The sequence below is a fragment of the Heterocephalus glaber genome, unplaced genomic scaffold, assembly GCF_053883595.1.
Source record: "Heterocephalus glaber isolate CG9 unplaced genomic scaffold, H.glaber_assembly_v1.0 deba00001465, whole genome shotgun sequence".
Lineage (NCBI taxonomy): Eukaryota > Metazoa > Chordata > Mammalia > Rodentia > Bathyergidae > Heterocephalus > Heterocephalus glaber.
This window is the reverse complement of record NW_028258312.1, coordinates 23,998,856-24,143,034: the sequence shown is the minus strand read 5'-3', so window position 1 is coordinate 24,143,034 and position 144,179 is coordinate 23,998,856. Positions and strand designations below refer to the sequence as shown.

At 36.0% G+C, this 144,179-nt stretch overlaps 1 long non-coding RNA gene and 1 pseudogene across 1 annotated transcript; one reads left to right on the top strand and one right to left on the bottom strand.

Annotated features, from left to right (window-relative positions):
- Nucleotides 1-62,467: 62,467 nt before the first annotated feature.
- On the bottom strand, nucleotides 62,468-131,107 carry LOC110348478 (uncharacterized). Its single transcript, XR_015438971.1, has 4 exons — nucleotides 130,914-131,107; nucleotides 77,096-77,150; nucleotides 67,460-67,611; nucleotides 62,468-66,849 (listed from the first exon to the last, which is right to left on the bottom strand). It is a non-coding gene; the product is annotated as an uncharacterized LOC110348478 (long non-coding RNA).
- On the top strand, nucleotides 77,229-82,981 carry LOC147826612 (bridging integrator 2 pseudogene; annotated as a pseudogene).
- Nucleotides 131,108-144,179: the final 13,072 nt, after the last annotated feature.

Sequence of the window (144,179 nt, the reverse complement as noted above, 5' to 3'; positions counted from 1 at the left end):
AAAGACAGACACTTGTGTAGTCTATTCATCCTTGCATCCCCAATGGTTTGAGCTCCTGGTTGTCACTTGATAAATGTTTATTACAATTAGAGTCATGAAATACAAAACTTTTATCTTAGTCAATACTTGACACCCACAACTTAAAGGAGCAGAGGTTATTTTGACCTCCAGTTGGTAGATATTTCCTGTCCATCGTACTCTGACTTTAAGGCAAAATAGCATGGCAGAGGGGCATAGAACTTCTGACATCATGGCAGACAGGAAGCAGAGAGTGAAGGGAAGAGTTGGAGAGGAGATAAACCCTTCCAGGCCACCATCCCAGTGACCACCTCTTCCAAACAGGTCCCACCTCCTAATAGCAGGTCAGCTCTAAGCCTCCATAGTCCAATCACCTTTCAAACACCCCATCATAGAGTGCATGAGACTTTGGGAGATAACTTGACATGAACCAAAGCACTTTTGAACAAGTTAGTCCAGATTTTCAGCTATTTCCAGAAAATTTATTTCCATTAAAGAAATAGTCTATTAAGTGCAGTGTATTATAATTATGTTTTGAGACTTGCTTTCCAAAGCTAGGTCTCCATCTGAGCTATATAAACTGACACACTGATTAGAAGAGGGGGATCTTTTGCCCCCTGCCGCACAAGCACAAGGACCCGAGTTCAATCCCCAGTACCAAAAAAAAAAAAAAAAAGAAGAAGAGGGGGATCCTTGCTGGTATATTAGAGAAGGTTCATCTGTGTGAACCTCGCAGAAGTTCAAATGGCAGAGTTCCATCTGTGAGCTCACTAACAAGTGAGTGGCAGATGCCTACACTGGGGGAAACATAGGATTATCCATTTGAAAATAAGCCTTGGAGCAGGCATGGAGGGCGCATGGCTGTAATCTCTACACTTGGGAGGCTGAGGCAGGAGGATCATGACTGAGGCCAACCTGGGCCACATAGGTTGTTCCAGGCTAGCCTGGACTATGTAGCAAGATCATGTCTTAAAATTACAATAAATGGATGCATAAACAAATTGATTATAATTAATAATAAAGAAATAAATAAAAAGCATTGAGAAACAGTTGTTCAATATCTGCTTTTTACTTCTTTCAAATTAAAGTTTGCATTTTCTTATTGGAGGAATTTTTAATTTCATGTAGTCAGTATGTGAAAAGTGCAAAATGAGGAAACAGGAGTTAAAGATATTTGGAAAATTACTCCTTTTCTTCTTTGCTTTTCCTTTTTTCTTTCACTGTCTTTCTTTCTTTCCTTCTTTCTTTCCTCCTTCCCTCTATCCCTTCCTTCTGTCCTGTTGTTCTTTTGTGGTACTTGGAATTGAACACAGAGTCTTCTTACTGAGCTGCATCCTCAGGCCTTTTCATTCATTTTTAAATTTTGAGGCAGGATCTTGCTAAATTGCTAAAAGGATCAGGCTGGGCTTAAATTTGCAATCCTTCAGCCTCAGCCTCCTAGAGTGCTGGGATGATAGATATGCACCCACATATCATGTTGGGGAACTTCCTTCCAAAATTCTGTCCTATGGTACTTTAAATGTCTCAAGTAGAAAAATCATGAGAAAATTCCTCCTATTAAGGATTATATTAAAATCTTATAGCTGTCACCATGGAACAAAAGAACTCTTTAAATAATATTTTTCAAGAAGTCAGTGCCAAAGTGTGATGTTCATTTTTTTGTAAGAATAACACCTTTTGATAAGTTACAAATCACTTTCGGTAAAGAATATGCTTTTTCAAAAATTCAAATTTAGTAAATGTTTTGCTACAAATTATTGCATGGAAATAATCTTAATAATAACCATAATTTTCATGTTCCCTATGTTTTCTGTGTACATCTAATTTATAAATAATATATATTTATGAATTTATATATTGTAATTCTCATGGCAATTGTTTGGTAAATATTATTACGCCTGTTTTAGGCTTGCAAAATGTAGACTCTGATCTTTAAGTGACATGGACATCTTTTCAGGTAGTAAAGGACTAAACTGATATTTAAATATATTTTGGAAATCCATAGTGAATGATCTCCATCTTTTGCTTAATAGTGTATAATGTAGTGTGAAATATAGGAACTATGGACAGAGGAGCTTTCATTTGGGTAAGAAATGTACATTGACAGTGTATGAGTTTTCAAGTACTTTTAATAGTTTCAAGACTCAAAATAAACTTTTGAAAATAAACTCAGCTTAGTACAATCTACATTTACTGTTATATATAGAATAGAATGCAGATTATCAATGATAAAGTAATATTGCACTCATTATTCCTTGGTTCAATACATTTTCCTCAATTGTTCATGATAAGCTTTGTTGAAAATGTGTAGCAAACTTAGGTGATCTCCACTGAAATATAAAACTTTCATGATAAAATTAAAAATTAGACAGTAGAAAGCACAGGTTACAATAGAAATAAGCTCTTTTAGGAGAATGGTCAAAAAACAATGAATAGTCTCTCAAAATAGATAAAGAAAATATTATTAAAATGATGAATAATACAATCGATTGATGATTAAAATGTGTAATTTTCATAACAGTTCTAATTAGTTAAACAATAATTAAATTAAATTATAGGAAAATGGTATAAAAGGAGTTTTATAAAATTATTAAATGCAATGGTTCATGTATTTAAAAATTAATTAATTAATTATTGCTTTAGCAGTGTTGGGCTTGGCTTATTAATTTTTGCAATGTAAGATTTAATTTTTGCTCCAATCCAGTCTGGAAGTTTCATTTTCGGCTGAAGGTGAAGTTAACAATATCCACCACCACGATTTAGGCAGAGCCCACAGATGTGGAGGTAGCCTCAGGAAATCTAGCTACAGCTACAAAGGGAAAACATGGTTTCCTGCCGTAGAAAGCTGTAGCAAGCATAATGCAGGGTGTTTTAGGTGGAAGAAAAACTCTTCTTAACAATACTGCATTAGTCAGCTTTCCCATCCCTGAGACCTAATACCCAATACCTGCTATTTAAAGGAGGAGAGTTTTAATTTGATTCATGGTTTCAAGGGGTTCAGTCCATGGTAGGCTGACTCCACAACAGAAAAGTCATAATGGAAGGGCACAGAGGAGCAAAGCTGCTCATGCCAAGGAGTGTGCCTTATTTCTCTGCTAGGAGCTTCCAGTCCAATGAAGCTGACATATAATAGTTAATAGTCACAAATACAGTTGATAAAAAGTATGTTCTTAAAATAACCATTGAACACGTTACAAGAAACAGATTCTGATCATGCTCAGTAAAGAGAATTTGGTCTCTGAGACCAAGAAGACAAAACCTAGTCATTGCTGCACTGGTACAGGAGTCAAGTGAGGTACCCAGAGAAAATGAGCATAACCACATGGCTCCTGCACCTTTATTATTTCACATTTCATGACCAATGTAAAAAACACCTTGACAGTAACTGCTGGAAGAAGGTAACTCAGCTTTGTAGGTTTCCCCAACTCTGAAAATGTGTGAAAAGCTTGATGCTGACAGATCGTTGGTAGCGTCTCCTTTATAATCCAAGGGGCTTGTTAGACATGTGCAAAGAAAGCAAAAGAAATATATGAGGCATTATGAAGTCATACATCTCGTACATATACAAGCTTCTGCTTTTCCTTCATGTTTGTTTATTTTAGGGACTTCATCCGTATGGAAAGAAATGGAGCTGAATGTTCACATAGCATAAGACACTATTTAAAGAGAGAAGAGGCAAACATGAAACTGAAATTTTCATAACAGAGAAAAAGATAAAAGAAAATAGTTACCCTTTGTTTAGTCTCTGTTAGAGAACAAATACTCATAATTAAACTGTAACTGGAATCAAAATGTAATTTGGGATAAACAATCTAAATGGCCTACAAGATAAATCACAGTACTCATTCCCCTATTGTTGGTTTGTTCTCTCGGGTTTCACCAGGAAGCAGGACTGTGGGGATTCTGTACTTCTGTGTCACCACGAAGCAGGTTCTCTTATGCCAACAAGCTAAGTGACTTGTTTGAGTCTGGCCACTTGCTCACCATCTGGAACTGCGTCATGTTCTCATTACCAAAAAAAATAAGAAACAAAAAAAAAGGAAGACAGGAAGAAAGAAGGAATGAAACAAACAAAGAAGCAGGAGCCGTGCTGCTGTGTGGCCCTTCGTTTGTAAAACTTGTGTCTCCTTCACCTGGGCACCCCACCAGGTCTCATTTCTCTAACACTGGGCTCCCTGATACAGATACTCCCTAGAAATATGTAAGGCCTGGAGTTCATGTCATTATTCTAGGTTTTTAAGAGAGAAAAAAGCAGTTTATTTTTAAAACATCTAACTAAAGTCATTTTTCAGTCTATATTAATTACTTTTCACTCTATATCCTTCAACTTGCTAGAATTCTTATAAAAAGTTCTTGTAAAAAAGTTCTTATAAAAAGCAATTTGTCATGATATTTGACCAAATAATTTTTTTTTTCTGAAGCTGAAATAACTTATTTGGCATGTGCTTTGGACTATATTTGGTCATTGGCAGGGATAGGATAAGGGACATGAGAGTGTGGGGTTAGGGTAGGGAAAGGGTAGACAGTTTGTCTGTAGACCCTGACTAAGCTTCATTTTAGTCAGGGATAACCTTTTAACCAAAATGCTTGCCTGTACTTCAATATAAATTCTAGTCAGTCATTTCTTAGAATAAACCAAATGGAAAAACAAATACAAAAATACTCTTAGGCAAAACCCCTATGTATTTACAATGGGTGGGAAGATACATCTACTTTTGCATTTATAAAATTCAATAGTTTTAGTATACACCAACAATTCTGATTTATCATAATACTGAAACATGTAATCTAAAACAACCCTTATAGATAATATAGTGGCCATAGCATAAAGAAACCTCAGGTGTTATAAAAGTTTGGGCCTTAAGTTTTTTGGCAGATTTTATGATTGCTTCATTCTCTCACAGTTTCACAGAAAAGAAGAGAACTTCCCCTTTATGACCTCCCTAGACTAGGGGTCAGCAATGAAGGCACACACGTGCCACACAAAGCCTGGGGACTCATTCTCATTGCATGCATGCTGGTAGCCTTCTCTTGAGAGAGAAATCACCAGCTGCATTTTGTGACATGTGAGAAAGTGTGGGAGGAATAACCACTTCCCCACTTATCTTCTGCCTAGTCTCAATATCACTATGCCCCACCTGGCTCACGAGTAAACAGGTGTTACCAGCAAGCCTCACTACCCCAGCTGGGCCCATAGTCCAGTACTTGGTCATTGTCAGACTATGGGAAAACATTACACAGTAAGAAAAATAAAACTGATGTCCACGAGCATCTTATATCTGCAAAATAGTCTTTATAATCTTTGGATGGGTTAAAGAATTTTTTTTCAGAATAACAGAGATAACTGATTTTGATGATTTCAACCTATGGCTTCTAACTCCAAATTCTATCATAATTTCTGTATGATTCTATGTTTTCCTAGAGGAAGACAGGTATAACGTTATAGAAGCAACCTCTTCACCTGATATCCTCAGAAAACACGGCTCCATGAGTTGATAACTCGTCATAAGGAAAGTATTTTGTGATAGATGTTTGGACATCTATGAGTTAAAAATCATCCTCACTTCACACAGGACTTCTTGGATCCTTCATTATATTATGGTGGGCCAGGGATTTAGCTCAGTGGTTCTGCCACCTGCCTCACAAACACAAAGTACCAAGTTTGATCTCCAGTACGTAAAAAAAAATATATATATATATATATAATGGTGCACTGTGAGTCATCTAGATCAAGATAGAGATGACTGAATTTATCCCGTCTGTATGTTCATATGGTTCATCTGCTAATACCTCCTTAAATCTCATTTTCTGAACAGCATAGGCACGTGCTTAGAAATATCTAAAAAGTTCATTCCATTAATTAAGAGTAGATAATAGCTTCATAAATTTGAATAGTAATTATAAATGATATTAAAATAATCAGTTATGGAATGAAAAAATAGAATACAAAAAGATTGTCTATGCAATATAAAGCTTATTAATTGATTTTGAGCTGACTCATGAGCTGGATACTTGAATGTGACATCTTTAGATTATTTTCTTCACAAAATTTTAGTTGGCAAAGTGTTCTTGTGGCAACAAAACACATCACAATCCCAAATGAAAATGAATGCTTATGGACTAAGGAAGCTTTGTGTGAAAACTTCCCTACTCATTGAAAATTGTAAATCTAACATTAACAGACTATTCTTAGTGCATAAGGGAGGACACAAATGAAAGTAGATTTAGAAAAGAACTTAGCAGAAGAAATATGCTCTTTGCTAGTTAAGCAAGATCTATTTGTCCATAGGGAAATCTGTACCCATATTCAGCTTACAGATACAAAAATATCACAGGAAGTTCAGAAAGAACCTTAAGAAGAAAATTTTAACTCTACCTAAGTCAGGAAAATGTCACTGAGATTTCTCCTGTAGAACATAACACTGGTTTCCACTAACACATCCCTTACGTTTCTACTACACGTTTTTACTTTAACATAATAGTAGCTGGCTGTGTGTCTCAGTATCTTTGCTTGATAGATACAGGAAGCAATCTTTGTGTTTACCCACTTGGTATGATGAAAGGCAAGCTGTGTGCATATGTGCAAAAGTGTCAAACTTGGATTTACACCCACATGATGCTCCATCTAACAGATTTTACATATGTTTACCTGAATACCAGAGAGGGTATAATACACCCACATCACTGTAGATTTGTTATTTAAAAAGTTTTCTTCTGATTTTTCTGGTAGAAGTAGCACTATTCAATACAATGGCACAAGAAAAACCAGATTTGCAAGTTTTGGAGGAGGTCAACATCATCAGATTACTCATGCATGGATGATGAAGATGATCATTATGGTAATGGAACAGAAGAGCAATGTGGGTGGATGACGATGATGACGATGATGATGATGATGTTGGCCACGTGTGCCAAAGTGCCCGTGACTGTGAATTGGGGTGAGAATCAATTGATACAGATGCAAGGAATGCAGACCTCCTTGATTCAGAGGACAAAGAACAAACAATGTGAGTACATATTTGACCAGTTGAAATGTTATGAAACTGTCACACAACCAAATGGAATGATCCAATATTAGAAGTAGGTCTGAAAATATAGTCAGGGTCTTGGTAGGAGTGAAATGTATTGGATAGAATGCCAGCACTGCCATTTAATGTTGGAAATTGTAACAGATGAAATGCTACAAGGTGCAGTGAAATACACAAAGGTTGAAATACAAGTAAAACATTCTGTATGTACCTATAGTCACATTCAAAAATGTATTTATTATGACACCTCACTAGCTGAACTGAAAGCATTAGTACATCTGCTGTACTTACCAGGATTTCTCATGGTAATTGCAGGAATGTAAAAGACATGAAAAAGTGGGTCAAAATATGGCATAAAAATTTTTGCCCTTGTAGATGTGAACAGTTATTATGCTTTCAATCTAGAAATTTATCCTGGAATTCAACCATCAATTACTTATTCATATATTAGTAAGCCTAAGTTGTGAACAGACTTGTTGCTCCCATCTCCCAAACTAATCAGAATGTGATATTCCAACTGATTTACCAGTTTCCACTTGATGTTACATTTACTAACAGTACGCAGTTAACCAGCACAGGAACTGTATGCAAAAACAAAGCAGAAATTTCAAATGAAATGTTGCAATTTCCAAACAGAGAATTGTGTATTACAATCTTTGGAAGTCAGAAAGATTTATATTGACCTCATATATGGCAAAGAAAAACAAACTGGTACTGCTGATGTCAACATTGCACCATGATAGAAATATTGATAGGGAAACTGACAGAATGGAATCCCAAGATGGAAACTTTCTACAAAACTAAAGTGAGGTAGATGTTGTTGTTGAGTTATGCAGCAACTATGATGTCACTTAAAACACAAAGCATTGGCCAGTGATTGTGTCTTACTTCATCCTAAACATGTGTGGCATAAATGGTTTAATATTTACAAAGAAAATAACAAGTGCAAAATACCATAGAGAAATTTTCTTAGAGTACTGGGACTGAAACTCATATGATATTAACGTAATCAGTTGAAACTCATAAGAGATCATTTATAGCTGAGGAAAAATAAAATGTTTTGGCTCAGGCAACTACACACAAAAAAAATTGTGGAGAATCCTGGTGAGTTGACAGATGAACAGGCAAGCACAGCATCCCAAAGACCTACTATGACAACAGGTAAACTAAAAAGATGTCAACTTTGCCCTACAAGAGAAAACAGGAAAACAAAACATAGGTGTTATCAGTGTAAGTGATACTTGTGTATAGAACATGCCATTTTCATGGGTGAAGACTGCCATAGGTTTGACAGTTGAAGCGGATTATTTTTGTTGTAGAGTTCGATTGGTATTTTCATTGCAGTTCACATAGGTTTTTATATATGATGTTATCTTTTAGGTTTCATAAGCAAGTAAACAGCTGATGTGAAAATGTTAATGTCTATTCTAAGCATTTGTTATATATTTGATATTTTATTTTATTGATATCTTATTTCCCTGCTAAGTGGACCTTGTACAATATAGTAGGAAGCTCCTGGCGAAACAAGAAAAGAGGTGACAAGAATGGCCTGCCACAGAGGAAAGGAAAGCTAAACACATGTGCTGTCACTGTAGGTCAGACGTGGGCATGGATCATGCAGTTGTCGTCTGTGAAGACTGCCTTGGGTGTGACTGTTGAAGCAAAGGTTCTGTGGTAGAAGTTTGTTTGTGTTTACATTGTAATTCCCATGGACTTTTATTTCTGATGTTATCTTTTAGATTTTATAAGCAAGCACACAGGTGATGTGAAAAGGTTGATGTTTATCCTATATGTGCAGTACATATTAATCACTTAATACTTTATTTTATTGAATTTTATGTTCTTGTTAACTGCATATGTATAATATAATAAGAACCTCCTGACAGAGCAGTAAGGCCAGCAAGATGTCGAGCATGTCCTACAAAAAGACCAGGGAAACAAAACACATGTGCAGTCGGAGTAATCAATATGTGTGTATGGAATGTTCTGTTGTCATGTGCAGAGACTGCCTTAGGTGTGATAACTGAAATAAAGATCTATTTTTTTGTAGAATCTATTAGTATTTTCATTGTAGCTCATTTAGTAATTTATTTCTGTTACTCTTTTTTAGACTTTGTAGACCAAAAAACAGTTGATGTTGAAAATTTTGATGCTTTTTTAATAAACACTCAATGAATATTAAAATGCAATACTTTTATTTTTGTGATTGTTTTTCCTGCAAAGCACTCATTGTTTAATATAATAAAATTTATAAAATTAAAATTAATAATTAATCAATAGAAATAGTCTAAAAAATAATTGTGGGTTTGACACATCCATATTTCTGTGCCTTTATGACAAAAAAATGTGTTATGATCCTTAAGCAGCCTTGAAGAATGTCTAAGCCTTAGAAAGTTCTGCAAGGACACATTGAGGGCAGAGGTTAGGAGGAAGAAGGAAATTCTACTTTGAAGGAATTTCTTGCACAAAGATGCACAATAAGAGTAGTGAACAGCAACAGTTTTTATATAGGATGTTAAAGTAGGAGCTGGTTAAACATGCCAAAAGTGTACATAAATACATGGATGCTAAAAATATTATATTTAGGAGTAACAAATCAGATTGAGATTTTGGCAATTTACTCTGCCAGTGAACAAGAGTACAAATTGGAGGTAAGTGTGCTTCCTCTACTTAAGAGGTAATTGAGTCCGCAATTGCCTATTGGACCACGACATCATGGACATATCAAAATGTGAACATTAGAAAGATGAACTTTTCTACTTTGATAACAAATGGATCTTTAACATCTGGGAGAGTGCTTAACGCATAAACCAAAAGACTGGATTGGCAGAAGGGTAGTCATTACTTAGCTATTCATCTATCCATGGAAACTGAGTATCTGAACTGGACTCATCATAGTTTATAATCAGTGATGTGAACCTATGGTATGCATGCCACGTGGGCTGTTTGTTATCATCCAAAGCTCTAAAAGGTTCACCATCACTGGCTTATATGGCCTTAAAAGAAAATAGGAAGTGGGAATGAAGCAACCAAGGACAGAAAATCAGAAACACAAATATTTAACAGTGGAGTTAAGAAAAGGATCATTTAAAGAGATTATAGAAAAGCAGAAAAGGAGGCAATGAAACCACCAATTTGTTACAGTGACAGCTAGAGGCAGGTAAGATTTCATGGATTATAAGGTGACTGTCATTATTTTGATGCTGAGAGCACATAATGAAGTGAAGTAGTCATTATCCATTTATTTTTTCCTCCTTCATGGAGATATAACCTGTAAGCAATGTAAAGCAAAGCCCATAAGAGTATATACTTCAGTGAGATTTGACAAATACATACATGTAGCTATGTGACACACACATTAAAATATGAATATGTCTCTTTTCCAAAAGTTTTCTTATGTTCTTTTTGTAGTCTGTTCTTCCACGAGAGGTGCTATTGTTCAGATTTTTCCTATCTACGTTTGCCATTTTGTGTTTCCTGTCCCATCTGAATATTGAACCCCTTGCTATTGTTCCACAGTTCACTGATTTTCAACTTGCAACTTTGAGTTGGATGATTTTATTAACTAATCTTAAAGAATGTCCAATCTAAGTCCATGAACTTGACTTTTATAGTACTACTATAGTACTTTTACTTTAAAAACCATATATTTTTTCATTTCCTAGTATGTATATTTCTCTCTTGAGAATCCCTATCTTTTCACATATTACTTTTTACTTTAAGTCTTTCAATAAATTTACAACTGTTTTAAAATCTGTGTGGTAATTACAATATCTCTATCACATCTGAGTTTATTTTGCTTCCCTCTCATTCTAAAGATTATGAGTCACATTGAAAATTATTCTTTGATCATCTAGAAAATTTTTATTGAAATTAGCATAGTATAGATACTACATTGTTTAAAGTCTGATTAATGGTACCTCTTAAATAGTTGGGGTTTTTTTCTAGAAGGCAGTTAATGTGCTGACAGCTTAACTTCATACAGATGAGGCTTAATTTTAAGCTTTGGTAAAATCACTCCAGAATAACCCTACTTTGCTAATAGTCTTTTCTTATCCTCAAAGTTGTGTGACCTTCTTCTCATGGTCTCATGGACTGGGATTTTTAGTGAGCCATCTCCACTCTTGTTTGGAACTCTGGTGTCTTTCAGTGCTGAATATCCTCTGCAGTCTCTGGTCACATCATAGACCCTCAGTAGCTATGGATTTCCAGGCCTCATGTAGTTTTATTCTCCATATAGTATACACAGCTCTTTAGCTAATGATTAAAAGATGCCTCATGTCCAGAACTCCTCTCTGGTGCTCCTTGGTATCTGGAAATCTACTGCACACGTTCTGACCACCTCAGTAACCCCAAGCTCCCATTTCTCTTTTTTCTACCTGGAGAAACCAGTCCTCTCTGCTTAGACTCTCTGCATATTGCAATCTGGAAAATATTCCCAGGTACAATTCTGGAGTGGATATAGAGCGAACACTGCAATTCCCTTTTCTCAAGAATCTAATCTTCTGTATTGTCTCTCCTCCAGTGTCTCAAATCAGCTGATATTTACTTTTCGCCTAGATTCTCAATTGTTTATGGTGGATTATTCCAACACCTAATAATCTGTCATAACCAGGGCAAGAAATTCAAGTCCTTTGAGATGTTCAAGAGACCAGAATAGTTTCAGCAACAGAATGGTAGATAACTGTTTGTCACTGTCCTCCATGGCTACATTTTCCTTCAGACAAAGACAGTAGAATCTCTGTAGACTTTATGGAGGTTTTACTATTTAAATCATATAGAATGCAGAACTTGTTCATTAGAACTGTTTTTAGGCTGGCCTGGTAGCACACACCTGTAATGTCACTCTCATAGTCAGAGGTAGCAGCATTACAAATTCAAGCCCGGGCTGGGCAACCTAACAAAACCCCTATTCAAAATTAAAACAAATCAAAACTAAAGTAAACTAAGCTAATAAAAGTGGGGAGGAGAGGTTGGGGATATACCTCAATTGAAAGGCCTTAGGTACAATCCCATGGACTTCCCAGAAAAATATAAGAGCATACACAAAAATCTGTCTTTATAAAGCTATGAATATCCTCTGAATTAGTTATACATAGTAACCCCTATTACCACAAATTTTTCCAAGTCACAAGTTTTGCTTAAAAAGATGGCATTTTTAAATTACCTAGAGCCAAGGTAGATAAGAAACAAACAAATAAGTTGATGATAGATGGAGTCAGTCAATGCTAAATCTGAAACACGGGCCTTTTTTTTTTTTTTTTTTCTTAAATTCTTTTATTGGTACATTGTAGGTATACCACACAATTACATTTCTCATTGGGAATTGTACCTTTACATGATGCATCTTGCTTCTTAGTTTTTCCCCATTCCTAGCCCTCCCTTCACCCCCTCCACCCTTCCCTATTTACAAAGACTTTAATTCCATTTTTTCCATTTCTCATCATTTTTCCTTTCCCTTCTTTCCTTTCCCCTGCCCCGCCCACTACCCTTACCCCTTTGGACCTTTTCCTCCACTGATTCCATTGTTTTTCACTTGCAGATAGTTTGGGGATTTTCATGTGGACAATCTGTATTGGCAGTTGTTTTGAAGTCACACACACATAGCTTAAGTTATGCATAACAGTGCACTCTGCCAAATGACTGCACAGCTGGAGAGTTCACTGAGGGTAGCAGCTGGGTGAGGAGCCTCAAAAGATGGGTGGCATTGAAGGAGTTCCTAGTGCTTTTGTACTCAGAAGGCTCACTATTAGCATCCTGCAATCACAAAAAAGAGATTAGAGTTTATTGTTCATTTTCCCCCCATGGGGAAGCCATGTATGTTTATGCCCTAAAGATTGCACATTTGAAAGAAAAAGCCATTTTACCAGGAATTAACCAAATTGACTATCTTCCCAGTTTGAATTCACCGGATAACTATTAATCCCCACTTCACATTGTGCTTACAGACTCAGCCAAAGGATTTTGAAGGCCTGAATTTCCAGGTTTTCTCATCTGTAATAAAAACACCAGTTAAAGACACAATATCATTTTATGGTACTCTCAAAGGGCAACTAGCAAAGCTGGCTAGCATTACTGCAACATTTTAATTACTGGTGCTTACCACAATTTGCAATAATTACAGTTCATTTAGTGAGCTGGTTCTTAATTGCAGACACTGCTAAAGTAACAATTGAATAAAAAATAAAGTGCACTTTCATATATATAAATATATATGTATATATATGCATATTATTGTTGAGAAAGATGTGGGCTTATAAAGAAATAAAAGAAGCTAGCATTTTCTAGTAGTCCAATCTCTAAATAGGTATATTAAAAGCAGCCTTCAAAATTAAAGACCTGGGGCTAAATCTAGTCATTGGTGCAGTTGTTCCATCATTTCTAGTATTTTTCTTCCGCAGAATTCCTAATCCTGTGCCTTTGCAAATTAAGAAAAAAAAAAAGCTCAAAGAGTAAAACCTAGTACTACTAATTAAATTCTCAACTTCTATTCATTGTCAAGTGGTAAGTCTCAAAGTTGAAACTACCCCTATATAAAAAGGGATTTAAAAAGAAACCAGTTTTGGAAAATTCAATGAAAAGTCTGCTTTTATTTATTTTTCTCCTCACTATAATTAATTATGAGATTTTACCTTATATAAATATAGGTGATGTGTGGAATAAGAATGCTTGAAGGATGAAAGAAGAAAAGAGATGCTGAGAAAAGCCACACAGAAATGAAGAGAATGGTTAATGTTAGGGTATATTCTCTTGATAGGAAAGCACATCAGATTCTAATTTATCTATTAGTCATACAATTTCTGTATGTTCTGGAGCAATCCTCCTAACTTATCTGTATTTCTGTGATTTTGAAGGTAAATTTAAAGACAATAATTGAGTCTCTTCTTGTCTGGAGATACATCTGTATTTTCACCATAAAATAGTTAATATACATGAAAACACTTTGAAGTAGATGGAAAGCTTAGGGTGCACTTCTGGCAAGCAGTACCTGCTGTTGAGTATGGCCTGTTTTATCCAGTAGTATTAGTAATTTGGTCTCAAAGCTGGAAAAGGAATACAGGTCTGGGGAATGGAATGACAGAGGGCAATTCTACCCGGCAATTCAGTAAGTGTAAGGATGAACTTCTGAGTTGTGAAGTTCTATACCTTCCTACTCAAAGTGATTTGGAAAATAGAAGTAATAAAAATACCCAAAGGAATAAGCCATATTTTCCTTCTGCTCTTAGGAAGCTTCTTCTAGGAGAGAAAGAAAAGTTTAAGCACTGAGCTAATTTCATAAATGTTTTCCAATGTCAAAATGGTCTCAGTTCATTTTGTAGAATGAGTGGGCTCCTATATTTAGTTAATATCAAAAGTTATTGTACAAATTTTTACAATTTTTACAAATCTTGAATATTTAAGGAAATAAATTTTGGTTAAGTCAATCAATACAATACAAAAACCTTTGTATCTGTTTAACACATTTTCAGATTTATTTGCTGAAATGGACTTGAAGATGGTATTTCTATTTCAAAATACTGGCCCTTATTTTTAAAAATATTATATTATAAATATAATATGGATTTTCAGGAAATAATTACTCTTTAATTTCCAACATTCTTGAAGAGAACATTTTAGGTCATAGCAATAAAACAAAATAATCAATGCCCCCCCCAAATAATAATGTTATATCTTTTCAGTAGTTTTGAGTCAAGTCATAAACTGAAGTCGCATTTTATCTGCTCATGAGAACCAACCACTAAAAATCCAAGCTGATTATTAAATAATGATGCAATTAAAATACATAAACTTGTAATTTAATTATATTAAATAAATTATATTCTAAAATTATATTTAATGAAATACATTAAAATATATCCAATAAATATTCTAAATCCATCACTTTATCATTATTTTAGTATATTTTACTGTTATCTATGCTTTTGAGTTTATGTACATATTATTTCTTTTTAAAAATTTAATTAGTACATGTTTGCATGAGATAAAAATTACATTTATTTTAGGGAGTAAGTACATGCAATTAAAATATCTTGCTTCTTTTTATTCCCATTTCCCTCCCCACCCACCTCCCTCTGTGTCTAGATCCCTTTCTTGGTTTTTGTTGTTGTTTTATTCATGTTATTATTTTATTTTCGTTCATGTTTGTGACATATAACGATTACATTCATTGTGTGCATTTGGTGCATGTACATGACACATCTTAAATCTTTTCATGTTCACTTTCTCTTCCTCCCTCCATTCACACATGGTCTCTTGGACCTCTTTCTATTTGTAGTAGATCTATACACTGGAAATTCTAAACAATATTATCCTACTGCAAATCTTTTCTCACTACCCTCAGCCATAATAAAGTATTTACACCATGGAAATGGTAAAACATGGTAGATCAGGATTTTTTTTTTCTCTTTGAGTTGCATATGTTATACAGTTACCAGCATAATATATCTAATAATACCACAGGGCAACATCTGTTATCAGAGATATACGTAGAAAATATTGTGGGGATACAAATGAAGTAGTCAGTGGAATTCTGACTGAATAAAGTTGGATGACTTTGTAGCAAAGGAAATATTTGAATTGAGAAAACACATAACTTTACCAATTATTCTAGGAACTAAATTATTCTACCAATTATTATTATTTTAATTATTTAATTATTATTTTAATTTTTAGTTATTATTTTAATTATTATTAATTATTAAAGTAACTACTGATTATTCTAAGAACTAAAAAGGATGTTTTGAAAATTGTGATTGTGAGACTCTTGGAATTTTAGTGGTTGGTTCTTGTGAGCAGATAAAATATAACTCCAGTTTATGGCTGAAATTTTTATATTAGTGTGTATCTTTCTGTCAAAGATTGAATGCTCTTCCAAGACAGGGGCGTTAGGTTGGTGCTATAATTCATGCTTATATAATCCCAGCTTTTTGTGTGGCAGTGATGGGAGAATCACAAGTTTAAGACCAGCCTTACCACACAAGATCTGTCTCAAAATAAGTAAATAAATGAATAAATATAAAAATAAGTAATTTTAAAAAGAGACTATTCCCTAATCATAAAGTGTCTAACTTGGTGGTGGTTATTTCATAAGGTTGATTAATATCAATTGATTTAATGAATTAGGAAAAAGCAATAAACAGGTTTGTAGTGAGTAGTATAAATGGATAGAAAGTAACTTGACTACACCAGTGTCCCCTTGAATTAAGAGTTTTCTAGAAATTTAAATCTCATTCATGTCTTAGTTTCATTAATTTCATTCACTATATCTTAGTTACTTGTTGCTGAGACAAAGTTAAATGACAAAAGGTTTATTCAGCTCACAGTCTGTAGAGGTTTCAATTCATAGTTCACTGGGTCTAAAGTCAGGTGGCATGGCAGAGGGGCATCACAGAGAAGAGACATTTTATGGCAGGCAGAAGGCAGGAAAGCAGCAAGCAGCAATCAGGAAGTGGCAAGTAACAAGAGCAGCCTTCTTTCTGTCCCTTATATTCTATCCTGGCTATGGGCCCATAAGGTGGGTAGCACTCACAACCAGGGAGGGCCTTCCCATTATCCATGCCCAGAACTATGCGAAACCAGTCAGTGGACTAATTTAGTAGTCACACAACTTTAATCCCAGCATCACACACTCTAGATCCAGCCACCTCTGAAAAGCCCCAACTATGACCTCATGAGGCTTTGGGAGATATCTAGGCATGTTATAACACCTTACTTCATAAGGATGAAGATAATTTTTTTTTAAAGAAAGAAAAGTTTTCCACTGCCAAATAGGTAAATAATGCACATATTCTTTGAGAAATGTTTATAACGTTTAATGATTTATTACTATTTTTTTTTTTTTTTTTGGTACCAGGGATCAAACCTGGGTCCCTGCACTTGAGCAGCAGGTGGTAAAACCACTGAGCTAAATTCCTGGCCCATTTATTACTATTTTTGATGAAAAACTGAGCACTGTTGGATAGCTTGGTTAGTGACATTAATGACTACCTACTAAGACTTATGGGTCCAAAATTTTCTGCTTATTTTACCCTCATTATAATTCTATGAAGTAAATTAGATTATCCCCACTTTATAGATGACTACCAGAAGACTTAGAGAAGCTAAGAAACTTGTCCTAATTTTCAAACACAGAATTAATTAGAGACAGAATTTTATTCTGAGCCATCTGATGTTATAGTCTTTTCAGTCCTAAGGAGCTGAACTAAGTAAATAACTTGATTTTTACAGTGAAAGACATTTGTTTCTATAACAAACTTCTCAGTTACAGATACTTTCATTTCATCTCAAAAATGTGCAGAAACTTTTGTTTTAACATACATGGTTACACTTCCTCTGGGCAAACCTTGCTTTAATGATGCCAGACTCAGCAATAGCACTAGTTTACTGAATTTTACAATGTTCTCAAATTCTTCAGCTATTTTCCATTTAGTGATTTACTGATAATACAAACGCTTTTCATTCAGTAGGCCAACAAGTAACACTAATTTTAAACATGCTCATAAGAAGGCAAATCTATGCTCTTTTCATCAAGAACCCTTCTTAAGGATTTTATTTTGTCTGGTTTTTGCAGGCTTGCTTTAAAAATGCTCACATATTGAATTTGCTAATCTTTCCCACAAAAATAGTAAACAAGCCAATTAATAATATTCATAATAGTTCAGAAACTATGATATGGTTTAGTGATATGGCAAAAGATGACTCAGCTATCTACTCCTCAGGAAAAAGGAAGCTGAATTGTATAACTGAAAATAGAATTGTTCATGAGAGAGGAACACTATGAATAATTTTCAACAATTTGGTAAAAAAGAGGCCCAACACAAAGTAATAAATTATCATTCTATTAAAATAGTTTTCCCTTAGTATTATAAATTCAAGATAGCTAAAATGGTTGGAACTTTCAAAGTAGAACAATTGCCTTCCAAACAATGTGGATTCCATTGTAAACTGGCTTCTATGCTACCACATACTGATTTTGCCCTTGGTACCATGTGAAATAGTATGATATATACGATACCATATAGTGCCTAGAAATTTGCTTTTCTTGTAGTAACAATTCATAAATATATCTTGGATTGTATGATTGAATTGGGACTTAAGGAGTGTAAACTAAATTTTTTATGATTGTTTTTCATTTATGAAAAAGAAATATATTAAAGATATCATATTTAAATGAAGATCAAACTACTAAAGCTTGAATAAAATTCTAATACAGCATATTTTATTATTGCCTATTTCCACATATAACAGATCATAATGTTTGTTTCAAAATTTAACCACAGTTTTTGACTCTGAGTATGAAACAAAAAGCTACTTCATCCTTTTTCTGTCATAGGATGCAGATAAAACTGTGGAAAGAATGCATTGTGTAGCTATCTGAGGACTCTGAAGAGTGCATGCCAACCAATCAGAAAAGATGAAAATTTGAAGAACAACCAAAATGACAATGAGTTTAACATGGGGTTTTTGGTTTATTTTTCCTCTTGTGACCCAGGGCCTAGATTCAACCCATTCTGAAACTTGAAAGTGGGCATCAACATGGATAGAAAAAGCTCCAAAGGAAACACTCTAGTTCAGATTTGAGGGGCAGAAAAGGTGCATCTTGTTAGCAAAATCTCCACTATGCCACAGCTCTAAGGGATAATACTATTTGTACTAGTTAGTATTCAGTTACTACAACAAAATATCTGAGACAAGCTATTTATAATGAAAAAGAGGTTCAATTAGTTTACAGTTTTAGAGATCAAAGTCCAAATGATGTAGGTCAGGCTCTATGACAGCAGTTTTTTTTTTTTAAGCAAAATATTTATTGGTAAATTTTAGATATGCAAAATTATAACATTCATGATAGGGAATTTGTACCTGTACATGATATATCTTGCTTCTTTTTTCCTATTCCCCCCTCCTTTGACCCCTCTTCCCCTCCTTATATACAAAAGCTTTGTTTCCATTTTTTCCCTCTATTTTCTCTTTTCTTCCCTTCTTTCCTCCCCCCTCCCTTGTTCTCCTTCTCATTTGAACATTTTCTTTCCATTTCCCAATATCTATTATACATTTTGGTCCTTGTTTCCACTTTTGGTTTCTCACACCAGAGAAACAATGTGGTATTTAAACATGTGTGTCCCATTTTTTTCACTTAAGACTGCAATCTCAAGATGGATCCATTTAGCTATAAATGTCTCAAGCTTATCCTTCTCTATGGCAGAGTAGTACTCCATCGTATAAAAACCCCCACATATTCTTTATTCATTCGTCTGTTAATGGGCATTTGGGTTGTTTCCAAGATTTAGCTATTACAAATTGTACTGGTATAAACATGGTTGTGTGTATATCAATGTGGTATGATGCTTTTATTTCCTTTAGAAAATACCAAGAAGGGGAATAACTGGGTCCAATGGAACCTCTAGTTGACAGCTGCTCCTTGACTTTATCACCTCATGGTAGTGACAGATGGCAATGATGCAAGAAGGTCTCAGGAATAAGCAAGTGATTACACCTTGAAGCAGAAGCAGAGAGAGGGTGGGGCTACATGCAGGCTTTGAGAGCTTCCTCTCCCAAAACGTTACTTCTAAGGGCCCAAAACCTAAATCCTTCCACTAGATTCCACCTCCCAAGGGTTCCTTCAGTTCTGCACAGCAACCGCATCCAACTGAAGCTCCTTCCTCCCCTATCATAAAAGCTGTATCTTATGAAACCCCTCTTCCATTTTTCTGTATCTGCTCTTTTTGCTAGGTCCTAGATGAAGATACAGTTGTGTAGTGTACACAGCAGGATAGGATAACAGAATCCTTAGATTTCTGGAAGATATTATTGGGAATACCAATGGAAAAGGAGAAGTTTGGGGCAACAGCTTAGCTGTTTATAAACTCTTGGCTTTACTCCTGAGCTTTGTATACGTTGATCTAAGCCTGAGTATTATACTGAGAACCCTGAAATCTGAAATAAGACCTAGACCACCACCAAAATCTCAGACTGGCCACTGGGTGTAGCAAACATAGGACAGATATAAATAGCATTTCAAAGGCTTTGAAAATGGAAATAACACTAAAACCACAACCCTCAAAAGGCTAGTCAGAACTTGTGGCCTGAATCCAACTGAGTTGATTGCCTGCTGAACAAAACAGCAACAATCTCCTCAGGGTTTAACCAAGATTCAAACATCATAACATAATATTTAGAGTGTTCAGAACACAATTTGAAATTTATCAGAATAAGAACCAGAAAAATATCTAGTGTCATGGGAGGAGAAAATCAGCAAGTAACAGTACCTAGATGACATAAAAGTCAGAATCACCTGACAAGGACATTAATGCAGCTATAATGAAAATGGTATGAGAAGTAAAGGCAAACACTCATTTTAAGATGAAAAGAGAGAAATCCTCAGCAAAGTAATAGAATATTAAAAGAAGAACTAAATACATTTTAGAGCCAAGAATTAAAATAATGAGAATAGAAAACTCTATTATTAGTTGAATTGAATAGCAGAATAAGGATGAAAAAGAAAAGGATCACTAAACTTAAAGATAAATCATTAGGAATTATCCACTGAAAACAATAGAGAAAACAGACTGGAATATAAGTGAATCTAATGCTAGGAAACTATGGAACAATACCAAAACTTCGAACATTCATATTATTGGAGTCTTAGAAGGAGAAAAAATATATGGCAAGGAAAAGTATTTTTTAAATGAATAGCTTATTTGGTCAACATTAGAAACCTGTGGCTTTAATAAAGGCAATAAACTCCACAAAAGGTAAATATGAAGAAATTTAGGTACAGACACGTAATAAACATAATACTGAAGCTGGATGGTTAGGCACATGCCCATAGCCCCAGCATTCTGAAAGGTTAAGGCCAGAGAATCATAAGTTTGAGCCCAGTCTAGAATTTTGTTATTTTTGTTGGAAACCCTATTTCCAAAAAATAAAATAAAGAAATAAACAAACAAATGAAGAAATAGAAAGTGCTAAGCGTATAGCTTATTGGAAGTGGCCCAGAGTTTGGTGGCCCCGTATCAACACCAAACAGACTGAAAAGTAAAAATCATTTACGAAATCAGAGAAAAATGATGAATTACTTACAGGAGAATTGTGTTTTGAGTGACCGGGGAAATCTCATCTGAAACCAGGGGAAGAATAATAACTCTTTTAATGTGCCCAAAAGAAAAGAAATATCTACCTATAATTCTACATCCAGTAAAAATATACTTCAAGAAAGAATATGAAAGTGATGCCCTAAAGTTATAGAAAACTAATTCATTATCTGAAGATCTGCTCTTAAGTAATTGTTAAAAGAACTTCTCCACAGAGGAGAGAAATTTTGTTAGATTTTGGGAAAAAAGTAAAGCAACAGAAATGTTAAATATGTGGATAAATATAATAGACTATATGCCTCACTCAGTTTTAAAAAATAGTTTCACAGTTGGAAAAAATATTGTAACAATTTCTGTAGTTTTCAATGTATACCAGTGTAATCCATGGGGAAAGGAAGAGAGAGGGCAGTTTTCTTACATTCCATTTGTCCTGGTGAAAGTTAACTCAAATAGATTGTTTAAAATGGTATCACTTATGTATGCATAGTGCAGCACTTCAGGCAATTATCTTAGGAAGCCTGTAAGACTATTATCTAGTCCCAAAACAATAGGTATGTTAAAATGGAATACAATAGAGACACACACAGAGACAAGGATAAACAAAGCCTGAAAGAGAGATGGAGAGAGAGAGCTAGAGAAAGAGAAGAAATAGGAAAGGGAAAAGGGAAATATAAAAAATTAGAAGAGACACAAAGAAAAAATTAAGTGCTAAATGTAAATTTAAACCTACACTCATGATCACTATCAATGTTAATGGTTCATATATATCAATTAAAAAGCAAAGAATGGGCCGGGGGATTTAGCTCAGTGGTTCTGCTGCCTGCCTCGCAAGCGCAAGGTCCCGAGTTCAATCCCCGGTAATACCCGCCCCCCCCCCAAAAATTCTAAAAAGCAAAGATTGACAGATTTTTAAAGTAAGAAAGGGCTAGTGATAAAAATTAAAACATGAGTAGATAAAACTGAAAATAAAGAGAAATAAGAACACTGATGCTCATTCTTTAAAGGATCAATGATATTAGCAGAACCTAAAATAGACCAATAACATGTTATGATTATTAGAAAGGAAAGATGTATTCATTAACCTGTATTAATAATAATTCTATAATTCCATGACAAGAATGCAGAAATGCTACAGAACAGCTTTACATACATAAGTCAGTAATATAGATTAAATGAGACACTTGCTTGAAAAACATCTCTTCTATGATTAGAAAGGATTTGGATATTAAAATTTACTCAAGATGAAATGACTTGAGTAATCACATAAATTTTGAAAACTGAATTCATTATTAAACTCCCATGAAAGAGGACTCTCTAGGCCCAGATGGTGTTACTGGCAAATTTTAGCAAACATTTAAATAAGAAATAACACCAATTTTACAAACTTTTTTCTGAATAATAACTTATTGTATGAAGTCAACATTACCATGAAAATAAAACTAGATATAGAAAGCATAAGGAAAAAAACCCTAGTTTTTATGAATAAAGAAACAAACTTCCTTAACAAATCAGAAGCTGATAATCCCAGCACTCGGGAGGCTGAGGCAGGAGGCTCACTATGAGTTAAAGTCCAGCCTGGGCTACACAGTGAGTTCAAGGTCAGCTTGAGCTACATAGAGGGATCCTATCTCAAAAATCAAAACAAAACTAAAACAAATAAGAAGTTGAACACAGGACAACCAAATGGGGGCTTATTGTCAGAATACAAGGTTGATTTAACATGGAAAAATCAATCCATGTAATTCATCATTTAATGATTTACAGAAGAAAAAAATATGATGATAGCAATTGATGAAGAAAATACATTTGACAGAATTCAACATCCGTTTGTGAGAAACAGTTCTTAGTAAACTGGTAACACAAGGGAACAGCTTCACATTGATGAGAAATATTGACAAAAACATTCTAGCTAACATTAAATAAGTGAAAGATTACATGTTTTCTTTCCAAGCTTGAGAAAAGGTAATGATATCAATATTTACTACTTCTATTCAACATTGTATTAGAAATTCTACCCAACACAAAAAAGGCAGAAACATGAACTAAACATATACAGAATAAAGAGGAAGAAATAAAAACTGTTCTTATAGATGACATGATTGTTGATAGAGAGGATTCCAAGAAATCTTTAAAAGAACTTCCTTTGAGAAATAAAGAATGAGTTTCAAGGTTACAGAATACAAGGTCAACACACCAAATCCATTATTTTTATATAAACTACTGAACAATGAAAAAATTAAAAGTGTTATTTAGAACAAAGCTTTTCTCAATCTACACACACATATTTGCAACAAACGTTAACATGATTTTTATGACTAAAAACTACAAAATGCTGTTAAAATATTCAAAGGTGAATTAAAGAAATGGACAGATACCATATTCATGGATTAGAATCTCAAAGGAGTAAAGATACCTCCCACAAGTTTATATATTTAGGGTAATTACAATCAAATATCGAGCAGGAATTTTAGAGATACAGTTTAAAATTTATATAAAAGGTATGGAGAATAGAATGGCCAAGGCAATTTAAAAAATAATGTTAGAGGACTCATTCTACTTGACTTGTAGACCCTGAAAACCACAGCAAGCAGCCATGAGGGTGCACACCTGTAATTCCAGCTCTCTGCACAAGCAGGACTATTGCGAGTGCAATCACAGCTGGGACTTAACAACTTAGGAGGTCTGTCTAAAAAAATTTTTTTTTAAATTAAAAAGCCACATTAATTAAAACTGGGTAAATTGTGAAGGAAAATATACACATTAAGAGAAAGAACAAAAGAGTCTAAAAATATGAGCACACAAATATGTCTTGGTTTTTAACGTTATTAAGATTGGATACATGCCATAATATATATCCAGTTGAACTATAAAATTTAGTGGTATTTAGTGAATTCACACACATATAACTTTCACTAAAATCTGATTTTGCAGCCTTTCAGTCTCTCAGAAAGAACACTTAAGCCCACTGTCAATTTCTATTTCTCTCTTTTCCAAACCTGGCCATCTCCACTCTGCTTTGTTTCCTTGTAGATGTGTCTACTGGACACTTGGTGAAATGGAACCATGCAGTACGTGGCTTTGTGTTTAGAGGGAATTAGGTGTGGGTACAAAAGAGTAGCACAAGGGACCCTTGTGATAACCATGTTTTATATTCTCACTGTATCAATGTAAATGTGGTATAGATTTCCAAATATATTTGTTATAAGAACAATTGTGGGAGGTCCAGAGTCATGCCGAATCAGCCCACTGCAGACAGGCAGGTCTGTGCATGCCCTACCAAGGTCCCGAGTTGTGTGGAAGATGCCAAATCATCTGGCTGCAGACAGGCAGCCACCTGGTTCCACACTACAAAGATGCAGAGGACACCAGACCACCAGACCATGGTACTGAGTCCCCCTGCACCCAGCCAGAAGGTAGGGGCTTCTGAGCTGCTGTCCCACTGCTCCTGGTCCAGAGGAAGGGGCTTCCCAGCCACCATCCCTCCAGGCCATAGGAAAGAGCTTGTGGGCCACCATTCCTACCGCTGCTCCCAGCCCCTGTCCCACCTCTCCCAGCTCAGAGGAGGTAATCAGAGCAGGCGTTAACAGCCCTCCGCCCCAGTTGAAATGAGAAAACATGTAAATAAGTCCCAAAACCAGACTTCCAGATCACCTACAGCAACCCCAAAGGGAAATGAGATGGAACACTCTGATACTCAACCACCTGGACCCACTGAACTGGCAACAAAAGGGGATCTGGAAAAAATGAAATCAGAAATAATTTCTCAGATAACAGGAGAAATTGTGCCCCTAGTGCAAGACATGATTAATAAATCTAGAGAGGAGCTCAGGAACATGATGGAATCCCAACATAAGAAACAAACGGAATCCATAAAACAGATGCAAATAGATTTCCAGGACATGAAAAACTCCATTGAAAGTTTACACAGCAGAATGAGCCAATGTGAGGACAGAATTTCAGATATAGAAGATAAGATTGCAATTAGTGACCAGGAAAAGAAAAATTGCTTCACAATTATAAGGGAACATGAGAAATCAATCCAGCAGTTGCTAGATGATGCAAAGAAGAATAACATAAGACTGATTGGGCTGAATGAAGAAACAGGAGAGAGTGGAGATGACATAAAAATTTCTTCACAGAAATAATGGTAGAAAACTTCCCAAGAAGGGGGAAAGAGCTTGACATACAGATAAGTGAGGCATATAGAACTCCAAATAGCCTCGATCAAAAAAAATCTACACATAGGCATAGAATTGTTAAGATTCCAGAAACACAACAGAAGAACAAAGTTCTACAAGCAGTTAGAGAAAAGAAACAAATCACATACAAAGGAAAACCCATCAGAATCACAGCAGACTTCTCAACACAAACCCTCAAGGCAAGAAGAGCTTGGAGTGACATATTCCAAGCCCTAAAACAAAACAGCCTCCAACCCAGATTGATGTACCCTGCAAAACTATCTTTCAAAATGGATGGAGAAATAAGATACTTTCATGATAAAGAGCACCTTAGGAACTTCGTGAATACCAAACCAGCACTCCAAAGAATTTTACACAATAGCCTAGGAACAGACATTGAGGATCACAACCCCAGGAAGCAAAGCAGAATGAATCCATCTGGCATGACAAGAAATTAAATGTAAAGGGGGAGAAACCAACAAAAAGAAAAAGTCATGGCAATGACAAGTCAATATGTTTCAGTTATAACCATCAATGTTAATGGTCTCAATTCACCAATCAAAAGAAATAGACTGGCAGAATGGGTCAAGAAGCAAGATCCAACAATATGCTGCACACAAGAAACACACTTAATTCAAAAGAAAACTCATAGACTGAAAGTTAAAGGGTGGAAAACAATACTCCGTGCAACAGGAACCCGAAAAAAAGCAGGAGTAGCTATCCTCTTTGCAGATCAAGTAGATTTCAAACCAACACTGATTGAGAGAGACAAAGAAGGACACTACATCCTTGTAAAGGGAAGAATCCAAGAGGAAGAGATGGACAATCATAAATATCTATGCACCAAACACTAGTGCACCCAACTATATAAAACAAATACTAATGGACATAAAAAGTCATATATGCACTAATACATTGTAGTGGGGGACCTCAACACCCCACTGTCACAAATAGATCAACTAGACAAAAAATATGTAATGAAATACTAGAACTCAATCGAACTCTTGAACAAATGAACTTAACAGATATTTACAGAGTCTTCCACCCCACAAAATCAGAATACACATTCTTCTCAGCTGCACATGGGTCATTCTCTAAAATAGATCACATACTCACACATAGAATATGTTTAAGTAAGTGCAAAGGAATTGAAGTTATCCCCTGTATATTATCACACCATAGTGGGATGAAATTGGAGATCCATAGCAAAAGAAACTCAAAAAATTTCATAAACACATGGAAATTGAACAACACACTTCTGAATAACCAATGGGTCACAGAGGAAATTAAAGAAGAAATCAGACAGTTCCTTCAATTAAATGACAATGACAATACAACATATTGGAGTGTATGGGACACAATGAAAGCAGTCTTACGAGGGAAATTCATAGCAGTGAATATGCATATTAGGAAAACAGAACGAGCCCAATTAAACAACCTGATGCTGAACCTCAAGCTTCTAGAAAAAGAAGAAAAGGACAACCCCAAAGCTCATACAAGGGAGGAAATTGTGAAGATCAGAGGAGAAATCAATGCAATGGAGACTAAGAGAATGATACAAAAAATCAATGAAGCCAAGAGTTGGTTCTTTGAAAGAATAAACAAAATTGACAAACCCTTAGCTAATGTTATAAGAAAAAGGAAAGAAAAGGCCAAATCTATGCAATTAGGAATGAAAACAATGAAATTAAAATGGACCCAGCAGAAATCCAGAGGATCATCAATACCTACTTCCAGAACCTATACGCCAATAAGATGGACAACACAGAAGAAATGGACAGATTCCTAGATATATATGAATTACCAAAGTTGAATGAAGAAGACCTAAAAATTCTGAACAACCCAATATCAACCAATGAAATTTAAAACTTAATAAAAAAGTTATCACCTAAGAAAAGCCCGGGCCCTGATGGCTTCACTGCTGAATTCTACAAGACATTTAGAGAGGAACTGCTGCCACCACTGTTTAAACTCTTCAATGAAATTGAAAGGGAAGCAATACTCTCAAATTCATTCCTGGAAGCAAGCATCACCTTGATCCCCAAAGCAGAGAAAGACCCAACTGAAAAAGAGAACTATAGGCCAATGTCACTCATGAACAAAGATGCAAAAATCCTTAATAAGATACTGGCAAACAGAATGCAGAAGATCATCAAGAAGATCATACACCCTGATCAAGTGGGATTCATCCCAGGGATGCAGGGATGGTTCAATATATGCAAATCAATTAATGTAATACACTATATCAATAGAGCCAAGGACAAAACCACATGATTATCTCCATAGACGCAGAAAAAGGATTTGACAAAATCTAACATACATTTGTGATAAAAACCCTACATTGGAATCGATGGTCTCTACCTCAAACTGATAGAAGCCATCTATGAAAAATCAACAGCCAATATCATACTAAATGGTCAAAAACTGAAATCCTTCACACTAAAATCAGGAACAAGACAAGGATGTCCACTATCACCACTCTTGTTCAATATAGTTCTGGAAACATTAGCCATGGCAATTAGACAAGAGAAAGAAATAAAAGGAATAAAGATAGGTAATAAAGAAGTCAAATTATCATTATTTGCAGATGACATGATACTCTATATAGAAGACACCAAGAACTCCACCAAAAGTCTTCTAGACTTAATAACCAAATTCAGTCAAGTAGCTGGTTACAAGGTCAATACACAAAAATCAATAGTGTTCCTCTACACCAATCACAGACTCACTGAGAGAGAAATAGGGCAAATAATTCCTTTCACAATACTATCCAAAAAAACTGAAATACCTAGGAATCAACCTAATGAAAGAAATCAAAGACCTCTTCTCTGGAAACTATGGCACTCTGAAAAGAGAGATTGAAGATGATATCAGAAAATGGACAGGCATCCCCTGCTCCTATGTAGGAAGGATTAACATAGTGAAAATGGCCATACTTCCAAAACTGCTAAATAGATTTAATGCAATTCCAATTGAGATCCCAGCAGCATACTTCATGGACCTTGAGAAAACAATCCAAAAATTCATGTGGAATAAGAAGCAACCCAGAATAGCAAAAGCAATTCTAGGTAACAGAGACATGGCAGGGGGTATCACAATCCCCAACCTGCAACTATACTACAAAGCTACTGTGATAAAAACAGCATGGTACTGGCAAAGAAACAGACCTGAGGACCAGTGGAACAGATTAGAAGATGCAGAAACAACGCCAGATACACTCAGCTATCTCATCTTTGATAAAGGAGCCAAACACCCTCACTAGAGGAAAGATAGCCTCTTTAATAAATGGTGCTGGAAAAATTGGGCTTCAACTTGCCAAAGATTAAAACTAGACCTGTATCTCTCACCATGTACTAAACTAAAATCAAAATGGATTAAAGATCTAAATATTAAAATAGAAACTCTGAACCAGTTGGAACAGAGATTGGGTAGAACCCTTGAAGACATTGGTGTAGGAAAAGAGTTTATGAACAAAACCTCAGTTGCCCATGAACTAGCACAAGCAATCAACAAGTGGGATCTCTTCTTATTAAAAGGCTTCTGCACAGCAAGAGAACCACCAGCAGTGTGAAGAGACAACCCACAATGTGGGAAAAAATATTCACCTCCTCTTCCTCAGGCAAAGGTCTACTATCTTGAATCTATAAAGAACTTAAAAAGATCAGACCTCCCAAATTTAAAGACCCAATCCAGAAATGGGCATCTGAAATGAACAGACATTTCTCAGACAAAGAAGTAGAATAGCAAATAAATGCATGAAAAAATGTTCAACATCACTGGTCATTTGAGAGATGCAAATGAAAACAAAGCTGAGATTCCACTTCACTCCAGAAAGAATGGCTGCTATCATGAAATCAACCAATAACAAATGCTGGTGGGGCTGTGGGGAAAGAGGAACCCTGCTCCACTGCTGGTGGGAGTGTAGACTGGTGCAAGCACTGTGTAAATCAGTATGGAGATACCTCAAAGAACTAGGACTGGAAGTCCCATTTGACCCCCCTATTCCACTGCTGGGGATCTTCCCCAAAGAATTAAAAGAATCATACCACAGTGATATATGTGCACCCATGTTCATATCAGCACAGTTTGTAATAGCTAAATCTTGGAAACAACCCAAATGCCCGTCAACTGGAGACTGGATAAAGAAAATGTGATTTTTTGATAAAACAGAGTACTACTTAGCCATAAAAAATGAGAAATTAGAGTCATTTATAGCTAAGTGGATGCACATTGAGACGATACTCTTGAGTGAAATAAATTGGACACACATGTATAAATACCGAATAGTTTCTCTGGTGTGAGAAACTAAAAGTGTAAATAAGGACTAAATGTATAATAGGTAATGTGAAATAGGAAGAAAAGGGACCAAGAGGAAGGAAGTGGGAGGGCTAGAGGAAAGGATAGAAGGGAATGGGTTTAATATGAGAAAATGGAAAAATAGGAACAAAATCTTTGTAAATAGGGAGGAATGGAGGGGTTGAAGGGAGGGCTGGGCAAGGGTGAAAAATAAGAACCAAGAGAGATTATGTAAAGGTGCAAATTTCTAATGATGAATGTCATTATATTGTATACCTAAAATGTACCAGTGATTAGAATGAATAATCCATAATGCAAAATAGGAAGAAAAGGTCCAAAGGGGCAGGGGCATTGGGAGGGGCAGGGGAAAGGAAAGAAGGGAAAGGAAAAATGCTGAGAAATGGAAAAAATGGAAATACAGTCTTTGTAAATAGGGAAGGGTGGAGGGCGTGAAGGGAGGGCTAGGAATGGGGAAAAAATAAGAACCAAGATGCATTATGTAAAGGTACAATTCCCAATGAGAAATGTAATTGTGTTGTATACCTACAATGTACCAATAAAAGAATTTAATTAAAAAAAAAAGAACAATTGTGTACAGGTACTTCTCTGGATTATTTCTTACAACTTTATGTGACTCTACTGTGTCAAATAAAAAGTCTAAATTAAAAAAAGAAGCAATTACATGACCTAAAAAGCTTAACTAATATCTCAACCTTGGTGTTGACCTTTTAGGTTGGATAATTCCTTTCTGTAGGGCATTCCCTCCATGCTTTATAGGATAGTTAGCAGCACCATTGTCCCTATCTCCTAGATGCTTGTGGGCTAGGTGTGGTTATGCATGTGACAGTCATGCATGCCTCTAGATACTGTGCAGTATCCTGGAGGAGTAAAATGTCCTTGTTGAAAACCATTGTGTTGAGTATTGCTATTGATTCTTTACTTTAGTGTTAGCATTATAAGATAATTTTCCTAGTACATTTCTTATAAAAAAATCTTATAAAAGATTTTAAGGAAACATTAAACTCATATACTGAAAAGAATAGTAGGCACATTTGTCCTATTGAATATATATTTGCATCACTCTTCATATCTTAGCTTTCCATATTTTCTTATATATGACCTTCTATGAAGGCTGAATATCAGAAATTGTTCACAGTTCTTAATGTTACATTTTCAATGTTTGTTAGCAATATAGTAAAATATTATTGCTAATTCTCCAATAATAATCACCATACAATTTCAAACTGCTTATGGATAAGTCTGCATTATAAAAGATCCATGCTTAATATATTGCTCATTATGTTTCATAAAAACGAGTTACAAGTATATTTAAGTAATAAATATAAAATATCATGGAAGAGAATCACACTAGGAAGGTATCATTTCTGAACAATATATAGCTGGATAATAATGTGAAGTACTGAGGACGTGAGCCCTTTTGCTTCCTATTTCCTTTGACTTAGATCTCTCTCATAATGTTACTTATATTGTTTAAATGTTTATTTAATTTAGAGTTAGAAACAATGTTCCACTGGTGAAATCTGGCCTGATACTTGTTTTTTAAATATGTTTTATTGGGACAAAGGGATGTCCTTTTATTTATTGTCAATTGCTGCTTTGTGCTATTGAAGCACAGCTGAGTATTTGTAACAGAGATTGTCTGACTCAGAAAGTGTAAAATATTTGCTATTTGGCTCTGTGCAGAAAAAAGATGAGTTATGCTCCTTTGGGCTATAAATAAACTTTGATTAGAATAATAGACTATAAATTCTTTGGGGGAGAAAGGAGACATCTCATGAATTTAACAGTTCCTTATATTTGGCTGATAATCAAAGTACAACTGATCTTTGCTAATGAACAGAGAAAAGTAAAAGGAAGACAAGAGGGGAGAGGGAGAAAGTTGGAAACCATAAAGGATTCATGAAAAAGGAAAAGATGCATGTAAAAAAAAATAGGTAGTTAACTGTGGAGAACACCTTGGAATAAGATGGAATTGTATAACCCTAAGGGTGCTGTAACCCTAAAGTGTTCTGTGACTTTAAGAGTGCTGTAACTTAAGTATAATACAATCATAAGAGTGATGTGTAACCATAAGATATGAAAGTAATGAAAATAGAAACTTAAGTGGTATGGAACTGATAAGGGTGTAGCCCGAACTGGACAGGGCGTACCCCGAACTGGGCAGAGTATGCCCCAAGCTGGACAGTGTGATAAGTCTGAACCAATACCACGAAAGTCCAGCTAGAATAGTATAAAAGGAGCTGAAGACCCCAAGCAAGTCGACGATCCATCCCACCGACCAGTCGACCAGTCAGTCTGACGATCTGACTACCGACCGAGACATCTGCATACCTGATCCCGCTGGGAGGAGCATCGCCACCGACCAGACGAGACCAGAGGACTAGGCAAGCAGAGAGGCGGATAGCCTAGCGCCGACTCCACGCCCTTCGTCTACGGATCGGACCCTCTGACCCCAAGGGGGGAAACGTCGCGTTCCCATTAAGGACTTGCGCAGTACAGGTACAGGGACGTGGTAATTGGCAGACTTAATATTGTGTGGTAATTGTATTGAAATGAATTAGGATAATATAAGTGTGTGAATTGCCATCCGAGTCCGAGTCCTCTTTACCCACGGTACCTGCTCGCGACATTAACTGATGGGCAAGAACTGGGAGCCAAACCCAGAATGCAAAGAGGGATAAGAACAGTTAAAGTGAGGAGTGATTAAATCTTTCAACTGAGGTTTCAGTCCTTCTAAGAAGCAATTTAGTCACCTTGTCAGGTCTCAACTCAGAAGTCTGTTGACGGAAGGTTACCGTGACTTAGAAGGAAAATCATAGTGCTTGTGTGCATGGGGCTGAAAACGAACAAGACTTGTTTTTTTTTTATCTTCACTCACCTCTCACTGGGAAAGGAAGGCAAACCACTCTAGGCCTGTGGTATCTTGTTTATAGCACAGATAAAGAAATTGTTATCAATCTGAAGGCGGGCACTAAAAATAATATGAAAAACACCTTATGTCCATGATTCTTGTGGCACCACTATCACCAAAGTTCTTGGATTCATTCAACGCTAATGCTCCTCCTACTTTTGAATCCTCATATTATCATCTCCTTTCTTTGTTAACCCAATTTAAACCTGTTAAGTTGATCCCATTCCAAGGATACATGGTTCCATTTGGGTTCCTGAGTTTGGGTTCCTGTGCCTGATGCCCAGTCCCCTGCATACTAATTATCATATCTTCAGCCCTCTCCCTGGGGAGCTTTAATTAAGCCAAGTTTGTTCTGATATTTCCTTTAGCTGTAGTATTTCACTATTTAGTTAGAGACATTGATTTTTATTAGGGATGCTTGCTACCTGAAAGAAATGCTCTTTCTTTGTCTTTTTGGTTTCAGAAAACTAAAGTTTTAACTACAAAATCTTGGGCTTACTCAGTTTCCAAATCCTAACCCAGATGTGTGACATAAAGTTTATGCCCAATGTAAAAGGTCTAAGAGAATAAGTAGGTGTGTGAAAAGGCATCCTTCATGAACTGCCCCTTATGGTAGTGGCAATTTGAAGATTGTAAAGTGGGGGCTGGCAGAAAACAGGTGAAGAAAGAGATGAGGCAGCGGTCCCCAAAATGAAGCATGAGTGTGAGTCAGGCGTCTTGTATTATTCTAGGCACAAGACAGGTACAGCTAGAAATGCAGCCTCTACTGGGATAAGCACAGGACCTATTTCTAAGGATTGACCAACTTTCAGTCAAGAACTGTGAGACAGAATTTCATACAAAGAACTTTAATCAAGAGAAAGACAATGATTTCAAAGAAAAGTGGAAATAGGACATAATCAATTTATAAAAAAGGAAACCAAAAAAGTTATAGTATATAAAACATTTATTTCATCAGTAATCAGAAAAAAGACAATCAAATATGACTGGCCAGACAAAAAAATGGAAATGTAGGTAATTCCAAGCATGGGTGCAGAGTAGGAACCTGGGGCTCCGTGGTGTGGACAACCTTTCTGGAGCACAGTGTGGTAGCACTTGGCCTAACTAAATATACAAATGTGCAGAGATCCAGGAAGTATGCTATGGAGCTTGCACCCCAAGCAGATGCACACATTGTTTGGACTTACAGGTGTGTGGATGTGGGTAAAATACGATGGGTGCCCATTTTGAAGTACTATATGGAGACTATAATAGCTGACTAAATGGACAATTATTAAGGGCTTTGATTGTAGGGAAGAAAGCTGTATTAAAAAATTTTAAAAGCAAACAGCAACAAGTGGAATGCAACAATTTCATTTTTATAAATTAACAATTCAGGCAAACAAATATAATAGGCTATTTGAATGATCAGGTGCAAATATCGACCTAGGGAGTTGGGGACAAAGGATAAAACAATCAGTGTAGCTAACTAGCATTTAAAAAACACAGAAAGTGAGGAACTAAAAATCCTACCACTGTGGTGTAAGTTATAACATAAATGACTATGCTAGTGTGAGTCCTTGTGTTCACCGCAAGGTATTTCCTGAAAGATGGAAGTTCACTCCTACATAGACTTAAGATAGCTTAAAGATAACCTAATATACAAGCATCACTTTGATATAAAAAATGAAAAAAATTATTAAGTCTGAGGACAAGTGAATGGACTTCCTAGGTCTAGATCACACTATTGACTCCTGATGCAGAGATCATTGCATGAAATTACCTTCACTTTCAGATCTGTTAATAAAAGTACTAATATTGCTATACAGAAGGACAAATTTGAATCATTTGTAGGTAAATGGGTACACCTTGAGACCATAATGTTAAGTGAAATAAGTCAGATACGTACTTAAATATTGCACAGTTTCTCTTACATGAGAAAATCAAAATATAAATAAAGTGAAAAATAAAAGTTATGTCATAGGAAATAAGGAGATACATCTTTTACAAAAGGGAGGAGAACCAAGAGACGATGAAGGGAGAGAGGAAGGCAGAGAGGAGAAAGGAACATGAAGAGAATTAAGATGTCTTATGTCCATGTGCCGACTCCCAGTGAGGATTGTAATCTTTGTGTACTGTATGTACTAATACAAAAATGAAAATTGAAAAACTCAAATTGTAAACTTCTAACTTAGTTTTCTTTCCCTAGGAATGGCTGGGAGTGTGGGCATATTAAATAAAATGTTAACTTTATAATGATAAATACTTGAAAAGTTTTGCAAGATATTATTTAGCACTATTTAATAGTTAACAAGGTATGATTCCGGCAGTTTTTCTTGGATTGCCTACATTGGTTTCCAAAAAAAAAAAAAGTGTGCTCTCTTTATCATCTTTTTGCAGATTCATGTATTTCTAATGGAGAGAATAAGGTCAAAAATTGATAAATCCTAAATGAACTGCAGAGAGGCACATTCAGGCCCTCCGTGAGGTTTTGGAAAATGGAAGGATGTCAGGAGTCTTATGTTCTTCCGTCCTTTCCTGAGAATAGATTCCTGATAGAGGTTTGGCCTTGTCACCCTGGCAGTGAATTCTATGCTGTAACATTCATAAAAGACCTTAGAGAGTGGCATTTTCAGGGGACCGTATTTACTAAATAGAGTTAGTTTATCTTTATGCTCATCCATTTTGAATCCTGTCTCTACTCTTTTGTGGTTAATCTGTTTCCCTCAGTACTGTTTGAGGCCTGGAATTTGTTAATGAAATTCTTTAAAATATTGTTGGATGTGGCAAGCCTTCATTCATTATCCAGTAAGTATATAATAACCTACTCTACAAGATAACATTTACTTAGATAAAATACTACTCCTCTGGCAATTTTTCCCAAGGAACGCTGCTGGTCACAAAACTTAGTCATAGAACCTCTGCCTACCCTTCAGTGCTTTCTTGAGCTCAAAAATTGCTACTTTATGATGAGTTGCATTTAAACTTCTCCAGATGTCTGGAATTTTTATTTAAATGATCAGATGATGTGGATAGTTCTATGAACATAATCTCCCTAATTTAAGATCAATTGATTGGTATGCTTAATTACATCTTCATAAACTCTCTGCCATGTGAAGTTTTTTCTTTAATATTTTTTGTTTGCTTTTACTTAAGAGTCATTAGGGTACCAGAGTAGCATTCTTGGAATTCATACCATAACTAGCTGCTAAGCCCAGCCACATCCTTAGACAACATCTCACCAGTCCCCGTTCAGCACCCCCGGTATGGTTTTTATCCCCTGCTCTCTTCATTTATGTTTGCATCCTGAATCCTGATTCTGTTGAAGCATCATTCATATGCACCTGGTTATGCAATTAGAAGAGTTCAGTGGATCCATCTGTGGATCATTTTGCATTCTATATTCACATGCACGAATCAACTGCAGATTTAAAATAACTAGGATAATTTGAAAATACTCTTTTCAAACTTGTTTATCCTTAGATTTATGTACTCACTATTGTAATTTTTATGGGCACTTAAAATTAATCGTCTGCTACATGTATACACACAGGAAAATAGCTAGTTCGAACCAGAAGAAATTCACATGCTCAGGCTTTAGGCAATGAGCTTCAAATACTGACCAGTAAAGGGAAATTATTTTTCTGGAGGTGCTAGAAAAGTCTTTGAGTTCTACTGCTCAGAAGAAGACCTTTGACTGCACATTTTAAGAAAGGCCAAGTAGCCTGGGTGTCCAGAACACATCCATCTTCTCGAGAGAGGCATCTTGTCGACATCAGAGAGCCTGGCAGCCAGGTGATGACCAGGCTGTGTTCACTACCTGCTTAGAACAGCCTGGTAAATTTTTGTTCTTGCCAGGTAGAGATTTTTAGAGTGACTAGCCCCTAACTCTCCCAGCTCCAGAAAAATGCCCAAAATATATTCCATGCTTGAGCCTGGGTCATCACAGATGTAAACCCTGAGCCAAGGACTCAAGTGCAAATGATTTCTTAAGACAAAACTCCCAGGACAAGCTGCTAATGGAGAGCAAAATGGGGAGGGAGATTAGTCAACAGAAGGGGAAATTTCAGGTGAAAACCCAACCTCAGCTGAGTTCTAGAAAAAGCTGTGGAGCATAAACTGCAGGTCAGTTCATCAAGTCTCAGGGGGAAGGCACTGATTTTGTGTATCTTTACCCGTCAGTCTTGGGTCAGTCCATGAAAACATACACTCCTGGGCATTTTCAGTTAGCTCACCACAAGAGCAAAATAGTTCTAATGACCCCAAAGCAATCCCATGAGGGGGAGTCAAAGGAAAACGTACAGAAGCTAGGCACAGATGGATAAAAGGGTCCTAGGGATCTGGCCAGGTACAAATGGGGACCACTGTAGCTATTACCTCAATAGGTCCCTGGGTGACCAAAGCTCACCTGTCTCTTATCCCACAGCCCTGCCTTCCACCCCTATGAATCTTCTCTTGACTTCCCCTGAGAGTCGTTCTATTGCTTTTGGGGAGTTTCAGACAGGGAAGTGGTGAAGAATTCATAGAGTCAAAGACATGCACTGCTGCTACAAATTATCCTAGCTAATAAAAATAAATATGGGTATAAAGCCTTGGATGTAAGGACAAGTTCAGAATAGTATTACTGTGTTCATTAATAAGCATGTGCGGGTATTTTCAGGGATCTCTGGACAAAGTGAATTGGATGACAATGGGGTAGGGCAGATAAAAGAGCACTGGCCTCAGAGTCATGAGGCTTGCTTGACGTAGAAGTTAGCCTTCTGTGGTGGCATCTGTGAACTATGTCCTGGTGTTACTCCTTGGTGACGGTGGAAAAGGAGGTTTTATAAATGTTATTTGTGAGTTGATAGTTGGTAGAAAGATTATCCAGGTGAATCGAATGCAGCCATGTAGATTCTTCCCAGAACCTCCAGATAAGATCTCAGTATGGCTAACATTGATTTCATTCTGGGAAGACCCCAAGCAAAAAATTTTAATTGGTTCACTTGAATGTCTGGCCTACAGAAGTAAGAGTTGATAAATGAATGTTTTTAGGTGCTAAATTTGTGACATTTTGTTATGCTGCATGAGAACAGTAATACACTATATTCAAATTCCAACATCGTTGCCACTGAAGTACTGCAACCATGTCATAATTTTCCAAAGGCCAATGTAACAAATGACATAAACTTGGTGGATTTAAACAACAGATATTTATTGGCTCACATTTTGAAGGCGTGAAATCTGAAATCAGTGTCAAATCAAGACGTCACAGGCCCGCGTTCTCTCTAGAGGCTCCGGAGAGAATCAGTCCCTTAGATCTTTCTTCTGCTCTTGGCTGTTGGAATTCTTGACTGGTGCCCACATCACTGCACTCTATCTTTGTCTTCACATTTCCGCATCCCCTTCCTCATCCTCCTTCCTTCTTCCTTCTTCTTCCCCTCCCCCCTCTCCTTCTCCTTCTTCATCCTCTTCTTTTTCCTCCTCCTCTTTCTTTGTCTTACTTGTCTTCTCCTCCTCCTTCTTCTCCTTTTCCTTCCTTTTCTTCTCTTGCTCTCCTTCTTCCTCTTCTCCTTTGTATTCTCCTTCTCTTCTTGATCTTTTTCCTCTTCTTCCTCTCTAATTTAAAACATACAACTTAAAACTCTCTCTGTCTCTCTCTCTCTCCCTTCTCTCTGTAGCATCTCCTTATGTCTGTCTCTTATATTCATGTGAATCATTACATATAGAGCCCAAATGGATAGTCTCCCCATCTCAATATCCTTAACAAAATCATATCTGCAAAGGCCTTTTTTTCTTGTCATATAAGATTTCATTCACAGATTCCAGGGATTTGCTTATGGATATCTTCTGGAAGCCCATTTTTTTTTTTCTGACTGCACTGTGAGTACTCACCCAAAACTTTCTGGATGTTATTGTCCAGATTGAAAAAATAGGACTAAATATGACTATTTCTAGTGGATGGTGTAAAATAGTAGAAAGTATAAGACATATTACATAGTACCTGGAGCAGAGTTGATATCCAAAGAATGAGAATTACTACCATTCATCAAGAAAGCTATGACCGTTGGAGTCACTCTTGTTGGAACCACACCAGTATTTGAAAATTCAAAGTGAAACATAGTCAGCTCTTCCAACATAAATGTATGTTGGGAGCTCGTTTTGCTTTAATCTCACCAAGATCTTAGTTTACAACCAGATAATGTTTAATTCTAGAAATTGTCCATTTACCAGCTGTGTGTTTTGAAATTATCAAATAACTGCTGTATTATTACTGTAACAATTCAATTAGGCTTCCCTTTAACTTTGCAAGTGTTCATTCATTATGCTATGTGCAACCAAGGCAGGTGAACCTAAGCAAGACACAATCTATGACTCTGCCTTACAAACCAGCAGAAGGACTAGACTTCTTGACATTCTTTCTTTGTCGAGCACATACCATATCAAAAACAAATCTAGTATTCATTCAATTATTCTCCATGTTATGAAATTTGTATCCAAACTTGAGAACAAACATCATCAACAAGAACAACTCCAAGTATTAGGGACAGTTGTGAAGTTCATGGTCAATGAAAAGAAAATAAGAGTGCTCATAAATTTGTGTAGGTGTGTATTTTCTATAGTTCCACAATACACATGGTACCAAGGAAAATCCACATGAGAAAGATATACACATAATCACAAACCTCTGTGTCCCTGCATCTCATAGTAGCATTGCACTGTGCTGATTAGAACTCGGAGAAGAGAGAAATACTCAGTGCCTGGACCCTCTCTGAGTCCTTGGAAATGTTTGCTGAAAGCTCAGGAGTCTTCAGTAACATGACAGCTCTGATGATTTTTTTCTTTGCATTAAATCTATTTTTTTTGTCATAAAACCATACTTGTGGCATTGCCACCTAAGTTGGCATTAGCACTCTAAGTCAATAAAAGATCCTTCTAAAACCAAACAAAAAGACACAACTTATTACCCCCCCCCACTATCTTCTGTCTGAACACAAATTCAAGATACCAGAGGAGCATTGAAGGTGTGACAAAGCATTGATTCGGTAGTCCTAGGGGAAGTGTCTATGCACTACTATCTTAAAAGTGCCCCATGAGTTTTGCTCACTGCTACATCCAATTGGTGGATTAATGATGATAAAAGAGAGGACTGTTCTGGGCTAAGTATGGAAAACTGCAAAGGTACTGGTTCCCATTCAGGAAAAGCTTTGCAGATTGGGAGCTTCCCTGGTTTGGTTTCCCTCTTGGATACAGATCAACCTGTAAGGATGTCACTAAGGGGGAAATTGAAAGAAAGAGTAGAGATGTGAAAATTCATTTCACAAAACACTTTTTTTCTTGTGAAATGGATGTTTTCCTTGTTCTAGAGAAGGAACATATTTTGAAATTTTTTGTTTTGCTTGCCATTTATTTGAATCAAGATTTATTTGATGTGATATTTAAACATTGTATGTTTGTCAGTCAATATCATATAAACTCTAATTCTGTTGTAAAGAAATCAAAATTTTGCCACTTACCCAGAAGTGAGCAAAATAAAGCATTCATATTGTGTATCCAAAAGTGTGAAAGTCACTATCTCAAACCAGAATTAAAATTTGCTTCTATAGAGTCCGTGAGCTTCACTGGCCTGCTTCTAGTAGAGATGAACTTCTAAAGGTTTCAGGGTGGATGAAAATTACCCACATCCATTTCAGAAAATGTTATTACTTCTATTCAGACCTGAGGAATAAAAACAGTGCTGAGTTTTGGCAAATTCATCTCCACAACATGTTATGAAAGAACAGAATAGGGCACTGGACACATACCCATTTCATTGTGAAATTCTACCAAATGGAAATCAGATTTGGTGTCACAAGTACAAGGCACATTCCTTCTGTTCTTTCCTCTAAAACAAAGGTGTTTAGAAACATGCTCAGTAGTCATAAAGTTTTCCAGAAAATTTACAAAGAAAAAAAAAAACTCAGAAAAAATTCCAACCCTAAGTTTGAATTTGGATACTTGCTGCAGTGATGAATTTTAGAATGTGACAAGTCACACAATGAGTTGGCAGTTATGATTGCACCTGGCCCTGGAAGATTGCCAGACCACGAGAAGAGAATGTTGGCTCCCTTGCCCTGGTGAACAACAGGTGAGTGCTGCCTTTGCACACTTGACATGCTCAACTTGTTATTAGGCCCATCGATTCTGCCATTCTGGCTATCTGTGCTACTGTTTGTTCTTTCATATTTTTTCCCTATGTATAATGTTTTCCTCAGATATCCAAGAGTATGTGGACTTTGCTTTTATTTAGAAGCTCTTATCACAGAGCGATTACTGAGTATTCAATTATGGCTGAACTGTAAATGGTTCAAATCTGATTTCAATTGACTTCAATGTAAATCAATAGAGTTTCCAATATGGGAAATACAGCAGGCTGAAGTTCAATGCTGAATGATTAGTTAATTGGCTACTATTATAACTCATGGCTAAATCAATAAGTAGTATTCTATTTCAGTTTTTTTTTGCTAGATCCATTTTGAATCTGGAATTGAGGCACTTAGAGCAGCTTGTTGACCTAAGGACCTGTATTATTTTGTAAGCCTGTACATTACAGTCCAGATAGAAACACTTGAAATGCAAAAACGATGAACAGAAGTCCTCAGGAATTTTTTCCGATCTAAGGAGTATGTGTTAGGAGATGGTGGACAGAAACAGGAGTTCTTTGGCATTAGGTGTTCTAATTGTATTGAATGGTGGCAAGAGGAAAAATTAATACACAGTGCCATGATTACAATCATCACTACAGGACGCCTTAGGCTTCAAGGAGAAGATAACCAGACAAACCAGTTCTTGAGAGGGTGGCTGATTGGCTGTTTTGCTAAAGATAAATGTTTCCTCTTCCAAATATTCTGAAAAAAAAAAAGTAGACTAATAGCAAGAAGTGTAGTGATTTGCACATTATCCAAGCCATTGAGTTATTCCTGCCTGTCCTCATTCTGGTTCTTGATTTGCAGGCCAGCTATGCTCTGCAGCTGGAGCAAATTATATCAGCAGAAGTGCTGATGTGACCACAAGTTGACAAAAGGACATGATTTCTAGTAGCAAAAAAGCAACTAGATTTTATGAAATTGTATCTAATAATGTTGTTTAACTCATAGATCCTGCATCTGACGCCTGCTTTTTATCCAGTCCTTTCAGCGGCCCTTTGTTAACAGTCACTCAGAAGAGGAAATAAAATGTAGCCATTGAAATAAAAATTGCTCTACTCTTTTTAATAGCTCAGCTGCAGGCTCTATTGTTTTATTTAATGGATTGTATAACTGAAGTCTCTCCTCCTGATGATTCCCATTTGGCTTCTGAGTCCCCAAACTCTGTCAGAATCTTGGGGGTTCCAGAAGGTGTCTGCTGTATCACTTGTTCAGAATACAAGTAGATAGTAAAAGCAGTAATATCCTTTAAAATGTAATTCCTGCTACTGATATGATAGTACGAAGAGCAAAAAAAGCGTAGCTTTCTTTTCTCATCAAAACAGAGCACAATCAGACAGTCCCTAGACTCAACAACTCTAGCTCAGGATACACTGGAAGTTTCCTTGACTTAAATACACAGAGACAAGAAGGCTTGGAGGCAGTAGGAAGGATAAAAAGAAAATAGAAGGGCTACAATAAACAATTGCCTTTATTTTCACAATCAATGTGTTGTCTTCCAAAGCTGGATGTTTTCTAAGCTTCGGGGTCTGCAGTGGGTCTCTCTCCTTCTGCTTATCCCCTGCAGATACTGAAAGTGAACCTGTGAATCATTGTGTTTGAGCTATTCTTACCCTAAACAGTGCCACATGGATAATAGACTTTGAAATGTTTAATATGTTTAGGGTCTTCACAAAAGTTAAAATATGTCTGCTTTCTAATGGAAGCATTACAGGCGATTTAAAAGTATATTTTTTACTTTTGCTTTTCTAAAATCAATTATATTATGTGTATATTCAAAAGATCAAAGATATAAAAAGTCCTTCCTACGTAAGAAAGGTGGTATAAAATACCAAGAAAGGGAATTGCTCTCTGATTTACACTTATTAATAAATCAAATATGAATGAATTACAAAGTATTTGAATCAAATAAACTGTTAGGCTATGGTTGTTGAAGGAACCTGCAAAACAGCTTTTTATTTCATTTTTGCCCCACCTTGATATTTTCCACCAAAGTAGGTTCACTGTTTTAGAGAGAGGAGAAGAATTTGTTAAATCATGAATTCCTAAGAAGTCTTTCAGCTGATAAAGATACACAATGTACAAAGCAGTTAAAACAAATCATAGTTTAACCTGTTAGGAATATAATTGAGATACATGTAATCATTAACCTTGGAACAGACTGGAAATTTGTTAATGAATCAAATCAATATCCTTTCCACTGATCCATAATAATTTGAAAGAAATGAAAAATTTATCAGTTACTGTATGTGAGGTTATACTAGGGTGCAATTAGCTAGCCTCCAGGAGATTATGTTACCTAGTTACCGAAGGTGAGCATAATTTCTGGAGATCTTCAGGAGAGACTGTCATAAAGACAGATGCCAGACCTGGAAATGGGTCAGGGAAAGATATTTGGTCTGCATCAAACTTGGTTCATCTCTCTATCATTTTTTCTATATATCCTTGTTAAGATATGTCATACTCCCAGTGAAAATGAATATATTGCTTTGAAAAGACTTTGCAATTGTATTTTGTCAGTTAAAGAAATGATTATCCCTTTTTATATTTTAGTACATATCTAGAGCTCAGATAGCAAAAAGGTCAAGGCAAAAATTCTGCACTTGGGAAAAGAATAAAATATGAGTTTCCTGCTATAAGCAAGATAACTTGTGTTTGACAATATTTCATGTTTACACAAACCCTTCATCTTAAGTTCCAGCATGGTCATCATTGGCAGTGGAATTACATAAAAGAGAAATGGAAAGGAATGCATGTCTTGCCTCTATTACACCTCACATTTTTAGACCCCCAACTTTGTAAGTAGTATATATCAAATAGTGTGGATTTGATCCTAGATCAAATTCATATATATTGCTTTCATGCAAATCTTAGAAGAAACAATCTTGGTATGTGAAGTTCCATACAAAAATCTCAATTTGGGAGAGATATAAAAAGAAATATTGCCATTCTCTAGGGAATCAGTAAATAAAATGGAGAACAGAATTTTTAAAAAAAAAATGCATGTAAAATATATGCATATGGAAATGTTAAGAGCCTTATTTTATAATGCCAAGGAGGGCACAAGATAAAAACTGTTGTCATTTGTTTCCAGGGAAAGCAGTCGGTAAGACCAGGCACAGTAGGATAGTTAGTTAGCTACCACATGTAAAACTGAGAGCAGATGGTTCCGTTGATATAGAGCGCAGGAATGTGCGTGTTTGTGCGGGTGCGTTTCTGTACGTGTGCGTGTGGAAACCAGCAAGGAGTTTGACACTGATGTACTCCATCAAGTCCAGTTATAAAGAACAAGTAGCTAGAACAACATTCTGTGCATCTGGCAGCCTAACTAGCTCTGTCAATCTGTGGATACTGCTGACATTGTACTATAAGCTCCGATTCCATCTGTGTTGTTTATTTTGAGCTGGATTTACTGCACACTATGTGAATTGATGATGGCTAGAAGGTCCAAAAGATTCCGAGTCTGTTTGAAGTTCCAAGGTGTCAAATTACACAGGATTGTGTCACGAACATTATGAAAGGGTAAGTGGAGAGGCAAACTGATTTCAGTATTTGTTAGACGTCCAAGAAAAAATTGCTGAAAATATAGATGAAGAAGGTTTATGAAAACATCTAAAGAGTACATATGAACTCCTGCAATCAAATGTTTCCTTTTCAAGTTTCATTGTGTCATTTTAAAAAATTCAAAATATGTACAAACAAATAGACAAGTCATATCAGCTCTCCACTCTGAGGTTGTGACATGCATATTACTCAAAACTTCCTGATCAGTATCATGTTAAATTGCCAGAATCAAGGGACGGACTTGGTGGGTGAGGGTTGTGCTTGTTTCCTTCCAAATGGCTAGAACTGAGGGAGAGGTGTATTTCCATCATTCACTATTAATATATTGCATGGCATCTCTTTATTGCTTCACTTCGTTCTATGTAAGATATTTCTAAATCTTTCTTCTGTGGCATTTATTAAAGAGATCTTTTTGGGCCAGAGATTTAGCTCAGTGGTTCCTCAGCCTGCCTCGCAAGCACAAGGGCCCGAGTTCAATCCCTGATACCAAAAAAAAAAAAAAAAGAGATCTTGTTATCTTTATCAACAAATCATTAAGAGTGTAATATACATATATTTGAGAAAGTAACACTGTTTGTTCTAGGTCATCTATATCAAGGCTTTAGTCTATTTTAATTTTTAATATAAAGTGTAGTTGAGTGCTATGTCTATATGCTACTGGAACATTCTTATGAAAAAGGAGAAAAGAGATGTAAGAAATTAGGTGTTTTATCTGCATCTGCATATTTGAAGCAGCCTAATTCATGTGCTTGTTCTTGTCTGTGTATATGGTGAACAGCACAGATTAGAATTTTCTTATGCCACACGTGGTGCAAGCTAGATGATATGTACTTTAGCAGATAGTCATGGAATGGAAAAATCATTTTTCTTATGGTACAGAAATCTCAATTCACGCTTTCAATTCCCATTCATTTAGTGGTTGATTATGGTTTAATTGTATCAGTGAGTACAAATATATATTTTTATATTCTAATTTCTCCTCTAAAAAAGAGCAAATTTAATCAGCCTGGCTTGTCAGTATGACATTAAACAAAATCTATGAAAATAGTGCATTTGCTTGGTAATTTTAAATATTCATTTATTTGGTATTCATATTCATGATATGTGCTAGGAAATGTAAGATACATAAACCAGTTTAATATGTAATTCATAGTTTCAAGATACTTAAATATCTGGTTGTTTGGGTAAGATATCCTTTCACAAATGTCAAATAGTGAGATCTCTCTTTCTACATACACACACACACACCAATACATAGTATCAACTGAAAATACAACAATGGCAAAATGTAGACTAAAATTAAGTTGGAAAACATTCCCTACAATGCTTCTTAGCCAGATAATGCTATATTGGGGGACTTCCTATCCATTTGTATATCACCCAACTTATCAAGTTCAAGAGATGTTATCCTCCCTCTCTAGAGGTAGCACAGAGTGGATGTAACTTATGCAGGTCACATAGCCACAAGTAACCAAAACCTTCAATTTATTTCTATAAACATATATTGAACCAGCCATAGTGTTTGGGACTGAGGTGAATAAAATGAAAAGCCTTTTTCAAAAGCTGTATAGCCTTATAAGAAATTTTTTAAAAGTTTAATGTGAGCATAATGTGATTAGTACTGAAATAGATATATGCAGAGAATGTTGAAAACAGAGAAGCACCCAGCTCAGAAATTGAATGGAGCCAGACAGAGGAGAAGGTGACAGGCTTCCAAGACAGGCACAGATGTAAGCAGATGGATAGTGATGGGAAACACAGGGGTGATAGGAGTGCAGCTCTAGCAATACCCAGGTAGGTTATGTGGGCTGGTGAGGGGAACACATGGAAGACAGCAATGCCATTGGGCTGAAGTAATGAGGAAAGACTTGCATAAAGAGCCTTAGATTGACTCATGAAATTTGAGTAGATGTTGAATATATAGATAAGGAAATAATTGAATATTGTACTTAAGCAGGAACAACAGATGCTTAACGATATGAACACCAATGTGGTAGACTGAGGGATGCACAGAGCAATGTGGTAGATCTGCTAACTTTAAATTTTTTGATTGGCTTGTGTCTTAGTTACTTTCTCATTGCTGAGACAAAATACCTGATACAAGTTAAACAAGGAAAGGTTTCTTTGGTTCACAGTTTGTAGAGGTTTCAGTCTGTATTTGGCTGGCTCTCAGGCAAGGTGCCATGGCAGAGGGGCATTGCAGAGGAGAAACAGTTCATGGCAGGCAGAATCAAGCAGCAAGCAGCAACCCTCCCTTTCCCTTTTATTCTGTCCAAGGTATAAGCCTTTTGGATGGTGCCAGTCACTCTCAGAGTGGCATTATCCATAACCAATTCTATGCTAAACCAATTTAGTTATCACACCTTTAATCTCAGTATCGCACCCCTAAAATTCAACATCACACACCCACAATCCAGCCACCTCCCCAGAGCCTTACCTATGAGTGCATGAGGCTTTGGGTCAGGTTGTCTAGATACAAACCAAAACAGCTCACCAAACTTGGAGACCTTGATCACTTAGAATTGATCCATCTCTAAGATCTTAAATTCTGCTCTTGACAGCATCCTCCTGGTCCTGAAGGTGTCATTCAGTCATTCCCATTGTCCACACTGAGAAGGGAAAAGGAAAAAAGAAAGGAAGGAAAAAAATGGAAACAAAGCTTTTATAAAGGAGGAGGTAAGGAGAGTGGAAGAGAGGGAAGGGGAATGGGGGAAAAGAAGAATTAAGATACATTATGTACAGGTACAAATTCCCTATGATGAATGTGATTAATATAGATGACAAATATGTACTAATAAAAAACAAAGTTTAAAAAAAGAAATAGGGCTACTTTCAGCCCCCCCGGGAAAGAAAGAAAACCTTAATCCCTTAATTCTCCACTTTGCCACTTTCATCCTGATCAATTTCATTTTTAACTCACATGATTTCTCACTGCAATCTCTCATCTTGCCTCAAAAATCTTGTCTAGTTTTCTTTTTATATCCCACCTTCTCTGAACACTCTTAAGGTTGGGTCAGTTTACACTATTTTCTGTAGCTCTCTTTCCCATTGTTCAGAGAGGGTTGGTTTTCCTGTCAGTGTCTCTCCATGCTATGACCTTATTCTCCTTTCTCCTCTTAGATTTTTAAGGACCATATATTCTTGAAATTCTAATTTTCCTCCACCCCTCTTTTGTTTTTAATGTGGATTCACATGTTTTTCCTTGCTCTTTCTAAAAAAAGAAATGTTATCTTAATATACCTAAGTCTTTCTGCTTTTAAAAACAAAACAAAGCTGGTGTGGTTGCACAGGCCTGAGGCACGAGGCCGAGGGCAGAAGGATCTTTTCAAGTTTGAGGCCAGCCTGGGCTACATAGTGAGTTCAGGGCCAACCTGAACTACAATGTGAGATCCTGCCTCAAAAAACAAAACAAAACAAAATCTTTATCTTGAAGCCACTCATTAGCTACTGACCTATTTATTGGTTGCATAGATATTCTTGAAAAAGTGGCCCAGAGTTCTTGTCCTAACCTTCCTCTAGTTTCTATACATTCCTGGACCCACTGTAATCTAGAAAGCATCTCTGAGAATTTCCTGAGACTGTCCTTGTTGATATCATTAGTGATTCTCTCATTTCTAAATCTCTCATGGGCGCTCTAACATTATTTTGCTTGTAGGACTTGATATCGCTGACTAATCCTTCCTCTTTGAACATGATTTCTTTGCTTTAAAGACATCACACTCGTTTTCTCTGTAGACTTCTTTTCCTGTCAGTTGCTACATGTTAGTTTCTTTCTTCAGAGTTAGTCTTAGGCCATTAGTTCTTGTCAGTTTTACACATTTTATCTGACGAACATCACTTATACACTTAATTATCATTTATATATTGGTAGCATTATTTATAGCTACATATGGAAGAATCCAATCCAAGGAATAAATCCTCAAGTGATACTTTTTTGATGAATTTTACTCAGTTCTATATATTTAAATAATCACTTATCTCCTCCACCTGGAGATCCTTCAGTCGTGTGAGAGGCCATATATCCAAAACTGGATATATCTCTCATCTCCTCTCCCTCTTCCAATCAAACATAAACATTGCTCAAACCCATGACCTCTTTTCCCCTTTCCTAATGACATTATTCTAGTCCACACTAAGATAAATGAAGGGATCTTGTATGTTTAATAATCTAGTAAGAAGCACAGTCCAGATTGGCTGTACCAAATAACCAACCAAACCGACAAGATCCCTCTTTTAATTAAACTGAAACAACTGAATGTGCCTAACTACTAAATTTTCAAACCTAACTCATAGGAAACAAATGTTTAAAGCAAGTAAAGTACAGCATGGATATTACTTTTATATTCACATCCCTAGCTTTCAGCATTGTGAACTTCAACAGAATTGAGGGTCAATTAATACATCTTCAGTGAATTGATCTACTTGATGTTTGAGGCTACAGAAATGCAAAAAGCACTGCATGCATGGTCCTCATTCAAGTCATTCACAAGTGAACATAAATTTCCTTTAACTTATTTTGAAGAGCTAATGAAATAAGGGTATCCAAACTGTCCCTACCTATGTCTGATAGAATGGAAGATTTCCTTAAACATAACAATAATAAGAGCATTTTCATCAAGCATTAAAATGGAAAGTTAGCATTAAATAACTAGCTATGTTAGCATTGTATAAAATCAAAGCTGTGTTCTATAGGTTTCGTTTTAGTGCCAAACTTGGTACTGTTCATGGGGGAAAAGATTGTTGCCTGGCTCCCTATCCCTTTTCCCATGAATGGAAAGCTACTATTTTATGTGTCCTGTTCATGAAGAAGGTTGACTCTTCTTTAGCCAAAATTAACTTTCTTTTCTCTTCAATACAGTTATTTCCTTCCTGAGCAGTAAATATAGACTAACATGCTGATAGAAATTAGTAGGTCTAGCATATCCTGAAGTAATACTCTGGACTTAGAGCAAATAAGAATGACATTTTTCTAAAGTCTCACCCTCTTTTTAGTGCAAAATAAACAAATATACATAAAGGTATAGAAAATAAGTGCACACCTTATAGAATTATCTAAAGCAAACTTTCATGTAATGACTGCCAGTTTACAAAATAGAACTTTACCAACAGCTCTACTCAATTATAACACTTTCCCTTCCACTCAAAGAAACCAAAGTCCTGGTGTTTATGGTAATATTTTCCTTGCATTTCTTTACTATTTTAGCACCTGAAAACATGTCACTAGGTAATGTATGACAATTTCATCTCTTTTGGACTTTAGATAAGTGGAATTGTAGAGGACATATTTATTTTGTGTGACTTCTTTCACTTAATATTAGGTTTTTGAAATTTATCTATGTTGCTAGCAATCGTTGTAGTTCATTGATGTTAATAGGTTGTTAGTAAAATATTGTTCAATATGCTTTAATTTATTTTTTATTTTACTGCTGTTTGCTGATGAATATTTTGAGTACTTATAGTTTTGGCTTTTGTGGATAGAGTGATATACATTTGGGTATATGCATTTAATATACCTAAGCATACCTTTTTTGTAGGTTATATAACATGAAGCAAATTTATGATTATAAGTTGGTGTATGGTTAACCTTACAATAATGAAGAGCAAAGAAAATGAAAAGAACTATAAAAACTGACTCTATAGAGTCAATTTTATTTTTAAAATTTCTTAAATTCTTCAGATAAATTCTATTATTGCATATTTCAAAAAGAAACACCTGCACAGCCTGACTGAAATTTTCTTATAAAATACAAATGAAGTATCAATGTCTAAAAAAGATTAATAATATTTACATTTCACTTTGTTCTAATAAAAATATATTTTCTCAGGAAAATGAAGGAAAGCATCAATGACATGCATTTAAATTCTTAAGTAATAGGCAGAAATAGATTCTGTGGTAATTCAAAGTTTAAATTTTTATTTTACGGACATCATGTTCCTCTTATATTATTACAAAGATTGAAAATCTTGCTCGACATATGATTAAAGAAATCCTGTTTGAGAATATTAAAGAACAGACTCTTAAAATATAACTTCCAATTTTTGTCTTCATACAAGTTTAAGCATGGGAAACTTTGCACTGAAAACAGTAAATCAAATCAGCTCTCTGACCTGGGAACTAGTGACTACTTCTCCTGAAATGGAAAAATAATTCCCCATGCTTTGATTTACCATGAAACAAAATCCGTTTCCTTAAATTACATCAGAATTTTTGGAAGCAGTGTATGAGAAATTTATAAAGAAATACTGTGAGTATATAAGTGTGAGATGTTCATAAATATGTGTTATTCCTGTGAATGAAAAAAAGAAAAAGAGAAAGCAAGTTAAAAAAAAAACATTTATGAGGAAATTTCCTTGGGGCCCAGGAGTTTGGAAAATTTGCAGTGTGGGATAGGATATTCCACCGAGAAAACATTGATTTGGTCTCTGTTGTAAGATCTACAGTCTAAGGGGAAATGGACAGTCATCATCATCATCAAAGAGATATAATGAAGGAGTAAAAAATGCACACAAAAAGTGTCCTTGATCAGTCAAGACCAGAGTGATGAAAAAGTTATGGTGGAGAGTAAAAGATATGATGTGTTTCAGGAAAAGGAAGAAAAACCCCTAAAATGAGAAGGAATTGAGGATTGGTAATTTAAAAGCCTTTAAAGTAGGTAAAATATGGGATGAAACCCTACTTTCAAATTAATAGCTATGTGACTTTGATTAAGTCATCTACTTCCCAGTTTCTCCCCAGTAAAATGAGCATAGTAAAACTTAACAAATAAGATTTTGCAAGAATAATTGAGATAATGTTTATAAAGCACATATATTCCTCCACAAGGTCGGTAGCAGTATTTGTCACAGAAGCAAACATTTTGGGATGGCAAGAGCTCATGTGAAAGAAGCCTTTAAAGAGATAAGCTATTTAAGTCATCAAAAGTATTTGGGCCACACTACAGAATTCGGTACTCATGCTAGGAACAGATCTGTGTCTCAGAAAGGATACACAGGCTGCAGTAGGAATGGCTGGAAAGGGAAAGAGCTAAGACTTCCAGTAATGACTGAGTGCAGTTAGTGACTGAATCTCTTCCTCTGTGGACCTAAACAGTTGAATGTGTGGGCATGTATGTGTGTTTCTATATATTTCTATCAATATTTAAAAATAAACTTTAGTTTTCAAGTCAGAAAGGGAAATGAAAACGTTCTGGGCCAGAAATGAGGTGTGCAATGAAGCTACGGAGAAGGCAGTTCTGTTGTGAGGTTCATTGCTGCTGTGGATGAAGCTGCAGACTCGATGCCCTGCACCCTAGAGTTTAGGTCTTTGTGACAGGCCCATGTCGTGAAGCAAAGGCCAAGTTTGCTCTCCACCCCCACTTGCTGGGACCTCGGGCTGGATCCTGGACTTGCAGAGTTTGTTTCTGAGACAAAGTAATGTAGAAAACAATACTGTGCAATATTACGATCAGGCAAGTAGTCTTTAAAGCAAAAGTTCTATTGGTAGAAATGAAGATGGTAACAATATAATAAATGTTTTAAATCATCAGGAAGGTACAATAATTCAAAAATGACAAATACCAAGTAGTATAGCTTCAATATACATCAAGTAAACATTTGACATCAAAACAGATCTCACTTTGAGTACAAGAATGGGAAAAATAGGTAAAGGCATAAAATCTTTTAATGACAAAAATTAGATTTTCATTAATAAATAAAATGTGTTCAAAGAACACCTTTGTGAGATATGTATTCTGTTCAGGCACACATTGAACATATTGTTTCATAAACACAGTCCTGAAAAATTCCAAAGAATCAATACTACACAGACCCGAAATTTCATAACACCCAATTGTATAACCACTAAATTGCAAAATTAAGGTACATTTAGAAATAAACAAAGCCAAAAGTAGGTAAACATTTTTATATCATGCATCTGAAATGTTCATAGGTCCAAGAAGATTTCATAATGGAAATTAGAAAATATTTAGATCTAACTAATAGTTAGGAATATTTCAAATCTTACGGGGTGTGATAATAGCAACAATGAAATTACTCAAAAAGGCATCTATAGCTTTAATATCTCTCTCAGAAAGAAGTTTGAAAATTATTTATCCAATGTAAATTAGCAAAAGTGTAGAAAAACCTAAAATGAAGTAAAAGAGTAGAAATACAGAAACCATAGAGTTAACATAAGAAATTAATCAAACAGAAGGTAAAAAACATTGTTTAAAAAAACTAAAATTTGACTTGCAACCAGGAGACCTAGCAGGTGAGGACCCCCCAGGGGCATGCCCACGAGCCGCCAGCTCAGCCAGGCAGGCACCTGCAACAACAGTCCCCCCCCCCCCCGCCTGCCACCTCTGGCCTCTTGGCTGTGCAGCTACTTGGATCCATACTACAGAGGTACAGGGGGGCATAAAAGTCATTTTCCTGAGATACAGAAGATAGAGCAGAAGTGAACAACAGAAAGAGGGCCTCTCTCAGGCTCCCTGATTGAAAACTGAAGCCCACTGGAAAACTGAAGAGAATCTCTGCAGCCAAGGCACACCAGACCATAGTGCTTGGTAAGTTGGAGGGATCATCACCTCCCATCAGAACCTGCACTATCTTCAGAGGAAGGGCAGCTGGCACCTGCAATAGAACCTTGCAGAATTCAACCCTGCAGGAGGACAGGGAGCTCAACTTGGGACTAGCAGCCAGAAATCTGCCTGAATCTCATGGGTCTGTGACTGGCTTACTGAGACTCATTGACTTATAACTGCACACTGCTGCTCACATTGTCTATTGTGACAGCACAGATGTACCCTGAAGGAGGCCCTTCATTTTTATTTTTATTTGTTATTTTCAAAATTACCACTTTTATTTTTGCTCTTATTTTAAATTTTTTTCTTCTTTGCTACTCTTTTAAAATTTTTATTTTTCTCTTTTTCCTTTCTTTTCTCTTTTCTTTCTCTCTCTCTCTGCCTCACTCCCTTGCTATCCCACATTGTTCTTCATCTTCCTTTCTGTTCCTATTCTGGCACTAATTTGTATTTCTTCTTTATCTTTCTTTTCTTCTCTTTCCTTCTCTTGCCTGTGTCCTCAGGCCTCACTGCTAACCTTCCCCTATCCTTCTACTTACCTATTCCTCCCTCCCCAACTCCTTCTAACTTCCCATCCCAAAGGGTAAAGTTACTATATTGGAAAGTTTATTCACTATAAACATATGTTGGGTTGGTCCTAGATTTTGATTTAATCACACAGTTAAAGGTGATAGATTAATAACTAGCACAAATTGTCATTTTCTAAGAAGTACTTTATGCTATTGTGTTGCTGATTGTATCACTTGGGCTAAGGTCTTGTGATTGATCTAATCAGTTGTCCTCCCTGGTATAATAAAAGTGATACAGCCTCAGTGCCATTAGAGACTCAAAACCTAAAGACCAGCTATATCTGAAAGATACCTCTGAGAAGCAATCATTCCATAAGGGGTCTAAATACATCAACAGAGATACTTACACCAAGCAACTTCAAAATATCAACCCAGGAACTAAACCAAGGACAGTACCAAAAACAAAAATGAGAAGACATGTAAGTAAGGCACAAACTCAGACGTCCACCCCACAAAAGGCAAATTCTGGGGGAAACAAGGTGGAAAAGTCTGATAATCAACCACCTGGACAACCTGAACTGATAGCACAGGAAGTAACAAAACAGATGAATGAGGCTCTAGAAAAATTCAAAGCAGAAATAATCTCACAGAAAACTACAGAGATGGTGAGCAGAGGGAAAGACATGATTAGAGGCTCTAGAACAGAAACACATAAGAAAATAGATGAGCTCAGAAACATGCTGGAAGCCATGAATTCCCAGCATAAGAAAGAAATGGAAACCATGATCACCCAACATAAGAAACAAAGGGAATCCATGAAACAGATTCAAACAGATATTTGGGGGATTAAAAACTCCACTGAAAGAATGCAGAGCAGATTAAGGGAATCTGAAGATAGAATATTGGATATAGAAGACAGGATTGTGGTTAAGGACCATGAAAATAGAGATCTCTTCAAAATAGTAAGGGACAATGAGAAATCAATAAAGCAGCTGCTAGATGATGCAAAGAAGAATAACATAAGGGCCAGGGATTTAGCTCAGTGGTTCCACCACCTGTCTGGCAAGCGCAAGGACCCAAGATTGCAAGATTGATCCTTGGTACCAAAAAAAAAAAAAAAAAGAAGAACATAAGACTGATAGGAGTCCACAAAAAAACAGGAGAAAGTACAATTGGCATAAAAATCTGTTCACAGGAGTAATAGAAATCTTCCAAGATGGGGAGGACAATTGGACATACAGATAAGTGAGGCATACAGAACTCCAACTAGCCATGATCAAAAAAATCTACACATAGACGTATAATAGTCATGATCCCAGAAACCCAACAGAAGAACAAAATGCTACAGGCAGTTAGAGAAAAGAAACAAACCACCAACAAAGGAAAGCCCATCAGAATCACAGCAGACTTCTCAACACAAACCCTCACATCAAGGAGAGCCTGGAGTGAAGTATTTCAAGCCCTAAAAGAAAATAACCTCCAACCTAGACTGTTGTATCCTGCAAAATTATTTTTCAAAATAAGTGGGGAAATTAGATACTTCCACAACAAAGAACACCTGAGAAATTGCATAAACACCAAACCAGCACTCCAAACAATTCCAAGCAATATCCTAGAAAAAGACAATGAAGGTCACAACTCCATGAGGTCCAACAGAGGGAAGGCACCAGGCAAGGTAAGAAGCTAAAGGGAAAGGGGGAAAAAATAAGAAATAAAAGAGCCAACAACAGCAAAACATCATGACAAGGATGAGTCAATATCTATCAATTATAACTATCAATGTTAATGGCCTCAATTCACCCATCAAAACAAATAGACTGACAGAATGGATTAAGAAGCAAAATCCAGCAATATGTTGTATACAAGAAACACACCTAACTCAAAAAGAAATTCATAGACTGAAAGTAAAAGGATGGAAAACAGTTCCCCACACCAAAGGAACCCAGAAAAAAAAGCAGGGGTAGCAATATTATTTGCAGACAAAGTAGATTTCAAACCAAAACTAATTAAGAGAGACAAAGATGGTCAATACATCCTTGTGAAGGGAACACTCCAAAAGGAAGAGATGACAATCCCAAATATATATGCACCAAATACAAATGGCCCCAACTATACAAAACAAATATTAATGGACATGAAAAACCAAATAAGCACTAATACAATTGTAGTGGGGGACCTCAATACCCCACTATCTCAAATAGACAGATCATCTAGACAAAAAATTAAGAACGAAATTCTAGAACTGAACCAAGCTACTGAACAAATGGACTTAATAGATGTTTACAGACTATTCTACCCCACAAAATCAGAATCCACATTCCTTTTGGCTGCACATGGCTCATTCTCCAAAATAGACCACATGCTAGCTCATAGGACATGTCTAAGTATATGTAAAAGAATTGAAGTAACCCCCTGTATATTATCAGACCATAGTGCAATATGATTGAAGTTCAATAACATAAGAAACTGCAAAACTCCCACAAACACATGGAAATTGAATAACACCCTCCTGAACAACCAATGGCTCACAGAGTAAATTAAAGAAGAAATTAGATAGTTTCTACAAGTAAATGATAATGCCAGTACAACATACAGAAATCTATGGGACACAATGAAAGCAGTTCTATGTTGGAAATTCATAGTACTGAATGCCCATATTAGGAAAACAGAGAAAACTCAGATAAATAATCTAATGCAGAACCTCAAGCTCCTAGAAGAAGAAGAGCATAACAAACCCAAAGCTTGTACAAGAGAGGAAATTATAAAGATCAGAGCATAAATCAGAGCAATGGAGACTAAGAGAACGATACAAAGAATTAATGAATCAAAGAGTTGGTTTTTTGAAAGAATAAATAAAATCAATAAACCTTTAGCCAACCTTATCCAAAAAAAGGAAAGAAAAGACACAAATACATGCAATTAAGAATGGAAAAGGTGAAGTCACAACAGAACCTACAGAAATCCAGAGGATCATCAATATGTACTTTGAGAATCTCTACTCCAATAAAATGGAAAACACAGAAGAAATGGGCATTTTCCTAGATACATATGAATTGCCAAAGTTAAATGAAGAAGATATAGAATTTCTAAACATCCCAATTGCAGTGAGTGAAATTGAAAATGTAATAAAAAATTTACCAACAAAGAAAATCCCAGGTCCTGATGGCTTCACTGCTGAATTCTACAAGCCATTTAAAGAAGAACTATCACCATTACTCTTTAAACTCATCAAGGAAATTTAAAGGGAAGCAAGGCTTCTGAATTCATTCCTGGAAGCAAGTGTTACTTTGATTCCAAAACCAGGGGAAGACCCAACCCAAAAAGAGAACTACAGGCCAATCTCCCTAATGAACATAGATGCAAAAATCCTCAACAAGATACTGGCAAACAGAATACAGAGTGTCATCAAGAAGATCATACACCCTGACCAAGTCAGATTTATCCCAGTGATGCAAGGATGGTTCAACATTTGTAAATCAATAAACGTAATACACTATATTAACAGAGTCAAGGACAAAAACCATATGAACATCCCAATAGACACAGAAAAGGCATTCAATAAAATCCAACACCCATTCATGATAAAAGCCCTACAGAAATTGGAATAGAAGGTCTTTATCTTAACCTGATTAGGGCTATCTATGAAAAACCAACAGCCAACATCATACTAAATGGTCAAAAACTGAAAACTTTCATGCTAAAATCAGGAACAAGACAAGGATGCCCACTATCAAAACTCCTGTTCAATACAGCTCTGGACACATTAGCCACAGCAATTAGAAAATAGAAAGAAATAAAAGAAATAAAAATAGGAAAGGAAGAAGTTAAACTGTCATTATTTGCTGATGATATGTTACTTTACATAGAAGACCCAAAATCTCAGTCAAAAGTCTTCTAGACCTAATTGACAAATTCAGTAGAATAGCTGGATATAAGGTCAACGCTCAAAAAACAATAGCCTTTTTATACACAAATAGCATACCCATTGAGAGAAAAAATCAGGAAACAATTCCTTTTACAATAGCATCCAAGAAAATGAAATATCTAGGAATCAATCTAACAAAGGAAGCAAAAGACCCCTACACTGAAAACTACAGCACTCTGAAAAAGGAGATCGAGGAGGATATAAGAAAATGGAAAATCCTTTGTTCCTGGGGAGGAAGAATCAATATAAGAAAATCCCTTGTTCCTGGGTAGGAAGAACCAATATACTGAAAATGGCCATACTTCCAAAACTACTATATAGATTTAATGCAATGCCAATTGAAATTCCAACAATACACTTCACAGAAGTAGAGAAAACAATCCAAAAATTCATTTGGAACCAGAGGAGACCTAGAATAGCAAAAGCAATTCTAGGCAACAGAGACATGGGAGGGGTTATCACAATCCCCAACTTGAAACTGTACTACAAAGCTACTGTGATAAAAACAGCATGGTACTGGCAAAGAAACAGGCCCCAGGATCAGTGTGATAGATTAGAAGATGCAGAAACAACTTCAGACATTCTCAGCCACCTCATCTTTGACAAAGGAGCCAAATACCCTCAATTGAGGAAAGATAGCTTATTTAATAAATGTGTTAGAAAACCTGGATTTCAACGTGCCAAAGATTAAAACTAGACCCATACCAATCACCATGCACTAAACTAACATTGAACTGGATTAAAGATCTAAATATTAAGACAGAAACACTAAACATGCTAGAAGATAAGGTAGGTAGAACTCTTGAAGAGAGGAAAATACTTTATGAACCAAACCTCAGTAGCATGAGAACTAGCACAAAGAATCAACAACTGGGACCTCATCTTTTTAAAAACATTCTGCACTGCAAGAGAAACCACCAACAGAGCTAAGAGACAGCCTATGATCTGGGAAAAAATTTTTAGCAGCTGTACCTCAGACAAAGGGCTACTATCTGGAATATATCAAGAACTGAAAAAAAATCGGACGCCCCAAATTCAAAGACCCAATTCAAAAATGGGCATCTGAAATGAACAGACATTTCTCAGACAAAGAAGTAAAAGCAGCAAATAAATAAATGAAAAAATGTTCAACATCACTAGTCATTCGAGAGATGCAGATGAAAACAACACTGAGATTCCACCTCACCCTAGAAAGTGGCTGCTGTCAAGAAATCATCCAATAACAAATGCTGGTGTGGGTGTGGGGAGAAAGGAACCCTTCTCCATTGTTTGTGGGAGTGCAGACTGGTGCAACCACTGTGGAAATCAGTATGGACATACCTCAAAGAACTAGGGCTAGAGGTCCCATTTGACCCAGCTATCCCCCTGCTGGGTATCTTCCCCAAAGAATTAAAAGAGTCATACCACAGCGATATATGTGCACCCATGTTCTTAGCGGCATAGTTTGTAATAGCTAAAGCTTGGAAACAGCCCAAGTACCCATTAAGTGGAGACTGGATGTAGAAGATGTGTTTTTTTAATAAAATGGAGTACTACTCAGCCATAAAGAATGAGAAACTAGAGACATTTATAGCTAAATGGATGCATATTGAGGCCATACTCTTAAGTGAAATAAATAGGGCTCACATGTATAATACCGAATAATTTCTCTAGTGTGAGAAACTGAAAGTGTAAATAAGGATTAAATGATTAAAATGAATAATTGATAATTTGAAATAGGAAAAGCTCCAACAGTGTAGGGGTGATGGGAGGGGAAGTGGAAAGGAAAGAAGGGAAAGGAAAAATTATGAGAAAAGGAAAAAATGGAAACAAAATCTATGTAAATAGGGAAGGGTGGAGGTGGTGAAGGGCGCACAGGAAATGGGGAAAAAATAAGAACCAAGATACATCATGTTCAGGTACAAGTACCCAATGATAAATGTAAACATATTGTGTACCTAAAATGTAGCAATAAAAGAATTTAAGGGAAAAGAAAAATAAAAAAACAAAATTTGAGTCCCAGGAAGAAATATTGCAAAGTACTAGTAAGCAATCACTGTTCCCATTTACCTTATACTAGGTGTCCTAGAGCTCTCTGTAAAGCAAGACAAATAAAAGTTTCAAGATTGCAAGAAACAAAAGCAAATTATCAAGGTTACCAGATGATATAATTAGAATATGTGAAATTTCAAAAGACCAATTATTAGAATTAATGAGTTTGATAAGTTGTCATATGAAAATAAAAGCATACCATGCTCAAAAACATGGCAATTCAATATGGCAAAGTTGTCAACACTGTGCAAATAGATTTATATGTTCAATGAAAATTTAATCATGACCTCAACAGGATTTTTTGTAGGAAACGGTGTTTCTGAAATTTAGATGGGAAAGGAAGGAAAAAATTATAGCCAAAGAATTCATAAATCTGAGCAAGGTTGGAGGAATTGCTCTACTAGATCTTATCTTTATGATAAGTTATAGTAAGCATATGATATTAAGATTAGAATTACAATACATCAGCATAAGAGAGTGAAGAGATGGCCCCATCCATATATAGAAACATGAAATGGGGAAATGGACACATTGCACAATCATTAGTAACAAATACTTTCCAGTTATTTAAGATAAGAATTTGTTGCTTGCATCACATCATATACAACAATCAAGTTCAGTTGTGTCAAAATTGTAAATGCTGAGATTTATCAAGAAATTCTAGAATATGTTTAGTTTATGACTTGTGGGGAGTGAAACAGTTTCTTAAATAAGACACAAAGCTACTGAATCTCACCTGATTTACCTTAAAATTTAGAAATTACAATAATAAAAAGAAAAAACTTTTTTATTAGTTAAAAAATTACAAATAATATAAAAAGATCAACAATTTGAATAAAATTTGCACACCTATTGCTGAAAAATGTCATTACACACATATAAATAACTTCTGAAAGTTGCTAAGAAATATGAAACAAACTAATAGAAAAATGGACAAACACACAAGCACATATATTTCTCAGAAGAGAAAACAGATGGCCAAAAATGTATAAAAATTACATTCACTTACATTAAATTTCTGAAAAATTAAAATGAAACTGCATCAAAATTCTATTTTATACTCATGATGACAAAAATAAATGTCTTAAAGTATGTCAAAAATAAATGCCTTTAAAGTGTTGGCCAGGATTTGGAGTAATCAAAGCTCATAAACACTGTAAGATGGAGTTTAAAGTTTTTAATTGTACACTGTAAATTCATTTGGCATTAAGTAGCAAAGCTAGAAGTATGCATGTTTAACGATCTAGAAATTCTGCTTCTAGGCAATAGACTTTAATAAGTCTCCTGGTCAAGTGGATTGATTGAATTGCACAGAAGCTTTGTAATAATAAAAGAAAATTTAAAATCACTAGCCATTGTTAGAGACATTTAAAAATAGTTACATACTCATAAAATGTTTTAATACACAAATTTCAAGTTAACTCTAAATGCAGCAATATTGACAAGTAGTGCGTCACAATGCTGTGTGAAAAAAGGTGGTTGTTAAAGTTTATCTGTGTTATGGTTCATATTTACATGTCACCCCAAAGCCTCATGTGCTCGTAGGTGTGGCTTTGGGGAGGTGATGGGATCACGGGTGTGAGAATCATCAGTGGATTAGTCTGCAGATGAGTTTACGTGTACAGTTGACTCACTGTGAGGAGATGGGATCTGCTGGGAAGAGTCAAGTCACTGAGGCCGCACTTCGAAGGGTTTATCTCTTCCCTGCTCTTTCCTTCCAATTTTCTCTGCACATTTTCTCAGCTACTTCTCTGCCATGCCCTCTACCATGGTTGCCCACTGCGGACCCAGCTGACCATCAACTGAACCTCTACAAACTGTGAGTCCAACTATAACTTTCCTGTTTAAATTGTGGGTGTCGTATTGTGTCTCCACACTGGAAAGTAACTGAGCATTAGAATACGATTTTTATAGAGTTCAAGGGCAGGAGAATCTAAACATACAGTTAGGGCATAGACATGACGAAGAACAAGACAATGATTAACACAACATTTAGAATAGTAATTAGCTCAGGAGGAGAAAGGAAACATTAGCATGTTGTGTAGATAAGCACCAAGTGAAATTAACAAAAAACAATGACTTTGATTTCATTTCAGTGATTAATTCATCAGTGTTAATTTTATGATTATGCAGTATATGTTATCTGTGCTACAGATATACAATGTTCATACTTACACTTAAGGTATTATGAAGTCAAATGGCCAGAATTTGCTACTTTGTAAATAGTGAGGAAGAAAAGACTGAAGAATCGGTCTCATCGTTCTGATCTCAGCCAGAGGGAATGGTGTTGCTATTTAATGATGGGAAGAGGAGGAGCAGGACAGATTGATTTGGTGCAGATGGAAGGAGGTTGGTGAGGGACTCAGTTTGGAGCCCTTTAGACTCAGATAATTACAGGACAGCTCGGTAAATGCTGCAGAAGGACTTGTAATGTAAGACTGCCTAGGGGCCTGGGATTTAGCTCAGTGGCACCGTGTCTGCCTTGCAAGGGCAAGGTCTTGAGTTCGATTCCCGGTACAAAAAAAAAAAAAAGAAAAAAAAGACTGCCTAAAGCCAGTGAGCTAGCTGTGGGGCTTAAGTGGAGAGCTCTGGGACTCACTGGCATGAGGATGGTCTCCGAGGCTGTTGCAATGGATGACACTGGCTGGGTTGTTGGCAAAAGTTAAGTAGTGCAGGAGTGGACCGGGGGTTGGAGTACTTTTTCAGATGTTATGAGTTGGAAGTACCAGGGGGATATCATCTCAGAAAATAAAGGCTTAGCAAACTTTTGACTTTAAATTTAGTAAGTGATGCATGCATGTCCTTCTTTTCATTTTAGGACATGAAGGCAAGTGATACAGGGAGATTTATTACAGGACAGGAGTGTTTACAATTCCTTGTTTAAGGGCTGGCAGAAAGAAACCCCATTTGGTGGCAAAGGATGATCTTCAATAAGATTCTCAAATCCAGAGCTTAGAGAATTCTAACATGCTCTACTCCCACTCCCAGGTGGGATCTCACGAATCAGTCTCCTTGGGAAAAACCCACAGAGAGGTCCCTATGGCAATGGCCCAAAAAAGCTTTAGGCTTCAGGCAGAGAAACTGCAAGGAAGCGAACTCTGCAAAAACTGGAATGAGTGAACAGGATGGAGAAGAATATGGACAGCCTATTTATATAAGGAGATTTTTTTACAGTAAATTCAGGAGTTTGGGTTATTATCTGTCTCCAAGAAGAGCATACGTGTAGTACGGTTGGAAGCCCTCTTCCAGGTAGGTGACTGCATCAAAATCTTCAGTCTGCATGGGCAAAGGAACAGTTTTTTGAGAATGTTGCTTGCTGATTCATTACTTACTGAGTTTTCCATTTGGTCATTTCAACTTTCATTCCCTAACTTACTTGTCTGTCTTTTGACAAAGGCACTCATAATTTGTACTTAGCCAAAGTTAGAGGCAACACTATTCTGATCGAAGCCTAATTCATTTCTCCCCAGTCCAAAATGTTATAAATTACAAATATGTTCAGGTTAGAATGGAACAATGAGCTCACTTTTTCTCTACCTATGGAATTTCTTATTGATTTCTTTTACAAACTGGTTCAAATGTGAGTCAAATAATGAAACTGTGGAAGACTTGGAGAAATACAAAGGCAAACAAAATTAATGGCTAGTATGATGGATCCTTTAATATTGAATTGCACTTAATATTAAGAAGAAATTATTAATATTAGACACACAAAACTACAAATACAGATATATAAATTTTTAATAAAAATTACATCCTCTGAATGAACCATCAAGCCCCTTAAATGTTTCTCTTTCAGCGGTATCTTCCATGGACGCTACAAGGAACTCACTGAAAGTCAGCCACTCTTTTGGAAGTCTCCATCATAGCTATGATCATAGCCACATCTTTGATTTCAGCCCTCAGAATGTCATCACTGATATAAAAATCATGAACACTAGATCAGGGCCTTGCCTTAGTGTTTGCTGCCATATCAAAGGTGCTATTTGTTTATTCTTTAAGTGTCCTTATTGTTCCCAACTCTTTTTGTCTATTTAACCCTTTTCCTCATAAGAGATCAAACTTGGAAATCTTCACACACCGACAATGCAGAATCTACTTACAGGCTGAAATAGACAGATGGAGACGGAGCTAATGCTACTCAACAGGATGTGTCCAGTGCTGGGTCTTCACAAGGAGAAAGCAGCTCACTGGTTAAATCATTAGATGAAAATCATATGCAAATTAGGAAAACAGATGTAATCCTAGAAAGTTTAGAGAGTTTAAATTCAATGAATGATAAACAGACATAATAATGACACTATTCATTTAAGGAAGAAGAAATAACTCATAGAAATAAATGCATAAGAGTTATATTAGCAATTGAAGTAGGGAACTGCCTTAAGCTTATAACAGGTGGAGAAAACATCAGACATTGAAGAGAGGAGAATCCCTTTGAACTACTTTTAGATGGTGACCTCAGTTGCTGGTAAAGTCAGGAGACAGTCTTAGCTTCAAGACAGCTGCTGCATGGCATCACCAATGGCATGAGACTGGGTCTGGGAATTGGTAAAATAGTAACAGCTAAACCAACAGATAAAAAATAGAAGTCATTAAGCCTACTCATCAATTATACAAGGAAGATACCTTCTTGTGGGAAATGGAAAGGCAAGAAGCTGTAGCTCACATCAATTTCAACAGCTCTGCCTTTAAATCTAGTTTATTTTTTAATAAAAATATTTCATTTTATTTATATATAATTGATGTTTCAAAATTACATACAATAATGGTACACAACACAGTGTCTTGATAGACACATAAATTGTGAGATGTTTTCTATAACCAAGTTAATTAATATATCTATCACCTCACATAGTTACCTATATTTCTTTTTGTGATATGAACACTTAAGATTTACTCTCAGTAAATTTCAAAAGTACAATAACTGTAGTCAGTTAACTGCATATTAGATCCCAAGACCGTAGGATTTAATCCTAGGGTAGTGTAAGCCTTAGTTCATGATACAGAACTACATTGGGAGATGGCTTCGTTCTCCCTAAGCCCTTCTCTCTAGCTGCACAAGATGCCACTCTCGGAAGATGAAACTGTACGATGAGGCTTTCAGTGTTCAAGTGCTGAAAAGAAAATCTCTCTCACTCAATTGTCAATTGCTTACAATTATACTGTATGAATACTGTGGCCTAAAGAAAAAAAGGTGAGAAACATTCTTCCTCTTTCATGCTGAAACTCCACTCATCAAGAAATTGTCTGCTTCCTTCAAAATAATAGGGATGGGGGACCTCAGGGCTCAGAAAACTACTTTGGAGCTCAGTGCGTATAGTTGGGTAGTATACAAGCTAGTCATCTGGAGAAGTATTAGGAACAAGAACCCCACTCCTTCGCCCAGGAAATCTACCAAGCTCTCATGCTGCTGCTGCTGCAGTCCGTGGACCACACGTTGCGGAAATCCCTGCAGACCAGTGCAAGGCTCCACTTCAGTGGGATTCTTTCCCATGGCCGGAGAGCACTGAGGCGCTTCTATGTGTGTTTCTTCTTGTAGTCCTTTTTGTGAGCCTTGTTGACTTCCACCTCTGTGCTGGATTGAAGAGCTCCCATTCCCATTTTCCAGAGGTTCTCTCTCATGCTGCTGTCTCTGAGATAGTGCATTTTATTCAAGAAAAGAGTATCTACACAAAGCTTTGAATATTGCTGTCTCTAAGAAGTAGGAAAGCAGATGCAGACATCCCACTCACTCGAGGTGAAATGACGGCACCCAGCGGCACTTGTTTCTCCCATTTGTCAATACTTCCTCACTTGGCAGAGACCTTCAGTGCTGTTTTGTTGTTGTTTTGCTGTTGTTTCCTTACCTGACCTGTACCAGTCATTGTGAAACTGGGGAAGATGTAATTAGACCTGGGTCCATGGATGATCTGAATCTCTCACTTGCTCAGAACACAACCCAGTACATGAGTGCTAGCTTTATGGATCTATCTATCTATATCTATCTATCTATCATCTATCTATCATCCATATCTATCTACTTATCTATCTACCCAAAATGGATTTCTCCGTGTTATCCGTGTTTGCCTTGAACTTGTGATCAGGCTTCTACCTCAGTCTACCCAGGAGTTTGGATTACAGGTGCACCCCACAATATTTAGCTATGTCACTTCTAGTGCTTTTGTAGAGAGGAGTCTTTCCCTCAAGATTTCCTTACATTTCTGAGGAAACAAAATGGGGTGTTGATATCTGTGGGTGCTAGGTATTATCCTAGGTCCTTATTTAAATTTTCTTACTCCTCACAATAATTATTATGAAATAGGCATTGTCATTCTCAATTTAAAAATGTAACTAACATACAGAGTGACTAAGTCAATTCATAAACTTTCATGGGCCAAAAGCAAATAAACTGAGATGTGAGATTCATTTGTCACAATTTTGCTGCATAATTTGTACCATTTCCTGATTGCTTCAATTGCAAATTATCTCAGGCTTATTGTGATTATACTTCCAACATCTTTTCTATTTTGAAAGGTAAGAAATCCCCAATTTGTATTAAATAATCATTTTATCCTTTCCTAAACACAGAGCCTAGAGAAGCCAGCGTCACCTTTTGTGTTTTTTTTCTCTTATTGCTCACTGCCAATCTAGATAAATTACACATGAAAATGCCTGTATTTCCCACAACAGTGGGTCAACAGTTCACTTGTCCCATGCTTAGAGCAAGTTCCTTAATTTATTTAAAATAATAACAGAAAACCGTGTAAAACACCAGTTCATATGTTAACAGCAAATTATTCTATTTGAGAAAAAAACTCTTTTAAAATGTTTCTTAAAAATCTGGCATCATTAGACCATAATACAAGTATGTATATGTTTCCATTTCCATTAAAAAGATTAGTAATTGCAAACCCCATTACTAATCAATAAGACCTTCCTTGAGACAGAGAGTGTTTTCAGCAAAGTGGTATTACACTTCTGCTCTGTGTTTGGTATCAAGGATACATTGGTGAACAAATCTAAAGATGTTATCTCCACCTTCATAAAATCTGAAGATGTGTGGCCAATCACTCTAATCTTCTAAGTGTCTGTATTAATTGTAGTTATAAAAAAAGTTACAGCAATCTTGTGAAAGCTTTGAATTTGCATGGAAATGCTAGTAAGGCCAACGCACTGATCCATACCAATATTACCTTTTAGCATCATAAATTCATGTTAACTGTGCAATTCAATCATAAAAGAAAGTTTTTTCATGGAGTTTTCTTTTTTAAGAAAAGGTTTCAATAGCGGTTCAAGTTCTAAGTAACAATGTTAATATTAAATCCAATAACATTAGTAGAAGAATAAACTGTTAAACATTTTGTACAATGCAATGTCTACTTTTGACTTAATTACAATATATGTTTAAAATTCAAAGTAAACAAAATCCTATTGCTTATTTGTGGATACAATTAAGTATGACAATTGCTTATCAGAAAGTTTTAACCATTACTTCAAAGTTAACTATTTTCCTAATCAAACTGTTTTGGTTGATTTTTCTCGGGTTTCAGATAGTACTCTGCTTTCTCTCTTAACACAACTCCATCTTTCAACTCTGCAGACAAAACAAAACAAAATTATTAGCGTGGAGACCATCAGGATGTCAACTAACTTTTACGAAGAATTTGTAAAGATGCATTAAAATCATTTGTTCTGACTTTCAAACAATGAAGCAGGCCAAAGAGATTAAAAACAGAACATTCTACAAGTGCTTGAAATATAGGACTATGAAAAAGAAATCAATTAAATATGGTCAATAAAATACTGGGATTATAATGTTTAAATGAGAACCATAAATAGACACATAAAATGCTTCTGTTTTTTTTCAACTACATGAGAATCACTCATTTCCTTAAATCAGAACATTACTTCCTTAGAGCAATGAAAGGAAAGAAAAAGAAACTGAACATAAACATCCGTATGGGAACAAAATTTATCTGATTCTCCATACTATATCTCTGATTTGTATCATCAAGCTTAATGCAAGAGATTTTGCATACATTGAAAGCGATAAAAGTGTATATTATTCGTGAAATAGGAATATATTTTACCCTGCCCACATTTTCATACAGAAAAGTAAATTTGTGCTTCACTCCTCCAGGAAAGAAGTATCAAGTTTTCTCTTCCTCTCCCTTCCCTTTCCCTGCTGAAACGGAACTGCTTACTTGAGGGGTAATGTTGGGAGAAAAAACTGATTCTGCTGAACTCAGCCCCTGTTGGTTTTGTCCGAGTCAACTTGGCAGCTGGAAGCCTGGGTTCTGTGCTGCTCTCTGCCCTCGCTTATGCAGGTAGGGGCTCTGCTACAAACCAGTCAGCCCTGATTAATGTACAAGATTAAGAGTTAACTTATCTGATCACAGATCAGAAGCCATTCTCTCCAATACATCTTTTCAGATAGAAAGTTAAAATTTTTAGTTCTCAAATTCAGAAGGAAACAAAAGTCAGTGTTACTTATTGGCTATGTTCTTGAAATGCTCAGTTTTCTGGCATTGGCAAAGTCCATTTCTTTAAGCATTCTGAAAAACTGTTAGGCAACTCCGAGCAAAAAGTTCAATAAATTGTCTGAGGTTAGGAAAAAGTGACAGAAACACTGTACTTTTATAAAAATATAAGCATAAATATCAAGAATATTTAGGTAAAAGATACAAATATAAAGTATAAGAAAAGGTGATTTTCTTCAGTATCATTTTCAATACCAGGTATCTTAATTCATCAAGAATTGATATGTAGAATTTATTATGCAAAATTAATCAAATCTTTGATGATTCATTTTATTATGGAAGAAAAACAACTATATTTTAAGTTGATCATTTTACCACAATCCATTTATTTTAGGTTTTTGTTATTGTTCTTTAAATGTTTCACTATAATCATCATACTCTTAAATTTTTATTTTCCTTCTACCAGCTCAAACTTTGTGTGTGCATGTGTGACAAATGTGTGTTAAGTATGTATATGTGTTTGTGCACACATGCATATATATAATAAGTACTAGCATTACATGCCCTGTTATATGGAGTGGCTTTGATTTTATACTGTCTAGAAGCAGAACTAAAAGCCAAGTAATTGTACCCACGTAACAAACATTTCCTTCCTCATACTGTGAAAACTATTGTTCCTCTTAGCCCTCAAGAACAAAATTTTAGTATTTCTTCATATGCATTTACTTGTAAAATGTATGTACATGTACACACATAAATGCATAGTCACATCCTCTCATTTCATGTGCACACACGTACAAATCTAGGGAATCTTCGCTCCCTTTCTCTGGCAAGGAGGCATCTAAAGGCACAAACAACTGTGAGAAAACGTCCATTAAAAGCTGATTGCAAATAATAATTTCCTTTTCAAATGAAGATTTACACATACAAATGTAAAGGCTTAATCTATAGTTTCTTGATCAACTGTAGTTTAAAATGTCAAACTTGTTAAAATTAAAATATGTCGTCTGGACTTCTAATTTTTCTGCCTGGGTGATCCACAACCTCACCAACTACATTCAACACTGAGCTCTCACATCTATCTATTTTCAGAACTCTATATCTTGCTGTCTGCTGGACATCTCTAACATGTCTAAAATTGAATATCCAAAATCAACATGCCACAAAATGGGCTTAGTATCTTTTTCCTCCTACTTGGTCACTCTCTCCTGTTCCCTGTCTCAGTAAGGGTTCCTCCACTCAAATCAGAAACACTTTTATTCTCAATACTTTCTTCTTTCTACTTCACCCTTTTCATCATGTCCTACTAGCTATCAAACTTTAATGTCCTAAAGAATTTTGTCTTTATATAGACCATCAGTTCTTACTAGATTTTGACAGCAGTTTCTTGATTTATCTCATTTATTCTTCCTGTAGCTCCTACCCATCCACTTTCCACTCTAATATACAAGTCATCTTTCTAATATACAAATCACATCATAACTCTCCAAGAATCGTAGTGAGCATCCCATTAGTGATATCACCCTAAAGCAGACAGATTAGATAATTTGGTGACTTAAGGACATGAAGACTCTTGGTTTCCTATTTGGTGATTTTCAGATTATACCGCAATGTGAAGTCCTAAAACAAGAGAGGAGAAGGAAGATTAGTATATGAAATATTCTTACAATGCATGTTTTGGTTTAAAAATGAAAACTGGATGCTGCCTTTCTCTGTTTAGTGGAAAGAGGCGTTAGTTGAGGTTCTCCTGAGTCAGCAGTTGTGCAATATTGTCCTGACAAATTCAAGCCCCAGTTTCTGCAACAGTGCTGTAATTTTCGCTTTTATCTTCACTTCACCAAAAAAAACTGCTACTTCATTCAACTTCACATGTCATAATTGCTGGAAGAAAGGAGGCCTAGGAACTCTCTTTCCTAACATCCTGTGCTTTTCTTGCAAAGCAGCATTCAGAGGGCAAATATGCTGAGGCTGGGTCCTGCAACAGTCACTCTTCCAACATGAAGCTGCTCTGAGCAGCAGAATGAGGCAGAGGAAGCAGGTTAGTGAGAGGACACCAACATCCTTGTCCCCAGTCAGGCTTCTTGCAGTTTCAGCAAACTGCAAGTTCTACCAACAGCGAAGACTACACATCCTATTTCTTGTTTAACTATGGCCTAATAGTTTATTCTCCAACACCAATATCCATTGATCTTTTATTCCAGTGCCCACCAAGGGTGAAAGTCAAATATTATATGCTAACCCCAGTGATTTAAGGTTTTCTATCCAACTCATGCAGCATGCCTTAGATACATTTCAACCCTGACTGCTGCTTTATTCTTCTTTGCCCCGATCTTGTGAAATAATTTCTGTACGCCATCACTTTTAATCTGCCTGTTTAAGAATGTGCATCTATGCATTTATTTGATCATTTTCTTCATTGTTTTTCACCAAATAACTTATAGGAAGAGAGGAATTACTAGTGCATGACTTTGTTCTTATTGAAAATTCTATACTACTGTTACAAATACCTTCTGTGAGCCCCTTGTATTTACCAATTGTTTTCCTTTTATTTGCTACACGATGCACCCAATATTCAGTCCTGGGTAAAGTCACGAATACTTCTCTAGATTTCCATGGACCCAAGGCATGTTTACTTGACTATTTTAACTTTTAAAAAATTTTATGTCTATGTATGTTTTATTTTTCTAAAATAAATTGGATTTCTAGTATAAACCAGATTATTTAAAAAATTAACATGTGCAGCAAGTAATTCCACATCTCTTATGTAAATGCCTCACCTCATTGCTAAGTATTGTTTTATTACTTACATCTGTCTCTCCTGAAAGCTGTAGCTTACTGTGTCTCTAACATTCCCCTTCTCCTGTGCCAGGATTAAGGCAGTGGTCTTTCAGGAGGGGAGCCAGGGGAATAAGAGAAATGGGACAGAGTTAGATTGAGGGTTAGGGATTCTCTTCATGTATTCATTTGCTGATGGACACTTGAGTCATTAATACATCATGGCTATTGTGATGCCACTGCACTGAATATGGAGAAGCATGTATCTCTGGAATCTCAATTAAAGCTCTTTTGGATATACAGAACTTTCACACAGTTTCCACAGTGGCTCCACCAACTGTGCACAACTCTTTCATCTTCTCCACTGCCTTGGAAATACTAATCTTTTGTTTTTATTTTTGTTAAAAGCCATTGTAACAGATATGAAGAGACTTTCATTGTGGAGATGATTTGAGTTGTATCTACATGATGGCTGTTGATGACAGATGCCTTTTCATGTACCTGGGGAGGACCACTATGACTTCATTGGAACAAAGTCTATTCAAGTCCTGCCATCTCCCTTGCCTTGGTTGAAATTTCAGTATTTTCTCAAACTTCAGTTTCAAGGTAATGATCATACTGAAGAAAATTGTGAATCTAAGTTAGCTACTTTGTCTACTTAGGATAACTCACCCAGTTCCTCGGAGTGAATCTTCACTGCAGCTCACCGAACTTCTGATTTGATTTCATATGAACTGCTCTTGCTGCATCACCCTTCAACACCCTCTTCATTGTTTGGTCATAACCCTCAAGTCTCAAAGCCTTTTGTTTCCAGACACTTAGATTCTCTTCTTCACTGAGATCAGGGGGGTTTCTATGAGCTCCTTCAACTGTCATTCTCTCCAGGTCAGAGTTGTTTTCTCTTCTCTTATCCATTTAAATCTTCAAAGGACACACTGACCTCTGACAATATTGTACCTTTGCTTGTATGCTTAGCACCACCTAACCCTACCACTTTCAGTTTGTTGCTGAATTGGGTTTCAGTCACAACTGTACATTGACTTTTTGATACACCAACAAGAAAAGCATACATGTAAATATTTTGGAGTGTGTGTGTGTGTGTGTGTGTGTATATATATATATATGAATGAAGGAGTGGATATCATTCTTGCCCCTTGCCTACCATCTCTTTGTGCACCATAGATATTTGAGGAACAGCATGAAAGTGTGCCCTGCTCCCCATTAGCTGATGTTCCTGAACAGAACTTTCAGTTCAGGGTTTCAGCTCGACAGTATTGGCACCAGCCAGCACTGAGGCAAAAGTTCATTGGATCCAACTCTACCCATTCTTCTCAGTCATATTTTCTGGACTAGGATGAGGCAATAAATTGTAGGCAGAAAGGGGTAATCTAGGAGGAATGTTGTCACCATTAGCGAAGTCTGAGCTGTAGATAGTGCCAAGATAAACCATGTTTAGTGTCTTGGCCATAGATTTATCACAAAACTTTTGCCATTTTCAAGACTCTTGAGGGTGGGGTTGGTGAATTTTTAATTTATTTATTTACGTTTAAAATTAAACAAATCACTGATATAAGTATATGTGGTTACATTAATTACATACATTGAGGTTTTTCTTCAAAGTGTATTTAAGAAACTCTAATTCTTTTTTTTTTAAATTCTTTTATTGGTACATTTTAGGTACACAATACATTTACATTTATTATTGTGTGTTTGTACCTGTACATGATGTATCTTGGTTCTTATTTTTTCCCCATTTCCTGTGCGCCCTTCACCACCTCCACCCTTCCCTATTTACATAGATTTTGTTTCCATTTTTTCCTTTTCTCATAATTTTTCCTTTCCCTTCTTTCCTTTCCCCTTCCCCTCCCATCACCCCTACACTGTTGGAGCTTTTCCTATTTCAAATTATCAATTATTCATTTAATCCTTATTTACACTTTCAGTTTCTCACACTAGAGAAACTATTTGGTATTATACATGTGAGCCCTATTTATTTCACTTAAGAGTATGGCCTCAATATGCATCCATTTAGCTATAAATGTCTCTAGTTTCTCATTGTTTATGGCTGAGTAGTACTCCATTTAATAAAAAAACACATCTTTATCCAGTTTCCAGTTGATGGGCACTTGGGCTGTTTCCCAGCTTTAGCTATTACAAACTGTGCAGCTGTAAACATGGGTGCACATATATCACTGTAGTAGGATTCTTTTAATTCTTTGGGGAAGATACCCAGCAGGGGGATAGCTGGGTCAAATGGGACCCCTAGCCCTAGTTCTTTGAGGTATCTCCATACTGATTTCCACAGTGGTTCCACCAGTCTGCACTCCCACCAACAATGGAGAAGGGTTCCTTTCTCCCCACACCCCGCCAGCATTTGTTATTGGTTGATTTCTTGATAGCAGCCATTCTTTCTGGGGTGAGGTGGAATCTCAGTGTTGTTTTCATCTGCATCTCTCGAATGACCAGTGATGTTGAACATTTTTTCATATATTTATTTGCTGCTTTTACTTCTTTGTCTGAGAAATGTCTGTTCATTTCAGATGCTCATTTTTGAATTGGGTCTTTGAATTTGGGGGGTCTGATTTTTTCAATTCTTTATATATTCTAGTTAGTAGACCTTTATCTGAGGTACAGCTGCTAAAATTTTTTTCCCAGATTGTAGGTTGTCTCTTAGCTCCGTTGGTAGTTTCTCTTGTCAGTGCAGAAGCTTTTTAAAAAGATGAGATCCCTGTTGTTGATTCTTTGTGCTAGTTCCCATGCTACTGAGGTTTTGTTCATAAAGTCTTTTCCTATGCCAGTGTCAAGAGTTCTGCCTAACTTATCTTCCAGCAAGTTTAGTGAAGAAATTCTAATTCTTAATAATTTTACTTAAGTAGGAATATATGAATAGCTCTTAAGAAAAAGAATCTTAAGAAATCAAGGAAAACTGGGAGATTGTTTTATATGTGTGCAACATTTCCTTTGTAGTTTAAATTTTATAAAGAAAAGGTACTGTGTTTTATATGTGTTTAATTTAAACATTCCTGAACTGCAGAAATTATCTACAACGTTGATCTATATCCTATCCCTGGAAATAAAACCAAGTTAGTTTTCTTTTTTTCACAAAGAGCAAAGGTTTCAGAATCAAGTTTGTCTTCAAGCAGCAGCAAGAGCTTGCTGACAAGATATTTTGGAACAACTTGCTATTAGGAAGGAAGTCTGAGTGGGAGGATGAGAAATAGCTCATGCCCATATGACACATTCGAGTTGTGAATGTGTTAGAAGCCCATGAGGTAGAACATAAAAGAGTTTAACAATTTATCTTAGTGACATGAAGGACCTTATTCTAATCGTTTGTTTTTAAAGCTCTATTCTGATTCACATTTTCTTTCCCTTTCTATTTTGCTTTCACTTACTTCAATCAGCTCAAATCCTGATGGTTATGAAAATTACAATTTATAACCTCATGAGGAAATGTAGAACCTGTCAAAATATCTTGGATAAACTGCATGGACTTTCATGTCAAAGCTATTTGTCCTTTTTACACTAGACCAATATGCCAAAATCATCGCTGCATGAAAAATATTAGTGAATTTTGTCCTCTTTTTATCTAATAATAATTTATGCTTTTAGAGTTACTTTACAACTATCATATTGGCTTTCTCTGCAAACTTCTCTGCATTCCACAGAAATTGGTAGCAAAAAGACACTGTCAAATTATTATCTTAGAACAAAAGATAATCAAGTGATTCTTTTCCGACAATACAGTACACAGAAATGGGAAATCCATCCAATAATTTGTTCAACAAATTGAGCTTCTGTAATCTTCAAAACTCTTTGACAGGTGCCTGAGAAATTCAAAGATGAAGATCATGACATTCCTGCTCTTGAGGAGTTTGTAGTCTACCTTGGTGGAAAAAAATCTATAAAATCGCAGTTTCATCCCCCTAGATTTCCAGCACACACACTTTACTACCAAATAGGCTCTGTCCTTTGAGTTCCATTAGTCTAAATCTTTCTAACGAACAAATTTTATCAATCATGTATTTATTTACACAAATCATTGCACAGTGTAAGATTTTTGTGTTCCATTAGGGAAGGAATAATACCTTATCGTTGGCTCTCTTGAAATACATTGGATGGATTAGTAATAGAGTATGAAAGTTCCGAGACATGTTTCACCAGGCAGTTTGGAGGATATTCCAGATGAGTGGTGTTTTTAGTTAACAGTTGTGGGAAAAAAGAACGTGGAAGATAACTTCCACCCGGAGGCCACACTGGCATGTTTATTGGGAGGCAGCAAATTAATTATAGATGAATTATTATCTTTTGATTTGGAACATTAAGATGTTTACTGCACTAAGTTTTAAATTTTAAATTGCCAAATGAGCCAATGAAAAAGAAGATATTCATGATCTATTTTTAATTTCATCATACAGATTAAAACATTAGCATTTTAAAAAATTATGCTACTTGTTTGAGGTACATGTTTATTCTATCTCAAACCTTCGTAGAATAAAACAACCACTGGTTTATTTTGTTTCTGATGTGGCACGTCATGAATTCAGGCAGAGTACAGCAAATACAAGTTTTCTCTTTGACCCATTGCCTTTGCCATGCAGGGTCGAGCACACAGCTGGAGAAGGCTGTGATGGTTTGTGCTGCACTGATTCTGCAAGGTCAGCTGAATTTCAGGTTGTTCTCCACTCTGTTGCAGGCATTGCCTGGTGGGATGGTGGGATGAGGTGCTGGGACAGCAGGGAGCCTGCTGGTCACCTCTGATTCTCCATTTGGCTTCTCCATGTGGACTTTGGGTGTTTCACAGGCAGAATTATCCCAAGGCAGTGATAGAGGCAATATCCAGGCAACTTCAGTAGATGCGCCATTCCAGAGTGAGGTGGCTTTGGGCTGTGAGCTGAGGCCACTGGTCCAGAGCAGTTCGGATCCTGCTTGGCGCTGGGCATGCCAGTTCTCGGACCAAGGCCACTTGTGCTTCCAGGAGGGTTGGTTACCTGTGACTCCTAAATCCGCTCTCCAGTCCTTGGCTCCACCTCTGATTCACCCTTTCTTTTCCATAGGAAACGACCCATGTTTGCCGCCAATTAACTTGATCAGCCTGGTTTGGGCTCATAGCAAGTTGGGAAAATCTGTGATAATTTCTATTGAAAATTTTTATTTCAAATGAGATTTTATTTTATTTCAGAAAACTTTGGGGGGGAAATTGAGTCCCATTTAATATAATTTCTTAGCGTTTCCACCAATACAAAGTCTTAAAAGTAGGTGTCTAAAGACACGATAGCTTTCTGCAGGTGTCATTGAAGGTTACTCTACCAGACAAAAGCATACATACAAACCTTTTAAAAACAGGTGACTATCCTGGCCTGTGAATCAAGGTGCTGTAACATAAGGACTCTTGCATTCAAACAAACCCTCTGGCAGAATACATATGAGAGGTGAGAAAACAAAATTTTCTTTCTTTCTTTCTTTCTTTCTTTCTTTCTTTCTTTCTTTCTTTCTTTCTTTCTTTCTTTCTTTCTTTCCTTTCTGGAGAGGGTCTGTCACTAATGCTATCTATGGTCTCAGCAGCAGGTTAAAATTGTATTCTTCACTCCATCTTTAAATTAATATTTTTTTACTCATAGGTCCTTGGATTTCATCCTTATCCTTTTTTACTTTGAGCACCTGATTCTAGATAGAACAACTGTCAGTCTCAATACAGTCCTTCTAAGTGGTGCTAAAAATCTATGCTCATCCTTCTTAATCTTCTCTCTCATTTCTCACATTTTATTACATGCAATTAGAAGAAAGCAGCTAGCACTTGACATCATTCTCTTCAGCCACCTTAGCTACCTTTCTGTTTGCCACGTTACTGTCAGAAAGGCTGGCGTGTCAATAAGGAAGGAGACCGAGACACAGGTGGTGGAGGAATGAGAATGTACTGGGAACTACCTTCAGCTGCGCCTCTTGCTCCTTGTTCCTCTTGTCCCTGACTGATGAGGACCCCTGGAGTGCAATGACAGCACTTAGCTTCCTTTCTCCAGAGTGCTTGTAGCCTCACTTTCAGTGGGCAAGAACCTAGGCTCCCATAGGCAGTGGGCTTTGGAAAAACAGCTTAACCAAGATGACCACAGAATGATTCATAACCATGTTCCGGGAAGAAAATATCAGAATTACAAAAACATATAAAGAAGCAGAACAAAAATCACCCAAAGCTCAGAGGTAAATATTATGGATGTTTAAGCATATTTTATCTTTTTTTTCTCTGAAAACTTCTATTTTGTGATAGAGGATTTGCAATCTGCATTGACTTATGAAGTATACCATAATGATACAGGAGGGGCTGGGTTAATTAGATTGCTTAACTAGTTTTGAATACCAGATTTGTCCCTAAGTTACCATATGATCTTTAGGGAAACTAACAAAAACCTCTTCCCACTTTATATAAATTGAGAATTAAAAATAGTGCTTATCATAGGCATGATGGTTTATGCCTGTAAACCCAGCAGTTAAGAAGGCTGAGACAGGAGTGTCACTGAGAGTTCAAGGCAAGCCTGAACTACACAGGGACCCTGTGTCAAAAATAAATAGCCAAAGTATAGAACTTACCTACTGTAGGTAGAATGTGGCCTCCTAAAGATGTTCACATCCTAGTCTTCAGAACCTATGGGGATTAGGTTTCATGGTAAGGGTGAATTCAGGTTAAAGATGGAATGAAGTTTGACAATCAGTTAACCATGAGATGGGGGACTTTATCCTGGATTATCCAGGTGGGCTCCCTGTAATTATAAAGGTTTGAGAAGCATAAGAGGCAGGAGAAAGCACTAGAGATCTGGCATTGTGAGAAGGATGCAACCAGACTTGCTGGCTTTGAAGATAAGGAAATGGAGCTGAGGAGTGCATGTAGAAGTTAGATAAGGGAAGGCAACAGATTATTCCCCAGGGCTCACAGGTGAAACACCTTGAGTTTAGCTTAGTGAGACCAATTTTGGACTTCTACCCTCCAACACTATAAAAGAAAAAACTTGTGTTGCAGTAAGCCACTCATGTTGTGGTGTTTTGTTACAGCAGGAATGGGAAGTTAATATACTACCTCATGGGATTGCTGTGAATGTTCAATGAGATGGCACATATTTCACTACCTATATCAAATTATCATATTGTACATCTTAAATTTACATAATAAAAATTACAATTGTTCCACTATATAATATATATATGTTAAGTGACAGGTACAGATCTATCTTGATGCCTAAATATACATATCTGTCTTGATAACTTAGTAACTAATTCAATATCAGACATAAACAAAGTGACTAAATCTTCATTAAACAGAAAAAATAACAAATGATCAACATATTTGTGCCTATATATTTATAACATTTATTTTGCCTTAAGGTTAGATTCTAGGAAATGGAATTTACTGGATCAAAATGAGCTGAACATTTCCATGATCTTTCTACCTACTGCCAAATAGATTTTCAGAAAGGTCATACCAATTTACACTACTGTGGCATTGCATGAAGGGGACTTTGTCATCTTACCCATGTTAACATTGAGTATCCCACATTTAAAATCGGTTACTTGACAATTTTCATTTCGCTTTTAACTGCATTTTGACCACTTATACTATTGATGGTCACTAATTCTTATTTTATTTATTATTGGCCATTGTAAATGTTAGTTCAGTTAGGGTTATTTTCCAATTATAAGTTATTTAAAATATAAGAGAGGTCAAGAAAATGCAGGTCTTCCTAAACTTACCGGAAAAATCTGACAAATAGTGATTTTATGATATTAGCTTCAAATGCTGACATGTTTATTTTTGAAATACAATGTTAGAGCTATATTCAAAATGTCTTTCATTCTACTTTCTCTGTCTGTCCAGAGAGTGCTTCTATTTTGCATATTGTCTTGCTTATGTTTTTATGTGTTCACTCAAAACACACATGCACCAAAAATTGCTTTGTGTGATTCTTTTCTTCAAATTACCACTCTACTTGTTTTTCCAGGATGTTAGTATTTTCAGATTATTCTATGACTTATATCAGGAGGATTTTAACTCTTTTCACATCATATTTGTTGTTTAGTCATTTTAATTACACTTGTTGTTATGTTGGATTTCAACTAACAATAGCATTTATTTTAAGATCAGCTAGTTCCATTGATATTTTTGTATTCTGTAGAATTAATACACAATACAAAGATCCCATTCATATATTTGGTTAATAAAGCACCATGGTAGTAATCAATAACACTTTGAGATTTATCATTACAAATTCTTCCTTTGAATGAATTGCCATAAATATAAACAGATAGAAATTATTAAAACCTGTTTTCTTCTGATTAACTTTAGGTGGAATTCACAAAACTTAATATCTCTACAGGTCTTACATTTTAATTAATTCTCTCCTTTTCCAATATTAGTTTATCATACAGACTAAAATGATGATTCCATTAATTAATATTTATCAAAAGAAACAATTCCAGGAAAAATTATCAAATTTCAAGTAATACTTGGAGAATACGTTTTCCTGAGCTGTTAAAAGCAAGGGGGTACAATATGTGTCTTTCAGTGGTAAACTTCCCTTATATGAATGGAAAGGTGTTAAAATCCATTCAGCATGAATTAAAGATGTTATATTTGCATAGGAAACAAAATTAATGAGATAGATCTAAATTATAAAAATGGATTCTTAATATACATAGGCAATAGCTTATGAAAAGAAACTTCATTTAGAAATTTTTACTTAAAATAAAAGGCTTCCTTTAAGAATGACTTGAAATTAATACATAATCTGAAAGTATTTCCACTAAACCTGTAATATGTAGCCAATCAATAGATAAAAATCTAGGAACCACTTAGAGAAAACCCTGTTGAGTTTTCGTTAGATCCAAACTACCACAGAAAAAGGATTAAAAGTGAAGAGTATTTTTTTGGATGTGTATGTAAAAGATATTTTTCAGCTCACAAAAACCATGAATATATGATCATTTGTAGACTAAGTAGAACAATATATACTTTTTAAACTTCTCCTAGAAAAATAAGTACAATCTGCAGTACTTATGTTTAGGTATGTTTAAAAAAACAGCAGACAGTGTTACTAAGGATATATTACCATGATTGAAAATAGGTATTAAAATTTTTAAATACATGCCTCTGAACATAATAAAACAATAAAGAACTGGCACGTCTAATGCTATCAAGATATCAAGAGATCTTTAACCCAAGATTTGACATACACAGAATAAAAATGAAAAGGTTAACTACTAAATATTTCTTTTAGTGGCTATTACCATGGGGAATATTTCATTAAAATATACGTGAGCTTTCAGTTCATTTCAACAAAGCAAACAACCAGGCACACATATGTCCATATTTCTTAAGTGGATGATAAATATAAGAAACTAAAATGTGTTTTTGGTAAACTCTGTTAAGAAAGCGCAGCAGCTCCTCAAATGTCTGCAGAAATCACAGGGTGCGAGGCCAGACCAGCTGCCCTGAGGGAGCCAGAAGGATAGGAAAGCCAAGAGCATGGGGCAGTGCTGCTGGCCTCTCAGCCTCAAGTAGGTACACAAGAAGTTCAGCAGGGCACATGAGAAGGTACTGCAAAAATTGCGGAAAACCATAGAAACCAAAGATAAGCAATTTGAACAAAGTGCCAGTAACTTCTACCAACAACAGCCAGAAGTCCACAAATGTGCAAGCACTTCCTTGGTGTATTCAGAGTGATCCCAGGAAGTTCAGAGTATATCAAAGACCCTGCAGGAGACCTACAGCAGTGAGTGAGATGGGCGTGCGGAGCTGAGGCCATCATAGGGAATAATGATCACCTTTGGAACAACTATGAAGAGGAATTGTCTGACCAGAACTTGAGGGCTATGGAAAACTATGTAGCCCTGCTCAGCAAGATTAAGGAAAGAATTGCAAAGGAGGGTCCAAAACTTGTGGACTCTGACAGTGCCTAACACCTCCCAGAGGCAGTGCAGAAAGCTAAGATAAAACTCGGAGCCAAGACTGCCAAGGCAGAAGATGAGTCCACCAAATTCCAGCTTGCAGTCGAAGATCTGAACGCGAGCTGCTATTCTGTATTATAGTCCTTTTGGCTGTCATGTGACCATCCCCAGAAATGTATCCCACTTCAGGGATGTCTTCTACAGAGAGATGAGCAAGCTGAACCGCCTCTAGGAGGTGTTGAGGAAGCCGGAGAAGCAGCATTCCCACAGAGTCTTTGTGGTGAAGGGATGGCCAAGCAGCAGCAGGTGCACGGTGGGCATCTCTCCCCCAGTTTGAACATCTGCCAACTCCGGCCCTCTTACCTTACCTCCCAGTCCCTCTGCACTTTCCTGGATGAGTGAGAGTGAATCTCAGCAACTGAACAACAGCCCACATCCAATGCAGATGGTTCCCCTGAAGAAGATGATTCTGAGATTAAGAAGAGTTCTTAAAAGATGGGAGAATTGAGGAGGAGGGGTCTAAAACAAGTTCCTCCCGACGGGAGAGCTTCTGTGAGTCTGCAAACTAAACTCAGTCCGAGCCCTCTCCTACCACTGAGGGGAACAAGGCCCAGGCAGAAGTTCTCCTTTGCTCCCCGGCTCTATAGCTCACCCTTCAGAGCGGTCTTCCTCTCTCCCGGAAATAATGCTGCCAACCCACACTCAAAGGAAGGATCTGAACACGAGAGCTGCTATCCAGTGCCCTCCTCTTCCTCCTAAAGCTCCCCCAAGCCCCAGGACCCACTTGGGGACTGGAACTCTAGTCCTGGCCCTCCGTCGAAGCCTCTCCTATCCACAACCACCCGAGAAGCCCCCTAGATCTCCTGAGGCCGGAGGAAAGGACCCCCCCCCCCAAGAGAACCCGGAAGAACTCAGCACTTTCCCCAGCTCGCACACTCCTCAGGCGTTTCGGAGCCTGGAGATTTGAAGATGGAAGATGAAGAGAGCAATAAGCCGATCTCAGATGACTCTACTAAAGGCCACGGAGGCCAGCGTCAAGTCTCTGTGGTTCCAGGACAAAATGATGTCACAGCACCTGAGCCTCAAGAAGATGAATCTGTGAATCAAAATACACGACTCTGGAAAGAAAATGCCAAGATCTCCCCTACAGGAATCTCCCCTGAGGAGCTTCTCAGCCAGAGCGAATACGTCCAAGGGACATACAGCCAGCATTCTCTTCCGGGTTTTCAGGGGGTACAGATGCTGGTCAGCTCTAAAGACCTGGCATTAGTGGAGGCTGAGGAGCAGCCCTATGGGATGGAGGGAGAAAGAGAGGGAAGCTTGGAGTGGAAACTGTTAGACTCAGGGAATATTTGAATTCGGGTTTTAGCATTGTGAGAAGAATAAGTCTTTATGTAATAAAATGGGCTATCATGACTATAAAAAGCAAAAATATCTGTAGACACATACACCTATACACACACAGGCACAAAACCACACCTACTCAGAAGATAGTGACTTACTGCTCACTTTGTAAGACTGAAAGCCAGAGAGCATATTTCAAGATTGCTAAATAAAGTATGGTTTTGACAAAAGAAAGAATAGAAAAGAAAAGAAAGAAAAGACAAGAAGAAAAAAGAAAGTGCAGCAGCCTACCTTATCCATTCTGATTTTAAATCAGTGCCCTACAGGTCTGTTTCAACCAGCTCTGTTGGAAATTGGAGAGAAGCACAGCGGAGACTAGACTCCGATTCTATTGCTTTCTTCCAAACGACTTATCAATTTAATGTACTGGGCAAATAATTCTGACAAGCGGTTCTCTCCTTTTGAAGATGCCTAGGAGCTATAAAAGGATAATTTGCCTTTTGCTTTTTTACTCATGTAAATGAGAAAGGTCACAGTTTCAATAGAAGCAGGACATTATTTGGGGAAATAGTTTCAGGAAAGAAAACATGAGAAATAAGACTATTTGTAAGCTATAGCTTTCTATAATCCAGTGTAAATATATATTGACATTGGGATAGCTACACTTGAATCTGAGAATGCTCTCTGCTGTTTCATGATGATGAATTTTTTTCTTGGTTTTTTTCCCCCGGCAGAATTACAGTACATGGCATGGCAGACTATGTTTAGAAACCTGACCTAATGATCTCTTTCATCCACTCCTTTTCCAACAGCCCACCCTAATGGAAGGACCTTTCCCAAGTGCCCTGGGAAGAACGCTCCTTGGGAAGTTCTTCAGAAGGCTATTTAGAGAGCAATGGGGACTGAAATAGTTTCTGAGGCAATGCATTGGTTTCTTGAGGGTGGGACTGTCTGGGCCTCTCTGGACAGATTCTTCCATTGATAGCTCTTTGTCCTCTCTGTTTTTGAGCCCGTGGAAGCTTTATTTTTTTCCATTTGATGTATCTACTATTTTTTTCTTCTTTTACAAAAAAAAAATGTTTCACATGAAATGGCTGTTTACAGCAACAACTTTGAAAAAGAAAGTAACAAAGCAAAGGTGAAAGAAAGGGCTAGCAGATGTGATTGGAACTCAAAATGCATAGTGATTTTAGGAGACACAAGACATGCTAGAGATAGTCTCCCCACTGCCTCTTGTTAGCAGCTCTTGACCTGTACAAAGATGAAGGTATACTTTACTTTGAATAAATTCATATTTTTATGATTAGCCCATCTGGCAGAGATTTATAAGAAGGAGGTCTGAATTTTTAACTATCCTGGTAACCTATATTTTATTCATTTCTAATGTTTTTAGTCTCTAATGCAGGAACAAATATCTCTCAAAAGAGCACAATTCTAAAGGTAATGGATTTTAGATCTGAGGGTGAAGTGTTTTCATTTTGTTCCTTTTTCCATGTCAATAGTCATTTCGTCTGTTTTTTGTTGTGATATTTAAAAAATAAACTTTAGTTTTCAATTTTAAGAGAAATTTTTCCATTGAGTCTTTCCTAAGGCTTCTCATAAGCATCTAGCGCTCCAGGCCTTGCAACAAATCATGAAAATAACATGCAGAAAGTGCATAACTTGGTGAGACTAATACAGACACTCTACCACCCAACCCATTGTAGCCCTAATTTCAGAACCAATGATGTGAAATGGCTTGTTGATTGAGACCCTAATGGCCATTTCATGTATTTTCCATTAGAGAGACAGGGATCTTCTAGGTCAAATGTTATCTAAGGAAAAGTAGGAGTGGTTCAAAGGACAAGCTGGGCTCCTGACTAATTGCCCCAGTAAGACACTGTGCAGCCCTGGTATTGGAGAGCTAAATTGGCATGCTGTACATTCTTGTTGGAATTAGAAGATGACTGGGGAAATACGAGAATACTTGTATAAAAAGTTAGGAGGTAATCTCGTTATAAGTTTTTCAAACTTCCCCACTGAATGTTTGTTCCAAACCTTATTTAAATAGCATGTTACAGCAATTCCTCATTTACATGGTGTGTCAAAGTGTTATAATTTCCACATTTCTAGACTCCCAGGTCCAAGACAGCATTGCATAATGAAGGGAAGGGATACAAGATTTCTAGGAACGAATTTCAGTGTAAATAATAATCAGATAATCTATCAACCTTCCAATGACAATGAGGAATCTATGATGTATTCTTCATTATATGCTCAATGTTTTTGCCCTCTATGGATTCAGGCACTTTCAATAAACATGGAAAAGAGATTCATTATACTGTGGAGCATTTTTTTAAATTCTGTTACTTTTTTTTTCATTTGCGTTCTATCACAAAATTCATCTTAGCATAGGAATAGTTTCTCATTGGGGAGTTTATCTGCCAAAATGTTATTGCTATAGGAAATGTATGTCACAGTGGATTATCATTTGGCAGTGCTCAAGCCAGAACAGTGTGAGCTTTAAACTTGGTTTAAAAAATCTAATTAGTATCAACTCAAAAATAAGACCCCTAAAGAAATTTCTTTCTTGCTTTTCCTACTACAAAAGGTGATTTGTGATAAAATTGTTACTGTGTAATCACTTTTGCTATGCAAAATCAAATCTGACACATTCAGAACATATTCTTAGTCATAGGCAAATTTCCTTAAAATGTGGTTTAAAAATGGGGAAAATGAAATGAGCAGAAAAAATATTATTCCCAGTCAAAAGGAGTTGTGTGGGCACTAATGAATGAAAAATATAAGAATGTAAGGCATTTATAGTTCTATTCAAACAGCTCTTAGGTAAATTTAGAAAAGTCTTTGTTGTTCAATCAATAATAATTTATCGAGTAACTGCTATGTTACATTATTATGTTAGATAAGAGAGGAAATGCAGACTCTGAGGACACTACATATACTATGAATGAAACTCTTCCATTTCCTTTAACCGCTGTATGATCTAATCTACAGACAGATTTTTTAAAAAAGACTGGCTGTACTATTGACACATTCATATACATGTATATTTGCATGCACACACACACACACACACGCATACACACACGTATACACACACCAGCAAATATCTGTGTGGGAAAGGAAGACACAATAAAACACATGAAAACGTGCTGCTCTTTGGAATCTGACACACCTGGATGTTACTTGGAAAAAAAAAAAAAAAGCTATGCTTCAATTTCCTCACCTGGGTCTGGCAGTACTAAGGGAGTTCCTGAGTGTTCTAACGGGTTAATAAAGGCAAGGCATTTCACCCATTCCTGCCATATGAAACCAACAGGAGAGAATCATAGCTAGTTTATTTTGAGAGACTTCTTGGAGGAGAGAGTATAAAGGCAGACCTTGAGAGCATAAAGGGCTATCACTAGGAAAGGAAGGTAACACAAGAATAGAATATCATAATGAGAGAACAAGAAAGGGATCCAAGAACCAGTAGGGATTTCTATCACAGTCAAATTGTTATGGCCATCTAGTCTTCCATTTGTTATAAGTGAAAAGTATAAGTACAAAAAGAGCAATTTTAAACAGTAGAGAATACAATGTTTACTTTGAAATAAAGATTGAGCTTGGATCCATTTAAAAGAGTCTAGAGAACTTAAAATATCTTTACCAAGTAAAATACTTATTCAAGATAATGTATGAAGATAAGGAAACAATAGGAATTCAAAGTATGAACCATACTTTCAGATTTTAGAAGTATATTTTGGTTATTAAAACATTGAAAATATTTTGGTTTAATAAATCATAGAAGTAATTTAGTTAATTACACACATATTCTCTCTCTCTCTCTCTCTCTCTCTCTCTCTCTCTCTCACCAATATCTCATACTTCTGTTTGTTGATCTTTTTATTTTAGATTGGTTTTTCCACAACACATGTCTTCTTCTTTGGAGTTATTTCTTTTAGCTAAAGAGAAGGATGAGAAAATTGAGAATCTCTGTGCTATAGAATTTCACAGAATTATGTTATCTTAAAGATGGGCTTAGTCAGAGTCATTCTGAAAAAAATTCTAGAAAAATATTTTACAGAACAAGAAATCCTTTGAAAAGTTATACAATTTTTGAAAGATTATTATAAAAATTTTGTGATGACATTGGGAGGTAATAGTTCAAATTGTTTTACATTTTTATTAGTGCATGGTTACATTTCACATAAGGAGCTGATGCTTGTGCGTAACTCATCTTAATTTTTTTACTTCCTCTTCCCTTCCTTTCCTCTGTCTTGTTCTTTGTTTTGGTTCCCTTCCAATTTTGCAAATGCTTTATCTCCCCGTTTAAGAGCTACAGACACATTTTGTGTGTCTTCGTGTATATGTGTTTAACAATCTACTCTGACATCAACAAAATTAAGTGAGATCTATTTATATACACATAATAATAATATATAAAAATTGAAAAAAGAAAATACATAAAATATGTGGTTGATTAGAGGGATACAGAAATGAAAAATAATTTTACACAAGTTCCTCATAGACGAACTCTGGCTAAGCATTACCTGAGGGTTTGGGAAACTGAGTATGGTTCCCTCTTTCTGATGGATCCTTTGTTCTCTACCAATTGAATCCAAGTAAGCTAAAGACTTTATTGAGGTTCGTTATAGGCAATTTTATGAGAGGATATTTATCCTGACCTTCACCCTAAAGTTATGCCCGTGTTCATAGCGCTCCATGTTGAATTTGTGCCCTTTCTAACTGTGCTCTCTCAAATGCCAGCTCTGCCACAGAGTCTCTGACATTGCTTCGGACATTTAAAATACCTGTAAATTCCCACAGCATTCTGTTTGTACTTTTGGAATAATGTGAATATATCTTTCTCTTTTTTAGAGAACTTTGATTTTTTTTCCCACTTCTTCCTTTCCTGAAATTCTTTGAGCAAAAATTATACAAAGCAGACTTTTGACAAACATTTGTGGAGTTGTGTTGCATTGAATTTGTAGATAATTTGTAAGCAGATTGGTTTAACAATCCCTCTGCTGTATTGATAGTCCTCTTATTTTATTAGGAAGATGTTTAATTTTTGGTATGTGTGCACAAATGTAAATGAGTTCATTCTTTCATATATTAGAATTATTCATTTTCAATAATTTCTTGAGCATATGTGTGCAATTCACCAAAAACATTGTAGCAAAACACATATACTAACAAATGTCTAGCACTTTTCAATTGCCCTCTTTACATCTGTCATATAAACAGTTTAAGAATAGGAAGGTGGAAATATTTCAATTATTTTTTGTCAGCCTATTTTTCAGGATTGTTATTTTATCTGAGATAGAAATGCTAAATAAAAAGTAAATCAATGTAAAAGCAAAGTAAATGTTATCATTATCATTGTGACTGAACAAATTGTGTAATACTTTAAATGTAATAGCAACAAACTAATGAGTTAAAACAATTTCATTGATTTTTATTTCTAGCTCTTAATGTATCACTGGTCTTCTTCCTTTCATCGATCAATTTCTTTTACTGCTCCTGCTCATTCAGGGGAATTTTATCTTAGTTCGGTTACTATCACTAATAACTAAAATACATGAGTATCCTGATGACTAGCTATAATGATATCTCTAGAGTCAATGCTCATGGAACTACCATTTGTGGGAAACTGCCTTATACTTTTGCTTTCCAAATGTCATTTCTGGTGCCATGCTCTGATTGAGAGTCCATGTTTCACTCAAACAGAAGTCTATCTTGAAATTCTGATCCATTACATAATTTTCAGAAGCTGGGAGAAAGGCATTTGCATCATTTCTGTTCCCAGATCTGTTCAATATATACTTCCAGTCTGTCATGCCTGAAATTAATTTTTTACAATCTGGATCTTTACTATATGCTAAAAATTCAGTACAAAAAAGGACCTCCTTCTGCAGAGAATATGTAAGCCAGAACATCGTGTTCCATCTTTATAATGAAACACATAGTTCCAATCAAAAGGCAAATTTTCTTGTTTCAAAATGTTTAAAGAGAATAATGCTTTAAAGGATTTCAAATAGTAACTTTATAAAAGGGGAAAGATGCTTATCTTGAACTGTGTTTGACCTACTTCACATAATTTGTGCATAAGCTGCAGAAATTTTTATTTTCTTCAAGCTATTTCACTCTCTGTGCTTCATGTTTCTGAAATTGGAAAACAAATGTGAATAATTTTAGAAATATTTTCTCCCAAATCATATTCAATTCTACAAGTACTAAAAATTTAAACTACTTGTTAGTGGCTATCAGGAAGTTTTAAGCAGGAGGTAAAATGCCATTTTGACTCTTCAGTGAAGAAATTTACCTTAATCATGCTTTATTATTTTGTTTCTCGCAAAATAGATTTTTCCTCTTGACTTTAAAACTTTTCATTAGAATGCTTCTAAAAATAAATTTCAAATATTAGAAAAAGAAAATGTGATAACACGAAAAACAAAATCGTAATACCCTTTCATGTGGTCTTGGGAAAACTATCTCTAAAAGTATATTCACTTTTAAAATGAAAATAGGCTTATATGAAGATGGAATGAATTAATACATACAACGGCCCAAACACAGGACCGGATTTAGATTTTTCTTCTTGTTTTTTTCTCTTTCCTTTTTATCTTCCTCCTCTGCTTCTCCTCCTTCCTTCTACTTCCCTTTGTCCTCTACTTCTTCTCATTCTCTTTCTCCTATTCCTCCTTCCTCTTTAATTCTAAACATGAGGTATTTTTGAGCCTTCAAAACTATTTGGACCTAAGATTTAAACTCAGACTCTCACGATACCAAAGCCATACTTTTCCTTAACTTACATTCTCTGGAGGTTTTATTGAATTTTATGTAATGGACCTATCACTATCACAGACTGATGAGGACAACACAATATTTCCTACTATTTTTCCTGGCAAAAATACAGCTATGAAAGAAGTTTTCCTCTGCATTCATGATTCTATAATCATGTCGTAGAGGATAATTCTTGACCCTTATGCAAAAGCGGTGTTTCTTCTCTCTCTGGTACTGTGTACAATATAGATTTCTGACTAGTGGAGCAGCACCATATGACCAGACATGGAGCTCATAATTTAAATTAGAATTTCACTAAGGTCCATAAAATTCAGTTGATTTTAGTTTGGAAAGCAGTGATATTGTTCTTACCCTATTGCAACAAAGACTGCGTCAGCTTCTCCTCTATGGCCCTCTTTACTTCCCAATTAAATATTTGCCTCAGCTGCTCCCACTTGGGTATGAGCTACAGAATGGAAAGAGGCCAGAAATTTCAGGAAAATGAAACCCACCCTTACAGAATGGAAAAGAAGCTCTTCCCTATCCTCACTCCAGCAATACATAAGTGAAAATTTTGGCTTTGCGTGACGCTAATGTATTACACTTTAGCATTACGCATTTTGAGGGTAGCCCTCCATTATATCCTTGCACTGATTTTCTACCAACTTCAGATTCTATTTAGATTTGGATTTGGTTGCTATGCCTCTTAAATCTTTTCTGATCTCTGCTCTACTACTCCTTTTTCCTCTCCAGCTGAGCAGTGTACATTCGTCTTACAGAATTTCCCACAACTAGATTTTCCTATACCAGTGAAGGCAAATCTATTGCACGTGTGCCACAGCGGGCTGTTTGTATCATTGACAGCTATAAAAGGTTCGCCATCCCTGTCTGTGGCCTATGTTCCTGAGCATGCAGCATATTAAAAATGACATCAACTAGATTCAAGTTCGTATTTTTGGCAAGGATTCTCCCTAGATGGCCATATTATGTTCTTCTTTCACGAGACTTATGATTTCTGAGTATCTTATTTTGTGCTGTTAATTGTCACTATAATCATTACCTGGTTACCAAATGTCATTAGATATAGTTTAAATATAGTGATAGTTTTTCACTACTTTCTAAATCTGCCATTTTCTTTTCTTCATTTCAGAAAAAATAATGACCTTTCACATTGTACATCTTTCTCAATTTCATTTTCGTTTGATTGACTTTCTAAACCATAGATTTTTTGCTACTTAATTATTTTGATAATGATTTTAATTGATCTTAGTTTAATCAGTTCAATTTCTGTTTCATATTTACTGTGCTTTCTTTTTCTCACAAAAGCACAGCAAGTTTTCAAAAATCTATTTTCATAGAGGTGTTCTGTATTGAGGAAGACAGAGGTTTTTTTTCTCTTAACTTTTTTCTTCTATTTGGTTCTTTAAAATGTTACTGAATGATTGTTATTATTGTTCAGCTTTTCTTGTGGTTCTTTTGTTGATCTTTGGACATAAAATTTCATGGTATACAGATTTGAGATTTTGCGGCAAGTGTACAGTTTATAGATCCTGTTGGTGTTGAGATAAGTTTCTACTGATTCTAATGCTACAAGGAAAATTTTAAGATCCAATTACAAACTCAGGGGATGGGAGCTGTGAGGACAAGGAAAAGATTGTTCTACTTCTGCAATGCTGAAGCATTCATTCCCTCTTGTGGGCTTTAATCATAGCAGAATTATCAACATGAGGTTTTGTGGATTTGAAATTGGGGAGCACACTACCTTGAACAGATGCTTAGTTCCCTTCCTCTTCATAGTAAGAGATTCCTCCCATTTAACCAGTTTTCCACTCTAAAGCTTTAAAGTGTATGTCAGCTGAAGATGAGTTTCACTCTTATTCTTTCTTAGACTCTCAGAATTGTGTTTAGGGGTCATGCTGATTTGTGCATCTGTTTTCCCCCTTATTAATGACCATTTTAAATGCTGGAATGTTGAGGTCATCTTCTCATATTTCCTCCATTGTGCACATTCAATTCATCCAATTGAGCCCATTTCTGGGATTCCAAGATGTAGCTTCAGCGATTTTCATTCATTACACACCCAGCTTCTAGCAGCATGCCTGTCCCAAGGGCGTCTGCTTAGCGGAAGATCCCATGTTCTCTCCTATTTGGCAGCAGGTTGGAGAAATTCTTGTAAGAACTGGGAATTCGCTTGACTTCTGTCATTCTTTTAAGCAGTAGCTAAAGATGATTTTGCTCTTTAGGATATATTTGCATGGATATATTAGTGGTTTAGATTTATTTGGGTCTTCTAAGAAGACCATTGTATTTATTAATAAAAATCTATTCATTTCTGAACATGCATTCACTATACTTAACTTACCTTATCATTAAAATGCAAAATATCTACAGCATTACATTTTGTGTTCACTATCCTAGTCTGGCAAAATTGACCCCTTTGAATCAATCATTTAAGAAAATGACTTTGTCCTGTACCATGCGTAGCTGCTACTTTGAGACATCCTACGAACAGCAGGTGTTTTAAAGTATCAAGACAGCTCTTTCAGTGGTAAATTTTACCTTTTTTCTTCAGGGAATGCATCAGAATTATCAACACATAGCTAATTAGAAACAGTGCCTAGAATACAATTCTGAACATCATTCTTATTTTGTATTAAATATAGCTCTTCTTTTACTACCCAGTTAAGTTTGAGATTTTCATATTGTGCATGAGAAAAAAGAAATTTTAACTAGTAAAATGATCAAAAAGCCACTTTAGTATAAAAGTATTAATGCTGGAACTAGTAAATTTATAATGTAATTGCATATGTAAAGTCTCCCTCCTCTTTCTCTTTCTTCCTCTTACTTTTATTCTTCCTTCCTTTCTTTCTTCCTTGCCTTCCTTCCTTGCTCCCTTCTTTCCTTTTGCCTTCTACCTGCCTTCTCTCTGCTCGCTCCTCTATATCCCTCCCTCCATTCTTCTCTCTCTCCCTTCCTTCCTTCCTTCCTTCTTTCCTTCCTGTCTTTCTTTCTGTCTTTTTTTTCTTTCTCCCTCAATAACAGCATTATCTGCATTTCCTGCCCTTAGGGCAACATAAGCTAGAATAAAGTATGTGTGAAAACTGTATTCAGAGTCGATCTGTAAACTTAGCCATCCTCTTCCTGAGGAGGAAGAGGACCAAGAAATGGAGGAAGGTGGGAGGGGAAGGAAAGGGTATAAGAATAATTGAGACATGTTAAATGCATGGACCAACTCCCCATGAGGAACATGATTATTATGCGTCACGAATGTATACTAATAAAATAAATTTGAAGAAAAATGAGAAATCAAATGTTAATCTTTGCTAACTATGATTATTAGTTTGAAAGATCTCAACTTTCTAACTTTCTACTTTTTCATCCTTAAAATCACTAACATTAATATTTAACAATTCAGTCATAAAATGTTGGTAATAACAATTTTATTTAGTCAAAGTACAACCTTGAATTTTTTGAAGATGAACTTATTTTTCACACTGTGAATAACGAATAAGTCAAATTATGTAAATTCCTTCATGAGTAAAAAAATCCCCCACATACTATGTGATTCTTAATGTTTAAAACGATAGTATCTTACTAAGGACTGCATCTAATCACATCATGTAGGTTGTTTAACATTTCTGGACACTTTTAAGTTACCTTCTCTTCCTATTTTTGTACTTTCTCTTTCTCACTGGTTGGAATTTATTTTCTCTTCACTAACTGTATTTACTGAATGAAAAATAGCATTTCATTGATAGTATCAAATGGTCGGTGAGTAATATTTTCACATCTACAGATGGTCACTTGAATCACTTTGTCAGTTATGTTCAGAGTGGAATATATTGAATTAAAGCAAAAGTATTACTATCATCAAATTGAACTTGTTCTCTTTGTTGAAGTTAAGTTACAATTTGACCAAATATACGTGTGTCCTTTGGTCTCCACTACTGTTTTGTTCCAAGTCTTCAAAACCTTCCATTTGCCTGAATTTCAACATTTGTAAAGACTTCATGTCTGATTTTCCTGTCATTATTTTCTCTCTAGCCTACTATTTGCACAATTTTACCACTACACTTGTCTACATAACAAAAACGATTGCATCACTCCTTTTCTTAAAGGATCCAGCTAGCTCCATTCTGCGTATCAGAGCTCCTTAGTCTGCTCTACTGTGCTTTCATAATCTGTCTCAAACTTTCAGGTGGGAGGTCTCCACATCTATACTCTGAGTGGCATTTCTGTACTTTTAATAAGAGAGAAATAGAGGACCAAGTAGAACTTTGGTTTTGCATTTGGCAGGAACAGAAGTTTAACACATTTATACTTAGCTGTGGTGTTATCCTTCCAGTGCAGTCAATAAGGAAAGACAAATTCAAGTAGGAAGTCAAAAACCACACAGTTCAGGCTCGAAGTCTCACATGTGACCACATCTGAGAAAGGATGGCCCCAAAGCAATGTGAAGTCTTGAATGGTTCAATTGCCAAGGAAACCCATAGTAGTGGGGTCCAGTGAGTGAATCTGTGATTGTATACTCAAAGGTATTGCCATTATCCATCTACAAGCAGCCACCTTCATTAGCTTAAATGTAGCTGGAGAAATAGACATTTGATGAAGGGTACCGGGTAATTAAAAGACCAGCAGTGAGTGTAAAATTATCTCTTGCATTTGCATTAGTTAAATTGTCTTGCTATATAACAAGCGACTTTGAGAGGCTAGAAACTCTTAAGAGGAAATACTCAGTTCTTCATTGGAATTTGTCGTAGAGCACATTCGCTTTATGATACTCCACATGCTTTCTCATCCCAGGATCCGGGCTGAAGGAGTAGCCCTTAAGTCTAATGTTTTCCTGGCCGAGGAAAGAAACAAGAAGCCTCTCTGAACCAAGAAGCCCTATTTAGAGTGTCTGCCTAGACAATATGTGTCACATTCATTGTGAGGGCTTCTTCATGGCTAAGCCTGACAAAAATGTAACTGTTCATTGAAAGCATGGTAAGAATGAGGGCAAATTATATTCTTAGAGCTAAGAGTGATTAATTAACAATAACACCTACTATAGCTACCAAATTTACTAGATCCCTACTTCTTTCTTAACTACCATTTGGATTTCATCATTGCATCCAAGACAGTATACAGTCAGCCTTATCTTGGGCCAGTTTTAATGTCTTTAATGAGCTCCGGCTCTATCTAGTATTAAGTAATCAGCTGAAAGAGAAGAAGTTATGGCTTTCAGGGAATACACATATTTATTTTTAATAGTCATTTGTATTCATTGGCTATATCTTGGATAAATGGAACACAATCTAAACTTTTCAAACTTTTATACACTATATTTAAAGTATTAATTCTATTCCGTAATTGCTATGGTGCATGCTTTTTGATTTCTCAGGTATCAAAGTATGTTGTCATGTGTCATGTGCTTCTTCTTTCCCTTTGTGCAAGGTTGCCATTCAGTAGGCTGGCTAGAAATAATGCACACTGACTAGTACATTGTTTCTTTAAAATATTTCAGGAAAAATCCCTTGTGCTTCTAGGTTGTATGAACATTTTACTTTATACATATTTTCCATGACGATCTAAGCAAACATTCTTAATAAATATTAATTAATCATTAAAATTATTATGTATGCATATTTGAGGCAATGCTATTTTACCATATTCAAAATCTCCAACTGAGTATGTTACTGTGAGATTCAGAATGGATTGCCAAGGTAGACTTGCAAGAAAATTTACAGATTCTAAGAATTTTAATAAAGTTCCATGGACATGGATTAACTATTCGACTTTTATTTTCAAATTTAAGTATTCATACCAGAGAATTTAAATAAGAACTGGAATGAGTTTCAGAGAGCACAAGTAAAGATGAGACAGACCTCGGGGTGTAATAGAATAGGGCTCTATAATAAGCCTATTTAAGCAAAACACAAAACAAAATAAAACAACAAGAACAATTGGTGACTATAGGAATTGCATGAAACATGAAAAATGAAACCATTCTTTGACCTAATTTGCCATTAGTTTCCTGCACTATTTTTCTCTATGATTTAAAAATAATCAACTAATAACATAAAACCAAAATTTGTGCCTAGTAGTGAGGCACCATGTGATGTTCTTATGCAAGTATAAATGTGCAGTGATCAAATCAGGTTATACATATCTTTTAAAAATTAATTTTATTGTTACATTTTAGGTATACACTATAATGAAATTCATCATTGGAAATTTGCACCTTTACATAATCTCTCTTGGTTCTTATATTTTTCCCATTCCCAGCCCTCCTTTCAACCCCTCCATCCCTCCCTATTTACAAACACTTTGTTTACAGTTTTTATTTTCTCATGGTAATTCCACTCCCTTCTTTCCTTTCCCCACCCCTCCCACTTCCCCTTCCCCTTTGCCCCTTTTCTTCCTATTTCACATTATCTATTATACCTTTTAGTCCTTATTTACACTTTCAGTTTCTCACACTAGAGAAGTTATTTGGTATTTACACATGTGTCCTATTTATTTCACTTAAGAGTATGGCCTCAATGTGTATCCATTTAGCTATAAATGTCTCTAATTTCTCATTTTTTATGCCTGAGTAGTGCTCCATTTTATCAAAAAACGACCTTTACTTTATCTAGTCTCCAGTTGATGGGCAATTTGGTCTACTTCCAAGTTTTAGCTATAAAAATTGTGCTGCTATGAACATGGCTGCACATATATCATTGTGGTATGATTCTTTTAATTCTTTGGGGAAGATACCCAGCAGGGGAATAGCTGGGTCAAATGGGACTTCTGGTCCTACTTCATTAAGGAGGTATCTCCATACTGATTTCCACAGTGGCTGCACCAGTCTACACTCCCACCAGCAGTGGAGCAGTGTTCCTTTTTCCCCACAGCCCTGCCAGCATTTGTTATTGGTTAATTTTATGATAGCAGCCGTTCTTTCTGGGGTGAGGTAGAACCTCAGTGTTATTTTCATTTGCATCTCTCGAATGACCAGTGATGTTGAACATTTTTTCATATGTTTATTTGCTATTCTACTTCTTTGTCTGAGAAATGTCTGTTCATTTCAGATGCCCATTTTTGGATTGGGTCTTTAAATTTGGGAGGTCTGATTTTTTTTTTAAGTTCTTCATAGTTTTGAGATAGTAGACATTTGTCTGAGTAACGGCAGGTGAAAATTCTTTCCCAATTGTGGGTTGTCTCTTCACACTGTTGTTGGTTTCTCTTGCTGTGCAGAAGCTTTTTAATAAGAAGAGATCATACTTATTGATTGTTTGTGCTAGTTCACAGGCAACTGAGGTTTCATTCATAAAATCTTTTCCTACACCAATGTCTTCAAGAGTCCTTCCTAACCTGTGTTCCAGCTGGTTCAACGTTTCTCTTTTAATATTTAGATCCTTAATCCATTTTGATTTTAGTTTAGTCCATGGCAAGAGATATAGGTCTAGTTTTAATCTTTGGCAAGTTGAAGCCCAATTTTTCCAACACCATTTATTAAAGAGGCTATCTTTCCTTCAGTGGGGGTGTTTGGCACCTTTGTCAAAGATGAGGTGGATGAGTGTGTCTGGAGTTGTTTCTGCATCTTCTAATCTGTCCCACTGGTCCTCAGGTCTGTTTCTTTGCCAGTACAATGCTGTTTTTATCACAGTAGCTTTGTCATATAGTTTCAAGTTGGGGGTTGTAATACCCCCTGCCATGGCTCTGTTGCCTAGAATTGCTTTTGCTATTCTAGGTCTCTTCTTCTTCCAAATGAATTTTTGGATTGTTTTCTCAAGGTCTATGAAGTATGCAGCTGGGATTTCAGTTTGGATTGCATTGAATCTATATAGCAGCTTTGGAAGTATGGCCATTTTTAAGATGTTGATTCTTCCTACCCAAGAGCAAGGGATGTCTGTCCATTTTCTGATATCATCTTCAATCTCTGTTTTCAGAGTGCTATAGTTTTCAGAGAGGAGGTCTTTGATTTCTTTTGTTAGGTTGATTCCTAGGTATTTCAGTTTTTTGGATGCTATTGTGAAAGGAATTGTTTGCCCTATTTCTCTCTTGGAGAGTCTGTTGTTCCTGTAGAGGAAAGCTATTGATTTTTGTATGTTGACCTTGTATCTGGCTACTTTACTGAATTTGGTTATTAAGTCTAGAAGACTTTCGGTGGAGTTCTTGGGGTCTTCTATATAGAGTATCATGTCATCTGCAAATAATGACAATTTGACTTCTTCATTACCTATCTTTATTCCTTTTATTTCTTTCTCTTATCTAATTGTTGTGCCTAATGTTTCCATGACTATATGGAACAGGAGTGGTGATAGTGGACATGCTTGTCTTGTTCCTGATTTGAGTGTGAAGGATTTCAGTTTTTGACCATTTAGTATGATTTTGGCTGTTGGTTTTTCATAGATGGCTTTCATCAGATTGAGGTAGAGACCTTCTATTCTAATTTTTTTGTAATTTTTTAAATCATAAATGCATGTTGGATTTTTTCAAATGCTTTTTCTGCATCTATTGAGATGATCATATGGCTTTTGTCCTTGGCTCTACTGATAAAGTGTATTGTATTTATCAATTTGCATATGTTGAACCATCCCTGCATCCCTGGGACGAATCCCACTTGGTCAGGGTGTATGATCTTGATGATCTTCTGCATTCTATTTGCCAGTATCTTATTAAGGATTTTTGCATCTATGTTCATTACTAAGATTGGTCTATAATTCTCTTTTTTGGTTGGGTCTTTCTCTGCTTTGGGATCAAGGTGATGCTTGCTTCCAGGAATGGATTTGGGAGTATTGCTTCCTGTTCAACTTTATTGAAGAGTTTAAACAGTTTTGGCAGTAATTCCTTTGTAAATGTCTTATAGAATTCAGCAGCGAAGCCATCAGAACCTAGGCTTTTCTTAGTTGGAAAGTTTTTAATTACGTTTTCAATTTCATTGATTGATATTGGGTTGTTTAGCATTTTTAGGTCTTCTTCGTTTAACTTTGGTAATTCATATGTATCTAGGAATCTGTCCATTTCTTCTGTGTTTTCCATCTTATTGGCATATAGGTTCTCAAAGTACGTTTTGATGATCCTCTGGATTTCTGCTGGGTCTGTTGTAATTTCACCCTTTTCATTACTAATTGCATGGATTTGGGCCTTTTCTTTCCTCTTTCTGACAAGGTTGACTAAGGGTTTGTCAATTTTGTTGATTCTTTTGAAGAACCAACTCTTGGCTTCATTGATTTTTTGTATCATTCTCTTAGTCTCCATTGCATTGATTTCTCCTCTGATCTTTATAATTTCCTTCCTTGTATGAGCATTGCATTTGTCTTGATCTTCTTTTTCTAGAAGCTTGAGGTTCAGCATCAGATTGTTGAATTGGGCTGGTTCTGTTTTCCTAATATGCATATTCATTGCTATGAATTTCCCTCGTAAGACTGCTTTCATTGTGTCCCATAGATTCCGATATGTTGTATGGTGTTGTCATTTAATTGTAGGAACTGTCTGGTTTCTTCTTTAATTTCTTCCTTGGTTATTCAGAAGTGTGTTGTTCAATTTGCATGTGTTTATGAAATTCTTGTGGTTTCTTTTGCTATTGATCTCCAATTTCATAGCCCTACGGTCTGATAATATACATGGGATAACTTCAGTTCCTTTGCACTTACTTAAACATGTTTTATGAATGAATATGTAGTCTATTTTTGAGAATGACCCATGTGCAGCTGAAAAGAAGGTGTATTCTGATTTTGTGGGGTGGAACACAAACATGTGTAAACATCTGTTAAGTTCTTTTGTTCAAGAGTTTGAATTCTAGTATTTCTTTGCTTATTTTTTGTCTAGTTAATTTATCTATTTGTTACAGTGGGGTATTGAGGTCCCCCACTACAATTGTATTAGTGCTTATTTGATTTTTCATGTCTGTTAGTGTTCGTTTTGTATACTTGGGTGTACTAGTGTTTGGTGCATAGATATTTACGACTGTCATCTCTTCCTCTTGGATTGTTCCCTTTACAAGGATGTAGTGTCCTTCTTTGTATCTCTTAATCAGTGTTGCTTTGAAATCCACTTGATTTTTAAAGAGGATAGCTACTCCTGCTTTTTTTTGGGTTCCTGTCACATGGAGTATTGTTGTCCACCTTTTAACTTTCAGTCTATGTGTTTCTTTTTGAATTATGTGTGTTTCTTGTATGCAGCATATTGTTGGATCTTGCTTCTTGACCCATTCTGCCAGTCTATTTCTTTTGATTGGTGAATTGAGACAATTATCATTAAAGGTTATAACTGATACAAACTGACTTATCATTGTCATGACTTTTTCTTTTTGTTGGATTCTCCCCCTTGGCTTCAATTTCTTTTAGTGCCTGATGGGTTCATTCTGCTGGGGTTCCTGGGGTTGTGATCCTCATTGTCTTTTCCTAGGGTATTGTCTAAAATTTTTGGGAGTGCTGGTTTGGTGTTCATGAAGTTCCTAAGGTGTTCTTTGTCATGAAAGTATCTTATTTCTGCATCAATTTTGAAAGATAGTTTTGCAGGGTACATCAATCTGGGTTGGAGGCTGTTTTCCTTTAGGGCTTGGAATACATCACTCTAAGCTCTTCTTGCCTTGAGGGTTTGCATTGAGAAGTCTGCTGTGATTCTGATGGGCTTTCCTTTGTGTGTGATTTGTTTCTTTTCTCTAACTGTGTGTAGAATTTTGTTCTTCTGTTGTGTTTCTGGAATCTTAACAATTATATGACTGTGTAGATTTATTTTGATCAAGGCTAGTTGGAATTCTATATGCCTCACTTATCTGTATGTCAAGTTCTTTCCTTCTGCTTGGGAAGTTTTTTATTATCATTTCTGTGAACAGTTTTTTTTTAATGTCGTTTATGTTTTTTAATGTTGTCTGCACTCTCTCCTGTTTCTTCACTGACTCTGATCAGTCTTATGCTATTCTTCTTTGCATTGTCCAGCAGCTGTTGGAATGATTTCTCATGGTCCCTTACTATTTTAAAGAAATTTTTCTTTTCCTGGTCACTAATTGCAATCTTGTCTTCTATATCTGAAATTCTGTCCTCACATTGGTTCATTCTGCTGCATAAACTTTCAGTGGAGTTTTTAATCTCCTGGAAATCTGTTTGCATCTGTTTTACGGATTCCATTTTTTTCCTATGTTGGGGTTCCATCATGTTCCTCAGCTCCTCTATTTTTTTTAATCTGTGTCCTCTCTAGATTTATTAATCATGTATTGCACTATGGGCACAACCTCTTTTGTTGCCAGTTCAGGGAGTCCACGTGGTTGAATATCACAGTGTTCCATCTGGTTTCCCTTTGGGGTTGCTTTACGTGATCTGGAAGTCTGGTTTTGAAAGTTGTTTACCTGTCTTCTCATTTCCACAGAGGGTGTGGGGGGGGGGGCATGTGTGCTGCTCTCGCCCTTGCGGCTCACCTCCTTGGTGTTCATGGTGGTGGAACAGTGGCCTGGAATGCTCTTCCTCAGTGCTGGGAGTGGCTCTGCTCCTTGGCACTGGGGGCAGTGGTAAGGCAGCCTGCAAGGCTCACCTCTCCCTCAGTGCTGGTGGAGGTTCTCAGGTTATACGTATCTTTATCCTCAAACATTTACCACTGCTTTTTTGTTATAATAATTAATTCCATTTATTAGACATATTAATGAATTTCACTGTAACATGTCATACATACACATATCATGCTTTGATTGTATCCAAGTTCCTGGACACTAACAAGTCTCTACTACTCTAAGTCTCTCTCCCCCCTCTCTTTCTCCTCTCTCTCTCTTTCTTTCATCATTCTGTTGATGAGGTCATAGTAATGTTGACATCCACATGGACTTCTAAGTAAAATTATTTTCATAACATTTAGTTCCTATATTATGAAAATGAAATTTGGTGAATTCTCTACTTTTCCATTTATCAAAAGAATCTCAGGATGGAGAGACTTTTTAGTCAGTTTATGTAATTATCTAGTTTGTGGATTATTCCCCTGATGCTTAATTTGCTAATTTCCTGCAGACTGAAGGAAATTCATCCATTGTGTTGTTAATTGGGCAGCAATGGAAAAGAAATAAATACTCCATCTATTCATTTTGCAACAGGATAATTGTGCTAATAAACTTTCAAAATAAATTGATGACTGGGATTAGTGGATAAGGTAATGGTCCTACATAAAGTGAAGGTTTTATTTCACTTCATTTCTGTTTGCTAATCCTGCGTGTGTCCCATAGTAATTTTGCTGCATATTTTTAATGATTGTTTTCAGGACATGTAATAATTTAAAAATCTGGAAGCTTCAGAATTCTCCAGTGCTTTGTTAACATTTATTGATGGAACTTTTGAAGGGGTAAGAGGACAGAACTTGTACTGAAGTATTGAAAAACTAAGTACATATTGTTTAAATATTAGGTAATCAGAAAACTAACCAGTTAAATACAATAACTATTGATTATGGGACAGATATAAACAAAAGACCTTAGCAAACACATCACTTATAGGATTTTTCTACTTCCTTTGCTTCCTTCCTGTTCCCTTAAAAATTTACCTGGTTGCTCATTAAAGAGATCTCTGGAGTAATAGTAGAAAAGAGTAAAATTTAGGGAAAAGACCAGCTAAGTCTATAGCGACCTGAAGAAGGAGAGGGTAGTGTCAGAGAGAGAGAGAGAGAGAGAGAGAACAGCATAAAAATATTATTTCATAAAATTCAGCATTTGAAGGTGGCATAACAAAGGTACTAAAAAGCCAAGGTAAAGATGATTTCTCCAAAGGTCAGCTCTGGAAAAATCTGACCAAATAGATAGCATGAAAACTATTTGTTTCTGTTGCTGATGTAATAAATTGCCATTAACCAGGTAGCTAGAAACAATAGAAATATCTTATCTACCATTTTTTGTAATCTAGATATCTGACATGTAGTTGTCAGCAACCTCTCTCTGAAGACCACAGGGAAGACCCTCTGTCCTTGCTTCTTCCTAGCTGCTGCTGGATGCCCCCAATCCCTGGCATTTCTTGGCCTACAGGAAGACACATCGTTACAATGTCTGCCTCGTCTTGACCTAGTCCTTACGAGTGGGCCAATCTTTGCTCCCAAGTTCCCTCTTCTTATAAGGGCAATGGTGATTTTAGATTTAGGGCCTATTTTAAAGCTGTATGAGCTCCCCTGAATTTGGTTAAATCTGTAAAGATCTTAGCTCCAAATAAGGTCATATGTGTAGGTTCAGAATAATCTGTAGATTATTCAGGGGCATGATTCAACCCAACATTAGGGTAATAGGAACACTATTATATGGGGGGAGAGAGAAAACAGAGAGAGAGATATATATATATAGAGAGAGGAGATTAAACAGATGTTTAGTGGAGAAAGGCCAAAACTTCTTTAAAAAGAATTCCAGGGATGTAGCTCAGTGGCATCATGACTGCCTGGCAAGCATGAGGTCCTGAGTTTGATCCCCAATACCAAAAAAAAGAAGAATTCCAAATATACACATGAATATACCCTCTAGGAGATAGGGTTTCATCCCCAAATACACACATAAGTGCACACGTGCACACACACACACACTCACACCTGGAGTGTGTACTGTATTCAGTGACTTATATCCAAAGAATAGAAAATTGGACAGAGTAATGTAATAACTTTACAGTGTGGAAGGCTACGCGACACTATCTTTGTTGAAGGACTGAGGTTAACATGAACAATGAGGTCACTTGCTAGCATGTAGTCCTAATATGCAGGCTTTCAAAGGAAATTAAGGTATGGGTTATTCTTCTCCAAAACCCATAACCTTAGTATAAAGAGGAGAAAAGTATCAGACAAGCTGAGTGAAATTGTACAAAACAGCTTGCCTCTATGCCTCGAAACTGTTAAAACATTAAGAGCAAAGACACACTGTAAAACAGCATCAGATCTGAGAAGATCAAGGAAGGATAGGGATGCAAAGAGGTATCTGTAATCAGCTGTGGATCAGAAAAATATCATTAGTGTAACAGTCAGAAAAATCTGAATGAAGTCTTGGATTTGCATGGTAGTAATGTACCAGGGTGGCATCTTAGTTGGACCATGGCAAGGTGAGATACTAACATTGAGAAAGCCAATGAGGGAGGGAGGGTACTCACTGTACCCCAAACATTTCAAGATACAAAAGATTTATCTTTTAAAAATCACCTGTTTCTTTGCCTTTCAGAATGGAACCAGGGCCTTCTTACCATGCTACACCCCAGACCTTTTTTTTTTTTTTTTTTTGAGAAGGGATCTCACTAAGTCACTAAGTTTTTTCAGGCTGGCTGCTTTTTCCTGCTTCAGCCTCCCAGGGTGCTGGGATTATAGGCATGGACTATCACACCTGCTCATCTGCTATTTCTTTTAAACATATGAGTAACTGTTTACTTTGGGCAGATCTGGACAATGAGTACTTTAAAGAAATTCTACAACTTTGATGTAGTGTATTGTGCTTCACTGCTTTCTTAAGGGATTGTGGGCATTAATTAGCTTCAGATACTTTTTCTCAGATATATGTTCTTTTCAATGTGATTGCATGCTTGGATTGGGATAAAGTAGTAGTCATAACACTCACTTTTGCTCAGGTCATGTGTAAAACTTAAGGAAACAGACTTTATGGGGACAGGAAGAGGATTTCAGAATGTGACAAGATGGAAAAGATACAGGTACCAATTCCCCACCAGGAATATATTTAATAAGTATTGCAAACATATTAATATAATTTTAAAAAACAAAATAAACTCTATCTTTTATTTTACAGTTAAAAGGGTTGAAAAAAATGGAAATTTTCTTGTAAAAGAGTTTAAAACTAACTGGGACTACAGGAAAAATAATCAATTTCCTTCTGCCCATTTTTAAAAAAATTAACTATATAATAGCATTCTTTTATATTTAAATACTAGTGTCACTGAAGGAAGAATTTCTTCTAACTTATCTTTCTCCAGAATCTTATACAATGCTTTACCTAATATAAGTATAGTATACAAATATTGACTAATATCTTTATGGCTATGACTCTTAATCTCTCACCAAGCATAGCCCTGGTGAGTCCTTGTTAATGCTAATTTAAACTCTTATTTTTCTGTTACTTGATGTCTTTGAGTAATCTTTAATAGTGTTGATGCCTACTCATCATAAATTATCAGGGCCTCTGAACTCTGAAATCAAATTATAGAGAAATTCTGTCAGTACTGATAACTATCTTTCTTGAAAAGGATTGAGTAGAGCTAGATTTTTACAAATGATATTAGTTTTAAAATTAAATGAAATTTTGAAGAAGCTCAGAATGAATGAAAACAAAATGCTGCTTTGTCTAATCATTTTTCCTGGCCTTGCATAAGTTTAAATATTGTCTAATTTTAACTTCTGGATGTAAACACACTTGCATGTATATCAGAGATATGCATTTTACATAAACTGCTTATATAACTTTCAAAATTATTTTCCAAAATGCACCATAACAGTGTATTATTCAGTTTTATCACTGCTGCCAAAGTACCTGACACTCACAACTTACAAGAAATGGGGCACTTTTAAAAAAATTTACCTCACAATTTGAAATGTTCAGCCCATGGTCGGCTGGCTCCAAGACAGAAGTAAGCTTCATGGCGGAAGGACTTGGCAGAGTAAAGCTGCCCACATAATGGAGGTGGAGAGCAGACGACAAGAGAAGAGCAGGAGCAAGAGATAAACCCTCCAAAGTCGTGCCTGAGTGACCTTCCTCTTCCAACCAAGGCCTACTTCATAACAGCACATTCAGTGTGGAACACCAAGGTTTCACCCCACTATAATCCACTCACTTCTTCAAAGAATCTCTTAATACAGTTAAGTTTAAAATTAATCCTAGCAGAGACAAAAGTGAGTATCAATAAATTCATGACTATACTTTTAAAATGTACTTTATTTACAACTCAGTGCAATATAGTATCCAATGTATGCCTAATAGGAAGTAGGGAGATAATTTTCAAATGGATGGGGGAATAAGAGATAGAGTGAAGGTGGAGGAAAAGGTAGGGAAAGGGATTAAAAATAATTTAAGGAAAATGAATATAGAGTTTTTGAAAATGAGAAGGGGACCAAGAATTGGAAGGAGCTGGGTGAGAGGGGAGGAATAAGGGGATGAAAAAATAACAGTTAAGATGTTTTATATACATATTCCAGCTCTCTGCAGTAAATATAATCCTTACCTAATGTAAATATGTACTAATAACAATAAAGGAAAATAAAATGGATATTTGCACAGGTAGACTGAACACACAGTATTTAATAGTTGTTTTTATGTGACACTTGTTAGGTTTTTGAAGACCAAAAACATTTCTTTTCAAGATAAAAAGTATAAACTCAATAAAAGATAATAATTTACAGGATGTTTAGATGCATGAATTATTAATGAAATAATAATCTGCAGAAAAATATTCTAGAATAATTTAAATTATCATTCATCATGTAGAATTTTAGGCTAGAACATAAAAGTTCATGAATAAGGTTTATAACCAAGTCTAAATTGATTTTCCAAAAACTTACCGATTCAATCTATCAGTGACACCTTATTTCTTTGCCCCTGTGAATCTTTGGGAAAATAAACAACTAGGACAAATGAACGGTGATGGGAACAAAAAGAAAGTTATAGGGAGGAGAGATAAAATAATAAGATCGTTTTCTGTACACACAGATCTCTGTGAAATTCAGTCTAAAAGGGTCATGATTTTGGAGAAAGTGAGGAAGGCAGAAGTAGACAGAGATGAAAACATGACAACCAGATAAAGGGTTATTTAAGATAAAAAATAGAAGAAGCATTAGAAAGTAAAGTGAACTAAAGACTATCTTGAGCAATCAGTTTAAAATAATATCTTTGTAATTTTGCTTCACCTTTAGTTAAAAGTCATTTCCTGCCACAGAACCATTTTTTGCTGGTCCCATGGGTTCTCTTCTCAGACAGATTTAATGGAATTTCTGTGTGAAATATATGTGCAATTTAGAGATTAATTTTTAAGGGTAGGTTTCAATGAGGTTGCAATGTTTGGTGTCCATCAGTAATATTTATAACCCTTGGGAGAAAGAGACCCCACATATTTTATCATTTTTTTCTCCTTTCTATCATGGATTCTTTATCACTTGTTCCAATGAGTGTATTAAATGGTTTTCAGATCTTTATTAAATCACTTATCAGTAATCCTCTAGGAGAATTTAGAATGTCTATAATTAAGTTCACCCTTGTTAGTTGCCATACCTTCAATTGACTTTACAAATGTAATGATTGAAAAGGTACTGTGAGAGAAAGAATTGCCAAGAAGATTGGTGGAAGACTGGCATAGTAAATAAGTAAATAAGTTTTGCTTATGCAATTGAAACTGACCTAAATATCAGCCATTACATTTTTGCAACAAAAAACACATTTATTGCTGTCATTGAGTGATTTCCACAGCAATGAATATTGATAGTTCATGGCTAGCCAATTGAAATTTCTTAAAATATGTCTGAACTGGAAAACATAATCTCTATAAAGACACTAAATTTCATTAGTTTTGATATAGTACAACAGTGAAGTTTTATCAATTGATCCTTAGAAGTCTTTCTTTAAAAGGAATGAATAAAATTATAAATTAACAAATATTCTTGAAGTTTTTGAGTCATAAACATATGAATTCCATTATTAAAAATGTGTCTTCTATAATTTAATAGTTCAATTATTATAATTATTAATTTACTCAAACTATTTTCAAAAAAACTAAAGGTAAACTAAGCTTCTAGCTCAAATTGATCAGGCAGGCTCGAATCTGTCTCTGTCTTTCTTTGTCTCAAAATCGCTCTGGTCAGAAATGATAAAATAAGTGACACCATGACAAAAGGGAAAGCAATGTACCATCAGTAAATCAAAATTTTATAAAATTATAGGAGGATAACAAACAAAATATGACTAATACAAAAGTGACAGATAAAGTTAAAACAAGTCACCCAAGACCTATGAGATGAGTCAGTGAAGATAGTGGGTCACAGTATGCCATGGCATTCGCGGGTCCTTATTTAGGAAGATGCCTTCCAAATTGTGGAGACATTGGAACCCTTCTTTTAGATGGGTCTAATACAGATGGGCTCTAGGGTGTCTTTTGCTCTAGGGTCCAAGCCCAGGAACTATTCTCAAAATCCACTGGGCAACTGAGTGATCTTCATTACAAAGTCCCCTTGAAGAGATGCTGGGGTCTGAGAAGTGGAGCATACCTTAGCATAACTCTAAACTGCCACATACATGGAATACATCTAAAATCAAAGGTAGAAGAGCACTTTCCTTTGGTAGTAGGATGCACTAGATCACACCCTGTGAGAGGCTCCTGCCCTATAACTTGCTTTTCCAGTGGGTATGCCAAAGAGACTTAGTTGTCAAAACACTCTCCTGAATTGCCCTGCTGATATGGAACCTTCTTCCATCAGTCTTCTGATTCAGGTGAGAGGCCTCCTGAGGTAATAGTCGTGAACAAAACCAAACAGAGTGTCAGCTGTCTTTTACCTTTCATTACAGTCCATCATTTATGTGACTAGACATCCAAGAATCTTGAGAAATTTGAGGAAAACCAACCTTATGAAAGACAAAGTCTAATATGAACAAACTGACCCATTTATCCTTAGAACTGTGGAAAATGGTATTCAAAACTTTAGGAGTGTAGAGCTTTGATACTATTTGAATTTGGGGAAGATTATTTGATGACGATAGGGAAGAATAATTTCAGAGGAACCGAACTATAAGAAACCATTAAGAAATGGTTTCAGTGATTCAAGGTGGATAGAATGGTGACTGGGGAGGGTGTGATTGAAATTATGAATGCACAAAAAAATGTAAAAGTTAACTTTAGTGTTTCTTAGAAGAGGGCACGAGGGGGGTTCGGTAATGGAAGTACATCCAGATTCTGACCTAGACAGGCAGTGGCACTTTCATTTGGAAGGCAATGGCTCCGTGGCCAAGTTAGTTAGGAAGTGACATAATGGGATCCCTTACAACAGTTTGATTTCTGCTGAAGCAATGAACAACACACTGGCCCTTAGGTATGTGGCATCTGTAAGTGGCTTTGCCAGTTCACATAGCTGTGACACACAGCTCACTTTGATGGCCATGAAGTCAGTGTGCATTTACTGCCTGCACACTTCACAGATTACCAGCGCTCTTCATCAAGAGAATGAGAGTGAATTTAAAGTAAAAATGTGACATGAATTAAAGAACAGTTCATTTAGGAAATAATAAGAGCAAATTGAAAAATATTTTGGAATACTTGTATTGACAGTTGGAATTAAGACTTTTATTAAGTGGAATGATTAATTAGGCATGTGCTATGATATACATTATAAACCAAGCCTGTGGAACTGTAATCTACAGAACTAAATTGTGGGTGTTTGGTCTTCTCCTACAGAATCTTTTTGGGTGGAGTATGACTGTCTGACTCAATAAATTACATTTTGAAGCATGTTTACTAATTCTCCATGGACTATTACTGTAAATGGACTCCAATGACATTACTACAGAAACGTTTATTCTTTCTTGTCCCCATTTTAATACTTTTAACATTAAGTCTGAAAACTTCAAAATTTCTTCTATTACTTTTTTTTCCAGTACCAGGAATCAAAATGAGGACCTTGCTATTACCAGCCAGGCATGATGTCCCTGAGCTACATCTCCAGCCCCTATTAATTTCTGTTTTATGCTACTGGGGATTGAACTCAAGGGCTTTGTGCTGAGTTAGCATTGCCAGTCCCTTTAATTTTCTTTTAATTTTAAGAGAGGATTTTGATAAAATTCTGTCACCCAAGTTGGGCTTGAACATTGAATCCTCCTGCCTTGACCTACCAGAGTGGTAGAATTACAGTCATATGTATACCACTGTGCTGGTCTTCAATTACACCTTAAAGTCCCCAGTACTATTTCTTGGGTTTCAAAAGAAAATCATGTGCTCTAATAAATGTTTTGAATGGTACAATTTAATTTTAGTATATTTCAGTTTTAATATGTGTTCAAATGTATTTTAGTCCTTATCTAGAGGAATAGTTAACACTGGTAACTCAAGTATAAAAGACTAGGACAAACACCATAAAAGGGGAGAAAAAATAAACACTTTAACAGTGATGGTGTTTAAGAACACTGAGAAGTTCACAGAGGTCTTTGGCCTTCTGAAAGGGAGAAGGCAAACGATAATATAAAGATATTCCAACAAACATTTATAAAATTTGAAACTGTGTATTAACTACAGTTTCACAAAAGTGCTTGACATATGACTTCCCTAAATCTTGTGCCTTATTTCTGTAAGAAATTAGTGTTAACTTAGAGCTAGAGAAAACATTTACCTATGCATTTTGTTCCATTTCCAAACATTTGATAATTAAAATATGTTAAATGTGCATAATACCCCTTTGTCTGAGTATGTTCACATCTACTAGTCCATTGTGTCTTCAACACGTTCTTTTTTCGATACAGTTAAAGCACAATTTCACTTGATCTAAGGGAAAACAGAGACATAAACAAATGAAATGATTTCCCCCAAAGTTCAAGACTAATGAGTGCTAAGACAGTGACTCCAAAGATAGGTTTTTGATTTGTAAACCTCATCTATTTCACTCAGAAGTTAGCAGTATGAATGTCTGTGTTACAGCTAAAAAGTAGAAAAGGCCATGCCAATAATGTGATGTGAGGACCTTCAGTACTACCTCCATGGCTTTCCACAGTCCACAGTCCAGGAGAGGTGCAGTTCCTGAAAGTCACTAGATGAATGCAAATACAGAGAGTTTCTAATTTGCCTAACAACACAGCACACAATACCTTCTGTAGTGGCACACTCTTCCCACCCACTGGTGCCTTACAGCTGCTGAAACAACAAGCAAAATGAAGATGATTACGATTTTTTAAAGGTTTGGTGGTACAAAATGTTAGGAACGAAAAAAATCACCAAAATTATGAGCACTATAGACAAAAAAAACCAAACCAAAACAAAAAACCAGAAGCAAAAGTTCAGACTGGTAGGATCTACCTATATGTTAACTGAAGTTGAATTTTTACATACTATCTGAACTTTTTTATTTGGTTATGTTTGGTTGAGATTCCGCAAAGGCATGATTTCTTTGAGTACCAGCTATTCTAACCATTCTGAACTTTTGAGAGTTTGAAAGATCAACAATTCACTTGCGTAAATTAGTGAAAATTAATACTCCTGGGTTGTTTCCTGTCAGCATCGCTGAAATCAGCTTTCTAGGAGTGAGACGTTTCTGGCTGAGGAGACTAAGGGAAGGGTCAGCTAGACAGGGACAGAGTTGCTAAACATCACATCAAGTTCAAGGTTTGTTTTTACTTGTGTTCTGAATTTAGAGCAACCATTTATAATATTATTTGTATACAAAATTCTCTGAACAAAATATCTTGATAAGATTTGCTTCCTGAAAACATAGGATGTGTAATATGTAGATATACTCACTGCATTATATTTCATAAGCCTCTGAACTCTCCTCTGCGAACTTTATAAATTGGACATTTTCTAAATGTCCTGCCTTCTTAATGGCCCTAAACTTTGAGCTCTTAGGGACTTCAGAGTATGACTAAAATCTGGAAAAATATTCTAGAATCATACAAGAGATGCAGAAGAGAATTCAAAAAAATCTATTTCTTCCCCCTTACACAAGGCCGGCCTTGACAAGGAATAATTTTCATGACAAAACAGACATGGTCACTCTCAGGCAATATTCCTAGCATCCCATTTCAATATTTATTTCACAAGGACATTCGAGATGCATGCTCGAATGCAAGAGCCATCTTTATTTCAAGGAAACATGTGAACAACGTGAGAAGAAAACTCACAAACATCCGGCTGTAAAAGAGTGGAATTCAGCTCGCAAGCTGCGATTTTTCTTTGGAGAAGAGAGAGACAGAGGGAGCAAGAGAAAGAAAGTGACCAAGGGTGTAAATGTGTGTGTGTGTTGAGACTACAACAAACTTCAATTTGTCTAAACATCAGACTAAGAGGAATCATGTAAGAACTTGTCTACATCTTTGAAATGAAAGCCAAAGCCCCACATTCAGTCAAATGTTACTTATCCACAGTAAAATCTTAGTCTGAGTTGGTCCTGTCACCCACTGCACCCTGAGGTCACCTTATCTTAATAGTTAGGCATTTAATCCAAACTAATCTTAATTATGACACCGTTTTTAGAAGAAGTTTAGCCAGGCATGATGCATGCCTCTCACCCCAAAACTTTGGGAGGGCAAGGCAAGACGATTGCAAATTTGAGCCTAATCTGAACAATTTAGTGTGACCCCCATCTCAAAATTTTAAAAAATCAAATTAAATTAAAAACTGGGCTTGTCCCTCCGTCCAAATGCCCTGGGTTCAACCTTTAGTACAATCAATGTAAGTAAAATAAGAATATTAATTTTCTTTTTAAAAGTACTTCTTTAAGAAAAAATATTTGAGTCTTGTCTCTAATGCTATAATCACTATATATAAAATAGTCGTTAATTGCTTATGTTCAAGACAGCTTGACGAGGCGTATCTTTAACTTTTGGGGATCATGACTACAATATGTCTATTCTGTAATGAGTAGACAGGAGGATCAGAGAAGTAGTTCAAAATCTTATTTTCAATCCTACATAAAATTTCAAGTGGATATATATCATCTGGTTGTCCCTAGAGGTAGCTAACGAACACAATTACTTGGTGGCTATATGTTTTTTACAAAACATGGAAATCTGGAGGACAAAATTTTCCCCAAATAGTCAATATACTAACAGTGCAGTTTCTTACTGCAACTTTTCTTAGCTTTTAAACTGCTTTGGGTTGGGAGCTTGACGTCCAGAATTATGACTGATGCTAGAAATACAATGTCAGAGATTCTTTCTCCACTCTGCCTTACTGTTCTATTTCAAAATTGTTGTATTACATTTCTGCTAATAAAAGCCTTTCTAAGGATTCTATATCACTTGCTTTTGCAAGACACATTTACATCCTTCAATGAAAATTGCTATTATCAGAGCAATGTACTCTTACTATTTATTTATTACAACTGTCCTCATGACTGCTTATCCAGGCAAGCACTAGAAATATCTAACTCATTACCACTACATAAAATAGCATGGGGTATTTTCAGAATGAAAGAGATCAGAGCATGACAAATTCTAAAGCTGTTCATATTCCTGTTTCTAAAGGAAAGAGTTGGTCCTAAACAAGCACCGGTAACTTTAACTGTCCGCAAAGATATATTAGATTCTTCACGAAAATACTGTGCAGCCACAATTTTCTTGGAAATATCTGTTAGTTTGTGACCAACGTATTTCATTAAATGTCTGAATACCCTTGAATGGTTTGAGGCCACCTGACGAAAGAAAATTGACCCAAATGGAGTCGGAAACTGAAAATGCCTATGGACTTACTCAGCTGGAAGTTGATCCTGGTTGCTATTTAAATCTAATACTTAAGTGTCAGCATGTATGCGGCATTCCTTATCATGGCTCAAGGGGCAGACATTTGGGTCAAAATATTCTTACCCTTTCTGTTGCTAATGGGGGCTTTACAATGTTTACAAACAGCTGTTACAGTCACACAAAAATCCCAAGAAAAATGTGACACATTCAAGAACCTGACAGTTAAAACGGAGCATTTGTTTAGATAGCACAGTGTGGTTTGAGGTAATAAGACTCATGATGATAATGGTATTTGTCACATTCAGGCGGCTGCATTCAGCAGTGTGGAAGTGACTCCCTTCTTACACACCCAGTTACTACTTTGAACCCAGGTCTATATTTTGTCTGCCTTGGCAACCACGCAGCAGTAACAACTGGATCCTTGATGGTGATGTCAATCCGAGGACATTTTTGGTAAAGCAAGGACTCTGACTTTCAGCATAGGGAGGCAAAATAATAATAATAATAATAATAATAATAATAATAATAATAACAATAATAAATAAAAATACCTCAAATAAAGTGAGCATAGCAGTGCTCAGACACTGAGACTGGAGAACGATTTTTTTGAGGCCATACTAATTTAGGAGCCAATACTTTTCTAGTGGTTGTTCTTTTGTTAAAAAACTTTTTTTTTCAAGAAATGGATCTTTGCAAGTAGGGGAATATATTTTGTCTGCAATGAAGAATAAGCTATTCATCAATTTTAGATACATTAATATAGGTGTCTATATAGCAACTAAGGTGAGGGATTACAAACAGTAGTGAAAATATACAAAATCCACCTCTTATCTTTCCCTCTCATTGTTTTGTGATTGGCCACTCATGCCTCACCTTTTGGTCATATAGTCAAATTACATTTCCCTACCCCTCTGATGTAAGACACATTTCACACATTTATGACTTGCTTCGGTTAGTGAAATAGAAGAAGAGACAAGTGTCATTTCAAGGTGGAGCCTTAAAAACAACTTTAAGTTTTCTGACTTTTTGTTTTCATTGCAAAAGCAACCAACCATATTCCAGACATAATAACTTCATTAGCTGGGAGGGAGAAGCCAGGCAGTAGGATTCCTGGTTGTTCTGTGATTAACATATAATAAGAGCAAGAGATACAAATCTGTTAAACAGCCTTCTGTAATTTTGGAGGTAATGTCTCAGTCTACAACCCAGCCTATCTTGATTACTCTCACAGTATAATGTGTAGAAAATCAAAGAAAACATTATCTTTTCACAAATCAGATGCTATAGCAAAGCTAATACCTCAAAACTCTGTAACAGAAAAACGTGGACTGTTTCTGTCCTGGCTAACGGTTAAGTGTAGTATCATGGATTTATGATCAAACTGTATTCTCCAGACAGCCACTCCAATTCACACTTTAACCAGCCCAGATTAACTGAGCTACCCTGAAAAAGTATTCTATCTTATTTCCTCCTAAGCCCAGACAAAGTTTTATGAAATGATAATCATGATCAGCCAGCCAGACCCTTCACATTTTCCTTTCTCTTAGCCTTTGTCTTTCATTTCCCTTCACCAGCCACCTTTCCTCCCTTCAGACACTTTTTCTACACTTTGCTTATGTGGTATTCTCCCTTCTTACAACAGGAGAAAGGGTTAGTATAACTTTATATAACAGGTTCTGCCAAAATATTTGTGCTTCCATTTCCATGTAATTTAGACTGCTTCTGCTCTAAATGAAAAGTAAAGCTAGGTATCAGTCTCATGGAATCTTTGATGAGTGACATCAGTTCCATTGGTCACAGCCAGGTTTCAGAGACTGGCTGGGTCATTTGTAACACAGGTGAAGCAGACACATGTAGCCTTAAATCTGCTTCTGCTATGTTTCTCTGTTTATTTCTGTGATTGGACCAAAACAACTCTATGAGCAGGATTAAATGCATAAAAACACTGTGTGTGTGTGTGTTTCTGTGTGTGTTGCATCTAAGATTTATGTACATTCATATCGTAAAGTACAAGGCAACACTGTAATCAGTTAGAAATTGATATTTATCCATTTTAAATTATGACAAATGACACAATTGTGTTTGTTCTTACTCTTAAAACTCCACATGCATAGACTTATTTGTCAGAAGACCATGATGAATTACAGACAAATCAAAATAGAGACAAAGTATGTTTTTATATTATTCATCAGAAATAAATTCTTTTTTTTTCAAGTCACTGAAAGGAAATTTTAAAATTTTATGAAGTCTAATGATATGGTATAATCTTAAAAAATGGTTATTTTTTTCATTTGCAGAATATCACTTTTTTCTATAAAATAGTGGTTTGCCAAGAGTTAATAATTTTCCTTTCTATCCTCATCATAATTGCTAAATACAGAGCATTGCTAGAAAAAATTAGAAAAGAAAACAAAAGCATATTACACCCTGGAGATTTAGATAATTGGCTAGAAGTAAACTAATGTCTCCCCAAATTAGTTTGAGAATTGTTTTCAGATGATTTATTATTTATTCTTCTTTCTACCATAGATAACAAAAGTACCTCAATTTGTAATAACTTAAGTTCAATTTTCAACATCAAATATTGACAAAAATGCAATGTTACTTTAAAAATAATAAAAATTTCCTTGTTATCCTAACCTGCATACTTATGAAATTTATTTGACTATAAAAATGTTATAATTTTATATGAATTAATCACATTTCATATTAATATTTTCTTCTCAGAGAGAATATTTTCTTCTCATGTGATAGTAGTCTATGTACATGAATGAAGGGGAATTTGTTAGGGAAAAGAAGAATTTTGGTACCTTTTTAGAACTTAAGATAGTCATGTCTCTGAAGAGGGGATTTTTAAAAGAAAACTCCCTTACCCGTTACCCACATGCATTGTTTCAACATGAAAATCCTTCTTGTATTGTTCAGTCTTTATTAAGAAGACTGTTGACTTCAGTACTAAAAATATCACAAAAGACTTCTTACTGTTCCAGAAAAGTTCTGAGCAATTATTTTCCTGGTGATTAGATTGCTCAGGTGCTTCTCAATAGCTCCAGTAGAGGTTGACGGAGGCGGGGACTTCACATTTTCTGAGTTCCCACAACGGGCCCTCACCTCTTCCGAGATTTTCCATATGTTATCATGTTTAATATTCACAATGATTTGATGAGAAAGCAATTATTTTCCTCTCATTGCAGAGTTAGAGTTTGAGCCTCAGAAAGGTGGGTCATGCCATGAGGATATGAAACGGAGTGAGAGTTTATAATGTACCTCTCTTTACCTTGTTACTTGTTATCACTCTCTGATTCCATGTTATTTCCTAAATATCCCTTTGCTGCTTTGTTAACTTGGGATGTATTTGCAAAGAGTTGTTCACAAGCATTTGGTCAATTAATTTCCTTCTATGAAATTATACCATACAAAAGTTGTATGTTTGGAAATCATCTACTTAAAATCATTAGAAATTTAACATGGGAAACTGAAAAGAAATATTGAGGAAAAGTTTATTAATGAGAAAAAATGGTGAGAAATACCCTACATTTTGGACAGTTACTTCTGACTTCTATCATAGGAAGGGAGGATTAAACTGATAATTCCCAGAACCAAATGCATCAATTTTCTGGACTTTTTTATTGTGATCCTTTTTATTTTATATTGTTTAATGTCTTAGAGATGAAGCAGGCCCCTGACTTTTACCATTTTTCCATGACTTGGAAAAATCTGAGTTAAAGCTATAATTTATTCTCCCTCTGTCAGCCAAAATGGAACCACCAATATATGGGCATTTCATCTTCTGTCTATAGAATCCTGCTGCTTTGATCTGGCCTCCTTCTCAAATCAGGTCTTGGACTTAGCTCTAGTTCCAGCCTTATAGTTTTCAGGGTGCTGTACTTTTTCTTTTCAAACTTATATAAAATCTCTTGGTATCTTTCCACTCATGTTTTTTAACTGTAACTTTGAATTTTGGCATTCACATTTCCTACATTTTAAAGTAAGACTTTTCTACCATACTTTGTTCCTCTTTTAAGATTTGTTGCAAAAATCTAATTGACAGATTGAATAACAAAAGAACCCACTGAACACCCACTAGTCTGTTTTTGTGAAGGGGGGAACATTCTATAAAAAAACATTGAACAATGTAAGACACACACTGATGAGCATTGCTTCTTAAAGAAATTCATCACCACCTATATTCAGTTCCTTCTTCCCCGTGTCATTGCCTCCACCCCTCCACACAGAAACAACAGGAAAAGCCCTCAGAAAACCAGTTTTAACAGTATAATGTTCCATTTTCAAAAGAGAGTTTGTGAAACTGGAAATCATGGTTTGTGTTTCAAATGGATGAGATGATCATTTCCCTGAAGTCTGACTACCATATTGTTGTACCAACCAGACAATTTGCTGTGTGTGGGCATCAGAATTCAAGGAACACTTATAAAATTCTTCTCTAAAAATTATAAAAATCTAATTCACTAATTTTTTATTATAGACATTTTTAAGAAGTAGATTTTTTTTTGTCAGCAAGTTAGCAATAATGAATGGGAAGCAAAAAGCACACCAAAGAAAGATTTATGGTGTTTATAGTTATCAGCAATGTTCAGTGGAGGTTTTTTTCTTTAACATAAAATAAATGACAGGTAGTATTCAGCCATTTTGAAAATTAAGTCATAGAAGTCATCATTTTGAGCTATACTTAATTCAGCTGCAAGCATATATAGTATAGGTATAAGAATGGAGAAACATTTGCTTATAAATAATTTCTTCAGTTTCACAGGAAAAATGCCTAACAATTTTTATATATGCAAGGTTTAGTCCATAAAGAGAAAGGAATATCTTATCTTCTATTCAGCTAACAGGTTTCCACAGTTTTCTGAATACTTATGAGTAGCTCAGAAATTCATATAAGTTCATGTAATTCACACAGCATCTGTTGTGAAAAAAATAAAGTGATAATTTACATCCAATTAAAATATTTTTCATTAGATACAATGCTTTAATAAATGAACAAATTTATATAAGAAAGTATTCATTCGGAATGAAACAAGACAGTTTTCTGTAGCACATGTAAAAAATCAAAGACTGTCAACTGCAAATGGAGTGAGTCAATGTCTTTTATGTAAAATTTGGATTTAAAAACAACAACAAAAATTGTGTTCTTACTAGTTTAAAATGTATGTAAGTTATTTAAAAGCATATTTGCTCACTGGGTGCATTCTTATTAAAATGTTATATCTGCTGTAGAGCTAGACATTTCAGGAGTGCCTCTCACACATTATCACCTTTCTGTCTTTTAAATGTTTTCTCACTGTACTACATGGGAATATGTGTAACCATGGCATAAAAGGAAATTAAAAGGTTTTTTTAAAATTTTCTTTGTATGATATAAGGATGCTTTACCTATAAAAATAAGCTTATATCTAATTTGCCAGGCAATTAGGCAAATGCATTCTGGAAGGGCAAATTCTAACGGTGAAACATAAAATAAACTTAAGCAAAAAGAGGGGTGTCAAGTAAAGAGAAAGTTGGTGGGTCTTGCTATTTTTTTTTTTTTACTTTAAATATTTTTAGGGCTCTTCACTACTGCTGTTGGGTCACTTCTCTTAGCAATGCTAACGCGCCTTTGTCTGTCTGGGGGAGGCAACCATGTGTCCATGAAGGCTTATTTAGTACGGTGAGGACAGATGGCCTGGAATTGCTGAAGAAGACCTTAAGATATATTTAAAAGAGGAAAGGGAAAGAAACAATCAGACAGGAAATAAATTAGAGAAGAGGCAAATGTGTAGCAAAGAAAACTTCAGGCACATAAACACACCTACAGGCACATGTACACAAAGGAAGACAGACGATACAGGGGTCAGGAGGATCTGATTTTATAGATCGTGTTTTCTGTAGACACTTTAGTTTTCCTTATTGTTGGTTTGTTGTCTCGATAGCAGAAATCTGCGATCACAGTCCCCACTATTCTGAGCCCAGTTTGTACTAGCTGATGTATACTATACCTCATAGCATCCAAACTTGAAATGCAGCTTTTGAATTGCTAAGGCTTAGGGGTTTTACATGAATCAAAGTGAATTAAATTGAAATCTCCAACACCCTAAGTCAATGTTTTAATATAATCTGTCTCGTAATGAATTTATCTTGCTAGCATTGTATTTCCCCTTCAGTTGCAATGTTAAGACAACATGCACAGCACTGCCAATCAAAGCCACGTTGGAGGAGTGTAGCATGCATTCTGGGGTTACAGAAGGAGTGAGGGTGTGGCAGGGTGGACATAGCAGTTTCAGAGGATAATAGAGTGTTTCCAACAGACTGTAAGATGTTTCAAGATGATAAAAAGTGACATTAGTGGATTTCTTATTATGTACTTTTTCAAGTTATCATATTAACATTTCCCCCCCTTTCTTCAGATTTACACTATTTCAACCATGCTCCGAGTCTGCCAGGTAACAGAGGGCTGTTGCTTCAATTGCCAGGTTTTCTACTGCTCATAAAAATATTAGATTCCAAATTTCTTCTTATTGCTTCTGAGTTGTCATGGTTATCAAATGACACCTTCTCTAAATTCTCTCTCATTTTAACTCTTTTTCCATGCTTTGTATAAACAGGCTGCTTGAAAATTGAAAAAGAAAGAAGAGGGGGGGAATCTCAAATTTGAGCGAGTGTTAAAGTAGCAAAAGAAGCAAAAACACAAAGTACAGGAAGAAAAGAAGTATTTTGTTATCCACAAATTGAAATGAACATTTTTATCCAGAAGCATTAAATCTCATTAAATTGAAGAAGTGCATAAACTACCTGCTTTCTATAAAGGTTTTCTAACAAACTCTGGGTAACTCGCTGCCTGCTAAGTAAGTTATTCCTGCACTGTGGTTGGAACTCCTCCACAGCCGCTCCCCCCATCAGACCCCCCATCACCACCAATCAGGGGACACTGGATCTCTACAGTAAGTAGAAGGGGTAGTCTTCTGGATACAAACACCTTTAAAAATAGAACAGTGAGAAGATTCACAAACAGAGCATTCACAAGCGGACAATACTTTTGTCTTACACAAACATCTGTTGCTCAGATGGTGTTTGGATTGCCCCAAAGAAGGTGTGCTGGGCGGTGGCCGTCTGTGGACCCAGCTGGCAGGGAGGTCAGCCTGACTCCGCAGCCTGTTGGCTCAGCAATTTCCCAGTGGTTAGCCTGTCTTGCCATAATCACATGCTGGCGCCCCGAGCCTGTTTCTTAACTGTACTTTGTACCTTCTAATGAAAGCATCCCAAAATATCCCCAACGGCTCAACTTCAGGGACAGCCGTGACCTCAGACTGGACTGCTGGAGGTACTTTGCTCAGACAGAAGGATACAAATCCCCTCTTTGGTGACCGAAGTGCTCCCTCTCTGCTAGTTTCTGTCACTCTACAGCTTCTGCCTGTATAAAAGAATTTCAAAGACTTTGACATGCGGCTGATTAGAAAACTTTAACCTAACACACAATTTTGTGTAATTTACAGCTACTTACAAAAAAGAGAAAAAGTGAAAAAAGAAAGAGTAATTATAAAGGCCTGTTCTGTGTTTACAGCAACAAAAATAAAAGTAACACCAAGTAAAAGGAACCTGTGAAAATCAATGCAGTTAATTCATTTGAGGGAAGATGTATTTTATTTTCTCTTCCATACAAATAAAAATAATATTCTAACTGTTTGAAGTGTCATTCCCAGACTAAATTTTTGGAGAAACTATAACAAAGCAGCTGTAGATGAATACATACTACTGGATCCTCTGGAATCTTTTAGGTTTTCCTTCAGAAGGGTCCAGGATAAAAAAAACCAAAACAACAAAATAGGGAGGTGACACTTTTCATTGAAAGTTCCATTGGAATACCAGGAAAATCAAAAGGAACTGGATCTAGACTCAACAGGTGTGTCCTGGGTACTGCAGTTCATCATTCATCTGCTTCAGTGGGGTGACACAGTGGCCTGATCCAAGGAGTTTGGATCAGGAACGCATATTCTAATTACTTATTAAGGAAATAAGCAAGAACATAAGCTTATATAGAAACTAAAGAGACCTATATTGTTATTTTGTCATATTTAATATCCATTTAGATGGCTTAGGAGCTTCTTTACAACATAATGCTTATAGATTCACAACACAAGTCACACAACACGATTTTTATATTAGTAAGAATACGTGTTTAAAGGAGCCTCCTGGTTTCAAACATTCTATTGTGATCAAGACCAAAAACAAAACCTGTAAAAAGATAACAAAATATGCTGATACGGTTTTGCTCGAATACAAGGCATTTTTATTTATATAGTAGCAATTCTCTTCCTACAATTATGCTTTGTAAACATGGTTGAATGGGAAGGAAAAAAAGTCTTTTATTATCTCAGCTCTGGAAAGCTTTATTGCTCTCGCTGCACTTGCTTTTATGCCCCATGCTATTAAAACATGTTAGCATGGTGTATAGCAAGTAACTAACAAGACACTAATAGGGATTCCTCTCATGACTTGAAATACAGCTTGGCAAAAATAATCCCTCTATCATATACGTAAAAATATATCAAGGACCAAATTCTGATTTAGTGTTTCTATAACTAACCTATTTCATTATGAGATTCACAGTTCAAACCTTCTTCTTCTCTCACTGTACTGAGAGTCCATAATGGTTTCTAAATGTAAGAAATATATCTTAATATAGTATACGTATAGATTTTAGTTATGTCATTATGCATATTGTTTTATATATACATAATTATAGTAACAACAAGAAGCAAAAAGCACAAATTCAGTTTCTCCTAGGAACTCTTTGAGTCTTTGGCTGTTACCTTCTTGTTTTTCTTTTTCTTTGGGGAGAGCGATGAAGCAGGCTTGCTAAAAGTAACGAGCAGTGTTTAAAACATATGAAAGTCAATTTACCTTGATAATTTTTGCCATGCTGCTTTCTTTAACTGCAGAACTCTCTCTTCCTTTCTTTTTAGAATCAGTTAATTCTTTTTTTTTTTTTTTTTGCAATCTATTTTTTCCCCTAGAAAGTAACCCCTTGTGTCCTTCTGAGGCTCCTCACCGAATGATCTCTTTTTCTTCTAATTATATTTCCTCACCTTGGGAGAGACTCACACCGCTTCAGGATAAGCAACCCAGCAGAGCCTAAGGTCAGGTGTGCCCTAGAATCTAACTCTAGAAATTACAATCCTGGAATAAGAGCAGGAGAGGGAAAGCAGAGGCAGGGTGGGGAATTTGTAATGATATTAAGGCTCATTCTAAGGAATAATTAACCGAACAGCATCCTATGTTACATCATTTGCTTGAAACCTCAGAGGACAGACTAAGGAAGATCTGAATCTGCTTCCTAAAAGCCATGGGGTTAAAAAATTAGTTGTACAAATACCAACGCCTTTGAGTTTTATTTCCCAAGTATATCTTGCTCTGGGGTTCAAAAATAGAGCTCTACTGGTGAACCAGCAGAACACAAAGTGTGCCGTTGGCATCCGCACTTTAAAGACAATCCAGTTAAAAACACCAAAAAAAGGAAGAAATAGACTTAAAATAATAGGTGGCTTTTACTCCCTTTTAGAAATGGGGCTCAATGAAACAGCTAATGAGGGATCAGTACAAGAAATTTCTGAGCTCATTCTTGAAGAAGGAGCTTCTGTTTTGGAAGAAGTATGGGGACCTTTGTGAACTGCAAACTCTCCAGGTAGAGGAATTGTAGGTAGAAAGGGAGAAACATTAGCAGAGCTTTAAAAACCAGATCTTCAGCTGGGCTTTTGTTTAACACATATGCAAATTTGTGCACTGCTTCATTTGAATATTTATTTACTGCATTTGTGAAGGAAATTGGGGGATTATAGCCTCTCCCCAGCTGTGTTGTAGTTAATGACTGGTCAGCCTATTAGCCTGCTCTACTAAACGGATTCTCTGCACAAGCAACACCTTTATTCACTCTGACTAGAAATTCTTCACACAAATAACAGTGGGGGGAAACAGCATACTAAATCCGGGGAGAGCTGTGCAATAAAAATGAACATATTACCCCCCAAATCAGTGGAAATAAGCAAGAAAGTGATATCACGATAGTGACTTTTGAATTCTTATAATAAACAGAGCAAACATTTGCTTTTCAAATACTGTGGGGGGAGAGAGTTAGCTAATAAAAATTTATTACTGCAAACTCATTCAAGAGGCTGTTCTAAGTGGTCTCTCTCTTTCTTCCCCGGAACTTGCTCAGTTATTGTCCTTTACAAACATAAACACATATGTCAACTAAAGTTTCAAAAATTGCTTGGGCAATTATTAATATTTGAAGAATTTATTGGGAGCATAAATGCACCATTTCTCCATCTTCTTACTGCCAAAAACACAGAGGAAAAAAAGAACATTTACTTAGCAAGCAAATTCTATGTACCGTCACTGTTCAAATCAATTTATTTAAAGTCATCAGTACTGATTTTGAGATTAAAGACTTGTGTCACGACAGACTCATTTCTAAGGATTACTAGCAAGTAAATCTTTAGATCCAAGAGCCCTAATATAATAGCCAATATCTAGAAACCTGCCATTTATTGTTAGTTTTTAAAATATCATCTATTTTCTGGTACATATTCTTGTGTTACTCAATACTGAAAATTTATTTTATTACAAAAGTGTCTGTTTCCTTCATGTCTTTTCAAATTTTATTTACTATAGATTTATCCTTCAGAATGAGAACATGCACTAATTCTAATACAGGCAGTTAATCCACGTAGATGTTTGAATAAAATTACCACCCAACTTCTAAGTTTGTGTGCCTAGGTCTAAGAAAAACCTGCACTTTGTTTTGCTTTTATTAGTAGAGTACTCTCAATGAGACAAATATAAACTAACTTGGTTGTTTGAAACTATAAGATTTTTATAAACAAATTGACCTTGCTAATGTATGAGGGATTGCTGAGAATAATGAACTGGCAACAGAGAACTTGAAAACAATTTGGACACAAGAAAATGCTACTGAAGTAAAACAATTGCAGAACTGAATGTTATCTGTTAGACTGGCAGCTCAAATATTAACAGAACAAAACCAAATAATAAGGGGAACGATGCTGTCAGATAAATAGAAGAGAAGCAATTATGTCAAGGAGAGAATATTACAAGGACAGGTCTTCTACCTAAGAAGCCCATCTTCCACCTTCATTGCCAAGTTCACATTTGTTCTGGTCCTGATACTTGTGAGGTCTCATGACAACAACAGCGTGTATGGCACACTTTTATGTAGAAGTGAGCGGTGGACATATATCAATGACCCCCCCCCCGCCCCACCCTTTAACATGAGTTTCTAAACCATTTCACAAGCCCACCAGTGATATTTCTGGTTCATTCCTTCCGTGGGGCAGAGCAAAACAGATTGCTGGATCAGAGAGTGCAGTACGCTGTATACTGCATTTGAAATGTGCCTTTTTTTGAAGCAGCAGATTTATTGATTTTCTTAAGTAGAAAATATGCACCCGGACATTAGACAAACACAGACTAAACACAGACTGAGGAAAAGCTGATAATTTGATTAAACTGACTGAGCTTTTGTTGTCTGTGTTTGGGGAATTTCCAGTAATGTACAAGTGCCAAGAGCCCCTCTTCTTCTGAATTTAACAAATCAAATCCCTAGGCACAATGGATTGTACAATTGTGCCACATTTAGAGAATTGTTTTTCTTCAGAAAAATATTTTGATGGACTCATATTGCTTAAATTGAAAGCAAGGTAGGGTGGAAAGCTTGGCCTGGTTCAGCATGCAGAACTTTACTCAGAAAGTCCTGAATGTTGGCCAGGCAGGAAGCATTTGGTGTAAAGCCCTGGCCCCTGATGTATGCTTATCATGCACAGTAAGTCCGAGTTTCATTTTGTGGCTATCAATGTACTATTTCATTCATTCTCATCTTAATAAAGAACCCTCGAAGTGTCTAAGGAAATATTTTATTTATCTATCCATCATTTACACAAATAGAAGTAAAATGCCATCTTTAAAATTTTGTAGCATCTTAAAGTATTTGACTATTCACTTGAGATGTAGTTGATTAACTGTATTTGGTACAATTTTGAGTCTGAATTGAGTTAAATATTTAAGGCTTATGGTGCTGCTTCTCATAATATCATTTCACGTGTTTTAGAGAGCAGTTAGATTGTCTTGTGATGTCAAAAAGTTCTGGTTATTTAATTTACCTTTGTAGATGCCTGGAATGAATTAGCGGCAGCAGGTGTGTGTGTGGGTGTGGAGTGAATGGGATGAGGGAGTAATAGACGAACATGTGTGAGAAATACTGACTTTTGTGAATTAGCTGAATGAGACCTTGTGAACTTCTCTTCTGAACATCTCTGAACTGTCCTTATATCTTTTCCTTTTCATTTATAACGTGATATTTAGAAAAACTCTAATTCCCTAATATTCTACCAAGACATGCCATAAAATAACCATTCCCAGCTTCCCAGTCATAGAGACTTTCATCTTGATTACACCCTAGGCCTTCACTCGCTAGGTTTTTATTATTCTTTTTATGTATTGTTCTGAAGCTTCTGTTAACCTTTCACAATAGTGTTTTGCTCCTTTTCTATTCATTCAATCCTCAAACTCTTAAATCTTAGCATAATAATCTCTCTCCTCCTTTCAGTTTCTGCCACTCCAGTTCATATTGTATTCTCTCCTCTGGAATTCACTACTCCAGCTCTTTGGCATGGTAAAATATTTGATCACAACTTTTCAGAAATGCTTGTGCATCTAGCTGAGACTATGGTTGCTTTCCTTGGCCTACATCATGCATATATTTTTCGAAGTAGAGAATCAAACTCGAAACAGGTAATAATCATGGTGATCAGGAAGCGTAACCATGTCAAAGCCACCAGTTCAACAGCTACTGATTACTGATGGGACAGTGAAAGTATTTTTAGAAAGATAACTTTATTACTTATTCAAATGAATTTTAATTACTGATTCTGCTCTTCAAATTTCAAGAATATTTATGAAAAATTAAGGTAACACTAAAGTTTAAAATTATTTTGCTTTTGTTGTATTAATACAGAAATTTATTTAATGATTCATCTCAGCTAGCCTGAAGATGTTTAAACAAATTCATGTAGGAGACAGGTTTAAAGATAATTTCAATCTCTACTCTTTCTAATTTGCCTCTGTATAGTTTCAAGTGCATAGCAAAGATAGTTTCCACTAGCTCTTCTTCAAGCTGCAGGAACTAATTAGGGAAAATAACGTACAAAGAAAAACAAGCTGCCAATTTTTAGACAGAGGACATTTTACTTGGTGTGTGAGCCTTTTCTCAGTGACCTCCAATGGCAATTCAAATATATTTCATTTCATTCCCTAATTTATAACTTTAGTGCTTAGAAACTGTGTATGTGTATATATACACAAAAACAGATTACCTTCAGTTCTAAGAATTCAATTATATGTAACCAAATTATAGTCCCTTCTAATTTGACACATGCATGTTTACTCTTTCAGCCTTCTCTCTTGAAAAGGACCTGTGAAGGAAGGAACAGTTTTCACTATGTCCAAGATAGCATTCAGGTGCTTAACACTGAGATTTTTTGTTTTTTAGAGAAGTCAGTCTCATGAGGTTGAATGAGTAGAAGTCAGGAAACCTGTCTTCACCTTGTAATTCCACAGTGTGCAATTTATTTACTTTTCTCAGAGTTCTGGTTCCTCATCTGCAGCATAACAGAGTTAGAAAAAGAATGTCCCTTTTAACTGAAGTTTCTATATTTATGTCCCAGGGATTTTTATTTTATGTTTATTGACACTGTTTATTAACGTTGTTGAAACACGATATGGCTCTCTGAACCTGATAATAGTCGAAGTCAACTGGACACTCCCTAACCCTAATTCAGACCAAGGACCTGCACGGTGGGCGGAAGGTGAGCACTGGAGCATCACACAGGAAGTTCACCGGAAGGTATCAACTGAAAGGAAGCGCGCGTGGAAACCTCCCGTCACCCAAACTGAAACTCCTGCAGCAGACAGACCGAGGCCTTCCCCGGGATCTCCCAAGCATAGCCACCCACAGCTGCCGTCACCCCGCAAGCTTCCCTTTTCCTTTTCAAAAAAATATTAAATATAGGTTTTTATGATGTCTACTTCGCTGGTGACGCATCTCCTGAACACCTTCAAATAACTAGGCCTTCCTGCATTTTTTAAACCTAAAATATAGTTCTTTCTTGTTAGCACTTGAAATAGTATTTAGACTGGTAAGGGAAAGAAAAATTTTGTAATCCTTATTAAAAAAAATTTTTTCTGTGTTGCCCAGGGTGTCTTTGAACTCAAGATTGTGGAGACTCAGCTCCCCAAGTAGCTAGGCTTACAGCTACCATGCTTCACAGAATAATTAGTTTTTGATAGTAACAATGTTATTTCCACCTCTAAGTAACAAACAAAACCAAAAACCCCAAAAGAAAGAAAAAGAACACTTTGCTTTATCTGTAGCGCATTAAATTATTCAAAAGTAGAAACTTTTATTAATTTGTAATTCTCTTAAAACTTTAATTTTATTTCATCTTAAAAATAATTAATCCATATAGACTTTTCAATTTGGATTGTTTTCATGGGTATAATTGTTTTCAGAGACATAATATTCATTAACTGGACTATAATTCCATTGCAGATTAAAGGTGACCAAATGTTAGCCATGCTTTCTTGTCCAAAATAAACCCATTCTCTCTTCCAATGCTTATTCCTCCTAATGTAGACATGTACAGTGATAAAAGCACAATTGCAGTCACCCATTTTACATGCAAACATAGGGTTTTTAGAGAACAGAAGGATGCAGCTGCCCACATCATGTCGTTCTACAAAGAAACTACATTCAGGAAACTAAAGGATCATTAGCAGTATTACAGTTATTTACCTAGTCAGTTGTCTTAAGAACTGACATCTAGTATGAAAAGTGTACAATTTTTCATAGTAGTAGTCTAATTATCTCATTTTATATTTTTTGAAAATTTATTTATCACGACTATGTTCTATATTAATGGAACAAATATTCATGGAAGCAGACAATTTGTTTCATGGTAGAGAAAGGGGATGATATAGATAAGATCGGTTTGTGGATGTAGAGTCATCCCTAATCGATTGGAGGAGTTAAGGAAGGAGCACAAGTAACTATGATAGAAATAATAAAGAGTTCACATGTGTCTGTGTTTGTGTGGAAAAAATAACTATGAATTCTCTGGCAGGGAGAAGCCGGGAAGATTTCATGGAGGTTGAGATGTGTGTCGCCCTTTGAAGGAAAGCATGTTTCAACAAATGGAAATGTGGGGGAACCTGTCAACTACGCGAGGACAACAGCATCACTAATATGTGATTACGGGAGTGGGTTCAAGAGTACTAACTGAGATTTGGTTGTAATCCTGCAGGCATTTAGAAGGATCACGCATCATGGATGTGATTTGTAGTAAGCCTTGAAAGTCAGGGTAAAGCCTTAGGTTTTGCTTGATAGATGGCAAGGATTCATTGAATTGGACAAATATGTGAAAATAAGAAACAGGGAGACAGATCTTTTGCAAAAAGGAAGGGGACCAAAGGAGGGGAGGGAGGGAAAGGGGATAAAAAAAGAATTGAGATGTGTCACATACTTGTACCAAATCCCCATGAGGTATGTACTGACAACATGTAGCAATAAAAAATAAATAAATAAAAAGAGAAAAAAATGAGTGGCTTACGATGATGAAATTAGATACAGAAATGGATAGGCAAGAGAGAGCTGACTAGGCAGAGAATACAATAATGTGGTTAAAGAAAGATAAGAAACCTAAACAAAATAATGTTCATAGGAATGAAATGAAGCTAATGGAGCAGTAGAAATTCCAAAAGGAGAATGAGAGATTGTGAGGACTGTTAAGTACATGCCCTTAGCAGGGAGTTTAGGCATAGCAAGGAAATTTGAGCCTGGATTATTACAAGAGTGATGAAACTACAAGCAAATGATATGTAAAGATGGTAAGAAAAGTGGAAAATTTAACAAAATCAATTGTACACGTATTTTATTTCGGAGACATCCAAATGGTACTGGAAAAATGAGTTAGCTGCAGCAATGTGACTGTGATAGAGCAGTCAAGGAGAAGCCTGAGCATTTTTATACTGGAAGAGGCAGCACGAAAAGCAAGTGTTAATTGAAATGAAAGGTTAAACCACGAACCAGCTCAGAAGGCTGCCAAAGGTAATTGTCTTTATTATTGAGGTATTCATTTTGGGCACCAATTAAAAACTGCTTTGTGCCTCCTCCTCCCAAGACCAACCCTGCCCCAGGTGTGGGCTCCTGATCATGACCTGACCTACGGAGAGACAGTTTGATGTCATCTTCACAAGGTTGAAAGTGAAGCCTTTGGAAGTGGACAGAACTGTGAAATTCAGAGGGAACAGGAAAGGGCAAGAATCAGGGCTTCAGGCAAATGCCAGGATTCCAGTTTACAAAACATACAAGAGAAACTAGAGAAGGCATGACGAGTGGTATTGGAGCAGAATCTGGGGGGAAATCTCGAGAAGGTTGACTGGGAGAAGTAGAAAAGAAAAGCAATCGAGAAAACCCAAGGGCTTCAGTGAGATTCATCCAGGTAGGAAACATCAAGAGAAAGGTGTATAATAGAAGGTTTGGATGAGACCGAGAGACTACCGTGATTAAGGCTGAGTAGGACCAGGTGAGTCCTAAGTGGAAATGGAGTTGGATAGAATGAAGCTGATGAAAACGGGGGGAAACAGTGGAGAGAAGGGATCAGATTTTGGGTCACAGTTGCAGAACTTATCTGCAGGAATTTTGTTAGGGACAGTGGCGAATTTGATTAAAATAGGGTATAGAGCTAATCAACCTCAAAGTGGCAGACCTAATGTCACACGATCTGACAATTTAGAATCCTGGACTCAATTTATTGGGTGTGCTGACAACTTTGCCATCAAGTAGATGAAATCAGGTCTCAAAAGTGCAAACAACAGTTTGCTCTGGATCGAATTCTGTCCTCCGAAATCCCTACCTTAAAGCTGTAACCCTCAGTATGATAGTATCTGGATACGAAGTCTTTGGGAGGTTATTAGGTTCAAAAGAGGTTAGGAAAGTGGAGCCCTCAGTAGAAGTAATGCCTTTAGAGGAAGAGAAGCAGGGAGCTTGTTAGCTTGTTCCTCCTCCTCCACACGAGGACACAGTGAGCCTGTGACCCCCTGCAAGCCAGGAAGAGAGGGCTTATTCAAACTTGACCTTGCTGAAATCTTTATCCTGAGTATGGATCCAACCTCCAAAACTGTGAGAAAATATTTCTGTTATGTAAGGAACCCAATCTATAGTACTTTTTATTACAGCCAAAGCTAAGACTTAGTCATTGATTTTTTTCCCTGCTAATTTAGGGTGTTTATAGCTATAATATCCTATGAGAGCCTAATTTAAGATTGCAACTTTATATAACAAATAAATGAATCCTATTCTTCCTAAAATCTGAATGGAAACACAGTAATACAAAGGCAGAAAGAAGACTGAGGAAAAGGAAGAAAGGATAGATAACATAGAGTCCTTTGGAAAAATTTTAAATGTCTTCAGGAAGAATAAACTAAAAAGCAATTCCAGTGGAAACCAACTTCTCACTATGTTCCAGGCTATGTCATTTATCCTCAGAATAACCTCACAAGAAGGATAAAATACTGTTGCTACCCTGTGTTTATAAGTTAAAAATAAGGCCCAGGGATGTAACATACAATTCACCCGATGCAATAGTGAAGGATCACTTACAGTACACGCCAATGAAAGAGCTAGGATCATGTTTCTAGATCATCAATATACTTAGCAAGATTTTCCTCAGTGAGAAACTATTATTAATTTCCTTTCTTATGTAAAGTTATGCCCACCTAAAATGCTTCATGGAACATTTACTTCCTACCTCAGTTTCACAATGAAGATAGTATAGAAGCAGGAGTGAAGGCTAGTCAAACACACACATATGTATGTCTATATATATGAAATATCAAGGACAGGTTTAAAATTAGGTGTCTGAAATATCTGTGGTTAGTTATACTCCAGCTACTTTTCTATCCAGCATGAGCCCACATTAAAGTTCTAGAATCTTGATCAATTCAAGTGAGAAAGAACTTTAATATAACTCTCTTAATTGCAATTTTGTTTTAAAAAGTCTGTCCAAAATGGTTATAACTTGCACACTTGGAATTTTAAAAAATAAAAGGGAGATACAACAGTTCTAAGTGTGTAACAGTTCAATGTGTTGTCATTGAAACGGAGCAAAGAACAAGCCCCAATTTCATGTGACGTGGGCAATCAATCTGAAGCTTGCTGGCATTGTCAGTGAGAGCTCAGTCAACTCCTGCAGAAGGTTGATCTGTGACCGAGCTGTGTGCCCAGGGTTTCATTCAGATCAGCATGTTGTGTGGCTCTAGAGAGCGACACATTACTTTGGGGGTTTTGCTGCTAGAAGCCAGCAGAGTTTTACCAGGTGGCTTTTTATGGACATCTGTGGCTTCATACTTTCTCCAGGAGATGAAGAGTAACAGAAAGCGATTTGATCCTGCCGGAGACATTACCCAGTGGTCTGCTAGTCCAGAAGCATGTCCAGAGGAGTAGGCCAGCTCTGCTAGAGCCAGCCAGCATTCATGTGGTTTACCAAGATCATCCCCATGAATGTCACTGAGGAAACAACATTTAACTTCTTAAAATATCCCTACAAATGAAACGGAAATCGCACCAAGTTTGGCATCTGGAGGTGAGGTACACAGCTGCTAAGGGCGGGAATTTAAATTAAAGCCACCCGCAATCCTCCATCCTTAATTTACATTCCTTCTTAAGAAAATTTAGGTCTCACGATAATTAAGGTGAATATGGACTGTCAGGGAGCTTCAGTGTTTCCTTGTTTCCTATGCAGTCTACTCCAATGTGCCTCCACCTTTCCATTGGTGGATCTGATGTTGCAAACAGAAGGAACAGGTTGGTGGTTCCAAGCAAACAGGAGGCAGAACAACTTGCAATTCCTTACAGTTTACAGTTGGCCAAGCAGTAAACAAAGCTTCTAGACTTACCAGACTTCTCCAACCGGGCATTTTTACCTCCCTTTCTCCCCTAGCTGCTCAAAGCCGTGTCCAAAAAGTGGCTTCACACACAAGCCCACTGAAGGGTGTGGCCTCCGCCGGCAATGGGCAAAGAACAGGGAAGCTGTTTATTTCTAGGGCATCTCTGCAGTGACTCATGTTTCAGCTGGAAAATTGGCCACAGCTTTTCTAGCAGCTCTCTCCTGCCAGCTCTCCCGGCATCCTACCCGGTGCTGCCGCCCCTCCCCCTCTCTCCTTGCCCCATCTGCTTTTATATTCCTAAAGCCCCCACTTAATAATAGTCATTGTTCCACGTTAACCTTGAGGCTCCAAGAGGAAGGACAGCAAAAGGCTTAGCTTTATGCTATAATGAGCATTTGGCGCTATAGCAGGTGGGAAAGGCTTTGGGGATCTAGGCAGATTAGGAGGAGAGGGGCTCCAGCAGATGTTGAAGCAAGATGATGTATTGCTGCTCACTCTGGGATTCAGACAATACCAGTGCGAAAGTGGAACAGGGAAAAGGGGAAAAAATTGATCCCTTCTGATATATACTGGGCTAGAAACCAGAGATACTTGAAAGTGAGCTTTTAAGAAGGACAAATTTGTCCAGGTCCTCAGTTTCCTCCTGTTTTTCTTCATTTTCATTGTTTTTTTTTTCTTTGATTTTCAGATGGCAGATCAATTGCCAAATCATTCTTTTAATTGGACTACATCTAGGACTTGATTTACTGCTTATCAGTTTAAACTTTTATCAATACAATTTCTTAGTGGTTAAAAGGGGAAAGAAACAAATGATTCAAAAATTTCATTTTAATCTGCTTTAATAATCAAGAAACTAAATTTCTAAAGTGAAGATTAATGATATTAATTAATGAAATGGCTTTACCGTTTGAAGAAATATATATTTCAAGATTTATTTTGCCTTCTGCTAGACAATAAGATAATAAAGAAAATGTCTTAACAAATGCTTCTTCACTTTACAATGAAAACTCGGAACATACTTTACTTTTAATAGATTCGTAGTCAGTATTCCAAGTTCTGATTTTTAATATCTACTTCAGTGTGTTTTATGAAATGCTACAAATAGATATAGAGATAAAATATATGTTGTACTGTGTTTTGCATAATTGTTCACCAATACTTGCACACACAAATTTACACATACATGCAGATGTATAAATAACATGATCTGGAGAAGAACAGATAAAATCTAACCATCATCCAGTGTAACAAAAACTCACAAAGTTAAAATGTTGATAGCATTGATGAAGATAGATACCAGATATATTTCAGGGAATGTTATATATGAAGAGTCAGAATGTCAAAGCTCTAGAAATGTCAGCTCTTCTCCTTTCCCCAGCACACAATACCTTTATTCTGTTAACTACATTTGAATAAAAAGGGGAAGAATATCTATACATATTTCATTTCAGACAAAGAAGAAATTAAATAATTAAGAATTTCATAGCTTTGAAATTCTGTCTACTTGAGCTATATTGTGACTAGATATGCTTGGGGAACTATCAATACGATAGGACAAAATGATAGAGGAAATGAATAAATCTAAGAAGATTATCTGCCTTTTAGAAAGAGCTGACTGAAAAACTTCTTTGAGTTCACCATTAATTATTTAAGTATTTAAATAACAGCAACCAATTTAGGTACTATTACTAACACTGTCATAAATCTGATTTAAATCAAGTCCCATAGAGTTTGTGCCCCTATTGCTATATCTTGAAAAGAAAAAAAAAAGTTACTAGCCAGTTAGGCAGCTATCAAGAAAAATAAATAATTCTTTTCATTCTAGATTTATCTTCCCATTTTGAGGAGTTAGAGGGGGGAAATAGAGGAATTGTTCAATACTGTCAATATACAATGTAGTAATTTGAGTAATTTAATCACAGTGTCATCTTTTCAATTATTGATTTAAATAATTTTGGAATTCATGCATTCAGGAGTCAAATTTATGTGATGCTAAATATGCATTGGGGAATAGTATTTTATGGAATATTTCAGAACTGGTATATTTTACTACTTGATTTTTGGCAGGTGGAATCAGGTTGCTTTGTGAGACTTGTGTAGTAGAAGAAAAAGCTGCCGATGCTAAAATTTCTGATATCTGCAGCATAAAAAATTTACTCCAATTTTGGTAACATAAAGCAAGAGTCATTTTATAATGCTCAAAAAAATCATGGGGTCAGGACAGGGCAATATGCAGAGGACTTGCCTGCTCTTAGTTATACCTGTGGCCTTGGTTGAAGAATTCTATACTAGGAGTGACAATGTTGAATAATCACCAGGACGCTGAGTAATCTGGAGGGTGCTTCTCTAACATATTCTGCCTCCTGGAATAACCCTATGCTTGGGCTCACAGGTGACTAGAGTCAGAATATCTTAAGTGGCCTCTGCACATGGTTTGGGCCTTCAAACAGGGATTTATGTGTTGCAAAGAGAAGATGCAGAGCTCATTTCCAGAGGATGAGCAGTTCCTGAGGTGAAGGAGGAAGCTGCAAGTCACATTGTGATCCAGACTCAGAGTTCATGCAGTGTCATTCCAGTCCCATTTTACCAGTTTCGAGGGAGCCTCTAAGGCCATCCTAGACTCAAGAGAGGAAGATGCCACACTTGCTGGGGGAGTGATGAATTCACATTGCACAGGACCACGAGGCAGGAGAGGACAGTTTTGTCTGTCTTCAGAAAATGCAATGTGCAAGGTGTCTGTCTTAGAAAATGTAGTTATAGTTCTTTTATTTAAGCCATAATTTACTGTTAAAAAGTCTGAGGATAAAAATATACACATACAATATAATAAGTAAATCTGTAAATATCTGTAGATTTCTAAAGTTCTGGTGGATAGTTGAGGTAGTGAAATTTGTTTATGGAAATCTAATAAATCAGTTTCGATGTCAGTTTTATCACTCATTATATTTAGACATGGATAACTTTAAATTCCTAGAGACTTAAAATCCTTTTTTAATCTGCAAAATGAAGATGGAAGTAAGACATGCTTCATACAATTATTAAGGTTAAATGATACTTTCAGGCTACTGAAAAATGTTTGTTTGCTCTATAGGTGTAAGCATTGCTCATGCCCATGGAAATAGGAATCCAGATATTTCCACATATAAATCAATAAATGTATTACATTAGTATAATTTATAACAAATATTCTAAAGTAATACAATTGTCTATTTTAATTCTTAACAATATTAAAATTTTAATGTCAATTTTTATGAGATTTACTGAGGTCTCCAGCAGTATAGTCTTCAGATCATGCAGTTCCTTGTATATACACTATATCATGGTCCCATTTACAAATATTAAGTAGGTATTCATTCATCCATTGACTATAACTTTTCCAAAGACAGGCCTTGGTGATACACTGGCAATCAAGATCATCTTTTATTTTGCAAACAGGGCTTATAAATTGCGGAAACAGAATGATAATATTAAACTTTCTCTCTGGAAAGAATTACGAAGGATTAAGAGGGTGTAGCTAAGAGATGCTAGAAAAATTCATTCGTTTAGCCATCAATAAATATTTAATTTACTATTATATTATTTTGTGGTAGATAATAAACATATAAAGATGTTAAATTGTATTCTTTGCTCCACAGGAACTCCTCTATGAGGAAAACAAACACAATGAAAATAATTATACTAAAATTTAAAAGACTATTATTATGTCCAAGTCTGATTAGATGGAGAGGACTTCCTGAAGGAGCTGATACAAAAGTTGATCTCAGGACATTAATGAAGTCATTTAGGAGAGAGGACTTGGAAAGTCTGTTCACAAAACTTTTCCTTGAAGATTTGCTCTAAAATTACAATACTTGTGTAAATAAATGGGATGAAGTATGTGGTGGATATTTTGCTCAGATAATGCAGTTTTCCCCAGTTGTCCTATAAGGAAGAACTTGCTGTGTTGATCCTAGGTTTGCTGTTGGCAGATTACCTTTGGCTCTCAGTGCCTCAAGATGCTGCCTTAGCTAGCAGTAACCTCACCCAAAGCTGATCCTTTGTAGGGAAGGCCATCATTCTGTGACTAACAAGGGTGCCAGTGAGCATAAAGATGTTTTTGGCTCCAACACAGGGGAAGATTGAAGAACCATTTCAGCTCTAGAGCTACATGGCTTACAATGCATTTCCATTTTCTCTCTTTGACACCCTTCTTCCCCTATCACGGATGTCAATCCCAAGAATCTTCTTTAATAAATATCTCTCTGATATTGAGTTTGCTTCCTAGGAAACCCAACCTACCACAATATATTAATAGTATAAATTTTAAAGACTTTAATTGCGAATTTCCTTTTACCTACTAGATCCCTGAAATACGAGCATTTCTTCTACTATTTTTTTATAATAGACTACTCAACTATTAGCTACATCAGTCAGCATTGTAAAAATAATTACTCATATTTGCTTGAAAAATACTACTTAGAAAGCACAGCAGAAAGCTCGGTTTTAGTCATGAATCTCTCTTCTATTTATCATTTGATCATATTTTTGGATAACTGCTTGCCAAAGCTAAAAATTTTAATCAGAGACATTTTTGAGTAGGAAAACCAAAACGGATGGCTTTGAAAGCAATAATTCTTTTTGTTGTTGTTTCTTTTTACTCTTACATGGTTTAAAAATAGCAAACTGGAGTTTTAAATTTTAAATTGATAAAATTGCATTTGATCCTCGCCAAGTTTGCTCATATATTTTATAGATAATATTAGGTTAATTAATCTAATGCAAACACCATGAAGTTATTTATTTTTCTCCTCAGTTGAATGGCAAATATTAGCTTTAGTTACACAATGAACATAGGAAATAATTATCTTGAGAGGGTTCACAATATTTCTTATGATAATTTGGTGCATTTACATAATATTTAAAAATATTTTGTACTCTTAGAGGAAAATTCCTCCATGCATACTCAAAATTAGAGCTCATTTCTTGATGTCTGTATATAATATTTTTTCTATAATACACAGATACAAGTACAGTGAAAGAAACATAGATTTTTTTTTTTCTTTGCTATTAATTTGTCTGATACTGATGTGGCTCTCATTTTCCTTCCTTCTTTTTGCCTTTAATCCTTTGTAAAGAAAAAAATATATATAATATATATATATAATATATATTATATATATGTATATATCATTCAGACCTTGTGAAAGATGTTAACAATACTAGTGGTTAATATTTGTTGAACTAATATATTTTTGTGATTGCTCCACCTCCTTCACATGTATCAATTTAATTCTTACCAAAAAACTTTAGTCATAGGTGCATTCTTTAAACTATTTTTAAGACAGAAGATCACCTTTATCTAGAATGCAGCAGAAGCGCTGTAAAAATAGTGTACATTATTAATATTTCCATTTTTGGAGGTAATATAATTTAACATAATTTAACGGGATAATCAGAATAGATGCAAGTTAGGAGAGGAGAAGAAAAAAAAAATCCAGAGGGTTAATATAAATATTTCAAACTCTTCTAAATGTGATATAAATAATTCAAAACTGAAGAAACTGAAGCACAGAAAGGTTTCTCTGCAGATCTCTTTAACATGAAGAATTATTATAGCTGTGTGTGTTTGTGTGTGCATGGAGGGAGGATTGCTTAAAAATGGAGAGGATATTCACCGATCATCCAAGTAGTTGCCTGTGGGTGCTATAGAATGTGGTAGGTTTTCTTCTAATTTCCATAATTCCCAATTTTCTATAGTGCATATGCTTAAGTGTTTGAAATATGGAATTTGAGAGATTTAAATGCTAAAATCCTGTTTTCATAAATATTTATCTACCACCATGGCAAACAGCTATGCCCTAAGTTGCTTCTTTCCCCAGATAGGACTGTAGGGTGGATGTGTGTCCAACCTGAATGATGAGGAGGAGTGACACAACGCAGACTCCAAAGCCTCCTTATCAGATCCTGCCCACTACGAGGGAATGCCAGGACACATGCCTTCATACTCATTCATATTTTAATCTGGAAGCTCACCTTACTAATTTCACTAATAACAACCTGACTACACTGCCGTTTTTTCCAGCTCTGTTTTAGGATTTTCTGAAGTAGACCCCCTGTATGTGAGGCACCCAGAGGCCAAAGCTGGGAACAAGAGCACTATGTCACTGCCCTCTCCAAGTTCATAAGAGAGGAGGGGCACATGACTATTACAAGATAGTATTCAGATATTTCATTTCACTTGGCCTTTTAAAATTTAGTTTTTGAGAATGATAACATTAATATTATATCAAATTTCTGCTATAAGTAATTCATGTTCAATAGCTAGTAGATATTGAAATAATTAACTGCTTTAAGCTTTGCTTATCACAATCCAGTGGGCTTCATAAGTAAGGCCAAGTAAAGAAAGGAAATTTTTTAAACAACACAGGAGGAGGTGGAGATTTATCTTATTTCATGGGAAATATTAATTGGTAGTTGCATCTACACTGACAGCTAATCAAAGCTCTCACTCTCCCCAGTATGTGCATTTCCAAACTACATAATTAAACTTTATAGTTCCTGGAAAGTTTGGGTCTTTTATTTAATTGAAGACAGTGTGAGTTAGAATTTTTAAATTTTTAATCTTGTAATAAATTTCATCTATGGATACTGCTATGGTTTAGATGCAAAATGCCTACCCCCCAACATCTCAAGCATTCAAGATGGGTCCTGGTTAGGATAGGCAGGTCAATGGTGGTGTGACCTCAAAGGGTGTATTCTCATCCCCAGCTCCTCCCTCCATTCTCTCTGCTTCCTGGATGCCATGCAGGGAGCAGCTTTCTTCCATCACACCTTTTCTCCATGACATTTCTGCCATGGAGACTGGTGACCATGGACTGAACCCACTAAAACTATTTTAAAAATAAAGCTCTCTTCCTTTAAGTAGTAGGTAGTGTGTCTCAGCAATGGGAAAACTGACAAATTCATGGACTAATGGGCATAACTACCTACTTGGAAATATTTACTGTCATTTTAAATTCATTTGTGAGTCACTTTGAACATATATACATTTCTTATCCCTTAATAATGTTACTGGTGAGATGATCCTTTATGTGCCAATACCTTGAGGATAGGAATGGATTTGGGGTAGCCTCTAGCAAATGCTAAGTGCCTGGGAAACATAATAAATATTTGATGATAAGATGTTAGAGCAAGAGGAAAAAGCCAATTCTTACCCAAAGAAATTACACTCGCTATGCTCTTATTTGTATATTATTGTAACTGTACAAAAGTATTTTGTTAGAGACTCAGTTGTGTTAGTGCAGACACTTTCTGTGACACATATGTACCACAAGAAACAGAAATTTCATAAATATGCAGGTAATAAAAAACAAAATTCCCATTTTATCATATACCATATATCATTTTGTCATATCTAAATGTGTGATTTTACATTAAAGTTATATAATAGATTTACTTTCAGAACCAAACCTTTAAATTTTTGTTGTTGTTCTGAGGATTGAATGCAAGGCTTTCCCAGTGAACTACATCTCCAGCCCTTTTTTACTTTCCTTTTGAGACAGGGTCCTCCTAAGTTGCTAAACTGCCCAGAGTGGGCTGGAACCTGGACTGGTTGGTGATCATCTTGATTTTGCCATTAGCAATGCTGCTATTACAGGTGGGCGGCATCATGCCTGTCTCCAAATCTTACCTTTTTTTTTTTGGTACCGAGTATCGAATTTAGGTCCTTGCCCTTGCAGGGCAGGCGGCAGAACCACTGAGCTACATCCCTGGCTAAATCTTACTTTTTGACTAAACAATTTACCTATTATAGTGTACGTAACATCCATTATAGGTGCCTTTAAAATATTTGAAAAATATAGATGGTAATTTCTGTGTATGCAATTATTTCAGTTATCTAAAATTTGGGGCTGTTGTTAAAAATAGCAATTGAAATCATTACTTGAGAGTTTTTTCTATGGTGGATGTTGTGAATGCTTCATAAGAAATCTGTTACACTAGATATTTATTATCTTTATGTGAAAGAGTTGATTTAAAAGAGATTAAATATTTTTTTTGCAAACTATCCTGCAGTTCATGGTAGAGTCGAATTTTTTTTTTGTATTAAATTCTTTTATTGGTACATTGTAGGTATATAACACAATTACATTTCTCATTGGGAATTGTACCTTTATATAATGCATCTTGGTTCTTATTTTTTCCCCATTCCTAGCCTTCCCTTCATGCCCTCCACCCTTCCCTATTTACAAAGACTTTATTTCCATTTTTTCCATTTCTCATCATTTTTTCCTTTCCCTTCTTTCCTTCCCCTGCCCATCCCAGTACCCCTACCCCTTTGGACCTTTTCTTCCTATTTTACATTATAGATTATTCATTCTAATAATTGGTACATTTTAGGTATACACAAATTTAAAGTTTTTAATCTATCTCCCAAGCTGGCCCTGCTGACCACATTGCTATAGTGACTCTATTATATATGGCATCTTGATAAACAAATATTTGTGATATAGGCCTTCTGAACATTTTAGATGATATCCTGAGGGACATTCTCAGAATTACAGATTCTAAAGCATGAGCTCTTTTTGAGGCTCTGAGCATATTTATCCAAATCATTTACCAAAAGAATTAAATTTACATTGCTATCTTAGTGCAGGGTATTTTAATATTGATTAGTCCCAATAAGCCAACATATATTGATGGATTCAAATTTCAGGCATTTTAAAAAATTTTAAACAAATAATAATTTTAGTAAATAATTTTTAATTTAAGAATGAACTATTTGCATTGTTGCTTGTGTGAATTTTCTATTATATTGCTGAGTTTATCTGCCAAATATTAGTGTCCATCTTACTTGATCTCTAAACTCTGATATGCTCAAGAGATTATCTTGTCTTTATCTGTGCACTAACAAGCTTTATATACCCACTCTAAGACATCTGGCACAGTTCACGGCACTTTGTATTCACTCCTCATAATGACCTGAAGGACAGGCATGATGATTATTGCCATTTTCACAGATGAAAAAAATTGAAGCACCATTAATGTTTAGAACTAAAATGTACCCCAAATTCTCATGTGATTGGAAGATGATTGTATCAAGGATGGATTCTACTTATTAATAGATTCCTCCATTGAGGAATTCAATAGCTGAATGCGCTCTTGGCAGGTGGAGCGTGGTTGGAGTTTGGTGCCTGGAGGCCTGACCTGGAAGACTTTATTCTTGTCCATGGCTCCTCCTCACTTGCTTTCTAGGTGTCATGAGTTGAGCAGCTTTTTCCTGCCAGGCCCTTCTGCATTGCCATTTCTGTCTTGGAACCAGCCAACCACAGACTGAATCCTCCAAAAACTGTGAGCCAAAATAAACCTTTCCTAGTTTATGTGTGGGTGTCAGATATTTTACCCCAGTGATAGGAAAGTGACTAATGCAAACACAGACAGCTTTAAAATTTTTCTCCAGGCCACAAATCTGGTAAGTTAGGATGTCAAGCACTGGCAAGCTTGCTCCAGCAATCACGTGTTTATAGTATGGACATCTTGCAAATATTTCCCCAAATTCACATTTTCTATTTTATTGAGTTTATTATTACATATATAAAAATTAAATTTAATGTACTTAAATCCATTGATCTTCACCTTCTTTTAGGTGTAGAAATTCCAAGTATATCTTAGGGCAATAAAATAAATACACAAAGAAGTTTTGTCAGGTGTGTTTAATAAGTATTGATAGAATAGGAAACCAACTGGAAGCAACTCAAAAGCCCAACAATTGAGTATTGATTAAATATATTAAGATATATTCACTTTCAGTTCTTGTTCATTCATTAAAAATGATGAGAAACTGTATATTTATTGACAGAACTTATTTACTATATATTAATACATTTAAAAATTTAGTGTTATAACTATAAACTCAACTGTGTTTGAAAGCATATGTGTAAATATGTATTTATCTAAACATATTAATATATTGAGTTCCCTCTTGGCTGATTATGTTTTTTAGAAAAACACCTGAAGAAGCTGGGTTTATAGGTCAGTGGTAGAGCACTTCTCTAGTGTACAAGGTCCTGGGTCAAATCCACAGCACTGAGGAAAAAAAAAACTGCACAATTAAAATGGATTGCTGGGGCCAGGGATTTAGCTCAGTGGTTTCGCCGCCTGCTGCGCAAGTGCAAGGACCCGAGTTCAATCCCCGGTGCCAAAAAAAAAAAAAAAAAAAAAAAAAAAGTCAGCTCTAAAATGGATTGCTAGTGGAAAAGATTTTCAAGAAAAGTCAGGGCTTTAACTCCAATGCTAAATTTCATGGATGCTTATGATTTACTAACTAAAATCACGAAATGCCACTTCTTCCATTCAATAAGGGTGTTCTTTGCTGAGACCAAGGAAATATGCATCTGCTTTTCATTTGTTTGCTTTGCCAGTAGTCTTTCTGAAATAGAGTACATATGATCATTGCTATTAATCTCCTGAGATTGTTTTTGTATGGTTTTGTTCTTGTATCTCTTGGGACATCTCTTTATGCATTGTGGGTGTCACATATGAGCAATCCTTTGCAGCTGAGGCTGCCCCAGGCTTATAGGTAGACCTCTCTAAGAAACCTCCTAATACACCAATATTAATTTTGTCATTCATCTTTGGTGCATAATAAGGGACCCTTACCAGAGTTTAGGTTTAATCCCCAGATAGGTTAAATTCAGAAACATATTCTTAGAATATTATGACATGAACTTATATTTAATAAAACATTAAATATAAGTAAATTTTGAAAGTAAAGATTTTTATTCATTGGTCACTATTGTATCTTCAACTCTTCCATCAACACCTAAGACACTGGTAGTTGTTCAACAAGTACTGTTCAAAAAGCAAATGAATAGTTTGTTATATGCTAATATAAAGTAATCCTTTAGGTAAAATAACCCACTTATCTCAGGAGCTGAAAAGTTAAGTCAGTTTTATTGTCATTCATCTCACAGATTAGAAAACAAACATTCAGAGAATTTAAGTAAGTTGCCTAATTTTTCATAGTTGGTGAATGTTGGATCTGGAATTTAAAGCCACACGGTCTGGTTTAGAGTTCATGCAAGCAAGCTGTGCGTCCTCTCAGAACATAACACTCTGAGGGTTCTGAGAGGAAAAAGCAACTGTTAGAAATGTTTTTCACAGCTCTACTGCTGCTCAAATCTTTCATTCATGTCTTTAGCAAACCTGTATTGAACACCTACCTGTAATGTGCCTACTTTATATCCTGGGATTATACTACAATGGTTAAAAAAAGAGTCAAGTGGCGTGTTCAATCCTAATGGGGAAGGAAAAAAAAACCCCAAACTGTGTCAATTGGGAAATAAATAACATCATTCTGAAGAATGTTTGGTGCTGTGTGGAGAATTTAAATAAGTTGGTCAATGATGGCTCTTTTAGGGAGGAGGTGCTCTCCACTGGAAAATCTGGGGCTGATTGATGTAGGCAGGATCAATTAGCAAGTGCTACAGCCCTGAGTCAGAAAAAGCTCAGCAAGTTTGTTTGAAGGCCATACAATACTCAGTGCACCCAGTGTCCAGAGGGAAATGGGAGCCAGATTGAAAGTCTATCAAAGTCGTTTTTATTTCTTTGCAATTCATACAGCTTCCAGAGAAAAGGAGTTTAATGTAGGCAACTTATACTGAATATAAACCAATATAAAAGGATATAAAGACATATTTAAAAGATATAAAGAAACGTAAAATCCTAATGCCTCTACTCAAATGTGAGTTATTTCAATTTTCAACAATAGTTAAAAAACAAAGACGAAAAATATAGGGTAAGCTACTGTTATAAAGCCTGTAAAAGATGAATTTAAAACAAATCACTAGGGATCTCAGACTGGCTACAGAAAAATTGCTTAACACTGGCATTGGCTTTCAAGAGAAATCATGGAATCTCCTCTCTGGAGGTTGTTTTAAATAGGATTAGACATATTCACTCAATGTAGCCTTGACTGAAATCTCCACTGACCTCCCAAGGTCTTGCCAGTCCTATGATTCTGTGATAAAATTAGACTTTCATCGGGCAAAAACAACACGGGGTTCATCATGCCAGCTGCAACCTGGAATAATTGGAAGGGACTGATTTTGGAGTAGTACACCTCCTACAGCTGAGACAAGATGCAATTAACAGATCCCCAAACCTCTCTTATTTCATGCTGTACTGAGTACTTTGCTGGTTTCCAGCCAATAATGGCTTGTATCAGTGATACAAGCAAAGTCAAGTGTTCTGATTCATGATTAAATAGTAGATGTCTTTATTAGCCGCTGACCTTGCTTTGAACAGGATGGCCGCAAAAATTGTGTACTTATTAGCTGATTCTTTGATCCTTGAAAATATTAACCAGATGAATCCAATAATACATTTTTATTTGGCTTCTGTTCCACCGTTCTGAAGATGAAATAACTCAAGTTTCTATGCCACAAGCCTTAACCTCATTAAGATTCTCAGCTCAACTGTTCAGATACTTAATCATCAGCATTTACCAATTGTGCTCTCTGATTTAACAATTCCTACTTTGAAGAAAAATCCAGCAAATGTTTTTTGTATGTTATTCTTATTTAGATATAACTGGGCATAGAGATTAGACCACAGCACTAGAATGACACAGACCTGGGTCAGGGCTGGTTCCTTCTCACTCACAATGTGTGAACTGGAGAAAGTTTTGAGCTTTGATTTCTTTATCTGTGCATTAGGGATAATATTAGTACCTGTGTAAGACTTCAGAGATAATGTAAAATAGCTCTCTTCCCTCATCTTTTACATCCCTGTTATTTGACATGAAACACTATCAGATACAGTTCTCTCCTTGCTGTAAATGTGCTCACTTGTTTATGGTCTTTTTCTCCCCACCTTCACACACGTAAATCCAGATGCAAGTTCCATGAAGACAGGGATGCTCTTTGGCTTGCTCACAATACCTATAAGGAATCCACCCATGGATGTCCCTGAAACATAATTGTGGAGCAAATGAAAGCATGGAAACATTGCATCCAGCAGTATTTACTATGGTATCAGTATTCCATAAAATGTTAGCTGATTTTTTTTCTTCTTAGAAACAATAGAATATTTAGGTATGTCCATCATTTCATCCTCGGAGCAGCCTGAAGCCAAAAGCAGTGTAAGAAGAGACTGCATAATTGTCCAAGAGGTTCTGGGTTTTTCAACAATAGTACAATTTTGGGTAAGCCATTTTATCTATGTGATGTCCTTTCCTATGTGAAATTCTCTGAGATCTATGGTCCAGTTAGCATTGTCGTTTTGTGTGTATTTAAATAT